Source organism: Actinia tenebrosa, unplaced genomic scaffold (assembly GCF_029948245.1).
Source record: "Actinia tenebrosa isolate PJP-AT-01 unplaced genomic scaffold, QUT_ActTen_1.0 PGA_scaffold3__52_contigs__length_22856419, whole genome shotgun sequence".
NCBI lineage: Eukaryota > Metazoa > Cnidaria > Anthozoa > Actiniaria > Actiniidae > Actinia > Actinia tenebrosa.
The window spans coordinates 10062907-10207085 of record NW_028292580.1 but is presented as its reverse complement, the minus strand read 5'-3'; the positions used below and the strand labels follow the sequence as shown (position 1 = coordinate 10207085).

Below are 144179 nucleotides of genomic sequence, written 5' to 3'. Positions count from 1 at the left end.
GATGCCCGTTTTTTAGCATCCTGCTTATCCCTTTGCAGTTGGACAACCTTTTGTGTCAGTTCCTTATTCCCTAGCAGCGAATTCTTCGTAAATTTTAGGTTACTCCACTTTTGCTTTCGATTTGAAAAGCTTTTTTTCAAATTAGTGCACTCACTGCACTTACCCTCGACCACCAACAACTTACATTTTCGAGACATGAAATGACGAATGCCATTTACACATACAAGTCGACATAAAGGATCGTCTTGGTTTCGGACAACATTTATGTTACTCTCGGTTTCTTCAACACCATGGCAAACGTTACATTTAGAAAGATATCCTAGTAAAAACAACAGATTTCCTAAGGCAAATTGATTTCCTTTTTGAATAGAACCATACGCTGTTTTCATTTTGAATGCGAGGGCAAAGGGATTAATTTACAGTTGAAGTGCAAGTTCGTTTCCATTGAAGTAAACTCCATATAATCTTGTAAAAAATAGAAGTGGAGGGTTTTCAGTCTTTTCACACAGCAACCAACCGTTGTAAACGGCGCCTGTTTGCATTTCCTTCCATTCCTCACTAGAATCTGGTTTTGATTTACGTTTTCCAATATTTATGAATATTGTGATTCTTTTGCCATTCCTCTCAAGCTTAAATGACTTTGCATCGCCCGCGACGTTCCTGACGAGTGAGTCATTATTTTTTTTTATCAAGTTCGAAATTCAGGTTTTATTTCTCTCTCCTAAAGTCTTCCATTACTTCGTCCAAACTTAGCGTAATTCTTAAGCTATGCACGTACTTGGTATTGAACCTATGCGTAAATTGAATTATGAGAATGCTTGTCAGTTTTTTAAGGAAATTTTGTTTCAATCATGAATAATAATTACCGAATATGACTTACCAAAATATCCTTTCGTGTTGTGTGGAAAACCGCTTCGCTCTTTGCTCCATATTCTTAATTAGTTATTCTTACATCTGTTGTTTTGTATTCGAAAAGTTTAAATTCATATACTATGGATTTTTAAATTTTAAACTTCTTTGGTCCCTGTCTAAGATTGACTGAAATTCTTTTCCGTTGGAGCGAAAGCGCAAATTCTCCTCTCCCCGGTAGACAGCGTAATCGATGCGGCTGATTGGCTGATTCAAACTAGGCTGCATATTTCGAATTTCTTCCGTCTCGAGTGAGTCCTCTATCCTTTTACTGTGGCGAAAAAGGTCGAAAATCCAGACTTTTCAGATAGAAAGAATTTGTCTATGAGCGTGAAACTCTGCTGAGGTATAGCTTAGGATCTCTTCAATCGTGCCGTGGTATTTTTTTTGTGTGAGATTTTTCTTGAATTTGAATTCTGATGGGCTAGATCGAGTGGCGGTTGAGTTTTGTTGCCTGCCTTCACCCTTTCTTCCCCGTTCACACACACACATAGCTCACGCCAAACGCCTAAAAACTGGCCTTAAAACACATCGGACGAAGAAAAGTTCATGAAGTGAATGACTAAACTTTATTTTGACGACATTTAATTCTTAGAAAGTTTTCAGAAGATATATTTTTGAGAAGCTGAAATCACTCGATAATGCAAAATTTTATTAACGGGCGAACGCCACAAGGGTTAGGGTTAGGGTTAGGGTTTAGAGTTAGGGTTAGGGAGCCCACACATCCGAAACCACAAATACTTCGGATAGTAAGCCTGTGATTGAAGTTTTAAGAATTGTAAATGGTGGCTAATAAAGCAACCTTATGGTATTGTCACAAAATCTATACCCTATCTATACCCTATGAAAGTCACATCCAATTCTTGTTTAGGAATTCTTTGTTGGTTACTGCCAAACCAGCATATTTATAAATACATATATTAAAGTTATTCAGCTAGCCAGTTCTCCACACTTTTTGCACATTTTGATGTCTTTAAAGACCCTTTACATGGCTGGCCATTTATGTTTTTTTTACATATTCTCTCATTTTTCTTGGAATCAAATGGGACAGTTGTCAAGGTGGCTTGGTGCTCCCTCCACTTCATTCTGGCATTGTCCATGTTGTTTCTTACTGTTGAGAACTGGCGGTCTATGGCAGTCATGTCTTTGTGTAGTGATTTGGCGTGTTAGCACACAAAAGTGGGCGTGGTAGAGACATGCATTTTTAATGACCTTTCACAGTTCGATGAGACCCGTAGTATTATTAAGGCAATGTTGATGGTTTCCCTATGTTACAGTCAAAAGAACTTATCACCTTGGCCATAACGTTTATCAGTTTCAGACCATTTTTTATTCCCTTGATAAGAGGTTTCTTTGTTTCTCATAATGCTCGAGATGATTAATATGAATAAAGAATCGAACAATGTCACCCCTGTATATCACCTCCTTCTCAAAGGAGGTGGCCTTCACAGACAAATATCCCAGATACAGAGGTTGCCGCTCCCAATCATTCCCACCAACTAACAAGAGCTAAGGAACACAGAAGCTCGCATCACTTATAACACCCTATGTATTTTCCCTGACAATATATATACCTTCATCATCTTCAATAATAGTGGTGGAGTCATCCGCTTCTCATTGTGGCTCCTACTTTCCTTGAAAAATACCTGGAATGAAAAGAAATAAATGGGAAGTAACTAGGTTTAACTTACAATTTACCTTAATTTCAAAGTCTTAAATCTTGTACCACTCTGTGGAGCCTGACACTGTTTAAACCTTAGAAATTAAGCCTAAAAGTACCATATTTTGTTTTATAACGAGGACGAGGACAAGGAGTTTAATTGATTCCGTTATGGGTATATTCCGTTCCGGTATATGGTAAATTTCAGTTAAGCATGAAAATTATGTTCTCTTTATATAACGTTCAAAAATGTCTTTAACTTGATTGATATCCTTGTCACTTGTGTGATTAAGAACATTGCTTTTCGAAAATTACTGACGATATGAAAATATTAATGTTAGCGGAAAAAAATTTTTTTGCACATTTTGATGTCTTTAAAGGCCCTTTACATGGCTGGCCATTTATGTTTTTTTTAAACATATTCTCTCATTTTTCTTGGAATCAAATGGGACAGTTGTCAAGGTGGCTTGGTGCTCCCTCCATTAGGATACCTTCCTAATGCAAAACACCAGGATTCAATTTCTTCAAATTTATTACTTGAAGAATTTTCGAAGTGTGTACTTCCGCACATTGGCGAAAAACACTCTTTCAAAAACTTTTCATTGAAGAGAAACTGAGGCAGTGGAAATGCTTCAAAACAGAAAGAAAGATTGCCAGTTCACTGGATTTTTTAAAATCAAAAAATACGGCTGCAATTGAAGATCGTTTAAAGCCCAACTACATTCTAAAGCCAAACGACAGCCACGTACTTCACCAAGTTAGTGAAAAGCTGGAACGATGCTAGTCTGTATGAAGTAAATGGGAGGACGCTAAAAAAGGCATGGAAGAAGGTGTATCATGATGGTAATCTCAAATGGATTGGAAAGCTCAATGAATTACAAACGGAAATGTCGGAGCTGATAGTCAGGGTCAATGAGATTAAAGCAAAAAAAAAAGCTTTTGATTTGCTGGCAATGTATTGTTCTAAATATTGTTTATCCCAAAAGAACTGATTCTTTACAGTTGGAATGACAGTGCAGGATAAAAAACCTCTTGGTGCTGGCTCCCCATCCACTCTGCCAATTCAGCAGCAGCCCTCCAAGCATTTCGCTCCATTTTCTCAGCTTCAAGTTCCTCGTATTCTTGAAGTGTCAGAGCTTCTATTTCATTCTCTGTCTTTCCTTCGAATCTCTTATGGTACTCCCAATCCAGTGTCTCTCCAGTTGCTAATGCCTCTCCAATTGCTGCATTGGTACGTTCTGCCTCATTTTGTCCACTGTCTCCTCTTGATCTATGGATGCGTACCAGTTGGTCTAGCTCATGAATGAGAATTCTTTCAACTAATCGATATTGTACAGCACCGTTATTGCACCCAACAGCTGGTCGTGCATCAGTGAGCTCTAGGACTCTTGGTTTTACAGTTGGTAATTTAATTTTGTTGAATTTATTCAGAATATCTTCACATTCTTTAACAACAGCTTGATACTCCATCCAAAGCTGTTGTCCAGTATTGGTGCTTGCACTTAAAATTTTTAAGTGAGATATTATTGTAGACAGTTGGCTTTCGACGTTAGCAGATAGCCTTAATTCTTCCGTTGTCATTTTTAAGGGATTTGCCATTTCTGCTGCTCTTTCAAGATATCCTACAGTATGAAGCAATCGTTCTTTCTCATATGTTCTGTAACGACAGTCCTGATTGGTAGTTACTGCCATTACATCTTCTTGAGTGGTAGTCAAGGCAAAGTGCTTTATCTTATCTTTAATTCTTGCCCAATAACCCCGAAACTCAATTGAGAAAGGAGTCGGGTCTGGCACTTCATAAAGATCTGGCCTTTGCGATCGCAATTCCATGTCCTCTGATGCCCACACGCTTCCACTGCTTCCAACCTGAGCCTTTGGTCTCATGAAAACCGAGCTCTCATCTTCACTCATGACAAAAGTTAGTTTCTTGTCAACACTCGTGGGCTCTTTCGTAAAGATACGATGTGTTGACGGAGTGACATATACTTCTTTATTCACCCAGTCATACTTTGGTAACTTTCGAGCTAAGTTATCATCAGATGGCTGGAATATACCACCACTTCTAACATCTCTCAATCCAACTGATGTACCTGGTGGGACATATGGTTTGTCATCAATACTTTTAATGAAAGCATATTTTCTTTCTTCATCATCAAGACAAAGACTTTCTATAGCATTTCTTACATGTGCGCGCTGATGGTGAGTGAGTTCATTCTCACTGTCCTCAGTTTTTGGCGTTTTTTTACAGCAAAAAAGTGATTTGCCTATGTGTCGTTTTGCCTGAATGCTATTAACACGTTTGGGCTTCCCTCTCGTCATAACAGTAGAAACAGCTTTAAGCAGTTTTTTCCCTTTAGCACTCCTGTGATTTACGATCCTGAGCATGTCACGAGCTTTCACACGGTGATGCAAATACATTACTGAATCATGTCTTCTGCCATGAGCTGTCACCATGCCCTCAATTGAATGAAGGAGGAAGTCTTCCTCGTCTTCATCCATTTCAGTTGGCCTTTTTGCTCCAAGTCTCCTTCGTTTAATACGATTGTCTTCAATTAAAGACTGTGCTTTTCTTTTCGATGCCCTTCTCACTTTTTCAATTGCACTTTTACTCTCCTTCTTTAACAGAGTTGTAATGTTGTCAAGTTTCTCTTGCAAACTCTCCCGTAAATCTTCCATATCACAAACTCTTTTCTCAGGCAATATAGATCTCTTTTTGTCAAGCAAAGTATCAACTTTCAGTATTTCACTCTTAACATTATCTTGCCTTTTAATCAAGTTACGACGACAAGATCTTCACCTACAATCATTGCATTTTCACATTCGTTGGCAACTTCAATTACGTGTTCAATACGACGCTTTGCTAATGAAGGGTCGATTCCAAGATTATAGATCTCAGGTCTTGTGAGTCATAGCAATTATATTTCTCAACACATTCTTATCATATTCTGTGTCCATGCTCTTATTAAGGAATCAATATTTTACTAGTAAGCAGTCTATTGCTATATTCCTCTTCAATGTGAATAAAAATATCATTCAAAAATTCTTCTAGTTTTGAAGAATTCTTCAGTACGACAAATGTCTCTGAACTGACTGGATTTGTCACAATTAAAACATTTAAGAGGCAGTCCGTGTAAGGATCGTGCAAAGTGGGAAATGGCCCAAAAATCGACCTACCTCAAACTTTGTCTGTAGAAACCCTGCTATCTGACTTATACACTGGAGCAATTATTTCTCGAAAAAAAATTTTTTTGAATTTTTTTATAAGCGTATAACGAATTTCGTCATTTTAGAGGGCACGAAAGCGAAAACTTAGCGAACTTCAAGAAAACGTGCTTATTGGGTGAAAACTCAAAAAACGATACAAATAAATTGTAAGCCTCATCAAACAATAGATATCCCTCTCCATACATCAAAAGTTCTTGAACAGTTTTCACTGCCCTGGCCATGTTTCCCTTTTGACAGTCTTCATGTTGCATTATTAAACGGTCGAAGCTAAATATCTTTTTTGTCAAGAGACTGTAAAGAACTTCTAATAAACTTTCCCTTTAGAGATTTGTTTCTGACCTCTGACCGTTTTTCTTGCCCATTAAGTGATGTTAGCTCCTCTTTCGTGACTTTTGAACTCGCCATCTTGAAAAAGGGTAACCTGGCGATTCTTCTTTAGGAAGGAGACTGGTACTCAAGTTTTGCTGTGGGAAGGGGTGGGGGTAAGAATATGTCTAAGGAGGGAGGGAGGGAGGTAACTTTTTAAAAACAATATTTTCTATGAAAACCACCAGACCCCCCTGTCAAAAGCTGAAACAAAGGATTTTGTACCAAAATTGTTTACAAACGTTTTACAGTCATACGTATAGTGCAGTTTCATGCTGTCAACCGATGTCCTTAAATGAGTGAAAACAATAGTTACCTCACTAACATTGCGTCACTGAATTGCTAGACAACATTTAAATTCAAATTGGTATTTATCAATTTTTTGTGTACGAGAGACATTCTTTGTAAATCTATGTCATTGATCTCTAGATAAAAAGAAGCATCAAATTCCTGATTCTTAGTCCACAAGATTGGCATTATAGTAAATTTTTTTTGTTAACTTTTAATTTATTAGCCTCCTGATTATGCCATCGAAGGGTTTTAAGACAGTCAAATAAAAATAAGTACCCTCACAACTTTTTTCGCTCACGGCTCTTTGTCGATTATTTGCGTGTTGACTTCCGTGTTATTCCTTTTCGTGTGCTGTTAGTTGTGAGCTTACTTATTTTTATTTGACTGCCTTAAAACCTTTCAATGCATGTGAAATCAAAGGAAGACATTTGTAAAAGATACATCTTTTAGTGACTTCATTTAGAAAAAAATCGTTCGACAATTTTTTTAATGTCTCCTTCATCGGTATTTTCTATTGCTTTTGAAAACAAATGGGGTCATTTAGCTTCAATATCAAAAAATCCATAACGTTAGAAAGAAAGCCACAATTTGATTCATACTCAATAAGAACAGTGTCTATATCTGTACTTATATTCTGGCTACTAAAAATATTTAATCTACTAAATTAAAGTCCCGATTTTGAGGGTATAAAGTTGACACGCTGGAAATAATAGTAAAAGTCCCTGAAAATATTCGTCTCGTAATATTTGAAAAACGCTCTCATACATTTTTTTTTTCATATTGCAATATGTTGGGTGCCTTGATGAATACTATCGACTGGTGCAAATCGCTTTGAAAGTTTAGGTCTAGTTTTCGAGAAAATACGCGGTAAACGATTTCTGAGGTCATATTTACGTCAAAATGAAACGGCCGCTTTAAACTAATTTATCATTTTTGAAACCTTTAATCCTTTCCTGACCTTGTGTGAAAAGCGCTTGCAGATGGAGTTATTCAAGACGAAGTTGTAGCCGTTTTAATGCGGCTAGGTGTGCCAGACCAAAACTACCCAGTTTCACCTTAACTTACTTCTTAATTGTCTGTAATTTTACCGAAAACAGAGTAGAGCCATGTAGGGGTCTTCGTTGGTTCTTGCGGTCTTGTGCAGGACTGCCTTAACCGTCTTGACTTGGTTTTCTATGAAACCGTTACTCTGGGGGTAGTGAGGAGAACTGGTGATATGTTCAAATCCGTATTCTTTGGCAAATTCATGAAAACTAGCACTGCTGTAGTGGGGCCCGTTGTCTGATCTTACAATCTTTGGTACTCCTTGTTCACTGAAGATCTGCTTCATCAACTCAATAACCTGCTTACTGCTACTCTGCCCTCTGGGAATTTTCCTTATGAATGGATATTTCGAGTAGTAGTCAGCTACAAGTAGATATTCAGACTCGTTGATGTAGAATAGGTCAGTAGCGATCGTGTGCCATGGTCGTGGTGGTATTTCGGTTTGTAGCAGTGGCTGTTTCGGATTACTTGGTAGAAACTCCTGGCACGTTACGCAAGATTGGGTGATTTTGTCGATGTCGTTGTTCATGTTCTTCCAGTATACGGCTGATCTTGCTCGGAGTTTGGTTTTTTCTGCTCCTTGATGGCTAGCGTGTAGTTTGTCCCGGATTTCTTTTTGCATGGTAGAAGGAACTATGATCCGTTGTCCTTTGGTTAGGATGCCGTCATCAATTGTGATTTCATCTCTAAAGGACCAGTATGGCTTCAGCATGTTTGATACTTGCTTAATCATCGTTGGCCAACCTTCGTATACCATTTTCTTTAGGCAGGTCAGCTCTTGATCTAAGTCCGTGTTAGCTCTTATCCGCTCGATCATTTCGGTGCTGAAATGTGGATAGATCTCGTGCACTTGTATTCTCTCGTTCTCTATCGGGTATTTCTCTTCTGGGGAGAGTCGTGATAGTGCATCAGCCAACAGCATGTCTTTTCCTGGTACGTATCTGATCTTGATATCGTATGGTTGTAATCTCAGCAACATTCGCTGTAATCGTGGTGGGGCTGATGTGAGGTGTTTGAGGTGTATGCTTTCCAGCGGCTTATGATCGGATTGCACTGTAAATGGACGGCCAAACAGGTATGTGTGGAAACGCTCACAACCATAGACTACTGCGAGGAGCTCTCTCTCTATATTTGCATAGCGTGTTTCGACGTCGGTAAGCGCTTTGCTGGTGAATGCTATGGGCTTGCCCTCTTGCATGAGGGCTGCACCAAGGCCTTTTGTTGAGGCGTCTACCTGGAGCGTTACATCTTTTGTTTCGTTAAAATAGGTGAGGGCGATTTCTTCACTTATCGAGTTCTTGATTTTCTCGAAGGCGGCCTGGTAGTCGGCATTCCATTGGAAGGGTGTGTCTTCCTTCAATAATCCTCTCAGGGGTGCGGTCAGGATGCTTAGGTTTGCGATGAATGGGGACATGTAGGTGGCTAGCCCAAGGAACGTTTGTAGTTCGCGGCGATCAACCGGTTCTTTCATCTGCCTCAGCACTGATATTTTGGCGGGATCGGGCTGGATACCGTTTTCACTGCAGATGATGCCGTAGAACTTTATTTTGTTCTGTTTGATATGGCACTTGTCTGGGTTGAGTTTTAGGCCTGTTTCTTTGCATTTCTCAACCATCGCCTTTAAATTGATGTCATGTTCTTCCTCCGTTTTTCCATAAACCACGATGTCATCCACGATTCCAATAACACCATCGCAACCCTCAAATGTCTGGTCAATCTTGGCTTGGAAAACGTCTTGCGATATTCTCAGTCCAAATGGCATTCGTTTAAACCTGTAGCGGCCAAATGGGGAATTGAAGGTAGTCAGGTAACTTGATGGTGCGTCGAGTACAACATTCCAATATCCACACTTCGCGTCTAGAATGGAGAAATGTTTTGATCCGCTCAGCTTGGGCAAGATTTCCTCAAGGGTGGGTGTTACGTGATGGTCTCGTTGTATGGCAGCATTTAAATCTTTAGGGTCAAGACATATTCTAAGTCTGCCAGTGGGTTTCCTTCTGTATACTAAACTATTGACCCATGCCGTCGGCTCCCCTTCTCGTACTTTGGTGATGATACCTTGGGCGGCCATCTCATCTAGTTCCCGTTTAATGTCATCTTTGAGGCTTATTGGCATGCGTCTCGGTGAGTGAATGACAGGGGGTACATTTGGGTCCAGTGTGATGTGATATTCTCCTTGAAATTTACCGATTCCGTCAAAGCATTGGGAGTATTGCGCGAGCAGTTGTTCCTTGCTGCTTATTTTGTTCGTGTTGTTTGTGGGTCTTGCAGTTTCTTTTCGTGGTTGTGTACCTTCATTCTGTGTTTCGACAGAACAGTTCAAAGAGATTAATTTGAGGTCTAGTGCTGTTAGTAACCCAATGATTGCTTGGCCTGGCGCGTCAGTGACATAAAAGAGCGCAGTCGTAGTCATGCCTTCATAGCTGCACTGTATTTCGCAAGTACCTAGTTGCTTTATTTTCGCTCCACCATATGCTGTGAGTATGGTTTTGGATGGCTTCAATGCATTTTGGTTTGGTTCACCGTCCGTCCCGACGTTCTGCGGGAACATGCTTTGATATAATTTTAATGGCAAGATGTTTGCTTGCGCACCGGTGTCGAGTTTTGCTTTCAGTTGCGCTCGGTTTTTCGGGAAATGTGGAAGTTGTATGCTGATAGTAGCGAATGCTTCGTCCCTGCGTTCCACCGGGCGTATGGTTCCAATTATTATCGATTGGAAATGTAGGGTATTGAAATCTTCATTGAAATCGTCATCTGTTTGCATTTCATGCACAGCGCGTCGTCCTTGGCATGCTTCCCTATTGTTATTGCGTTGTTTGTATGGTTGTTCTTTTCTAGCGCTTGGGTTTTCTGATTCACTAGGGTTGCCTTTCTGACGGCATACTTTAGCCCAGTGGTTCAATCTTGAACAGAAATTGCAAGTCGAAACATATGCGGGGCATTTCTTTGGCGCGTGTTCGCCTCCGCAATTTCCGCATTTCCTGTGCCGATTCTCGTATTTCCTGACAGCTTGAACATGTTTGTCATCATCACTCTGGAGCTGGGGCACATGCGCTAATGTAGCTTCATATGTTCTAGCTATATCTATGGCTTTATCTAATGTAAGGTCGTCTCCATATTCTAGTAAGCTCTTGTGCTTTTCGATATTTGGTGCCTATGATAAGCTGCTCGATTAAGCGCTCGTTTATTTCAAGCTGGTCACGAAATTTGCATTTGTTGGCATGATTGCGACATTTGGTCATAAAATCATCAATATTCTCGTCGTTTGATTGCTTCATCTGCTGTAGCTGGTACCTAGCTAGCCTGAAATTTGTTCTCGGCGCTAAATGTTTTTCAAATTTTGACCAAATGTCCTCGGGATTTGTTTTCTCGTCTTCGCTGTCCCAAGTGAAACTATTATAGATATCTACGCATTGACGGCCTATCCATAGTAGGATGTACGAGGATTTTTCATTATCTGACCTTTTTGCGAATGGGCCATTGAAAATTAGATTACAGTATTGCTTGAATCTGGCGAATTCGTCGTTGATATCGCTGGTTTGCCAGTTCATAACGGGTGGCGTGAACCCTGCGGCCATGATGTTCTATCATTGACGCGGGTTGCTAGCTGTTTTCTTTTATTTCCTGTCTTGGTATCTGATTTAACCACTTACCGAATGTCGATGTATGCTTTACCTTTCACTTCTGGCACCATGTAATGATTTCTGTTCCTTGGTGGTTGTGAAATATGGCTTTATTTTGAGTATATCAATTCGGGCTACAAATGTGTATCATACAGTCTGATAGATGGATATAGGGTTTCAGTCAATGCTATGGTATCATATGACATATAGCATGACAGTACCCTCGTTTTCTAGAACAGAGACCTATTGTGATACTGCAGGATATGTTTCTCATGTTTGTGTCATATCGCTTGATGTTTAACATAAAGACATACGTGATTAATAGCAATTAAACCTCTTGCTTTTTCGTCGTTTATGTCATATAGTTCATGAATCGTGTTCATTAGCTCTGTTGCGAAGTTACTAATATTTACTCTTTGATGAAAATGTAATCCTCTCAGTTTCATTTCTAGTCTTCTTTATGATCCGCATTGCAAAATGTATCAACCATTTTAGTTATGCACTCTGCATATTCAATTTTGCCATCGGATTGTTCAATCTGTTGCGATAAATAAGTAAGCGCTTTACCTTCTAGGAAACATAGGAGTATATCCCTCCATTTATTCTTCTCTAGGCCAAGGGCACTGGGCTTCGAATTCTAGGATCCATATCTTGAGGGATTGAGAATTGTCTCCCTTAAAGTTTGGAACTTCAGGTAGACATATCTTGATCCTAATCTCGGTAAGGGCCTCCAAATAAATGTTGTGCCCCTGTGACCAGAGGTAGCACAAAACTAGTGCAATGCTTTACATTTTAGTACACTATGACGATTACAATACGATTGACTAGCCTAGATTAATACTCTTCCATAACTCGTGAACTGAACTTTTGCTGTTGGATGGATAAACACGAAACGAAAACCAAAAACTTCAGGCTGTGAAGAGTTTCCTTCCCTACAATCGCACCAATTTTTGATACCGCTAACAAGTAGAGAACGTTAGCCATCAAAACTTTGCATTTTAGGCCGGAAAAGGGGGACTCTTTATTTTACCTTTTACCATGACTGCCTTTGCCAGCGTCCTGCGTTCTTTCTTTTCTTTCCTGGGTATTACATCTTTCCACAAAACTGTATAGCTGACTTTTAGACAAGGCATTTGAAGGTTGTAAATACTGCTTTCGTTTTTTATTTCCCCCAGCAAAATTTGGTCAGGTCACTCTCGTCCGAGATTGTATATTCTATAGTTTAGACTTCTCTATACTTCCATTTTTTTCTTGGCCACAATTGACTTTTTCTAACGCTTCAAGTCGTCTTTGCAATTTCTAAAAAAAAGTATTACATCAAAACCTCTGCGTAAAGAAAACCCTAGTTCAGTACCTTAAGTATATTAATTCTAAAAATAGGAAGTGAATTTTCATTGTGAAATACTGAATTGATTGCTGTTGAGTCTAAGATACAAAGTTTATAGATTCATCCATTTTGTTAAAGTGCTACTACGACGAAGATCGCTCAAACTTGGATTCAGCTCAAACTTCCTAAGAATACTCTTTAAAGGTCCAATAATCACTGTATGAAGTGTTTTCTCGATATTCAGTACGAAAGTATGATATTTTTACGATTATTTTTTGGAGTCTGTGACGTCATACACTCAACATCAAACATTACTACATATATTTCTTTGTATATAAATCCTTAATTTATTTTATTCCTATGAAGCCCAAAGGATGGCTAATGTGCTTATTTCACATTACTTGTGACTATAATTTATATTTTGGGGTGTTTGGGTATTTCTTTCTCCCTTTACTACTGATATTTTGATCATAAACTACAAAGAAATGTATGGAGCGATGTTCGATGTTGAGTGTATGACGTCACAGACTCCAAAAAATAATCGTAAAAATATCATACTTTCGTACTGAATATCGAGAAAACACTTCATATAGTGATTACTGGACCTTTAAAGAGTATTCTTAGGAAGTTTCAGCTGAATCCAAGTTTGAGCGATTTTCGTCGTAGTAGCACTTTAATGACTGTGACATTGCAAGCTTAGGACGAAACACTCGATCAATTCAAGAAATATTTTAACTGTTTGTGTCATGTAGAAGTTTAAAAGCATCTTGATAGCGTAGGGCCTCTTTGAGGCGTACTAAAAAAATTCACATTGTTTTGGTAACTGTATTCAATGGGTCTTCAATTTGCCTCATCAATTGCATAGACTCTTTGACTTATCCCTTCCAGCTTGGCTGATAATCTCATAAATTCTTTTTCCATGGAGAGGTGTTGAGGATTTCATGTCATCAAATCGTTCGCTTATAAAATTAATTTCAGCATCTTGGTTCAATGAGGTTTGTGGAGAAGACGCAATCTTGTTCTCCGACGATTCTCTTTCTTGATTTAACTCATTGACCTGTAACTTCAGATTGTCGTTTTCTTGTCATAGCTTTTGGACGTTATCTTTTGACATTCTACTTGTAGATTGTAATTTGTCTTAATTGAGATTAAAGCGTAAACGCAACCACCCCCTGTTAATAATGAACAGTTACTAACTTTGAAAAAGCAGGAAATGACATATGAGCTAGCTTGAACATTTTCATATGATTTGTATTGGTCAAAATTTGATTTTATGCCATTTATCCTCCCCCACATAGTATATATGAACTGAAATTTCACCTTTCCTACCGTTATTTAGATACTCTTTTCATTGTCACTGATGCTAGATTTGTGGGGATTGTGGTCATGTGACCTGTTGGTGCAAAAACCTATTCTAATGTATTGCCACCTGGAGCAGACCTGTTAATGGATGGTGCTTAAGCGTCGTACCTATACCGTGCTGTCTGGGCCAATGCCAAAACCCGAGAAGGAGGGCGGGGCGGTCGTGACACAGCCCCTGGCGCGAGCATGGATGAAACGGCCGCCAGTGCAGATCTTGGTGATAGTAGCAAATATTCAATGAGAGCTTTGAAGACCGAAGTGCAGAAAGTTTCCATGGGAGCAGCAGTTGGACATGGGTTAGTCGATCCTAGGAGATATGGAAATTCCGTTTTCAAGTGCCCGATCGCGGGCCGTCTATCGAAAGGGAATCGGGTCAATTTTCCCGAACCAGAACACGGATGTCGCGATTCACGTGGTGGGTACGGTGACATAAATAAACCCGAAGATGCCGGTGAGGGCCCTAGGAAGAGTTTTCTTTTCATTTTTATAATGATTATGATTATAATTATGATTATGATATTTATATAGCGCTCTGTTCCATATGGATATGTTCAAAGGCGCTTTACAATGATTTATGAATGAGAGATGGTTAGTATGAGGTGTAGGCAGTGATGGTGGTCACAGCCAGGGTTTCCTTACGCCCTCAGTGGTTGTTTTAGGTCCCTCCGAATTTGGTTAGTAAGTGTGGAGAGACGGGACCGCCATTTAACGTGGTCATCGGAGCCACTTGAAAGTCTAACCATTTGCATATATAATTACAAAGCCAGCACTTTCTCCTCAGTTATTTTAATTTTTATATTTGCTAATTTAGAATAGCCTTGAACACCCTACTTTTCTCCCACCCCCTCTAAATGAATAATGACCGGTTCCTAAGATCTTACAAGGAAACCTGTCGGCACACAAACCATTGCTCGGTTGTTGTTTAAAAGAGCGTGTTGTATAAAAGCATTCAATACACAAGTTTTCCCCGTGCCAGGTTTTCCAGTCGGCAAAAGGAAGGAGATCCCAAGTGTAATGAACAGGATCAATTTGGTCGTGATCAGTTGAGATATCTTGAAATTAACTTTTGCTTGAACTTCTCAAGACCAACCAGTTGTTTGCCTTGTAACATGCATGGTTGTTGAACATGAAGGTTTAGAAGGGTAGGGTCCATTCAACCAATGAGACAGAGTCTGAAAGAATCGTTCAGACAACGAATGAACAATAACACGTTATCCACGAAGAAATCCTTGCGGCCTTCATGACTGAGGATGCTTCTAAAGGCAGTTTAATCCTTGCCAAAAAGATTGGGGAAAAGACTTCGAGCCATGACAAAGTTCTTAAGATAATGAGGAAGAATGTCAGCATCCGGATGTTCAAGTGCTTCAGGCATCCTGTGAGTATGATTCAAGCGAAGGTATTGGAAAAAAAATTCAGCGAGAAAGTAGGAGCAATATTTTACTCCTACCAGCGAACTTCCGGTCTTGTACTTGGTAGGGTTCTCTTTGCTGTTGTTATAGAACCGTAACCACTCGAACAGAGAAAGATTGGCCACATTGTCTGGTCTCTCCCTGTGACCGAGGCATTGCAGTTTGAAGCGTCAGGATGATGAGGCGCAGCAAACTTTTTCGTTCTAGATTGAGACCAAGCAATCTTAGTAGAGGACAGAGCAAAGAACATCTCTGGTTCACAGGGTCTCACGTTGCAGAGATATCTATACGCAGCTTGATAAGGGTCAAGTTGCAGAGTATAGAGCGCATCCTGTTCAAAGGCGTTACTTAATTTAGAAACATAAGAAGAAACATACTTTACTTTCAGTAAAAAAGTTAGATGACGAGATAAAGTAGTTAATTTGAAATATATCGTTCTTCAAATATCACATATTCCTGTCTATCGGTGGGAATAAGATTCCCATCCGCATGCATCTGAATTCCGGAATTGAAGACCCACACGTCAGTGTTAGGTTGCTTTCCAATAACCTACAAATTTCGGTTAAAAGAAAGTATAATTTAAAAATTAAATGTATTCAGATTTGATCAGCAGTAATCTGGCATACTATGATTGGTTAACATTCAACTTTACGGGTTTAAATCATCTGGGGTTGTCTCCCGCCACGTACGAGGCACACTGTTTGTATATAACTTGCGGGAGGGACGTATCCTTCGACTGTGCCACCCATACGGCTTTCTATCTCTCTGTAAGGGCATTTAATGATAGCAACATGATTCCCCAACTGCCGGTTGGTAAGATCAAATCTCCTATACGAACAACATAAAAATATAGTTTATAAACGTAATTGTAAACGACTTTCAAATGGTAACAAAAGTTCTTGGAAGGGGGATATGCAATGAGGCTATGCAATGTGATGTTTCAAAATGCATAGCAGGTGGCCTGATATACTTCAGACATTTATGTTTTCAATAGACCTCTTTACCTTCGTGTACAAATTGCCCGTTTCAAACCATGTGATGTTTACATGATGTTCCCTGGATAATTGAGTCTATATCTATTTCAACATGCACTTTTTAATTGTGCAATAAAAATATTGCTTGCTACAAACAGCGCAATAGACCCCTTTCACTGATTCCCAAGAGGAATTGTTCTGGGGGAGAAAACAAGAAAAGGTGGCTTATTGTTGTCCCCAAAAAACAATTCTTCTTGGGAGTCAATGCAAGGGGTCTATACCATTAGGCGCGCAAGAAAAATTTCTGAGCTGCATCCTTAGCGATGACGAATCACTTGTTTCAATGACTACAAGAAGACACAAATCCTCGCTAGAATTTGGAGACGTGTGTCGTACAAACGAAGCAGAACAATGAAAAAACGTTTTAGATTTACGTATGGTCACGGCGAGCAGACTCATCCCATAAAGGATCCTTGACTGCAAGCTCTAGTTCAAGCACATAACCCAACCCTTTTCCTCCGTCACCAACATACCCGCAAACTTTTACATATAAGTTTGTTACTGCCTCAAAACCAGAGGGGCTCAAACCCCAAAACGTTCCCTTTTTGTACCAGCTTGTTGGGCTCCACCTCTTGCGCCCCATCCCTTACTCCTTCCGCTTCAATACTAATCGCTTCTTCGACGAGATGGTCGCTGTCATTGTTGTCTAGATGCGGGTCCATGGCAAACTGACTTCCGAATAAAATAGTCAGGTCATTTTGAATGGAGCTAGTGGGTGTTGGAATTTCTTCTAACAAAAGGCCGGAAAGTGAAGGAATGTGGAAAAGGTAACTACCTCAACGTGCTGCGACACCATCATAACACCTCAAGAATAGGCGGAAAGAAAGAAAGAGAGCAGGGGTGTTCCTAAAATGCGAAAAAGCGAAACGGCAAAATAGCGAAATGGGCATATCTATATAAAATACGTACAGTCCTTTGATGTTTTTGTAGAGCTTACTTTCCCTTCCTTCGGTTGTACACCTACTATGTCAATAAAGTTTTCCCTCTGGGCTCTTCATAAATCCCATTAGATTTGCCTACAATGATTTCATCTGTCCAGACTTTTAATGGCGTTGAGAGTATCTGTTTAACTTTCCTTTTTTTCCTAACTCTCTTACTAGGGTTCAATGGGTATCATTCCAAACATCATTGTCTTTACTTATTTTCTTTGGATTTGATATTGATATATATAAGATTATACAAAGCTAAAAAATACTGTAATTTAGCATAAATGTTTCTTTTTATTTACAACTATATAGACTGGTATACTGAATATTGCAAAGCATTATTCAAAAACAACAACATCTAAGCAGTGATTTCTTTTCACATGAGACTGAAAAAGAAGACGTAAGCATTAAAGGGAATGATTTTATACTAAATGGACTGTAATCTTCCATGATTCTCGTAGCTTTAAAAAAAATTTTTCTCTTGGCCATGTCTTTGAACTCGATATTCATATAGTCTGTGTAATTTGGTATTCTGTTATTTTGCACTACAAAATTTTCATCCGAATTTTTTTAGTGCTACCCTAACTGCCTTTAGCTCTTGAAGAATTTGTGTTTGAAGTCTAGCTAACGTGTAATCATATTTCTTGGAATAGAAATATGATTTCGGATTGTCTTGCAATATTTCTTTCAGCCTGTCCAGCTCACAGACCTCACTTGTACCACTTCTAGAGGCTCATCTTCGTTTTCTTCCATGTTTAAGAACTTTACATTTTCACGTCTGGAATACGCTTCAAGGTATAATAACAATAATGATAACTATAATTCTTAATATAGCGTGTTCCACAAAATCTCGATACGCTTTACGAAGCATAAAAGAAAATACCTATTAACAATATTGAAACAGATTTTAAAAAATGAAAAAACTTATAGAAATATACAATATATATATATATACGGCCATAATTTTTTACAAATGGTTGTATGTGTGTGTATATATATATACAGCGATATGCAGAAATTCTGATCCAACCAAGTATGTAGTATGTAACTATATCGGGTGCATTATGGGTAATAGACCCGCGGGATTCAAAGCTACCGTAAATCCTCTATTTAGCCCCCCCCTCAAATAAGCCCCCCCCTCTAATAAGCCCTCCTCTCTAATAAGCCCCCCCATTTTAAAGGAAAAAATTTGTAAGCCCCCCCTCTTTTTAGCCCCCCCCCCTCCTCTCTCACTTCACAACTAAAGAATCACATGTTAATGTACCAATGGAATATTTAATGATTGTTCAGAACATTTCTTTTTAAGTTGCTTTGTTAATGTTACCGTGTTTTAGTTTTGCTATTCACAATAATCGTAAATTATACTTCACAGACACTGGCGAATCAAATAATAAAAATGCCATGTACATCACTACAGATTATGTGAAACAGTCAATAGTAATGCTTCCGTTTAATTCTGAGTTACAATCATATCACATACTGCGTTTCGACTAAATCAATAAGCCCCCCCTCTCAATTAAGCCCCCCTCTCCAATAAGCCCTCCCTCAAACGTGCCTGAAATAAATAAGCCCCCAGGGGGGCTAAATAGAGGATTTACGGTAAGTACCAAAGCGTTGGCTGGCCTGCCGAGTGTTGTTTATGAACAGCGCTAAAGTTAAGAAGCGGGAACTGTGTGTTCACTTTTTAATACCTCTACACTACTAGAAAAAATGTCATATTGTAAACGATTTTATTGATGTAAAGTGAAACATTGGAAGTTTAAAAGTTTAAAATCAGTTCTGAAATCGCTCTTCTTAAGTTTCGGTTGAGATGAGCTCAATTCTGAACTCGTTCTTCGCTTATTTATATGTGCCCTTCTAAAACAATCAGTCACTACGAGGCCAGAAGAACCAAAACAGTCGGCAATATGTATCACTTATGACAAAAGTGGTACAAAAATTGTTCATGAGCTTATCTCTAATAATAAAGATTTTAAATAGTGCTTCAAATTTCAATGAAAAGTTTAATTTTTTTAGATATTGGAAAACTAATGAAATATTCAGATATTACTCATCTTGTTCAGATGACATCACCACACACCCACCTATACTACTGTTAGCTAAGGTTGTTGTGAATAAGTTTAAGAGAGAATTCTTTTTATATTGAAGCAGTTGAGCACCAAAAACTTTTTTCTTGAAGAAAGGCTGTTTCTTATTATTCAGAAAGTTTAACTTGTTTGGAAGTGGAGATGACCAATGAAAGTGGAATCAAAGTGCGAACCCAAAGCAAAATTATTTTTCGAAAATGAGGTTTAGGCCTTCATTTGCTTATTTCCAATATATTTTCTATAAAAAAGTCTGACAAAGCAACATTCTAACACAAATGCAACAAAACATCAAACATCAGTTTCACACAGTTACTATCATAAAATAAGCCATGACATTTTATTTCAAATCAAATAACCAATTATCATTGTTTATGCTTTTTTCAATCTGTAACTTCTATTTCTAAACGAGACGACAAAAGGACAATGGGAAATCTTGGAAAGTAATTACCTCCCACTCATCAGCTATGAACTCTACATCTGAATCCAATTTCAGTTGAGTAGTATAGGGGATGGGGGTTCCAGCGCAACGACCACCGGAGGATTACCCGTCTAAAGTGAATTCCTCGATTCGTACCGCGATTACCCGCATCCCGAGTTTATGTAAGATATGTTAGTCTATATATGGAGTGCGAAGATTGTAAGAGAACTTTTAAGAAAGAAGTGGACTTGAAGAAGCATTTGAAGATGAAGACGAAATGTATGAGCAGCTATGATTGTGGATGTGGTAAGAAGTTTGAGACTAAGGTTAAATTGTTTTGGCATTGTCAGGATTGTGAGTATGACTACGACGATCTGAAAGGAAATAAACGATTTAGCAATTAACGTTTACGGAGTCAGAGACCAAACGATAGTACCACTAGTGTTGTCAAAGAGTAAAGGAGAACGAATACACCTTTTCTACCACGGCGGACACTACTCATGGGTTAAACACATTAGCAGACTATTTTACAGACACACCAAACACAAAGGCAAGAAATACTTCTGCGACTGTTGTTTGTTATCCTTTACCAGCGTTAAAGCTCTAAAGGATCACGACGAAATATGTCGCGGAGTCGAAGAAGTGGCGCAACGGATCCAGATGCCCACAGATAAGAACCTAGCGTACTCAGACCATCAAAAGCAGATGCAGGTGCCTTACGTGATATATGCAGACTTTGAAGCGTTGATAACTAAGGAAGAGCAGAAAAGTGGTGCCACGAATAAGGTGGGATTACACGAGATCTGCTCCTTTGGTTACATAGTAGTCAGATCAGATGGTAAGGCCGACCCTCCTGTAATTTACCGAGGCAAGAACGCAGCTAATAAGTTCCTAGAAGCATTGCGAGAAGAGGAGGGGGAGATAAGAGAACAATTAAGACGTCCAAAAAAGATGGAATTTACCAAAGAGAACCAGGAGGCTTTTACCAAGGCAAAGAAATGCCACATTTGCCAACATACGCTTCTTCAGTTTGGAAGACGGGCCAAGAAAGCGTGGGACGAAGATGGAAAGTATCTAGGAGAAGCTCATTTCAAATGCGGGAAGTATGCTAAGAAGGGTGAGAAGCCGGGAAAGCCCTCCACGCATTGCATTCACTGCCACAAAGCATTCGTCGAGGATTTCTATGTGGATAAGGTTAGAGATCACTGCCACATCACGGGTAAATACAGAGGTGCGGCTCATTGGAAATGCAATATAAACTTCAAAGTAGACCCAGAAATGGAAATACCCGTATTCTTTCACAATTTAAGAGGTTACGACAGTCACTTACTTTTACAAGGAACGGACGGCTCCGAAGTAAAGTGCATACCCAACAACAAAGAAAGGTACATGTCCGTAACCGTAGGCAAGCTGAAGTTCTTAGACTCGCAGCAGTTCATGGCGGACTCCTTAGCAAACTTGGTTAAATACAACACGGAGTTCCCCATTTCCAGTCAATACGGCGCGGAAAGGAAAGGAGTCTACCCATACGAATACATGGATTCCTGGGAGCGATTCTAAGAACCCCTACCACCCAAAGAGAGATTCTACAGCACCCTAAACGAGTCCGGTATAAAGGACGAGGAGTACCAGCATGCGTTAGATGTGTGGGAAAAGTACTCCTGTGAGAATATGGGAGAATACCACGACATCTACCTACGTTCAGACGTAGTGCTGCTCGCAGATGTTTTCCAAAGCTTCAGAAAGATGGCTATGGAATATTACGGATTGGATCCCGCTAATTTCTACACGGCTCCTGGGCTCAGCTGGAGTGCTTTGTTAAAGAAAACAAATGCGCAGTTGGATCTCCTAACGGAGTACGACATGTATCGGTTTATGGAAGACGGTATTCGTGGCGGCGTATGCGGGCCCAGTCGACGTTACGCCCGCGCAAACAACCCCTTAGTAGAGCACGACCCAGAGAAACCAACCACATACATTTACTACCTGGATGCGAATAACCTTTATGGTTGGGCAATGTCACAGTACCTACCTGTGAGAGACTTCGAATGGGATCCAGTGAAGCCGATAGACTTCTACATGCAGGTAGGAAAGGAGGAAGACAAGGGTTACGTTTTAGAAGTGGATCTGGAGTACCCAGAGCGCCTGCACGACGCACACGATGAGTTCCCCTTAGCACCAGAAGCGATAGAGATACCATTTAAGCAGCTAAGTCCGCTGCAGAGGGAAATGTGCCCTGGTTACAAACCGTACAGGAAGCTAACGATGAACCTGATGGACAAGTGAAAGTACGTGGTGCATTACCGCAACCTGCAGTTCTATGTGCGCCACGGCTTACGCGTGAAGAAGATCCACCGCGTTTTGAAGTTCACGCAGGAACCCTGGATGCGCCCCTACATTGACTTCAACACGCAAAAGCGTACCGCAGCGAAAAATGACTTCGAGAAAAACCTCTTCAAACTGATGAACAACAGCGTGTTCGGAAAGACAATGGAGAACATCCGCAAGCGCGTAAGCATAAAGATAGCCAGCACCAGAGAGGAAGCAGAAGCATACGTATCACAGCCTGGATTCGTTAGATACGTAGAAATGTTAAACTTCTACGTGATTCACATGAAGAAAGCGAATTTATTCCTGAATAAACCCGTATACACGGGGTTTACAGTGTTAGACCTATCAAAGCTGCTCATGTATGAGTTTTACTACGACAAGCTAAAACCGAAATACGGTGATAAGTGCCGCCTCTTATACACCGACACCGATTCCTTGATACTAGAGGTGCAGACGGAAGACATTTACGAAGACTGTGTTCCCGACATCGATGAATACGACACCAGCGATTACCCACGCGACCACTTCCTTTACTCCCCTAAAAACAAGAAAGTAATCGGGAAGATGAAGGATGAGATGAAAGGAAAACCCATCGTGGAATACGTGGGGCTGAAACCAAAGATGTACAGCGTGCTGAAGCTGGACGGTGTAGAAAAGAAAGCTAAAGGCGTAAAAAAATACGTGGTTAAGAAGGACATTACGCATGAGTCCTACTTAAAGGTCTTGCGTACGCGTAAGGAACAGCGACATAAAATGAACAGCCTGCGCAGCTATGGTCATCAGATACATAACGTCACGCAGGAGAAGGTGTCGCTGTCTGCATTTGACGGTAAGCGATGGATGTGTGATGATGGTATCCATACGATAGCATTCGGACATCACACGATAAGCAGTTCTTCTTTGACGAACCCACGCGTGGGACCATCATGAAGATAATACAAGATGGGCTGACCCTTCTTAGCTAGCGCACTTCGGATCTGGTAAGTTTCCAAAGACCAATTAGGATCCGTAGCTCTTTTGGATCCTCCTTCTAATTCACCCGGCTCATAGAGATATCGAACCGTGACATCGCCTAATCTTTTTTCCTGGGGGAAGACCGCCCTCGAACTTCTGACAAAGGACTTGTGTTCCACGTGTTTCTTTTTTATGGCATCCTTGGGTTTTATCCCCGTAGCCCTGGCCGCCTCGTTGTTCAAAGCCGCGACGACCTGGGGGAGCCTCTGAGTCCATTCCCTGTTGCGTTTGGAGGGATCTTCCAGCTCTTTCCAATACTGGTATCCAAAGAGACGCTCGGCCAGGGTCTTATTGAATCTTTCGACAATGCTTTGACCCCTGTGGTACTCAGCTTCGGCTCTCCTAATCTTAGTGTCGTGGTCTTTCAGGGTCTTAGTAACCACGCCCATGAACTCCGTTCCCGCATCCACTTGCAGCAGCTTAGGCCATTTCAAAACGCGCTTATAAATCCTACCTAGGGCTTCTGCGACTTCCCCAGAATCCTTACTGGTTATGGGTTCGGCGTCCTTATATCTGCTTGCGATATCGACTACGGTCAAAGCGTACCTATAGGTCTTTTTTCTCACCTTATCGTGCGGTAAGAAAAGCAAATCCGCCTGATGAACTTCATTGGGGGTATTTACGGTGAAGCTGGGCCTGGGAATGTACTTAGGCACGGGAAGATAAACCTGCCAGAGGGTTTGTTTTTTCAACCAGTTCTTAGCCGTTTCGTCTGATACCCTGGCCGCAGTCGCGAGTTTCTTGATAGCTGACGCTCCTCTCCAATAGCCTTCCGGCCCATAGTAAATCCTTTTAAGTTTGTCCTCTACGCAGCCCATTATATGAATTCCAAAACAAGATTGATCTTACGTCCGTTAAAATCCACCGTCTTTCCGTCCACTTTAATGGTGATGTTTATGCTTTCTACCAAATTAGACAAGTCATAGCTCAAAGAAATGGGAGTGTATTCCACTGGGTCAAATGGATTACCTTGGGGCAGAAACTTGGACATAAGAGAAGACTTTTCTCCATTGTTGTAACTATGAACCAAGTCGCAATAGACTTCGTAAGAGGATGCGACTTTCCATTTCACATCATATGTACTGCCGCTATTTATCGTGGTACTAGTAAGGCCCAGGAGTTCTACCAATGAACAGTCCTTTAGATTGGCGCTCCCATTATTTTTCTTGAATTTCATTTCATGGGGTAATCCTGTGGTAAGAGTATATCCATGCTTTGCTAGCTCCTTAGCCAGTGTTATAGGGGTGTAATGGGAATCTGGTATTTTTGGTTTGGTGCCGGAAGTTCCGATGACAAAGCCATTAATTAAATTATACCAAGAATTGTACAAAGAGCAACTAACCAACCTTACCTTACAGGCTTTGATGGGGGGATTCAGATAAGTGGTAAAGTTATTCTTGTCGCTTTCCAAAAAGACGATCATATATTACAGGGGACAAGTCCCCTTCGTTAGAGCAGATACGCCAAGGCCACGCCTCCCACCAGCCCTGCGACTCCTACGAAGACCAACTCATTGTCTTTTTGTTTCTTAGAAGGCTGATAGTAATTCTTGAACTGAGGCTTTCTTAACCCCGTTAATGCCGCGGGGTGTGCTTGCGCATAAAGTTTGAAGGCGTAGTCTGTGTTTTCGAAGTTCTTATCCGCCTGCATCTTGTCTTGGTAGTTCTTGTCCAACCAATCCCTGTAAGCTTGTCTTTTTTCATTCCAAGCTGCAACGTCTCGCTGATATTTCTCCAGCGCTAAGTCGTGTCTCTTCCTCTCAGCGGCTAATTCTCCGCTTTTGTCGCCTCTAACTAATCTATCCAAATATTGACCACCATAATTAGCTCCAGTGAATGCTAAGGCTGCAATAACTCCACCTGCGACCACGCTAGCCATTTATACATTAGGGATGTACTTTTCCTTCCGTAGGTAATCCTTTACCATGATAGCCCCGCCTACGGCAGCGGTCATCTTAGCAAAATTAGCGAAGCTCTTGCTTGGGTCTTCAGTAAAGTCTTCTTTGAGCACTTTCTTACCTACCCAACCAATACCCGCAACGATGGAAGTAATAATAGCTGCTTCTTCAACAGTTTTCAATAACGCGGTTGACATTATATTACAAAGCGAGAAGGAAAATCTAGGTCGCCACGGTACGTGGTGATAAATCTACTCCATTTCAGGGATCTTACTTTTTCTAACCTCCACAGGTGCGCGATACGTTGGTGGTTCTACCTTTTTCGTTGCCCGCCATTGTAAGTAAAGGCTGCCTGCTGCTATAGCGACTCCTAACGCGCCAATGACGTACCCAGGATTAATGAAGGATTCTTCTTCCTCCACCTTTTCTTCTTTTTTGGCTTTGTTCTTCCTGTTCATCTCCGCGAGCTTCTTTCCGGCAGCGACTCTGCCCGGAGATTTAGCCTTGGTAATCTTGGTATCTTCTACGGGAGCCTTTTCTGGTTGTTCTTCGGTGCCACTCATCTTATATTAAGGGACTTGAAGGACTTGACAAGTTACTTGATGACGACTTGACAATGACTTGGCAATGACTTGACAACGACTTGACTAAGTACTTGAGGTGACTTGACAACGACTTGACTAAGTACTTGAGGTGACTTGACAACGACTTGACTAAGTACTTGAGGTGACTTGACAACGACTTGACTAAGTACTTGAGGCGACTTGATCAGGTACCTCAGCAAGTGCCGCCTTGAATACCCTTTCGACTTCTCTGTCCTTCTTGAAGTCCTTCCAAGATGTTCCGAAGGAACCTAGTACCTCCTTCAAGTCGACGTGCTGAGCTACGTGAAGTGCCACAGAGGCGACTGCCATTAACTTACCGCACTTCAAAGACAACCACCCACAGGTTATCTTAAGTTCTTGGGCGATGACATAGTCCTCGCTTATGTCCTTCCGCAGTTGCTCCACGTCGTCTATGGGCAGTGCAAGTCCAAGCAATTTAGTCGCAAGTCGGATAGCGGAGTCTGCTACGGCGTCCGTGGTCTTACTTGCGAGGGCAGCCTCGTACCTCTTATGGAACTTCTTAACCTCCTCTTCTGACAGCTTATTAACCTGCTCATGGGTAAGTTCCTTGCCTATCATTTCTTTACACTTCCCCGAAGACACAAGGATGTTAAGTTGTTCCTTAAGGTTACTTTCATCTAACTGTGTGGGGACTTCATCTATGAGCTGCTCAATCTCCATATACATTAGCGTCATAAGGAAACCTCAAAGAGAAGATCATCTTGGAATGTTGGTGCGTTTTTAGGTGCCGCATGTATTCGTGTAACTGTTCCTTGGATATCTCACCGCCGTAGTCAGAAAGGATGGTTTCCAGGTCAGACTTACTCGGCGTATAAAATACAACAAGTGAACCTATGTTTTCCCTGAAGGGCTTAGAGACGCTGGTAAGCTGCTGGGAAAGCAACCAAACGCTAATGTTGTCATGTCTGCCGCTAAAGGCGAGCTTCACTAATTCGGAGGTGCGCCTTTTTACGTCGTCCCCACAGGCAATGTCATCCAATATGAGGAGCGTCTGTGTATCTTTAGGGAATTGCTTGTGCCAGAACTTCAAATGACCGGATAACTCATTAGGGTCTAAGATGTCCACAAAGAAGTCGTCATCGTTCGCGCCTATACCAGTCCGGGTGCGGTTGTTCACGTAGGTGGGGCATAATAGCACGATGTAGTCGAAGCGGTATCTAAAGGGTCCTAATAGCTGCTCCACGACGAACTGGGTCTTTCCGCAGCCGGTGGGTCCTACGGTAAGAGCATTGCAAGGAATATGGTTTGGATCCATTTATATATAATGGAGCCTCTGGAAAAGACCATCGCCTACATGCAAGATAAATTAGATACCATTAAGATGCAAAGAGAAGAGATCGATCGATTACGGGAGCGCGTGCAAGAGCTACACGAAGAAATGTGCAATCTGAAGCGCACAGAGAGGCTTGCTGCGCTCTGGACAATGATAGGTTGGGCTAGGGATTCCCTTAAGGACTTCATGCGATACCCTCTGTGAATATATATATGGACTGCATTACATCTGAACTACCTGCTGACTGCATTGTCGTTACCCCTCCAACGCCAAAGACTCGTAAGAAACACAGCTGCCGTCACTGTAATAAGGTATTCTCTGAAGAAGACTTCGTTGGACATTGGTGTCCCGCGGATACTAAAGCACAAAGGACTTTAGACGACGTTCGAGGAGGAGACTTGGAAGAGTAAGAGGTCGCAAAGAAGATCTTACTAAGCCCCAGCAAGAGGAATTAGCATAGGTCTTCTTTCTTATTGTTATTTTGTTAAATACTGCAAAGAGGTTTCAAGTAAGGGTCTATTTTTTATCGTCATTTTGTTAAATTACCACAGATGATATCAAAGAATGGTTAAGATGATGTCGATGATCTTACTTTAACAATTTAACAATAAAGGATAAGACCTACATCATTATCTTTTGCTGGTTTTAACAATTTAACAATAAAAAATAAGGTATATATAATGAAGTGCGTGCAATGTGATAGAGCTTTTAGTAGCAAGCAGCGACTGCAATACCATCTTTCCAAGAAAGTCTGTCAGAAGACCGTAAGTACCCTTTGCGGTGACTGCGGTAAGGAACTGTCCACTGTACAGGCCCTACGATATCACCGCGAGAACAGAGTCTGCCTCAAAGACCGTTGTCTCCGTTGCGATGAACCTCACTTCGAGGAGAACTGGCATAAATACCGCTGTCGTCGTTACCACCTCGAAGATGTCGTCTGTGAAACCCACGGAGACTTAGCCGAACGTTGTTGTCCCCACGAAACCTCCCGGGCGCTCACGCGACGTAAGAAGGAAATAGACCAGACCTTCGTATGCTTTGACGACGTCGAGGGCGTGAGATGGGAAGACAGGGAACACTGGGACGGCATTTGCGACCGATGTGGCTGTCTACGTAGCGGTCAACATATTTGGTGTTGCCTGTACGACGGACCCAAGCCCTTAGACCATTACCTTGCTGTAAGAAAAGCATGGAAAAATGAATAATATATATATAATGTTACCTTACATCGCAGCGTTCGCAGGAGGAGCCTTAATTACCATATCCACTAATTACATGACAGAAAAAATGAGGTCCGCCGAAGCAGACCAATACCTAACCGCCCACGAGGATGACTAATCACACAGAGGATTAGCATCCACCCTACGTTCAACGTCGAACTTCCATCGCCCGTTAACCTTACCATAGCTGCGTATGTGCGTGTACTCTTCACCTTGGATTACATACCGCACACAGTCAGGTGCCCACAGGGTACACTCTTTCCCTTCGTATTCGAGGACCAACCTTAAACGGCTGATGTCTTCGAAAACGACGTAATTTTTTATTTTGTATGTGATGCCTTGGACTAATTCACGCCAGTGCGTCTGTTCAATGATCATTATATCTATGAAATATTCTTTGGTGAGTCCTTAACGCCTCCTGCGTCTTAAAAGCCTTAACACACCAAGGACAAGGTACACGAATACCTTCCGCGTAATAGTCGATCTCCCTGCATATAAGGTCGTAATCGTTGCACACCATGGTTAGGTAACCATTTGCCTCGTATTGTGCGAGTAACGCCTCTTGTTTAGGTGATAATACGCCGTTACCCTTAGGTGTCTTCAACTCCAAGCATAACCCATTATACTTTTTATGTGCATTAAGAACTAAGATGTCGGGTTGCCCCGCCTGATACCCTTTCTGCCAACATACTATCCTTTTGCTAGCTGAGTCCTGTAGTTCTCCAAGACCTGGTGCGAGCAGTAGGATAGGGTGGAATCGACGTATGTAGTTTACGACCTTCTTATGCAGGTCAAATTCATTTTCTATTTTGAATACCAACTTGTTAGGACTGTCAAAGCGCCGCTCTATTTCATACTTACCTGTTTTCCTGAGGGTAGGGAGAACGTCACCTAACACCCATTTTCTGAACTCCTTAGCTACGGACTTTTCAGATCCGAATATTAACTCATAAAGACCCATTTCAGTGATGTAAACGGAATGTGGTTGCGCATTAAGGGTGTCAGTCAGATTTACACCCTTTACAGACCTCAAAGTTACCTTGTTTTCCTCTGAGACGTGATCAGACGCCGCTTTTCTGGAATTTACGTAACCCAAGGCATCAGCCACGGACTTTGCTTTGAAATAAAGTTTATCGCCTTGCACTATGCATTGCAGTTTGGTGTTGTTGTTTTCAAATACGCGAAGCATTATATACCAACGATATTTTTATCAAAAGGATGAGTGAGCACGAATCAATAGGCAACGCTCTTTAGCTGATTCATTTCTACGCTCAGTTGCGCGTCTGAGACTACGAAGATATACGCGTTGATCTTAGTAGTGTTGCTGGCATGTTTGGTGCGCTTGATCTCCAACGTAATGCCGTCCTGGGTATTTACCAGCCGCAACCCCTGTCCATGTAGGTCTTCGTCGTTCGTCGTGCGCATGTCGATCCACAGCGCGTACTTATCCTTAAAGAATTTCTTTGGGTCAATTTGGTCGCCAAACTTACGCGCGACTTCCCGGTACATGTCCTCGGGCTTTATCCCTTGTGAGTAAACCTTATTAGGCACTCCGTTAATGCTAACGCCTACGTTAGTGATGTTAGGATTAAAGAACGCCTCAGAGTCACGCAATCCTGCCGTGTATGTTTTTGCAAACAGTAACATTACCCCTGTAAGGCTGCGTCTGGGTAGGTTAATGCTTTGGTTGATGACCTCTTCGACGTTGTTCGTGAAGCTGAACGTCTTGTACATCACGACGTGATCGTAAAGGAAAGCCTTCCCGGCGCTGTATTCCATACCGGCGCTACGTGCTAAGTCTTCGCTGTATACCGTTTCATACTGCAGCTCTAAGTTAGTAACGGAGTATGGGTGGACGGCTGAGGAACTTACGTCCTTTCCCTGCAGGATGTTCGTAGTGTCTGCTAGGGTTACTTCGAACTGCAGCTCGCTTAGCTGCCTTGGGTAGTATGCACCGTGGTTCGTGATAACTTCGAAATCTAATGGAACTACATGCTTAGTACCATAAGCCGTCTTTATTTCGTCTTCTCCTGAGGCGCCAGAGGTTGCGCTTCTTACCTTGCGTATGGCATCACTGGCGATTCCCTGCTCTATCCTTTGCGCGCGGTCAAATGCAGTCAACCATAAGTCTTTGTACGTGGTATACAAATCATACCTGTTCAAGTCCAGCAAGGATTCCCCGGCGAACTTTACGCGTATTTTGGAAACGAGGTTTCTACCCACGTTATTGACGACGTAACGCACGTCCGCAGTGTTTGGTTGTACTGCTAGGTCAAACCTTAGCGCCAGGGTGCCAGGAACCAACACTAGGTTATCCGTTAGGCGGGGCACGCCTACGTACAGCGTTTCCCCTGGCTTTGCGCTAGAAGGCGTAAAGGTGACCCGGTGAAAGGTGCGTTCTGCTTTCAGTCCGCCAACCTGCTTAGGTAATACGTTGGGGTTTAACTTTGAGCTTATCATATATAATGGAAGTAGAAGGAACGGATTTTGATCCCACCACCGAAGAAGGTCAAGTCGATATTAACGACGAAGAATACGAGTCTTTACTACCTAAAACCAACGACCCCACGGAATTCCGAGGTAACATGGTGCGTCGGTTTGGAAAAAGAGCCCGCGCCGGCTGGATGGCTTTCCTAGACAAATACCGCACTAAGAACCCAGGCAAACCCATACCAGAATACATAAAGCTCGATAACATCGACTTTGGTAGTAACACGATGATGAAACCTCCTAGGAGCAAAACCGCGGAAACCAGCTTTGGTCCAGACGGCAACATCCCCGAAGCCCCCGGCGCTGCATGGCTTAGTAGGGTTCAGGAACAAATGGACGAATCCATGGAAGAAACCCCGGACGACTTTGATAGGATCAAGGAAGAATTCCCAAACTGGGATCCAAACAAAGTCCAAGTAATGTTTGACGCGGATAACGAATGGGGCAGGGAAGTCGTAGTAGCAAGGTTAAATAGGTCTAATGCTCATCCATATGTCATCAGGGACATAAATGGTAAATACTACGCAGATAAAAATATTCCTCCAACCCTTAGAAAGACATTAGGAGAACCCAACTTACCCGAAAGAATGAGAGAAAATAGTGAGAATATTGACGAAGCCGTCGAAAGAGTTAAGACCATAATGCAGCGGCAACAAAAAGGTCTTGAGGCGATAAGGGAAGTAGAAGAGCTAAAACAAGCGATGGAGGAAAGGGAAGCAGATTACATACGGCAAAACCGACTACTCCTTGATGCTCAAAAGAGAGAACTTGACGACAAGAATCAACGCATATTAGAACTTAGAGAACAAAGAGACATTTCTCTTCGCGAAAAAGACAGCGCCCAAAGGGCATTCAATCTCGCCCTGCAAGACCTGGATATAAGCAAGGAAGAAGCCAAGGACTTACGTACCACCATAGAGGGTTCTTTGGTGGAGCGGCGGCAGTTAGTTGCTGAAATCAACATTAAAGAAGAGCAAATCCAGCAAAGAGATCAGGCCATCGAAGACCTGGAAAAAAACATATCCGAAAAGCAGGAAATAATCAATGACCAGGCGCGCCCCGAAGAAGAAAGGGAGGCAGCCCGAAGGGAAGTAGAAGCCCTTCAGGAGAGGGTTGCGGAATTACAAGCGCAAAAGGACAACCTGGAAAGAGAATTGGGGCTTACCACCAAGGAAAAGGTAAAAAGAGCTCTGGTGAAGTATGGTCTTCCGCTGGCATTCGCGGTCGCTATTTCGAGCGTAGTAGGGGTAATCCTTAACGCGCTTAAGGCTACGGGCGCGGGCGTAAAGAAATTAGGCAATGGGCTGACGGACTTGGGAAAAAAGATGGCAGCCGGCATTCCTGGGCTGCTGGGTTCGGTTGTTTCCTTGGCACTTAGGGCCGGCGGAGAACTGTTGAAGTTCGTGGGGAATAACATTTGGATCTTGGTTGTCGCTATTGGGGTGGTACTCCTGAAGAAGCTAGGTCGATGAAGGGACCTTGGATTTCCTGTCCTTAGAATTGCTGCGCTCTTTCCGCGTCCTTGATTGAGGATGATGAAAGATAGTATTTGCGCCGCCCTGATAATTTGGGGCTAGCGGCAGCACGCTCATAGTGGAAATGGGTTTATGACTCCAAACCGCATCGATAATATTGCTACCCACGCCAATGCTGTTTATCCTTGCGCTGCCCGGCGTCGACCCATCGTTGCTACCGTCATCAGGAAATATTTGTAACTTAGCATATTTACAATTAATTACCATATGAAACGTGACCGGCGTCAGATCTTCTCCGCTAAATTTGTTTGGCTCCATCGAAAAGTGGGCCGCTCTTCTGCTGTTCGGGGAAGTTCGATAGGGGGGCAAAGGCTCGTCATTCTCATCGACAAGCCTAAACCCCACATTCGCGCTCACTCCCGTGTTAATGCTAATGGTGCAAATGACTAACGCAGGACCTCCAACTTCAACCCACATTCCCATATCAAACCACTCATGCCTTGCGTACTCCTTTACGTCTAAGTAGTGAACGTAATGCGTTTCACTTAAATGCGGATTCATATAATTTAAGAATCACAGATTCTCACAGGCTTAACACTGTAAGAGTGCTGATGGTCGCGTGATTATAAGGTCGATCTCTTTGATCTTCTATGCTATTTATGCACGCCGACGCCGTGTCATCTACGCGTATTTGCAACTTTACCTTCCCATGGCAATCAGCAACCATGTGAAAAGTCCAAACCGAGAGATTTTCGGTGCTGGTGTCGGGCGGCTCTACCGAGAAATGTGTAGGCTCTCTGTTGTTTGTCTTCGCGCGCATGGGCTGTAATACTCCATTGTCGTCGCAGAAACGAAATCCTACGTTTGCATCACTCGCCGTACCAATGCAAATACTACAAAGGATTAACTTCTTTCCTGAGTAGTTCAAGTCTACAGACATGCCCGTGACATCAACCCAAGACGCCTGGGTGTATTTTTTCTCGCCTGTGTAAGTCGTATAAACACAATCTACTCCAGCTACGTAGGGGTTGTTCATCGCCATATATAATAGCTTAGACCAACACCCGCGACTGCTAGGCCGGCTTTTAATAAGTTATGGTCATATTCCTCGGTAACCTTCTTTACTGGTTTCTTTGGCGGCACGTACGCCTTTTTTAATGGTTTTTCTGTGTGCTCCTTTTTTGGTTTCTCTACGAAGTGAGTAATGCCCTTGGTCATGTCAGAGTTCACGTCATTCACCCCAAACTTCATATCCTTAGTAGCTCGCTGCAGCTTGTTGTTATAACCCACAACGGAATTGGTGTTAATAACTAAATTACTTGGCATTAACCAACAACCAGGCGACAAAGCGTAATCCAGTCGCACTTTAGACTGCTGCACCGCTAATTGATATCTCTGCACCGATTTAGATATGTCATTTTCTATTATTGCAGACTCAAATAAAGTTAGGAATTCTTGTTGCGTTTCCTGTGAAGCGCCTTGGGATCCAACAATGGGGTTGCGGGTATTTACCTGCGCTCCCAGGATGCAGTACACGAATGCTTCAATGCTACGGTTAATCCTGGCTAGGTTCCTTAAACCTTTTCCTTTCATTAACACGAACGGATCCCAAGTGCCGGGGTAGTTTGTTTGAATTCTAGTAATTAATGAATTATTACCCTTATCGCCGCCCATATCACCAAACTCTAACTCATTACTTGGGTATTCCTGATGCCCGTAGTCAGCCGGCTTCTCACCATTGGCACCCCAAACATAAACTATACCCAGCCCATGCGTCTTACCCTCCTTATACCGAAAATCTTTTTGCTGTGGTTTGAACTCATTAATTAACCTTTCCAGGGCTGCGGCGTCATATCGGTTATTCATTGGATTAAATGCCTTATCTCCCGGTAGGGGTACGTTAAGCTCCTTCAACAACCTCCTTACCGTAAAGGCAACGTGAAACCGCATAAATGAAATGCGAAACATGTCCGCGGCAACACCACAACCTTTAGTGGCAGCCCAAATAGCAAAGTCTAACTGCTGTGGCCAATACCGCATGTTGGGTCCTGCTAACCATTCCCTGGCCTCTTTACCTGATGTATGCTTCAACATCGTATTCTTATAGATATTTCTTAGTATTACGTTAAATGATTGTTTACCCACTGAAATCTTCAGGTGCGTTACCAGCTTTTCGAAGTTGTTTACACCACCTTCAGCATCGTAAAATGGGTAATCTTCCGTGGTTAACAATAAGTTTCTAGGAAAATAGGGTGCTTTATGCTCGGGGTTTGGTGGCCTTTCTTTATGAACGGGGTGTACGATCGTCAATTGCTGCACCTGATCACCTACTTGCTCCAGCTTTGAATGTTCCAAGTCTGCATTGCTGTACATCCTGGAGCCGTTATAGTAAATCCCATCGGGTCTCCTTTCAAACTTACTAGGGTCTGCATGTGGAAACATCTTCCTAAAGGCCCTCCAGTTCCAGTAATCCCGGTCGTCGTGATGTGGCTGCTCCTCAATATCATTCCCAAAAGCGTCGTACATTAGTATATATAATGGATGTTATACCATCAGCACCTAAGTTGTACCCAGATGTTCCCTATACTACACCTAACGAACTAAACGGCGAAAACTTTCGTCTGAATAAAGCAAACTTAATCCTGGCTTACTTGGAAGGGCAGACAAAACACTATGAAAAAGTTAGAAAAAAATACGTTAGAGCCAGGAGTACGCTACATAAGATTTCGATAACTTTGGGGTCCATATCTGTTGTGTTAACGGGCTCCGGCGTTGCTACTTTGCTTACTGGGCCGGGAATAATCGTTGGAGTTCCTTTGGCCGGCGTTGGGGCAGCCTGTGGTATTATTTCTGCTGTTGCTACGGGTATTATGAAACAGTTGTCAAGCAAAATATCCAAGCATGACACGACAATAGCTCTGTCAAGGGCTAAAGTAAATACAATTACCGATCTTGTCTCAAAGGCTCTGCGTGACAGAAAGATAGACGACGTAGAATTCTCGCTTATTCTGGCCGAAGAAGACAAATACGAGAAATTAAAGTCGGACATAAGGAATAAAAAAACAGTCGTAAAAGATCTTTCCGAGGAATCTCGCAAAAAGATCTACCGGGAGGCAAAAGAGGAGCTTCAAAGAAAGCTTGCTCAGTAAACATCTGCTTTGAAAAAAGCGAGACAGGATTTTGTTTGCATATTGAACGCCGGCTGTCTGGTTCATATGCAAATTAATTTCACAAATCTATTTCACAAATGTGAAACGTTTTCACAAATGTGAAAGAAAATTGTGAAGGTTTTGATTGGCTGAAAACATATGACGTAATCGTTCACTATCTTCTTGGAATCCATCCTAACAGGGGGTGGTTGGGGTCTATCTTGTAAAATATTTCGTAAATTACGTCAGGGTAATAAGGAATATCCTTATCCAGCCGACAAAACATCCACTCGGCTTTTGTCATATCAGAAACCTCGGGAATAGACTTACCGGTAATTTCAGACAAAAGATAGGGAATAGCTTTGTAATATTTCCCTAGCTTTAATTTTTTCAACGTTTTCCGTAGACTTTGTGGGGTTGGCTCTTCTAAATGGTCTATGATTTTCTTCTTTACTTCGTTGTCTAAATATACCGGTCGATAACCTTGGATATGACTCATCCAGTCCCTAAAGTATTTTATTCTTTTGTATGGCGTCTTCTTACGACCTCCATTAGCGTAATATTGCTCTCTGGTAGCATTTGGTACGGCATTACGAATATTCTTACCACATTCGTAACACTGCGCTGACGTGTCGTCTTCTATTTGCATTTTTTTACCACAACAAATATACTTATTTGGCTTAGTAAGTACAAACTTGGGTTTCAAGCACTTTACACAGAAATCATAAACAAACTCTTTACAATCTTCGCACTCCATATATAGACTAACATATTTTACATAAACACGGGATGCGAGTAATCGCGGTACGAATCGAGGGGGGTACTTTAGACGGGTAATCCTCCGGTGGTCGTTGCGCTGGAACCCCCATCCCCTATACTACTCAGTTGCTGTGGTGGCCTTTTGATAGAACTGTCTTACGGGGGATCTGAAGAAATGCATTGCACTGCCGTGACAAACAGAAGTGGTATATTCTTGGTACAGTAAAAGATTTCCCCTCTTTGGTTTTGTGTGGTGGCATCCACCTTGCATTGCAAGTTATGTTCAAGTCACCTTCCTTCATTTCCATGTGGTAAGTAGGGCACTTTGGACGTGCTTTCAAAAAGTACTTTGACACCAACCAAGTGCAGTTGTCACTTGAGGGTTTTTTACTTGATGTTTCTTTCTCCTGCGTGACTCCATTTGTTTCAGAACTCTGAATAGAAAAAATGCGCTCCAATTCATGGCTGGTGTAGACTCTCTGCTGCAGGACATCGTCTTGAGCTGGAACTTTAAAGCGATTCAGCAACAGCTATACTATGTGACTACACACATCTCTGTCATTGCTATGTTTACAAGAGCAGTCTGGGTCGCTCTTGATTTCAACATCATAAGTAAATCCAGCTGTGTCAACAGTGAAATGCTTCTCATACCTGTTTACTACAACTTCACTTCTAACTGAGAAGGATTTCATTTTCATTGCAATCTCCAAAACTCTAGTGAAATTCTTACTTCTGGACTTTCGGAATGAGCATGGTCGTTTTGTGGGTGCAGATGCTGCTGTAGCACAATGACTTCCTTTACGACGTGATGGGTCGTGTCAGCTCACGAGCAGCTTATTACTGAACGCTTGGGCTTGCTTCATAAGGAGCTAGAGCCACTTGGATACCGACACAAATGCAGGAAATTTTCCCGCATTCCTCGAATTCCTATTGACGGTTCCAGGATTATTAACCACTAGAGGCGACAAAATTATGGCAAGTAGCTGTCAACGAATTGTTTGTTTTAATCCTATATTTTGAAGGCGATTCAAAACAGTATGCCTTTTTATTATGCGATATTTAATATATATAAACATTTATCGATCAATTCATAACAGTAACATTAAATAATAATATATTTGAAAGTTCGAGGATTCATCCTTTTTAGTCGATACCAACGGCAAAAAATGTCAGCATTAGTTTTCAGACACCAGTATCCTCAGTTTTGAAATAAACCCGAAAACCTTAGGCTGGTCTCCTCGTTTAAAATAATTTGACAAAATTGTAGTTTACGAACAGGAATTTTTAGAGACGTGCACTCAGACTGAGTGTTTAGAATTCGTGTGAACTACTAAAATACGTGTTTTACACTAAAACGTTTGCTAATTATTAATTAATTGAGAAAACTAGAGTTTGCGACATGATTGTAACAAGTTGCAAACGTCCTTCCCTGTAGGTCTTTGGTCTGGCCTCTTTTCTCAGCACTTTTTTTTGAAATTGACAAATTTGAAGTTCTTTGATCACGTATGAATCTTTAAAGCTACAACCAAGAGAGAAAATGTCACTGGCCTTACTTTTTTCTGACTCTGGGGCAAGGTGTCTTGGTTTGCTGGCATTGTTGGAGGTTTACGTCCACACCATTTATAACCTCTATGATGCTTCTAATCTTCTTCTCTTCAAGAAGTAAAGTCTTGGGGTTTTGCCTAAGTATCCCAGCAAGGATACAAAAACTGGTGCCAACGTAGACTTCATCCTTTCGATAACCTCCTCTTTGTTGGCCTCCGTCAAATACATGATGGTCTATTTGCTTGCCATTTTCGTCTTTAAGATCCTGGAGTCGTATCTTCCTGATTTCTTTAGGAAATTTGCTAGTAAAAGCAGCCCCCTCAAACCTTTTTGTTGACTGACCACATATCCTGGTATTTAGTGCCCACCAGTTTTTATGGGGTTCGAGCAATAGATTATAAACTGTCGTAATCAATTGTGGACGAAGCACTCTCTGATCTGAAGTCATCATGGTCTTATGACTCGAGTTCCAAGACAGTATAGGATTATATATTTTCAAAAATTGCGCGCTTGTCGAACTTTGTTTGACACTAAGCATATATACACGGTAAAGAATATAAAACAGCAAACAACGTTATTGAATTTCAAAGCCCTGTTGACATAACCTAATGGGATGATAATTTGATCCATGGCAACAGCTTCATCATGCTAAGGTGAAAGAAAAGTGGTTCGGGCTCCTTATGTCTTGTTCGACATAGCTTCTTTTTGAGAGCACATTTTGGCTAGGCCCCTTCCCTCCGCTGTATGCCCCTTGCTCGTATCCTTTAAAGTTGGCACGCAGTTGTAGGTTTTCTGCCACATCTTGCCTGGCCCCATCTAGTAGTCGAGGTTAATGATGCAAATATTCCTCCATGAGGATTGGCCACTTTCCACCAAGTTGACTTGAGGTGCATTGAGGTTTTGTCTGAAGGCATGGAATACATAATACCTCCTCTTCTCCCACCATCCCCAGCAACTGATGAGCTCCTAGTAGTATAGGGGATGGGGGTTCCAGCGCAACGACCACCGGAGGATTACCCGTCTAAAGTACCCCCCTCGATTCGTACCGCGATTACCCGCATCCCGAGTTTATGTAAAATATGTTAGTCTATATATGGAGTGCGAAGATTGTAAAGAGTTTGTTTATGATTTCTGTGTAAAGTGCTTGAAACCCAAGTTTGTACTTACTAAGCCAAATAAGTATATTTGTTGTGGTAAAAAAATGCAAATAGAAGACGACACGTCAGCGCAGTGTTACGAATGTGGTAAGAATATTCGTAATGCCGTACCAAATGCTACCAGAGAGCAGTATTATGCCAATGGAGGTCGTAAGAAAACGCCATATAAGAGAATAAAATACTTCAGGGACTGGATGAGTCATATCCAAGGTTATCGACCGATATATTTAGACAACGAAGTAAAGAAGAAAATCATAGACCATTTAGAAGAGCCAACCCCACAAAGTCTACGGAAAACGTTGAAAAAATTAAAGCTAGGGAAATATTACAAAGCTATTCCCTATCTTTTGTCTGAAATTACCGGTAAGTCTATTCCCGAGGTTTCTGATATGACAAAAGCCGAGTGGATGTTTTGTCGGCTGGATAAGGATATTCCTTATTACCCTGACGTAATCTACGAAATATTCCATGAAATAGACCCCAACCACCCCCTGTTAGGATGGATTCCAAGGCGATCGACATAATAATGATAACAGCTTTGACCGTGGGTTTTTTACTTTCACGTGGCGGAAGTGGCGTGCCTAGGAAGAACAATGAGTTGTTTACGTGTAAAACAATAGACAACATTCCGATCATGCCCCTTCGCCTTAACAACCAGCAAGTTTGAAAGTAGACTCGATATTCACTTTTAAAATCGCTGGTTGTTAAGGCGCTCAGGAATGTGCCGACGTCAATGATAGCTTCAGACATTTGATTACGCATATGACCCAGACAGCCGGCGTTCAATATGTAAATAGAATCCTGTTTTGCTCTTTTCAAAGCAGATGTTTACTGAGCAAGCTTTCTTTGAAGCTCTTCTTTTGCCTCCTGGTAGATCTTTTTGCGAGATTCCTCGGAAAGATCTTTTACGACTGTTTTTTTATTCCTTATGTCCGACTTTAGTTTCTCGTACTTTTCCTCTTCAGCTAAGATAAGCGAGAATTCTACGTCGTCTATCTTTCTGTCACGCAAAGCCTTTGAGACAAGGTCAGTGATAGTATTTACTTTAGCCCTTGACAGAGCTATTGTCGTGTCATGCTTGGATATTTTGCTTGACAACTGTTTCATAATACCCGTAGCAAAAGCCGAAATGATACCACAGGCTGCCCCAACGCCGGCCAAAGGAACTCCAACGATTATTCCCGGCCCAGTAAGCGAAGTAGCAACGCCAGAGCCCGTTAACGCAACAGATATGGATCCTGAAGTTATCGCAATCTTATGTAGCGTACTCCGGGCTCTGACGTACTTTTTTCGGACTTTTTCGTAGTGTTTTGTTTGCCCTTCCAAGTAAGCCAGGATTAAGTTCGCTTTATTCAGACGAAAGTTTTCAGCGTTTAATTCGTTAGGACCCTCCTTAGGAAGTTCAGGATAAAGTGGAGGCGCTGATGGTATAACATCCATTATATATACTAATGTACGACGCTTTTGGGAATGATATTGAGGAGCAGCCACATCACGATAACCGGGATTACTGGAACTGGAGGGCCTTTAGGAAGATGTTTCCGCATGCAGACCCTAGTAAGTTCGAAAGAAGACCCGATGGGATTTACTATAACGGCTCTAGGATGTACAGTAATGAGGATTTGAAACCTACGCTGGTCGATCAGATAGACAATCAACTGAAGCATCCTAAGCCTAAGCCCGTGCAAGGTTGGTCAAAGGAATTATTGCTGGGTACCAGTACTTATCCGATACCCGCAGTTTCATTTGATAAACACCCAAGCTTGGACCTAACGCTGAACATGCGGATCTCTAACAAGCATTCCTTTCCGTTAAAGGTGCGAGATATCTTCAAAAACGTGCCCATTGTTCATACCACCGCTAAGGAATCTCACGAATGGTTAAGTGGTCCTAATATGCGTTATTGGCCGCAGCAGTTGAACTTTGCGGTTTGGTGTGCCACTAGCGGCTGTGGTGTGAGTGCGAACTTGATGAATAATTCGATATTTATGTTTCATTTTCACTTCACGGTTAGAAGAATACTACATGAAATGGGTGTTATTGCGCTGCCGGGAGATGACACGTTTTATCCAAGAGATAATAAATACAACGTTCCTGCTTACGACCGACTTTGTAAGGAGTTTGGTGTTGTAGGGAAGGATTTCAGGTGTACCGCGGGTGCTAACAATGGTTTGGGGCACATTTGGGCTTATTGGGGGATTGGCGGACACGAGCTAAGCGATAAGGAAGTTCATGCATTGAATCTACGATGGAATACTGGGTATCACAAAGAAACTCACGACAGTAGCACCTTCTTTGAACCAAATGCTAAGGCCACTAAGGAAGTTAGAGACGGACCTCTGTTCAAAGACGAGGGTGGTAAGTATACCGGGGCTAACCCGCTGATTATTAAAATTACCAACGACGAGCAAACGAAGCAATATCTTAATTTCATACCTCCAGAAGGTAAAGGACTAACTAAGGCCGGCCTTGCCCGTTTGAACCGCAGCATAGAAGCTTACGTGTATTCTATCCTTGGAGCTCAGGTAAACACCCGATCTAGCATAGTGGGGAATACCGGCGCCGCAGAAGAGACGCGAGCCGAAGCCTTGATCTTATTCGGAAGTTCAATTTTGGAGGGTGACATTAGTAAAAGCGTACAGCGTTACCAACTAGCCATACAAAATTCTAAGGCGAGGTTGGACTACGCAGTAGCCCCGGGTTGTTGGTTAATGCCTAGTAACTTATCTATAAATACTGGCTCTGTAGTAGGATACAACAACAAACTTCAACGAGCTACTAAGGATATGAAGTTTGGGGCGAATGACGTGAACTCTGACACTCTTAGGAACATTCCTCACTTCGTAGAGAAGCCAAAAAAGTCACACGAAACGAAGCTACCCGTAGTTAAGGAACCATCAAAGAAGGTTATGCCTGCGATACCCGAGGAATATGACCATAACTTACTAAAGGCCGGCTTAGCAGCTGCAAGCATTGGTCTGAGCTATTATATATGGCGATGAACAACCCCTACGTAGCTGGAGTAGATTGTGTCTATACGACTTACACAGGCGAGAAAAAATATACCCAAGCAGCTTGGGTCGATGTCACTGGGATGTCTGTGAATTTGAACTACTCGGGAAAGAAGTTAATCCTTTGTAGTATTTGCATTGGCGCGAGTAGTCATGCAAACGTAGGATTTCGTTTCTGCGACGACAATGGAGCATTACAGCCTATGCGTACGAAAACGAACAACAGGGAGCCTGCGCATTTTTCCGTAGAGCCGCCAGCGAATAGCCTTGAAAATCATTCCGTTTGGACTTTTCACATGGTTGCCGATTGCCACGGGAAGGTAAAGCTGCAGATAAGAGTAGACGATACGGGAAAGGTTACGGTAAATAGCATAGAGGATCAAAGAGATTACGTTTATAATCACAAGAGCATTAGCACTCTTACGGTGGTTAGCCTTTAAATATATGAATAACCCACACGTGAAGGAAGATTGGTTCCTTCATTACTTGGAGGAGAAGGACTACGTAAATGATGAATGGTTTGACACCGAATTGTGGGCAAAGGTTGGAGGTCTGGGATTAATCATGTGTACTATTAGTATTTCAACGGGGTGGTCATGTAATGTTGGGTTTAGAATCGTTGATGAGAGTAACCGACCATTACAGCCTTACAGAAAAAAAGACAACAATAGGAACCCAGTTCATTTCTCATTTGAACCCTATCCTACAAGCGCAGAAGACTTAACGCCGGTAACTTTTCACATAATAGCCAATTGCCAATATGCGAAGTTACAGATTCGCCCCAGTGATAAGATTACGTCGGGTGCCGATGCCGGTAAGCTGGGTCGCGTTCAGATAAATGCCGCCCCGTCAGAAAATCCTCCGACTGATGCTATTTGGAATCATAAACCCATTAGCACCATGAGTGTGCTGCCGCTAGTTCCGCATTATCAGGGTGGTGTGAATACTATCTTTACTTATCCCCAGTCGAGGAGGCCTCGGGCGCCCGACGACGATAAGCCACCAGTAATACACAAGGATAAGATCAACCCTTCATCTTCTTCAGGAGGACCACCCCAATAGCTACGACTAATATCCAAATGTTGTTACCCACGAACTTCAACAGTTCGCCGCCGGCCCTAAGTGCCAAGGAAACAACCGAACCCAGCAGCCCAGGAAGACCGGCTGCCATCTTTTTTCCCAAGTCCGTCAGCCCACTGCCTAATTTCTTTACGCCCGCGCCTGTAGCCTTAAGCGCGGACAAGATCACGCCTACTACGGTGCTAATAGCGACCGCAAATGCCAGCGGAACGCCATACTTCAAAAGGGCTCTTTTTACCTTTTCCTTAGTAGTAAGCCCCAACTCTTTTTCCAGGTTTTCCTTTTGCGCCTGTAATTCCGCGACTCTTTCCTGAAGGGCTTCTAATTCCCTTTGTGCTGCCTCCCTTTCCTCTTCGGGACGAGTTTGGTCATTAATTATTTCCTGCTGCCGCTCTATTTGCCCCTCCAGGTCTTCGATGGCCTGATCTCTTTGCCGGATTTGCTCCTCTTTAGTGTTGATTTCGGCAACCAACTGCCGCCGTTCCTCCAAAGAGCCGGTTATGGTGATATGTAAGTTTTTAGCTTCTTCCTTGCTCATATCCAACTCTTGCAGGGCAAGATCGAAGGCCTTTTCAGCCTGGTTCATTCGGCGCTTGGCGTCGTCTCTTTCCTCCCTCAATTCGAGTATGCGTTGATTCTTGTCGTTAAGTTCTCTCTTTTGAGCATCGAGAAGTAGTCGGTTTTGTCTCATGAAATCTGCTTCCATTTCTTCCAACGTTTCTTGTAGCCCCTCGACGCGTTTTTCTAGTGCGACCCTTTCATTTATGTTTTCCAATCTTTCTAACATGCTTCTAGTGGCACGCTGGAAGCCTTTTAATCTTGCTACGTCACCCCTAACTCCGCCATTTTCGTCAAAGAGGGGCTGCGGTTTTGTCCAGCGGTCTTTATCAGGAAATCTCAGGTCTTGAACGCTTATGAGGACTTTGTTTCCGCGTTCTGTGAGCCTTACGTCGTCAGCATCGAAACGGGAATAGCGCTGCGTTAGCTCTTGCGTTGCCCACTCTACGGTTTCCCGCGCGGTTGCTCCCTGCTCACCCATGTTTCGAAGTTCTATGTACTCAGGAGGGGACTCACCGGGGTTCTTTTCGTGCCACATGCGATTCAAGGCTGCCTTGAAGCTTTTCCACCTACTACCGTACGTGTTTTCTAGAGCCATGTCGTAGATTAGGGGGTCGGTTTCCGCGCCTTTAGTCCATGCGTCATATTCTTCGTCGTTAATGTCGACTTGACCTTCTTCGGTAAGGGGATCAAAATCCGTTCCTTCTACTTCCATTATATATGATAAGCTCAAAGTTAAACCCCAACGTATTACCTAAGCAGGTTGGCGGACTGAAAGCAGAACGCACCTTTCACCGGGTTACCTTTACCCCCAGCAGCGCTAAGCCAGGGGAAACCCATTATGTAGGCGTGCCCCGCCTAACGGATAACCTAGTGTTGGTTCCTGGCACCCTAGCGCTAAGGTTTAACCTAGCAATACAGCCAGATACCGCAGACGCGCGTTACGTCGTCAATAATGCGGGTAGAAACCTCGTTTCCAAAATGCGTGTAAAGTTCGCCGGGGAATCCCTCTTGGACTTAAACAGGTATGATTTGTATACCACGTACAAAGACTTATGGTTGACCGCATTTGACCGCGCGCAAAGGATAGAGCAGGGAATCGCCAGTGCCGCCATACGCAAGGTAAGGAGCGCAACCTCTGGCGCCTCAGGAGAAGACGAAATAAAGACGGCTTATGGTACTAAATATGTCGTTCCATTAGATTTCGAAATTATCACGAACCACGGTGCATACTACCCAAGGCAGCTAAGCGAGCTGCAGTTCGAAGTGACTCTAGCAGACACTACGAACATCCTGCAAGGAAAAGATGTAAGTTCATCAGCCGTGGATCCTTATTTCATCAAGAACTTGGAGCTGCAGTACGAGACGGTATACAGCGAAGAGCTGGCTCGTAGCGCCGGTATGGAATACAGCGCCGGGAAGGCTTTCCTTTACGATCACGTCGTGATGTACAAGACGTTCAGCTTTACGAACAACGTCGAAGAGGTCATCAACCAAAGCATTAACCTTCCCAGGCGCAGCCTTACAGGGATAATGTTGCTGTTCGCAAAGACATACACGGCAGGATTGCGTGACTCTGAGGCATTCTTTAATCCTAACATCACTAACGTAGGCGTTAGCATTAACGGAGTGCCTAATAAGGTTTACTCACAAGGGATAAAGCCCGAGGACATGTACCGGGAAGTCGCGCGTAAGTTTGGTGACCAAATTGGCCCAAAGGAATTCTTTAAGGATAAGTATGCGCTGTGGATCGACATGCGCACGACGAACGACGAAGACCTACATGGACAGGGTTTACGCCTGGTAAATACCCAGGACGGCATTACGTTGGAGATCAAGCGCACCAAACATGCCAGCGACACTACTAAGATCAACGCATATATCTTCGTAGTCTCAGACGCGCAACTGAGTGTAGAAATGAATCAGCTAAAGAGCGTTGCCTATTAATGACTCAGCCATTCTAAAGAAAAAATATCGTTGGTATATAATGCTTCGCGTATTTCAAAACAACGAAACCAAACTGCAATGCATAGTGCAAGGCGATAAACTATACTTCAAAGCAAAGGAAGTGGCGGCTGCGTTGGGTTACGAACGCCCAAAAGATGCAATTAAGGTGCATGTTCGTGAAAAGTATAAGGTAAAGCTTAGCGAACTTAGAGTGGAGGTGAATCGCCTCCCCCTGTATTCACAGCCTAATTCCCTGTACGTAACCGAATCTGGGTTGTATCAGTTGATATTTAGCTCCAAGTTACCAAAAGCAGAACAATTCCAAGATTGGGTATTCGAGGAAATCCTCCCAGCGCTGAGGAAGACAGGTAAATATGAATTAGAACGACGGTTCGACAGTACTAATAAGTTAATATTCAAAATAGAAAATGAGTTCGATTTGCATAAAAAGCTTGTAGATTACATGCGTAGGTTTCACCCGCAGATGCTGGTTGCACCAGGTCTAGGAGAATTGCAAGATTCCAGTAAGAAGCGTATTACTTGCTGGCAGAAAGGTTATCAAGCAGGTCAACCAGATCTGTTGATTTTGAATGCTCATAAAGAATACAACGGGTTCTGTTTGGAGTTGAAGACACCCAAAGGTAATGGTGTCCTATCGGAAAAACAAAAAGACATCATTGGTCGTTATGAGGAAAACGGATATTTAACGATGGTAAGCAACGATTATGACTTACTCTGTAGGGAAATAGATGAATATGCTGCTGGAATTCGCATACCTTGTCCTTGGTGTGTGAAGGCCTTCAAATCACAAGATACCTTACGAACGCACCAAAGAATATTTCATAGGTATAATGATCCTTAAACAAACACACTGGCGCGATCTAATTCAAGGAATTTCATACAGAATAAAAAATTATGTCGTGTTCGAAGACATCAACCGTTTAAGGTTGGTCTTAGAACGCGACCGTCAGGAATATAGCCTTTGGGCACCTGACTGTGTGAGGTATGTGCTGCAAGGCGAAGAATACACCCACATACGTACCTATGGTAAAGTAAACGGTCGATGGAAGTTTGACATCGAACGTAAAATAGAGGCTAATCCATTGTGTGATTAGAAGTCGTCTTCGTGGGCTGTTAGATACTGATCTGCTAAGTCAGCCCTTATTTTTTCGGTTATCGTGTAGCTGGATATCGTAATTAAGGCTCCTCCTATGAACGCTGCAAGGTGAATCATTATATATCACCCATATTCCAGCCTTTTCGTACCAACAGATAATGGTCTAAGGGCCTGGGTCCATTGTACAGGCAACACCAAATATGTTGTCCGCTGCGTTGACAGCCACAGTCCTCGCAGATGGAGTCCCAATGTTCTCGGTTCTCCCACTTAATGCCTTCAAGGTCATCAAAGCCTACGAAGGTTTCATCGATTTCTCTTTTGAGCTTTGTTAAAGCCCTGGAGGTTTCAAGGGGGCAACAGCGTTCGGCTAAGTCACCATGAACTTCGCAGGTTACGTCTGTAAGATCATAACGATGGCAACGGTATTTATGCCAGTTCTCCTCAAAGAAGGGCTGATCACAGCGTCGACAGCAGTCTTTTAGGCATACTCTATTCTGACGGTGATATTGCAGGGCCTGTAAAGTAGACATCTCCTTGTTGCAATCATTGCATTTGGTGCTTTTGGTCTTCTGACAGACTTTCTTTGCAAGGTGGTATTGCAGTCGCTGCTTACTGCTGAAGCTTCTCTTACATTGCATGCACTCCATATATACATCTTATTTTTATTGTTAAATTGTTAAACGGCTGTAAATAGGATTACGCGTAGGCCTTCTTTTTTATTGTTAAATTGTTAAGTGCATAAGATGGTAATCCTATTTGGTACCATTTAACAAAATGACAATAAACAATAAGGCTTAACCTAAATGCTCCTTACGACCACTTAACAATTTAACAATAAACAATAAGGCTTAACCTAAATGCTCCTTACGACCACTTAACAATTTAACAATAAAAAATAAGACTCATCTTTGAAGAATCTTACGACCACTTAACAATTTAACAATAAAAAATAAGGTCCATCCTAAAGTCTCTTTGCAATTGACGGACACTGAAGCCTTACTCTTCGCAGACGTCATCTAATGTTCTTTGCGCCTTAGGATCTGCGGAACACCAATGTCCAACGAAAGATTCCTCGGGGGATACCTTATCACAATGAAGGCATTTGTAGTTCTTCGTCTTACGGGGCTTTGGCGTTGGTTGATTTAGCATTATGCAGTCAGCCGGTATCTCACTCGTAATACAATCCATATATCTTAGAGAGGATACCTAATGAAGTCCTTAACGGAGTCCTTCATCCATCCAGCGATGGTAACCACAGCAGCAAACCTCTCTGCAGTCTTCAAGCTAGCTAATTCATCGTACAACTCCTGTATTCGTTCCTTTAGATGATCTATCTCTTCCCTTTGCATCTCTATGGTATCTTTCTTATCCTTATGGTCAGCAACTACTTTTTTCATTGCATCTACAGGGTCCATCTATATATATATATTCTCAATTCGTCGATTCGTTGACTTTGTATTTCCAGCACATCTCTCGTAATTCTTACATCTCTAAGCACGGATCTCTGTAGGTCTTTCATGCAGCTGTATAAATCCACTACCGCATCTTTGAACTCTTCCAAGTCTTCCATTGGGTCCATCTATATATGAATCCAGATCACATGCCTTGTAACGCTCTGATAGTAGGACCCACTGGTTGCGGAAAGACCCAATTCGTTGTAGATCAACTATTAGGACCCTTTAGATACCGCTTTGACTATATCGTGCTATTATGCCCCACCTACGTGAATAATGTTACCTGGGAAGGCATAGGAGTGAAAGACGACGACTTCTTTGTAGATATCTTAGACCCTAACAAGTTATCTGGACATCTTAAGTTTTGGCACAAACAATTCTCGTCTCGCGAGGCTCGACGAGCGAGTACGCAAACCCTCCTTATACTGGACGACATCGCCTGCGGGGACGACGTAAAAAAGCGCACCTCCGAATTAGTGAAGCTCGCTTTCAGCGGTAGGCATGACAATATCAGCGTTTGGTTACTCTCGCAGCAGCTTACCAGCGTCTCTAAACCCTTCAGGGAAAACATAGGCTCTCTCATAGTATTTTATACACCCAGTAAGTCTGACCTGGAAACCATCTTAAGCGACTACGGCGGTGAGATATCCAAGGAACAGTTACACGAATACATGCGACACCTAAAAACGCACCAACATTCCAAGATGATCTTCTCTTTGAGGTTTCCTTATGACGTTAATGTATATGGACATTGAGCAGCTCTTAGATGAAGTCCCCACACAGTTAGATGAAAGTAACCTCAAGGAACAACTTAACATCCTTGTGTCTTCGGGGAAGTGCAAAGAAATGATAGGCAAGGAACTTACCCATGAGCAAGTTAATAAGTTGTCAGAAGAGGAGGTTAAGAAGTTCCATAAGAGGTACGAGGCCGCCCTTGCAAGTAAGACCACAGACGCCGTAGCAGACTCCGCTATCCGACTTGCTACTAAATTGCTTGGACTTGCGCTGCCCATAGACGACGTGGAGCAACTACAGAAGGACATTAGCGAGGACTATGTCATCGCCCAAGAACTTAAGATAACCTGTGGGTGGTTGTCTTTGAAGTGCGGTAAGTTAATGGCAGTCGCCTCTGCGGCACTTCACGTAGCTCAGCACGTCGACTTGAAGGAGGTACTAGGTTCCTTAGGAACATCTTGGAAGGACTTCAAGAAGGACAGAGAAGTCGAAAAGGTCTTCCAGGCAGCACTTGCTGAGGCACCTGCAAGTGACTTATCAAGTACTTAGTCAAGTCATTCGCGGGAATTACCCAGGCCGCCTCAAGTACCTAGTTAAGTCATCCTTAAGTACTTAGTCAAGTCGTCTTAAGTTACTTATCAATTCCTTCAAGTCCTTAGATATAAATGAGTGAACCAGAGTCGAAGGTAGAGCAGCCTCAAGAGGAGCAACGAATCACCAAGGCTAAATCTCCAGGCAGAGTTGCTGCCGGAAAGAAGCTCGCGGAGATGAACAGGAAGAACAAAGCCAAAAAAGAAGAAAAGGTGGAGGAAAGAGAAGAGGAATCCTTCATTAATCCCGGCTACGTCATCGGCGCGATAGGAATTGCTATAGCAGCAGGCAGCCTCTACTTACAATGGCGGGTAGCAAAGTCAGGGGTGAAATTGGAGCCAGCGCATTACACGCCTACGGAGCCGCCCGCGAGAAGGAGCAAAATCCCTGAAATGGAGTAATAACCTTCTCGCTTTGTAATATAATGTCAACCGCGTTGTTGAAAACTGTTGAAGAAGCAGCTATCATTACTTCTATTGTTGCGGGTATTGGTTGGGTAGGTAAGAAAGTGCTCAAAGAAGACTTTACTGAAGACCCAAGCAAGAGCTTCGCTAATTTTGCTAAGATGACCGCTGCCGTTGGCGGGGCTATCATGGTAAAGGATTACCTACGGAAGGAAAAGTACATCCCTAATGCATAAATGGCTAGCGTGGTCGCAGGTGGAGTTATTGCAGCCTTAGCATTCACTGGAGCTAATTATGGTGGTCAATATTTGGATAGATTAGTTAGAGGTGATCGCAGCGGAGACTTAGCCGCTGAGAGGAAGAGACACGACTTAGCGCTGGAGAAATATCAGCGAGACGTGGCGGCTTGGAATGAAAAAAGACAAGCTTACAGGGATTGGTTGGACAAGAACTACCAAGACAAGATGCAGGCGGATAAGAACTTTGAAAATACAGACTACGCCTTTAAGCTCTATGCGCAAGCACACCCCGCGGCATTAACGGGGTTGAGGAAGCCTCAGTTTAAGAATTACTATCAGCCTTCTAAGAAAGAAAAAGATAGTGAGCTGGTCTTCGTAGGAGTCGCAGGGCGGGCCGGAGGCGTGGCTTTGGCATATCTGCTCTAACGAAGGGGACTTGTCCCCTGTAATATAATGATCGTCTTTTTGGAAAGCGATAAAAATAACTTTACCACTTATTTAAATCCCCCCATTAAAGCCCATAAGGTTAGGCTCATAAGTTGCTCTTTGTACAATTCTTGGTATAACCTGATTAGGGGCATAGTCACTGAGCATACAGGAGGATCTAACTATCAAGCCGTATTGCTGCCCGATGGACACTATACGCCAATCACACTGGCCAAGGAATTAGCAGAACACGGTTATACTCTCACCACAGGATTGCCGCACGAAATGACCCTCAAACATAATATGTCAAATTATTCAATGACTTTTGGAAAGTCTGACCCATTGGGATCTTTATTATGTGCCTCGGGCAAGACAATTACCGACACAGCCATACCCGTGAAATGGAAAGTCGCATCCTCTTACGAAGTCTATTGCGACTTGGTTCATAGTTACAACAATGGAGAAAAGTCTTCTCTTATATCCAAGTTTCTACCCAAAGGTAATCCATTTGACCCAGTAGAATACACTCCCATTTCTTTAAGCTATGACTTGTCTAATTTGGTAGAAAGCATAAACATCACCATTAAAGTGGACGGAAAGACGGTGGATTTCAACGGACGCAAGATCAATCTCGTTTTGGAATTCATATAATGGGCCGCGTAGAGGACAAACTTAAAAGGATTTACTATGGACCTGAAGGCTATTGGAGAGGAGCGTCGGCTATCAAGAAACTCGCGACCGCGGCCAGGGTATCAGAAGAAACGGCTAAGAACTGGTTGAAAAAACAAACCCTCTGGCAGGTTTATCTTCCTGTGCCCAAGTACATTCCCAGGCCCAGCTTTACCGTAAATACCCCCAATGAAGTTCATCAGGCGGATTTGCTCTTCTTACCACATGACAAGGTGAGAAAAAAGACCTATAGGTACGCTTTGACCGTAGTCGATATCGCAAGCAGATACAAGGACGCCGAACCCATAATCAGCAAGGATTCTGGGGAAGTCGCAGAAGCCCTAGGTAGGATTTATAAGCGCGTCTTGAAATGGCCTAAGCTGCTGCAAGTGGATGCGGGAACGGAGTTCATGGGCGTGGTTACTAAGACCCTGAAAGACCACGACACTAAAATTAGGAGAGCCAAAGCTGAGTACCACAGGGGTCAGAGCATCGTCGAAAGATTTAATAAAACCTTGGCTGAGCGTCTCTTTGGGTACCAGTATTGGAAAGAGCTGGAAGATCCCTCCAAACGCAACAGGGAATGGACTCAGAGGCTCCCCCAGGTCGTCGCAGCTTCGAACAACGAGGCGGCCAGGGCTACGGGAATGAAACCCAGGGATGCCATAAAAAAGAAGCACGTGGAACACAAATCCTTCGTCAGAAGTTCGAGGGCGGTCTTCCCCCATGAAAAGAAATTAGGTAATGTCACGGTTCGATATCTCTATGAGCCGGGTGAATTAGAAGGAGGATCCAAAAGAGCTACGGATCCTAATTGGTCTTTGGAAACTTACCAGATCCGAAGTGCGCTAGCTGAGAAGGGTCAGCCCATCTTGTATTATCTTCATGATGGTCCCACGCGTGGGTTCGTCAAAGAAGAACTGCTTATCGTGTGATGTCCGAATGCTATCGTATGGATACCATCATCACACATCCACCTCTTACCGTCAAATGCAGACAGTGACACCTTCTCCTGTGTAACGTTGTGTATTTGATGTCCGTAGCTGCGCAGGCTGTTCATTTTATGTCGCTGTTCCTTACGCGTACGCAGGACCTTTAAGTAGGACTCGTGCGTAATGTCCTTCTTAACCACGTATTTTTTTACGCCTTTAGCTTTCTTTTCTACACCGCCCAGCTTTAGCACGCTGTACATCTTTGGTTTCAGACCCACGTATTCCACGATGGGTTTTCCTAACATTTCGTCTTTCATCTTCCCAATTACCTTCTTATTCTTCGCAGAGTAAAGGAAGTGCTCCTTCGGGTAACCGCTGGTGTCGTACTCGTCTATGTCGGGGAGGCAGTCTTTGTAAACGTCTTCCGTTTGCACTTCTAGAATTAGGGAGTCGGTGTCTGTGTACAGGAGGCGACAGTGGTCTCCGTACTTTGGCTTAAGCTTATCGTAGTAGAACTCGTACATAAGCAGCTTCGATAGATCCAGCACCGTAAAGCCTGTGTAAACGGGCTTGTTTAGTAAGAGGTTTGCCTTTTTCATGTGAATCACGTAGAAGTTCAGCATTTCTACGTATCTAACGAAGCCTGGCTGTGACACGTATGCTTCTGCTTCCTCTTTGGTGCTGACTATTTTTACGCTTACGCGCTTGCGGATGTTCTCCATTGTCTTTCCGAACACGCTGTTGTTCATCAGTTTGAAGAGGTTTTTCTCGAAGTCATTTTTCGCTGCGGTACGCTTTTGCGTGTTAAAGTCAATGTAGGGGCGCATCCAGGGTTCCTGCGTGAATTTTAGGACTCTGTGGATCTTCTCTACGCGCATTCCGTGTCGCACGTAGAACTGCAGGTTGCGGTAATGTACCACATACTTCTTCTTATCCATCAGGTTCATAGTTAGTTTCCTGTACGGTTTGTAACCAGGACACATTTGCTTTTGCAGCGGACTTAGCTGCTTAAATGGTATCTCTATCGCTTCTGGTGCTAAGGGGAACTCATTGTGTTCGTCGTGCAGGCGCTCTGGGTACTCCAGATCCACTTCTAAAACGTAACCCTTGTCTTCCTCCTTTCCTACCTGCATGTAGAAGTCTATCGGCTTCACTGGATCCCATTCGAAGTCTCTCACAGGTAGGTACTGTGACATTGCCCAACCATAAAGGTTATTCGCATCCAGGTAGTAAATGTATGTGGTTGGTTTCTCTGGGTCGTGCTCTACTAAGGGGTTGTTTGCGCGGGCGTAACGTCGGCTGGGTCCGCATACACCGCCACGAATACCGTCTTCCATAAACCGATACATGTCGTACTCCGTTAGGAGATCCAACTGCGCATTTGTCTTCTTTAACAAAGCACTCCAGCTGAGCCCAGGAGCCGTGTAGAAATTAGCGGGATCCAATCCGTAATATTCTATAGCCATCTTTCTGAAGCTTTGGAAAACGTCTGCAAGCAGCACTACGTCAGACCTTAGGTAGATGTCGTGGTAGTCCCCCATGTTCTCACAAGAGTACTTTTCCCACACGTCTAACGCATGCTGGTACTCCTCATCCTTTATGCCGGACTCGTTTAGGGTGCTGTAGAAGCGATCTTTGGGTGGTAGGGACTCTTTGAATCGATCCCAGGAATCCATGTATTCGTATGGGTAGACTCCTTTCCTTTCCGCGCCATATTGACTGGAAATGGGAAAGTTGGTGTTATACTTTACGAGGTTTGCTAAGGAGTCCGCCATAAACTGCTGCGAATCTAAGAACTTTAGCTTACCCACAGTTACGGACATGTAGCGCTCTTTGTTGTTGGGTATGCATTTGACGTCGGAGCCGTCTGTTCCTTGTAGTAGCAAATGGGAGTCGTAACCGCGGAGGTTGTGAAAGAACACCGGAATCTCCATATCTGGATTTACTTTGAAGTTTATATTGCATTTCCAATGAGCCGCTCCTCTGTATTTACCCGTGATGTGGCAGTGATCCCTAACCTTATCCACATAGAAATCCTCAACAAATGCTTTGTGGCAGTGAATGCAGTGCGTGGAGGGCTTTCCCGGCTTCTCACCTTTCTTAGCATACTTCCCGCATTTAAAATGAGCTTCTCCTAGATACTTTCCATCTTCATCCCACGCTTTCTTGGCTCGTCTTCCAAACTGAAGAAGCGTATGTTGACAAATGTGGCATTTTTTTGCCTTGTTAAAAGCCTCCTGGTTCTCTTTGGTAAATTCCATCTTCTTTGGACGTCTTAATTGTTCTCTAATCTCCCCCTCCTCTTCTCGCAATGCTTCTAGAAACTCATTAGCTGCGTTCTTACCTCGGTAAATCACAGGAGGGTTTGCTTTACCGTCTGATCTGACTACTATGTAACCAAAGGAGCAGATCTCGTGTAATCCTACCTTATTCGTGGCGCCACGTTTCTGCTCTTCCTTAGTTATCAACGCTTCGAAGTCTGCATATATCACGTAAGGCACTTGCATCTGCTTTTGATGGTCTGCGTATGAAAGCTCTTTGTTGGTGGGCATCTGGATCCGTTGCGCCACTTCTTCGACTCCGCGGCAGATCTCATCGTGTTTCTTTAGGGTATTTAAGGATGTAAATGACAGCAAGCAGCAGTCGCAGAAGTACTTTTTACCTTTGTGCTTAGTATGTCTGTAGAATAGTCTGCTAATGTGTTTAACCCATGAGTAGTGTCCGCCGTGGTAGAATAAATGTATGCGCTCTCCTTTACTTTTTGACAACACTAGTGGTACTATCGTTTGGTCTCTGACTCCGTAAACGTTAATTGCTAAATCGTTTATTTCCTCAAATATGGGGATGTCTATCAACTGCATGGGAAATTCCACGCCGTCCCACTCCAAATCGTCTGTTGGGTACTTGCTTGGTCTACATGGATCCTTATCTACTGGATACAGTGCAGACCTGATTGCCCACATAAAGCAGCGGTTGTCGTCATTCTTTACGTTAACGATTGCCTTCTTCCTTTCTACCCACACAGGCAGGGGTACGTAACTTCCTCCTCGTATTGGCACGTACCTTGCCATGCTAACCTCCATACCTTCTACCTCCTCCACTGTCCAACCTGATCCTTCTTTCGTGTAGTTAGACAGCGATTCCATTATTGCTTCTAAGGCTTCGCTGAGTGACCTATCCAGATTCGTGGACTCTAATATCACTAACGACTTTGATCGCAGCATTGCTGTCGTCGTTACCTCATCTTTTGATAAACTTACTTCTACCATTATACTCGCTTTCAGGGCTCCTAATTCTTCTATGCCTTTTCGAAGCGTTCTCTTGACCTTCCTTTCTGACTGACGCCAAAACTGCCTAACGTCAATCTCACCGTTACCGGGTATTGACACCGTTTCGAAATTGCTTTGGGATTCCATCTATATAATAGGAAATATCTTATACCTAATTCCAGACCCTTTTCAGATCGTCGTAGTCATACTCACAATCCTGACAATGCCAAAACAATTTAACCTTAGTCTCAAACTTCTTACCACATCCACAATCATAGCTGCTCATACATTCCGTCTTCATCTTCAAATGCTTCTTTAAGTCCACTTCTTTCTTAAAAGTTCTCTTACAATCTTCGCACTCCATATATAGACTAACATATTTTACATAAACACGGGATGCGAGTAATCGCGGTACGAATCGAGGGGGGTACTTTAGACGGGTAATCCTCCGGTGGTCGTTGCGCTGGAACCCCCATCCCCTATACTACTGCTCCTTGACTGGGTATTTCTGCTGGTACCTTTCCAAACCACATTTTGCAGCTCCATACATGTTTGGTGTGGCAGCCTTTAGGATTCTAAAAAACAATTTTTTTTGCCTTTAGTTATTGCTTTGTGAGATATAGAAACCCCTTAGAAAGTTATGTTATGCTGTGATGTGTTGTGCTATGCATGCATGTTATGTTTTGTTATATTTATATATGCATTCTTGTAAATATTGACAATAATTTGGTATATTTAATGCTGTGATTTAATGTACCATTTGTAATCTCTTCAAATTCATCACCAACATGTCTTCCATAGCTTGCATTGATAACTGTAACAATTCTCTTGACAATAAATTTCCAATGCTTCTCGCAACTTATTGTGCGATCAATGGCACCATCAGGCAGCTCACATGGAATTGCTGCCCACCAGACACCCCCCTTCATCGATCATCACCCCTTTAGGATTAAATTTGTAGGTGTTATTGCTTTTCAATTCTCTTAATCCTTCATTAAGGAGTCTCCAAAATATTCTAATGTTTTCCTTTCCTTTGGACTCTGTTTCCATTGTTGCTAACTTTACCAACTGATGTAGTAGTGGGTGATATACCTACGTACAAAGGCAAAGTTTTAAAGATATTAAAATCAATACTTGTTTTAATACTACTGTGCACTGAACTAGCCTCAATTGTATGCCAGTCCTTTTGACTTTGGGATTCCTGTGTTAAAGGAAAGAGTGGAGTTTAGCATAAGTAAACTCTTAAAACATTCACCATGAATTGAAAACTAGCTTTTTACAAGAGTGAGTGAGTGAGTGATACTTTATTTATACTCGAAAAAAAATTCTATCAATATAAAAATTGCTTTACAAGAATGTCGAGTTAAATAAGAATACAATTTAGACAGCTAAAAAAGTTTATGAGAGTCCAACAGAAGAAAGCTTTCTTTTAAATTCCCTTATACTTCTAGCTGACTTAATATCTGAAGGCAAAGAGTTCCATGCTTTTGCACCTTCATAGGAGAACGCACGTTTGAGGTACTCAGTGTTTGGTTTCGATAATTTTAAACACTTTTCTCCCTTCCGCAAATTATATTTTGTAGTTTGATACTCAAAGCGGTCTCTTAAACTTTGAGGTGCAAGAGCATTCAAAGTCTTGTACATTATTGTGGCTTTATGTTTCTTCCGCCTGTTTTGAAGATTTTCCCATCCTAGAGACATTAAAATGTCGCGCCACCTAGTTTCATAATTACTCTTAGTTATAATTCGGCCTGCGCGATTTTGCATTTTTTGGAGTCTGTCAGCTGATGTTTTTGGTAAATTATCCCAAACCACATCGCAGTAGTCAAACCAAGGAGTTATCAGCGAATTATATATTGCAATCGCCGTCTCCTGGGGGACGTAATCACGAACCTGTCTAAGGCCAGCCAGGCCTGATGAAACTTTTTTACATATATGATCGACATGGTCAGCCCAGGACAGGCGTTGGTCGATTACAACCCCAAGGGTTTTGGCTGTTTGGACACGTGCGATTTGTTTACCTTCAAGGTAAACATGTGGTTTGGAACTTATTTGACGTAATTTGTCGTCAGACCCAATAAACATATATTCAGTCTTTGTTGAATTAAGGCTTAATCTATTTGCCATCAACCAGTTGGATATGCTAATAATATCAGAATTGATCTGCTCAGATAAAGATTTTACGGAAGTATTACAAGCCGTGAGGCTTGTGTCGTCCGCGTACATTCTTGTACTTGAAAAATGTACACTATTTGGTAAATCATTAATATACAATATGAATAATAATGGACCTAGGATTGACCCTTGGGGAATTCCACGAAGGGTTTGTTTTATAGTAGATAATGTATTATTCACGTTGCATCTCTGTCTTCGCTCAGTTAAATAGGATTTAAACCACTTCAATGAATTTTCTGCAATGCCGTAATTAGCTAATTTATGGAGAAGGATAGAGTGATTAACTGTATCAAACGCTTTCGTAAAATCAAGGAAGGTGATACAGTTAATCTTCCCTTCATCTATATTTGTAAGCCATTCAGTTGTAAGTTCCAGCAGAGCAGTAGTCGTTGAGTGCTGTGGTCTAAAACCTGATTGTTTTTCAGAGAGCAGGTTATTCGAACTAAGATAAGTATATAACTGGTTGAAGACAATTCTTTCGAAAAGTTTAGCAATGGCAGGAAGTACTGAGATAGGGCGATAATTGTTTAAATCATCTCTATCATTTGCTTTATGAATAGGAGTTACCTTGGCGAGTTTAAGGTCATTTGGAAAAATACCACTGTCTATAGATTGATTGAAAATCTTAACTAAGGGATTAATAATAATTGGAGCACCTTCCTTTATCAAGCGCACAGATATGCCGTCTAAGCCCGTTGCCTTATTACTTGATATAGAGTTTAAGATCTTAGATAATTCATCAGAAGTCGTGTGTTGTAATTTAAAGGTCGAGTTTGCTTTATTTAGGTAATAGTTAAAGCTTAGTGGTCCTTCCGGGATTGTACCGGCTAGCTTTGTCCCTATTTCAGAAAAATGAGCGTTAAAAAGCTCAGAGATTTCTTGAAAATCACAAATAGTGTTTTCCCCGCTCTTTAAGGAGGTTATACGAGTTTTGTCTTTACTTTTTCGAGATAAGACTTCATTTATTGTTTTCCAAACTTCGCTCGAATTTCTCGAGATTTGTGAAAAGTGAGTTTCATAGTATTTCTTCTTAGCTTTTTTGATTTCATTGTTTACTCGGTTTTTACTTGCTTTGTATTTTTCCCAGTCATTATTTTGGTTTGTCTTTATTGCTAATTGTTTTAGTTTGTCACGCTCGAGCATCAATTTTCGTATTTCAATTGTCAACCAAGGCGTCCTTCTATTTCTTATGCGCTTCCGCTTTAACGGTGCGTGCAATTCAATAATAGATAGAAACAATTCTTTCCATTTTAACCACATATCATTTGGGTCCTTTAAATCATTCAGGCTATCCCAAGGGAGTGACGCCAAGTCCCTACGAAAATTGTTTGCATCAAAATTTTTGAAAGTTCTAAATGTTATTATTTTGTGCTTATGATTTGTTGGTATAGCTATCTTGCGTATAGCATACACCAGGCTGTGGTCACCCAAAGAGAGGTGTATAACACCGCTCTGGGCAACCCTGTTTGGAGTGTTTGTAAGAATGATATCAATCAATGTTTTGCTTCTTTGGGTGATTCTTGTTGGTTCAGTAATTAGTTGATGTAACTGAAATAACTCAGAAGTATGTCTTAGTTGACGAGCCTGTGTACTTGTATTACTATTGATTAAATCACAGTTCAAATCCCCCAAGACATACAGCTCTTTGAATTCAGAGTCTATTTTTGTCAAAATATTTTCGAGAATGTTACAAAAAGCTAAAACGTCATAATTTGGTGGTCTATAGCAAGCTAATACGATAAATGGTCTACTGTGTGGTTTCGTTATCTCAATACATAGTGATTCAATGTTGTTATCAGATAGATCCGGACGGCTTTTGCCGTTTATACTTGATTTTAAATACAAATTAACACCCCCACCTTGACGATTTCTGTCAAACCTATACAATTCATAGCCTTCAATACCTACTAGAGAACTTGGGATAGTAGGGTCAAGCCTGGATTCATTTATAGCAAGAAGATCAAGGCTCTGATTTGCGACCCATATCCTCAGTTCATCAATGTGTGTGAGTAAGCTAGCAATATTCAACGAGGCCATTTTAAAACCTCTTACCTTTGGTATGTTATGGCCAGAAATTGATACGTTGGATTGATTTGAAAAGCTTTCCTCTATTGGTACTCTACCTAAGGATCAAGTAAAATTAGATTTAATATGACTATTGAAGTCTTTGGCGATGGCTCCTATGCCGGCTCGGTTGAGGTGGAGTCCCTTGTCATTCAATTCTTTGGTTGTGATTTTGTGCTTTATAAGAGTCCATCCTCGGTTTGAACAGAAGGATCCAAGCCGCTCGTTAACATCTATTCTGGTAGTTTCAAGCATACTGGAGTCTTGTCGAGCGGTAATTTCTGAAATTGCTATTTTACACTCTGGAAGGGCATTCTCAATGCTTTCACATACTTCAACAATCTTATCTGTTACGGTACTTGGAGTATCACTTTTAAGGTTGTTGGTTCCCGTATGCAATATTAAGCTATTAGGTTTTCTCTTGATAATTGGTTTTATATAATCTTTCAAGTCATCAGCAGTTGCACCGGGAAAGGAACGAATAACCACGAGATTGTCCTTATTAGACATTCTCCATCCTTCTAGTTTACCAATAATTGAGTCACCAACGATAATTGTTGTCTTCCGATTCTCTTTGTGGGACTTATCCGGCTGTGTTGTCTCACTTTCATCAGGGCAGGTCGCTGGGGCTTCACTAGATTTATGTATGGTTTGTGAACTCTGCTTCTTTCTCTTTTTTTGCCTCTTTTTCCCTTTCACTGAACTGTTGTTGCTTGTAGTTAGAGGTTCTATCCGTTCTTCAGTTTCATGCATCTGCATAGTTCTTTCTGTCATGTTAGGCCCAAAGAAAGGGTTTTGAAAAGGGTGGGTCCCAAGAGGAAATGAAGGCATTAGGTTATTGTTGTGGGTAATGATGCCAATTGTTGCCAAGAGTTTTTCGCGTTCGTTTTGTAAATGTTTGATAGTCTCTTTATGAATAATAATTTCTTGTTTCAACTTTTCGATTTCTTCGTTTACTTCAATTTCTTTAAAGACTTGTCTTTTTATCAGGCTGACTTCTGCAATTAAATCTTCTACTTTTTGGGTCAGTGGGTTAATAGTGGACTCATCACTTAACAGTAACGTTGGAGTGGTTGGTTGATAAATAGGCACTTGTACTATGTCTTCGTCAGGAAAAAACTCTAGGAGAGCTTCTCTGAGTTTTTCATAATTCGACCCATAAAGTTTAAGATTTCCCGTTGTGGTATAGAAACGTACCGATGCGTCTTGAATCTTATAAGTAAAAGCTTTGTGGAGTTTATCTTCACTTACTTCACCGGCGTCTTCGTCAGGAGCATCAAGGACAAGCCGGATTAGTGTCTTCAAATCTTCGAAATTTCCTTTCCATTTAAGTTGTTGGTCGTCTGATAAGTCCAGTAGTGGCTTAAGACTTTCCATCATTAGTTTCAAGGATATTTGGAAGGAAATCGTTTGTAAGATTTGATAAAATTTGAAATTTTCTTGGAGCTCACTAATACACGTCCGTCCAGAGTGAGTACATGCGCAGAAGATATTCACACAAGATATTCCAAATAAAAGATATCAATCCAGTCTTGTATTCAATGCAAAATGTCTAGCAAATTTTACATGTGTGTTCTTATCCATAGAGTCAGGGTTATATATCCAGGACAACACTTGTGATTACCATCTGCAAAGCAGACCTCGGAGTCCTTATTCATGTCCAGAGCCATTTGTAACTGTGTCTCACTCGTCTTGAAGACATATGATATGATGGACCCGAGGAAAGCTTGCCATTGTGTGCTTTGTAAACGAGATACTTATCTAGTTTGTCAGTTGTTGTTTTATACTTAGCAAAGGCGTCGAAGCAGTGACCAGAGGAGTTCATATTTTGTTTAACCTTGTTCTTGATATAGTTGATCTTGCTAGGGGCCATGGCTGAGGCCACACTCAGAACATCATCTAAGTCTAAATCTAAGTCTTTGACTGCTTGGATGATTTGACTGCTAGTATAAGCTTTGGCTCCAATTTTTTTTGTTAGTTTTAAAGATGGATTGAGCATCATCATACAATTCAGAGAAAATGTTATTTAGCACATTGGGAAGGCATGTGTGGATCCCATGATGGTATATCTGCCGTACGAAACCGCTCAAAATTCATCCGGGCTATTATTGATATCTGTTATTCAATTGTCGATATCGGGTATTGCATTATCGAGGTCTGACTCTATTATCGATATCGGGTGTTCCGTTACCGTGGTCTAAACTTTATTATCCATATTGGGTTTTCCATTCTCGGGGTCTGAACTTTATTATCCATGTCCGGTATTCTATTCTCGGGGTCTGACCATTCTCGTGATCTGACACTAATTCTCGGGGTCTGACATTTAATAATAACGATGTCGGGTATCGAATTGCATTTCAGTTTCACACACTCATTAATTATATGTAAATAAATGAAAGGGGATTGTGTTATGTAAAATAAATGAAAGGGATGTCGTTGCGTAAAGTAAATGAAAGGGATTTTTGTATGAAAAGAAAATGAAAAGGATTTTTTATGGAAAGGATATGAAAGGGATCCTTTATGGAAAGTAAAGGACTTTTTTTTATAAGATATCATGGAATGAATGTATGAGCTAATTTTTCGAAACGTTGCCTTCACAACAATTCTTTTCTCAGTTCTGTACATATATCACGCCTTTCATTATGCAGTCGTTAAAAACGTACACATTTCCTAAAGTACCCCTCCCTAACAACCCTCCCTTCATCCTTAGCTTGGCCGGGTCCGAATACCTGTTTTTGCTTGAATATATTCTTGTACATTTTTTGCTGGAATATATTCTTGCATATTTAAAACTAAATAAAAAAATAAATAAATAAATGAAAGAAAAAGAAAAAGAAACGATTTTGCTCGTTTGGGTTGTCAATAGTTTCTTTTTTTCTCGAAAATTTCTTTGAAGACATACACCGATTCTACAAATGGCGATTTCCCCCTTTTATTCAATTTCTTCGTCAATTTAACAGTATATCACTTTTACCTGAAAGAGCATTGAAAGTGAGTAAGCAGGGAAAGTTTCAATACTGAGGGGTTTTTTTTTCTGATAAGACATCATGTAATAAACGTACAGATATAAGTATGAGATTTTGCTGATCAATACCGACTAGCCTCGCTTTGGTGTCATTTACACACTTTACACTGGAACATCTAAAACAATCACATTTTCTGTCAGATTGTTCACAGAATCATTACTTATCATTCATTTCTCTTCAGGCATTAAATTTAGAAAATATGTAAATTAAAGCGGCCATTTTCCTAATGGGTTTATATACAGGGTTTTTTTCATTTCATTTTTCATTCATTTTGAATCATTTCAAATCAAGGTATTAGGGTACCCCTAGCGACCATTGTGCATTCAACTCTTAATAACGCAAAACCTTTTAGTCGAAACCTCAACAAAGTATACATTTTCTGAAAGATGAATAAATGTAGAAACTATTCCTTTTTTCTTTTTTTGTAAAATATATTTATCCTTTTAAGTTAGAGCGAATTATTCAAATTTTCACCGTGGCATCTTCGCGGAGTTCGATGACAGCCGGTAATGATTGGAAACCATTGCTTTTTACCTTTCCGAGATCACAAGACATCACTTGTCAAAAGTTAGTTGCCGCGTTGCTTTTTTATACGCTCCTAAACTTATGACGCTGCTATATCAGCTGTATCCGAGCCAAAATCCACAATAACTTTGGAGATAAGCAAAAAATCAAAAATCGGAGACACGCTTTTGAAGAAAAACTATTCAAGATGATGTCCTCAAAATTTCAGTTAAATCGGTCAAATGCCTTTTGACAATGAACTCAAAATGTACGGGTAACTGAACGCAAATTCACTTCCGAGAAAAACGCAAAAATGTTTTTCAAGCCAAGAAGTACCTTTGTTGACATAAGGAGATTACGGACACCAAAATGACAGACAGACAAAGTAACGAGAAACCAAGATCGAATGACTTCATTATTGTTATTCAGGGCAGGAGGTCCAAATAAATTCCCAACTGAACTTTGGTTATTCAGTACAGCTCAGTATCATCGCTATTAATCAAGTTCAGACATTTTGTTCGCTCAGGGCATACTTATCATTTTTAAAGTTTACGCCTAACTAAAGAGAAGAGCAAGCACACAGCAGGAAATCAAAACGAAGGTCCAAAAAAGTCCAAAGTAAAACAACATTGGCTGATGGAGACGTAACGACAGATCGTTGACAAGTGATGTCAACAATAAATCGAAAACTATTAAAGCTAAAAAGTCGTTTCTCGTTTATTTCTCGCTATTAAAAAACGCCATTGGAAAATAAGTTTTGGAAAATGATAGCTCATTTTGTATTCTCTTGCAGAATGTAAAGACCTAAAAATCAATCTTTCATAGCAATTTTGGGGTACCCTGATACCTTAAAAAACTATAATCTTTAAATATAGGGACACATAATGATTGAACCGCTGGGTTTTGAATATCTTCATTTGTCATTTATTCATTCATTCATTCTTTTCAAGAAGGGAGGGATCTGAAAATTTTTTATCATTAACATTTGGGGGGGGGGGGGGGGTCGAAATTTTTTATTAGAATCGAGGGGAACGTTGGGGGATGTGGATGAATTTTTAACTTGCCGGGGGGTGTTACTATTTTTGGAGGGACTGCAAGGGGGGACCAAAAAATGGTTTTAATTCAAAATATTAAATCTGCCCCTTCCTGTAATACATTTTGAGCGCAGCCTTATCCCCCGTCTTTCGGGTACTAGACGTTTCAGAATGCTAAATGCGATTCAAAATCATCTGCGTCCAATATTAGGAATCGTATGAAATATCAAAATATTTGTGACCTAACAAAATGCTTATCATAGTATTTTGCAAAAAGCCAAAAAGGATTTTCCTTGAATGTTTCTAAACTTGAACAGTTGTCTATTTTATTTTACAGTGACCTCTTACTCATTATTGGACAATGGCTCCTCGCATTGGAGGGTTTAAAATAGAAAATATGCCAAATATTTTTTGAAAAATCGTAATTTAAGAAAATGTATTCCTTAACTGGCACTTTAGAATTAGCCACTCTTTTCCCCATTACATTGACCACTCTTTTCCTTATTACTCTTTGTAAACGGATTGATTCGTCCCTGATAACCCAGTCTTTTGTGCCCTCGGCTATTGTTATCTCTGCTCCATACATCTGACCTTCCTTCAAATGTATTGGCTCAACAGTAAAAACTGTATCTTTTAGTTCATCAGAAGCCTCTATCACGAACCTACAGGAAGCAAAACATAATCACTATTAATCCTGAAAACTTCTGCTATTGGGGTGTTGGTGCATCGCATACTGAAACCAAAACATCGCGTAAGAGTAAGGCAGCCTGATCTACTAGATACGTAATAAACTACTGCTGGCACAAACCTTATCCCAACATGCATAGTTGTGGCGGCCGACACAAGCTGCAAGTAGAGACTGCATTCCTCTGCAATTTGCTGAATCAGCCTCCATTTGCACCCATGAGCATCAATATTGGGGCTTGTTAGGGGCCCTCGGCGCGTATTCCCTCGAAAGCCAGGGACTATTCTTTTGAAATCTCTAATTTCCCATAGGAAACTTGCAATGTTTTCTTTCTTAAGAAATAAAATGTCTGTCTTCTGTTGAATGAAAGAAGAGTATACACTAGATATACGATGAAACACCACAGCATACTGATACTATACTACTTTACAGGCATGTTCAACATCGTGTGAAATTTTTTCTGCTTTATTTCCCCAGAAGTGGCACCCAGATATTGAACACTCCTTTCTTCTCTTGGTGCATTTTTCAGCATGTAGATGGAGTTCGTTCCTGTTATAAAGTAAATGGAATCGAAAATATCTAATTAGTTCGCAGAAAGAAATCGCATTTTTAGGAGTAGTAATGTGTACATCGCATTGTTGCAAGACGATGGAAGTGATGATAACTACAAAATGAAATACTTTTTTATGTTTTCTTCGCAACCTAGAGGACAATACTTATCTCCGTACGGACAGTACAACTCGCTATGTTCTGCCATTTTCTTGGCCAGTATCTGTTTTCTGCATCCCGTACATTTGTCCTTTCTGTGCTGACATTATGTTTTGTGCCCTTTTTCCTTCCTTTTGACCTTCTGTGTGCACCCCTCGTTTGTGCACGAAATAACTTCCTCGGGACAAAAATGTGTCACAAGTTGCCCTATTATCCCCTCTGCCTGGCAGAGATCACATTTCCCTTTGCAACCACTTGCTTCACGATGTAGTTACAATATAGGATAGTGGAATATGGTATTCCCATTCGGCAATCTGGGCAGTGCCTATTGAGAACGTTCTTTTTAATCCGCGATATGTAACAGAGGCAAAATGTATGGCTGTATTCCTGGCTCGAGCATGACGTTACTGCGAAATGAAAATTAAATGCATACTTTATATCCAGGAAACTAATTAGTGTAAAAATTATATCTGTAATATTTGTTTTCGTTTTTATTTAACGTTTATCGATTACCTTATCAAAACATTACTGAAGAAAAGTAACGTATATTTCTGTGTAGAATCAGTTCGAACATTATTCCAATAATGAATTCATATGAAAACATTAGATTTAAAGCGAAATAATTCCAATAGCAAGATAAAATACCTGTTTAACAAGTATACAATTAACTGTCGTTCTAATTCCGACGTGAACAACCTTTACTATATACGTAACTGCGAAACTACATAACTGCGGTTAAGACTGAGAAGCTGAACTTGAAAAAAAAACTCTAAACATTGAAGCGAAGGAAAACCCCAAAAAGTACCATTTGTTGTCTGTTGTGTAAAACAGATCTTTCACAAGCATAGAAAAGTACACTGGTGGCAAAATTTGATGACGTTCTTCAAGAACGCACTCCCTCACGAGGTACAGTGTGATTCGTGAAGCCTTTATCTTTTTTACTTTGTAGTCACAACCATCTTCAGCTTAAATTTATGATTTTATAATGAATGTTCGTCTTTTTTATACTTACAACCTCACAATTTTTTAACGCCTTTTTTTTCTCATGATCATAAAAATCGGAATCGATCACGTTTTTTAAGAGAGTTATCAAAATAACAAAGTAAAAAAACCTACGCGATTGTGCAAATTTACTCGTTCAAATTTATTCCGAAATTGATCGCAGTTGCAACCATATGTTCATACAATAACAGTTGTAAGCGCATGACCATTGAGTTTCAACAATACTATATTTCGTTTTGATACTCGAAATGCGCAATGGAGCATTTGAATATATAGTTTTCCGCATTTGCTCTATGTACCCTTGACAACGGTTGTCAGGGACGCTACAAAACAATACGCGTCGTAGGTCGCACTTCAAACGGTTGGATCTTAAAAATTTCCGTGTTCTTCTACCACCACAATACGTACTACAACAACTTCTTCTCATGATTTCTTTAAGAAGTTCTGGCACATGCTTTGATATAGAGTATAGGGTTGTTGTGGACAATTTCAACGTCATATTAGGGTTAAATATGTCTTGTCCGACCATCGTTTTGAAAGACGTCAACATCCTCCCAAAGAAACCAACAAACAAAAAGCTCATAGTAACTAATTATTACCAAATGCTTCGTTATGTTATCCATCCTATTTAATTTTTCAGTTCGACTATAACTATATTTTTCAAGCAGTTATGACTACTTCATAAATTGAAAAATGTTTCTTAGTTTCTGGCTGTATACACTAGAGCTCGAGCTTTAAATCACTGAATGCTTATTTATTACTTACCAAACTAGATACTCCTCTGGCACTTCATCTATGGCGCAAATATTTTCCACTTTCCAAATGCTTTGCAATTTGCTCTTGGTTATTTTCCAAAACGCAGTAACACGAAAGCTGGATTAAAACTCTTTTTATCTTTTGCACATGACGTCATGTCATGTCAATGACGTAGTTTTTAAACAATAGTGAAACAATCAACGTTGTAGCAGTTTTCCCAGTTAGATAAAACCTCTTGTCCAACAAACAACTACAAGGCTTTCCAGGCAATTTTCCTTTATTTGCACAAGAAAGTAAACCATTGAAACAATTCATCATCAATTTTCCGCGATCTGAGATATTATAACTAAGAACAATGTGCTGGTCGAATTCAAATACCTTGTGACAATTCTTTTACATTCAACATACATGGGGATGTAGTGCTTTGTATCTACAGATGCCAAACTATTTTCTGTGTGGCCTTTTTTATGTTCATATTATATTTTGGGGGCTGAAATTTAACAGTATCAACTAAACACAAGTTTTTATATTTTAATTTAGGATCCGAAATTCACGATATGGAAAGGACCATTATTCAAGTCTCCACCAAACCAGTCAAACACCACAAATGGACTGATGCGGAGGAAAGAGCCTTGGTGGAGTTTATTGGTTTGGCTAGGAATGACCCAATTTATGAACATGACTTTGAAATGTCCCCATCTGATTGGCCTTCTTTTCGTGCAAATTTTGGTCTGATGCTGTGAAGCATGTCCAAACATCAACTGCTTCAAATTGTTTACTAGCAAGTAAGTAGACTTGTCCATATGTTTAAACTTGTATTGTTAACTATAGTACACTATAACGTCCTCTGTGTAACATCTGGTAACATGTAATATTTTAACTTATTGATGGTATAGTTGGGGCTGCTTGCTAGATGAGGGTATTATTTTTTAAGTGACAAATTTCCAAAAATGTTTATTTTTATAAGGACTTGAGCAGCAGTTCTGTATTTAACCAATTTCTTTTTGGTTCATACTATTACATCATAGATGAGCGAGTTCGAGGGAGGGTCACGAACAAGCTTAAGAAGCAATTCAAGACTTTAAACGAGGCAGAGGAATTTTTTAAACTGACGCTCAGCTACTTACTTGGAGAAGACATAGATGATGAGTCAGCTGGTGTGATAAATGCAAAGTAACCACGTTGTGTTGACAAAATCACACAAACCCAAGAAATCGATGCCCCAGAAGATCGACAACCTTATGCCCTTTCAAATAGAGTCTGCACTGATCAACCCTTGGATAATTACTCTATCCATACAATATATAGACTCCACTGAGCCAGCAGTCAGTTTATTTGTGTATCAGGGCTTGAAATAAGGGCCAGTTAACGGACATTGTCCAGTCAAAAAAAGGTTGTCTGGCCAAATCTTTTGGTGGCCGGACATTTTCTCTGATCACTATTCCATATTTTTGGATTGTCCAAGCAAAATTTGACTTGACCGGACAACGTGTCCAGTGTTAATCCAAAAATTATTTCAAGCCCTGTGTATGTACAGATAAAGCATATAGGTACACCTATTTCAAAAAACGTCGCAATGAAAAAGCATTATGACTGTTTCTGTTTGTGAGGTTTGAGACCCGTAAACAAACATTTAAAGTGAAGCAGCCATGCTTTGAGCAATTTCTGAAGTCACGTAATGAAAATGCACAGTGGATAAAACAATTGTAAAAGTACTGACGTTCTCTGTGGTCTTGGCGTGTTGCTTGAGGCTTTTTGTTGTGACGTTTTTTGGAATAGATGTATAGCAATCCTTATCATGTAAACTGAATTCCATGTGACCCATTCATCAAATGTGGGAATCAGTAAACTCATTGCTGTGTACAAGCTCGCAGCAATTCACTTGCAATATGTAACAACTAGTTTAAGTGGTAGTCAAGTGGCAATACAGTATGAATGTTATGATATATGTTTTTTTTACCACAACTATATTAAAATAATATTATTAATTTACATCATAGATTAAGATGCCAAAAGATTATCAACAGTGGCACGAAACAATGTGCACAGAATTCCCAACAAGATTCAACAGAATTTTCCGAGGTCCCATGTGGAGTGGTGTCAAAAGAGAATTTGTAAATGACCCTCTGCATGTAAGTAAGGAGTTCTTTGATTTCCATTTTTTAGGAGTTATCTTATTGTGTTGTGAAAGTACGAAAGTCTCTGTTTCTAAATTTTCAGCTCATATACATTATGCAAAGTTGATAAAAAACGTATCCCGAATATTAAGTAATTACTGTAAGTCTACTATGAAAATAAAATGATCACATTAATCTCCAGGCAAAGGCAAATGTAGCGGCTCCAAGCACAAGGACCCTCCAGAAACAAGCAACAGCATCAAGTTTCAGTGTTGAACTAGTGTTACAGGTAAGATTCTATAATTTCAAATAAAATGTATGTCTTATAATCAGGATGCTCTAAGGAAGAACATGCTCATCCTGGTTCCTTGTGCTTACTAACTAGGAATAAAACTAACAATGAAACAAGCATTGCCTGCATCAATTCAAACTGAATAATACCAAAAGCTGTGAATTAATACAGGTACTTAGTATTGTTACCCAAGTACCCATCAAAACAACACAATTACCAAATAATTAATTTCTGTTATTGTTTTTAGTATGAAGCTTTAAAACAGTTACGAGAAACCAACCCCGATGTCAGATTCTTGAAAAAGGCAGATGCATTTGACATAAAAGTGGCTCTACAAGAATCTGTGAAAGGTGTTTGGAATGGAGATGTAGACCTAGATGATGGCAAGTTGAAAGATATACGAAATAAATATGACAAGAGAAGAGAGCTGTGCATGATTAAAGAGGCTGGTAAAAATAGAGTGGAACTGGAAAAGAAATTAAGACAGCAGTGTGACAATCTTCAGCTGGATATTAAGTTCCTATCTGATGGTCTCGTTGATGCTGAGGAAGAGTACCAGAAGAAGTTTATTGCCCCAAATTCTTCAGAGAAGCTACTGAAAAATCTTTGCTGGGAAAGAGTAGAGTACAGTACCTTGCTTACCCAGGGCCTTAAAGAGAAGCATGAATACTTGGTTTCCTGTCTTGACCCAAGATCAACCCGTCTCCAGCATGCCATAAGAGCTGTCAAAGCCATTGAGAAGGATATGATGACGTATCTTAGAAACCTGTTCATCAAAAAAAGACAGCCTGCAGCCACCCATGTCTTACTCTTCTTGTTAAGTGATGAAAGACGGAATAAGAAGCCATTTGCCATTCCAGTACAATATTTACCATATCACAGTTTACGTGATCAGTTTGTTCGGGACTTAACAAACAAAATCAAACAAGAGATGGTGAAAATGGAATTAAAGGCGGTGGGTAAGTACATGATCATCTTCCACTTATGTCACTGGTAAAGACTGTTCAGTTTAACAAAATGATGAATATATGTATTTGAGTACATTATATATTGATATATAAAATTTTAAAGTACAATTTATTCTGAAGGTGCTGTCAGTGATGGTGAATTTAACAGCCTCAGAACCCAAGGTGCAACACGTCCTTTACATGTATGGCAACTGATCCATGATGCAAGAGAGAGTGTCAGTAGACAGATTCAGGCAACATTGTTAAGCATGCTTGTAAAAACGGGAGGTAAGTGTCTATTATTTAACCAGGAGGACATTTTTTTGAAAATTAACTGTTAAATGTTCATACTCATCAATGTCACATCAATTTTTTTCTTTCTTTGATATAAACATTGATCTGTCTTGTCAAACACATCCCTTCGTTGAAAAGAAAGTTCATTATAATACATATATAAATTATTTGTTTAGAAAGGGCAGATGGGACTCCAGTGGTGTACAGAAGAGATCATTCCATTCCTTTTAGTGTCATTCAAGACCTTCATCTCTTGAGAAGTTGCAACATGGCATTGGAAGATGCAGTAACATATCTTAGAGGAAAGCTTGTCCCACAGGGGTACACACTCTACCCCTTTCGTCCTGCCACTGAAGAGGAATGTCTTCTTGAGAAGTTACGTTCCCTGGTCGCAACATACAGATTTCGTCATCGAATAAATGAGCTTAAAGAATAGGGAGTTGACTTTAGCTGCCATTTGTATGTTGCTGAATGTGATCCTGTCACTAGTAGTATAGGGAATGGGGGTTCCAGCGCAATCTCAACACGGGGAAGACCCGTGTCAAAAATCCACCTACGGAAACAACCCACTCCAAGTGTGGTTGGGGGCAACAGCGCAAATATGTTAGTCTATATATGGAGTGCGAAGATTGTAAAGAGTTTGTTTATGATTTCTGTGTAAAGTGCTTGAAACCCAAGTTTGTACCTACTAAACCAAATAAGTATATTTGTTGTGGTAAGAAAATGCAAATAGAAGACGACACGTCAGCACAGTGTTACGAGTGCGGTAAAAATATTCGTAATGCCGTGCCTTGTGCTACCAGGGAACAATATTATTCCAACGGAGGTCGTAAGAAGACGCCATACAAAAGAATAAAATACTTTAGGGACTGGATGAGTCATATCCAAGGTTTACATCCGATATATTTAAGCGACGAAGTAAAGAAGAAAATCATAGACCATTTAGAAGAGCCAACCCCACAAAGTCTACGGAAGACATTGAAAAAATTAAAACTAGGGAAATATTACAAAGCTATTCCCTATCTTTTGTCTGAAATTACCGGTAAGTCTATTCCCGAGGTTTCTGATATGACAAAAGCCGAGTGGATGTTTTGTCGGCTGGATAAGGATATTCCTTATTACCCTGACGTAATTTACGAAATATTTTACAAGATAGACCCCAACCACCCCCTGTTAGGATGGATTCCAAGAAGATAGTGAACGATTACGTCATATGTTTTCAGCCAATCAAAACCTTCACAATTTTCTTTCACATTTGTGAAAACGTTTCACATTTGTGAAATAGATTTGTGAAATTAATTTGCATATGAACCAGACAGCCGGCGTTCAATATGCAAATAGAATCCTGTTTTGCTTTTTTCAAAGCAGATGTTTACTGAGCAAGCTTTCTTTGAAGCTCTTCTTTTGCCTCCTGGTAGATCTTTTTGCGAGATTCCTCGGAAAGATCTCTTACGATTGTTTTTTTATTCCTTATATCCGACTTTAATTTCTCGTACTTTTCCTCTTCGGCCAGAATAAGCGAGAATTCTACGTCGTCTATCTTTCTGTCACGCAAAGCCTTTGAGACAAGGTCAGTGATAGTATTTACTTTAGCCCTTGACAGAGCTATTGTCGTGTCATGCTTGGATATCTTGCTTGACAACTGTTTCATAATGCCTGTTGTAACAGCGGAAACGATGCCGCAGACGGCGCCGACGCTAGCCAAAGGAACTCCAACAATTATTCCCGGTCCAGTAAGCGAAGTAGCAACGCCAGAGCCTGTTAACGCCACGGACATGGAGCCGGAAGTTATCGCGATTTTATGTAATATGCTTCGGGCTCTAGCATACTTTTTCCTGACCTCCTCATAGTGCTTCGTTTGACCCTCTAAGTAAGCGAGGATTAGATTTGCCTTATTCAAGCGGAAGTTCTCGGCATTCAATTCATTGGGTTTTGTAGGTAAATCAGGATAGAGTGGAGGTGCTGATGGTATAACATCCATTATATATACTAATGTACGACGCTTTTGGGAATGATATACAGGAGCAGCCACATCACGACAACAGGGATTACTGGAATTGGAGGGCCTTCAGGAAGATGTTTCCGCACGCGGATGCTAGTAAGTTCGAAAGAAGGCCCGATGGTATTTACTATAACGGCTCCAGAATGTACAGTAATGAGGATTTGAAACCTACGCTGGTTAATCAGATAGACGATCAACTGAAGAATTCTGGTTATGTTGAACATAAGCCTAAGCCAACATATGTTGAACATAAGCCCGTGCAAGGTTGGTCAAAGGAATTATTGCTGGGTACCAGTACTTATCCGATACCCGCAGTTTCATTTGATAAACACCCAAGCTTGGACCTAACGCTGAACATGCGGATCTCTAACAAGCATTCCTTTCCGTTAAAGGTGCGAGATATCTTCAAAAACGTACCCATTGTTCATACCACCGCTAAGGAATCTCATGAATGGTTAAGTGGTCCTAACATGCGTTATTGGTCGCAGCAACTAAACTTTGCAGTTTGGTGTGCCACTAGCGGCTGTGGGGTAAGCGCAAACTTGATGAAGAATTCAATATTTATGTTTCATTTTCACTTCACGGTTAGGAGAATACTACATGAGATGGGCGTTACTGCATTGCCGGGAGATGCTGCGTTTTATCCTAGAGATAACAAATACGACGTTCCAGCCTATAACAGGCTTTGTAAGGAGTTCGGTGTTGTAGGGAAGGATTTTAGATGCACTACCGGTGCTAACAATGGTTTGGGACATATTTGGGCTTATTGGGGGATTGGTGGGCATGTGCTAAGTGATAAGGAAGTTCATGCGCTGCAGTTGCGATGGGACACGGGATATCACAAAGAAACTCACGACAGTAGCACCTTCTTTGAACCAAATACCAAAACCACTAAGGAAGTTAGAGACGGACCTTTGTTCAAAGACGAGGGCGGTAAGTATGCAGGGGCTAATCCACTGATTATCAAAATTACCAACGACGAGCAAACGAAGCAATATCTTAATTTCATACCCCCAGAAGGTAAAGGACTAACCAAAGCCGGCCTTGCCCGTTTAAACCGCAGCATAGAAGCTTACGTGTATTCTATCCTTGGAGCTCAGGTAAACACCCGATCCAGCATAATCGGAAATACTGGCGCCGCAGAAGAAACGCGAGCCGAAGCCTTGATCTTATTTGAAAGTTCAATCTTGGAGGGCGACATTAGCAAGGGCGTACAGCGTTACCAACTAGCCATACAAAATTCTAAGGCGAGGTTGGACTATGCAGTAGCCCCGGGTTGTTGGTTAATGCCTAGTAATTTATCTATAAATACTGGTTCTGTAGTAGGATACAACAACAAACTGCAGCGAGCTACTAAGGATATGAAGTTTGGGGTGAACGACGTGAACTCTGACACTCTTAGGAACATTCCTCACTTCGTAGAGAAGCCAAAAAAGTCACACGAAACGAAGCTACCCACAGTTAAGAAACCATCAAAGAAGGTCCTACCTGCGATACCTGAGGAATATGACCATAACTTATTAAAAGCCGGTCTAGCAGCTGCAAGCATTGGTCTGAGCTATTATATATGGCGATGAACAACCCCTACGTAACTGGAGTAGATTGCGTTTATACGACTTACACAGGCGAGAAAAAATACACCCAAGCATCTTGGGTTGATGTCACGGGCATGTCCGTGAATTTGAACTACTCAGGAAAGAAGTTGATAATATGCAGTATTTGCATTGGTACGGCGAGTGATGCAAACGTAGGATTTCGTTTCTGCGACGACAATGGAGTATTACAGCCCATGCGCGCGAAGACAAACAACAGAGAGCCTACACATTTCTCGGTAGAGCCGCCCGACACCAGCACCGAAAATCTCTCGGTTTGGACTTTTCACATGGTTGCTGATTGCCATGGGAAGGTAAAGTTGCAAATACGCGTAGATGACACGGCGTCGGCGTGCATAAATAGCATAGAAGATCAAAGAGATCGACCTTATAATCACGCGACCATCAGCACTCTTACAGTGTTAAGCCTGTGAGAATCTGTGATTCTTAAATTATATGAATCCGCATTTAAGTGAAACGCATTACGTTCACTACTTAGACGTAAAGGAGTACGCAAGGCATGAGTGGTTTGATATGGGAATGTGGGTTGAAGTTGGAGGTCCTGCGTTAGTCATTTGCACCATTAGCATTAACACGGGAATGAGCGCGAATGTGGGGTTTAGGCTTGTCGATGAGAATGACGAGCCTTTGCCCCCCTATCGAACTTCCCCGAACAGCAGAAGAGCGACCCACTTTTCGATGGAGCCAAACAAATTTAGCGGAGAAGATCTGACGCCGGTCACGTTTCATATGGTAATTAATTGTAAATATGCTAAGTTACAAATATTTCCTGATGACGGTAGCAACGATGGGTCGACGCCGGGCAGCGCAAGGATAAACAGCATTGGCGTGGGTAGCAATATTATCGATGCGGTTTGGAGTCATGAACCCATTTCCACTATGAGCGTGCTGCCGCTAGCCCCAAATTATCAGGGCGGCGCAAATACTATCTTTCATCATCCTCAATCAAGGACGCGGAAAGAGCGCAGCAATTCTAAGGACAGGAAATCCAAGGTCCCTTCATCGACCTAGCTTCTTCAGGAGGACCACCCCAATAGCTACGACCAAGATCCAAATGTTATTCCCCACGAACTTTAGCAGTTCTCCGCCGGCCCTAAGTGCCAAGGAAACAACCGAACCCAGCAGCCCAGGCAAGCCGGCTGCCATCTTTTTTCCCAAGTCCGTTAGTCCATTGCCTAATTTCTTTACGCCCGCGCCTGTAGCCTTAAGCGCGGATAGGATAACTCCTACTACGCTCGAAATAGCGACCGCAAATGCCAGCGGAACGCCATACTTCAAAAGGGCTCTTTTTACCTTTTCCTTGGTGGTAAGCCCCAGCTCTTTTTCCAGGTTTTCCTTTTGAGCCCGCAATTCCGCAAGGCGTATTTCGAGGGCCTCCACTTCCTTTTGAGCTGCTTCCCTTTCTTCCTCGGTACGAGTTTGGTCCTCGATTACTTCTTGCTGCCGCTCTATTTGCCTCTCCAGGCCTTCGATAGCCTGATCTCTTTGCCGGATTTGCTCCTCTTTAGTGTTGATTTCGGCAACCAACTGCCGCCGTTCCTCCAAAGAGCCGGATATGGTGATATGCAAGTTTTTAGCTTCCTCTTTTGTCAGGTCTAACTCCTGTAAGGTGAGGTCGAAAGCCCTTTGGGCTTGGTCTCTATCGCGTAGGGCATTGTCTCTTTGTCCTCTAATTTCTATTATTCTTTGGGTTTTGTCATCAACTTCTCTCTTTTGAGCATCGAGAAGTAGTCGGTTTTGCCTCATGTATTCTGCCTCCCTTTCTTCCAACGTTTCTTGTAGCCCCTCGACGCGTTTTTCTAGCGCAACCCGTTCATTTAGGGTTTCCAACCTTTCTAACGCACTCCGGGTAGCCACTTGGAAGCCCCTTAATCTTGCCACGTTAACCTTGACCGAGCCATTTTCGTCGAAGAGGATTTGTGGTTTGGTCCAGCGGTTTTTGTCGGGATATCTCGTCTCTGACGCTTATGAGGACTTTGTTTCCGCGTTCTGTGAGCCTTACGTCGTCGGCCTCGAAGTGGGAATAGCGCTGCGTTAGCTCTTGCGTTGCCCACTCTACGGTTTCCCGCGCGGTTGCCTCAGGCTGCTCTATGTTTTGAAGCTCCAAGTACTCAGGGACGGGGCTGCCGTGGTTTTTTGATTGCCACATGCGATTCAAGGCGGTCTTGAAGCTTTTCCACCTACTGCCGTACGTGTTTTCTAGGGCCATGTTGCAGATTAGGGGGTCGGTTTCCGCGCCTTTAGTCCATGCGTCGTATTCTTCGTCGTTAATGTCGACTTGACCTTCTTCGGTAAGGGGATCGAAATCCGTTCCTTCTACTTCCATTATATATGATAAGCTCAAAGTTAAACCCCAACGTATTACCTAAGCAGGTTGGCGGACTGAAAGCAGAACGCACCTTTCACCGGGTTACCTTTACCCCCAGCAGCGCTAAGCCAGGGGAAACCCTGTACGTAGGCGTGCCCCGCCTAACGGATAACCTAGTGTTGGTTCCTGGCACCCTAGCGCTAAGGTTTAACCTAGCAATACAGCCAGATACCGCAGACGCGCGTCACGTTGTCAACGACCTTGGCCGCAACATTGTCTCAAAGATGCGGGTGAAGTTCGCAGGGGAATCCTTGCTGGACTTAAACAGGTATGATTTGTATACCACGTACAAAGACTTATGGTTGACTGCATTTGACCGCGCGCAAAGGATAGAGCAGGGAATCGCCAGTGATGCCATACGCAAGGTAAGAAGCGCAACCTCTGGCGCCTCAGGAGAAGACGAAATAAAGACAGCTTATGGCACTAAATATGTCGTTCCATTAGATTTCGAAGTTATCACGAACCACGGTGCATACTACCCAAGGCAGCTAAGCGAGCTGCAGTTCGAAGTAACCCTAGCAGACACTACGAACATCCTACAGGGAAAGGACGTAAGTTCCTCAGCCGTCCACCCATACTCCGTTACTAACTTAGAGCTGCAGTATGAAACGGTATACAGCGAAGACTTAGCACGTAGCGCCGGTATGGAATACAGCGCCGGGAAGGCTTTCCTTTACGATCACGTCGTGATGTACAAGACGTTCAGCTTTACGAACAACGTCGAAGAGGTCATCAACCAAAGCATTAACCTTCCCAGGCGCAGCCTTACAGGGATAATGTTGCTGTTCGCAAAGACATACACGGCAGGATTGCGTGACTCCGAGGCGTTCTTTAATCCTAACATCACTAACGTAGGCGTTAGCATTAACGGAGTGCCTAATAAGGTTTACTCACAAGGGATAAAGCCCGAGGACATGTACCGGGAAGTCGCGCGTAAGTTTGGTGACCAAATTGGCCCAAAGGAATTCTTTAAGGATAAGTATGCGCTGTGGATCGACATGCGCACGACGAACGACGAAGACCTACATGGACAGGGTTTACGCCTGGTAAATACCCAGGACGGCATTACGTTGGAGATCAAGCGCACCAAAGACGCCAGCGACGCTACTAAGATAAACGCGTACATTTTCGTAGTCTCAGACGCGCAGCTAAGCGTGGAAATGAATCAGCTAAAAAGCGTTGCCTACTAGGCTCGCGTTCCTTGAGCCAAGCGAAAGGATAAAAAATATTCCTTACGTATAATATGCTTCGCGTATTTGAAAACAACGAAACCAAACTGCAATGCATAGTGCAAGGCGAAACTTTGTACTTCAAAGCAAAGGAGGTGGCTTTGGCGTTGGGCTATGAGCGCCCTAGAGATGCAATTAGAGTACACGTATCTGAGAAATACCAGAAAAAATGGGTTGATCTACAAGGGGCTGCGAATCACCGCTCCTTTACTACGCAACCACATTCCGTGTTTATATCCGAACCTGGTTTGTACGAACTGATATTTAGCTCCAAACTACCCAAAGCTGTGGAGTTTCGTGATTGGGTCTTTGAGGAAGTCCTACCCGCGCTAAGGAAAACGGGTAAATATGCAATAGAAAGGCGGTTTGGCGGCCCAAACAAGTTAGTATTCAAGATCGAAAATGAAGCCGACCTACACGCGAAGGTCGTCGACTACACACGTAGGTTTTACCCCGATTTCATCATAGCGCCGGGTCTTGGCGAACTTCAAGATTCAGACAGCAAGCGAATAACCTGCTGGCGGAAAGGTTACCAAGCCGGCCAGCCAGACCTTTTAATCCTTAACGCCCACAAGAAATACCGCGGGTTGTGTATTGAGTTAAAGACCCCAAAGGGAAACGGCGTATTGTCCGCGAAGCAATCTAAGAAAATCTCGCAGCTTGACGTAAATGGTTACCTAACGATGGTTAGCAACGATTACGACATCATCTGCCGTGCCCTGATGGATTACGCGGATGGCATTCGTATTCCCTGTAAGGGCTGTGTAAAGCGGTTTAAGTCCTACGCCACTTTGAAAACGCACCTAAAGATATTCCATAGGTATAATGAAGCTCAGCTTGACTCACTGGCGTGATCTTGTCCACGGTAAAGCATACGAAATAAAAAATTACGTCGTCTTCGAAGACATCGACCGTTTACGGTTAGTCCTCAAAGACTTAGAAGGCAAGGAATATTCCCTTTGGGCGCCGGATTGCGTGCGGTACGTAATTCAGGGTGAGGAATTCACCCACTTACGCAGCTATGGTAAGGTAAATGGCCGATGGAAGTTTGACATTGAAAGAACAGTCACTCCATCTCCTCTTTGTAGTTAAGCGCGTCTGCTAAAGTCCGCTGCGCTTTAGGATCCGCGGAGCACCAATGCCCCACAAAGGATCCTTCGGAGAATACCCTGTCACAATGAAGGCAGGTGTATTTTTTACGCGGTTTGGGTATCGGGGGCATAATGCAGTCGGCAGGTAGTTCGCAAGTAATACAGTCCATATATTGAAAGGGTAATTAGGAATCCTCCAAAGAATGCGGCTGCGTAGGCTAGCATATATCAAAGAGCGTCTAATATTGTTGACGTTTAGGTTAATCTTTGTTAAGGCTGCTCAGGGTCTATTTTAAATAGCGTCTAATATTGTTGACGTTTAGGTTAATCTTTGTTAAGGCAGTTGAAGATATGTTCTTCTTCTCTGACGCAACCACAGGCATTACATTCCTGCCTCCAATACTCTCTTTTAGTCCACTGAACTCCTTCCATATGTTCGAAGGAAGGGAAAGTACGTATTATCGTCTTATGGTAATCTATACGATTCCTTAAATAATCCTCTTTATGAGGACAGCGACTCATCAAATCCGCACATTGGTAACAATCCACACCTTCCAAGTCGTAAGCGCGGGAAAGAAACTTATACTTCGCTTCGTGCGTCTTTCTGTGCGTCTGAAGACGTTGACGACTACTAAGTATCTTATTGCAGAAACTACACTGCCTGCTTTGTTCACAAACTCCTCTCTTTAAATGTTGCTGTATCCCTGAAGGGAATTCCTTATTACAGCCCTTGCAAAGTATGCAAATACGCTTGTCTTGATGTTGTTGCATCTTTTGAAAAGTACTGAATTCTTTACCACAATCCTTACAAAATTTACGCAATTCCTTCGTACAAACTCCATTACGAACGTGGTATTGTAGTCTTTGCTTGGTGCTGAACTTCTTCTTACACGACGAGCAGTCCATATATACTTAACAATATCTTAACCTCCATTTGACGTCTTAACAATTATTTAACCTAGACCCTAACATTTTGAGGCGCTCTTTGAAATAGACCCTGAGCAGCTTTAACAAAGTTTAACCTAAACGTTAACAATATTAGACGTCTTTTTCTTTCGAGGTATCCTATTCCTTAACAAAGATTAACCTAATTGTTAACATTCTAGGGGGGATATTGAATGAAGTCCTTAACGGACTCCTTAGCCCACGTCGCAATCGTCAACAAGGCGCCAAACCGTTCTGCACGCTTCAGACCGCACATTTCATCGTACAATTCCTGCACGCGCTCTTTTAACCGATCGATCTCCTCCCTTTGCATTTCTATGGTGTCTTTTTTATCTTTTGCGTCGGCGACAATTCTTTGCACTGCTTCCACTGGTTCCATCTATATATGAACCCAGATCACATGCCTTGTAACGCTCTGATAGTAGGACCCACCGGCTGTGGAAAGACCCAGTTCATCGTGGAGCAGCTATTAGGACCCTTTAGATACCGCTTTGACTATATCGTGCTATTATGCCCCACCTACGTGAATAACCGCACCTGGACGGGTATAGGAGTGAAAGACGACGACTTCTTTGTAGATATCTTAGACCCTAACGAGTTATCTGGTCATCTTAAGTTTTGGCACAAACAATTCTCGTCTCGCGAGGCTCGACGAGCGAGTACGCAAACCCTCCTCATACTGGATGACATCGCCTGCGGGGACGACGTAAAAAGACGCACCTCCGAGCTCGTTAAACTCGCCTTCAGCGGTAGACACGACAATATCAGCGTTTGGTTGCTCTCGCAGCAGCTTACCAGCGTCTCTAAGCCCTTCAGGGAAAACATAGGATCGCTTGTCGTATTTTATACTCCGAGCAAGTCTGACCTGGAAACCATCTTAAGCGACTACGGCGGTGAGATATCCAAGGAACAGTTACACGAATACATGCGGCATTTAAAAACGCACCAACATTCCAAAATGATCTTCTCTTTGAGGTTTCCGTATTCCATAAAGATCTGCGATCTTTAATATATATGGACATTGAGCAGCTCTTAGATGAAGTCCCCACACAGTTAGATGAAAGTAACCTTAAGGAACAACTCAACATCCTTGTGTCTTCGGGGAAGTGTAAAGAAATGATAGGTAAGGAACTTACCCATGAGCAGGTTAATAAGTTGTCGGAAGAAGAAGTCAAGAAGTTCCATAAGAGGTACGAGGCCGCCCTTGCAAGTAAGACCACGGATGCCGTAGCAGACTCCGCTATCCGACTTGCGACTAAATTGCTTGGACTTGCACTGCCTATAGACGACGTGGAGCAACTACAGAAGGACATAAGCGAGGACTATGTCATCGCCCAAGAACTTAAGATAACCTGTGGGTGGTTGTCTTTGAAGTGCGGTAAGTTAATGGCAGTCGCCTCTGCGGCACTTCACGTAGCTCAGCACGTCGACTTGAAGGAGGTACTAGGTTCCTTAGGAACATCTTGGAAGGACTTCAAGAAGGACAGAGAAGTCGAAAAGGTCTTCCAGGCGGCACTTGCTGAGGTACCTGATCAAGTCACCTCAAGTACTTAGTCAAGTCGTTGTCAAGTCACCTCAAGTACTTAGTCAAGTCGTTGTCAAGTCACCTCAAGTACTTAGTCAAGTCGTTGTCAAGTCATTGCCAAGTCATTGTCAAGTCGTCATCAAGTTACTTGTCAAGTCCTTCAAGTCCCTTAATATAAGATGAGTGGCACCGAAGAACAACCACCCGTAGAAGATACCAAGATTACCAAGGCTAAATCTCCAGGCAGAGTTGCCGCGGGAAAGAAGCTCGCGGAGATGAATAGGAAGAACAAAGCCAAAAAAGAAGAAAAGGTGGAGGAAAAAGAAGAGGAATCCTTCATTAATCCTGGGTACGTCATTGGCGCGTTAGGAGTTGCTATAGCAGCAGGCAGCCTTTACTTACAATGGCGGGCAGCAAAGCCAAAAGTAAAGTTGGAGCCAGCGCATTACACGCCTACGGAGCCGCCCGTTAGAAAAAGTAAGATCCCTGAAATGGAGTAAATTTATCACCCGCGGCGACCTAGATTTTCCTTCTCGCTTTGTAATATAATGTCAACCGCGTTATTGAAAACTGTTGAAGAGGCAGCTATCATTACTTCCATCGTTGCGGGTATTGGTTGGGTAGGTAAGAAAGTGCTCAAAGAAGACTTTACTGAAGACCCAAGCAAGAGCTTCGCTAATTTTGCTAAAATGACCGCTGCCGTTGGCGGGGCTATCATGGTAAAGGATTATCTACGGAAGGAAAAGTACCTACCTAATGTATAATGGTTAGCTTAGTCGCAGGTGGAGTCATTGCAGCTTTAGCATTTACAGGGGCTAATTATGGTGGTCAGTATTTGGATAGATTAGTTAGAGGTGATCGCAGCGGAGACTTAGCCGCTGAGAGGAAGAGACACGACTTAGCGCTGGAGAAATATCAGCGAGACGTGGCGGCTTGGAATGAAAAAAGACAAGCTTACAGGGATTGGTTGGACAAGAACTACCAAGACAAGATGCAGGCGGATAAGAACTTTGAAAATACAGACTACGCCTTTAAGCTCTATGCGCAAGCACACCCCGCGGCATTAACGGGGTTGAGAAAGCCTCAGTTTAAGAATTACTATCAGCCTTCTAAGAAACAAAAAGATAGTGAGTTGGTATTCGTGGGAGTTGCAGGGCTGGCGGGAGGCGTAGCCTTGGCGTATCTGCTCTAACGAAGGGGACTTGTCCCCTGTAATATATGATCGTCTTTTTGGAAAGCGACAAGAATGACTTTACCACGTATTTGAATCCTCCCATCAAAGCCTGTAAGGTTCGGTTGGTTAGTTGCTCTTTGTATAATTCTTGGTATAATTTAATTAATGGCTTTGTCATCGGAACTTCCGGCACCAAACCAAAAATACCAGATTCCCATTACACCCCTATAACACTGGCTAAGGAGCTAGCAAAGCATGGATATACTCTTACCACAGGATTGCCCCATGAAATGACATTCAAGAAAAATAATGGGAGCGCCAATCTAAAGGACAGTTCATTGGTAGAACTCCTGGGCCTTACTAGTACCACGATAAATAGCGGCAGTACATATGATGTGAAATGGAAAGTCGCATCCTCTTATGAAGTCTATTGCGACTTGGTCCATAGTTACAACAATGGAGAAAAGTCTTCTCTTATGTCCAAGTTTCTGCCCCAAGGTAATCCATTTGACCCAGTAGAATACACTCCCATTTCTTTGAGCTATGACTTATCTAATTTGGTAGAAAGCATAAACATCACCATTAAAGTGGACGGAAAGACGGTGGATTTCAACGGACGTAAGATCAATCTTGTTTTGGAATTCATATAATGGGCCGCGTAGAGGACAAACTCAAAAGGATTTACTATGGGCCTGAAGGCTATTGGAAAGGAGCGTCGGCTATCAAGAAACTCGCGACCGCGGCCAGGGTATCAGACGAAACAGCTAAGAACTGGTTGAAAAAACAAACCCTCTGGCAGGTCTATCTTCCCGTGCCTAAGTACATTCCCAGGCCCAGCTTCACCGTAAATACCCCCAACGAAGTTCATCAGGCGGATTTGCTTTTCTTGCCGCACGACAAGGTGAGAAAAAAGACCTATAGGTACGCTTTGACCGTAGTCGATATCGCAAGCAGATACAAAGACGCTGAACCCATAATCAGCAAGGATTCTGGAGAAGTCGCAGAAGCCCTAGGTAGGATTTATAAGCGCGTCTTGAAATGGCCTAAGCTGCTGCAAGTGGATGCGGGAACGGAGTTCATGGGCGTGGTTACTAAGACCCTGAAAGACCACGACACTAAAATTAGGAGAGCCAAAGCTGAGTACCACAGGGGTCAGAGCATCGTCGAAAGATTTAATAAAACCTTGGCTGAGCGTCTCTTTGGGTACCAGTATTGGAAAGAGCTGGAAGATCCCTCCAAACGCAACAGGGAATGGACTCAGAGGCTCCCCCAGGTCGTCGCAGCTTCGAACAACGAGGCGGCCAGGGCTACGGGAATGAAACCCAAGGATGCCATAAAAAAGAAGCACGTGGAACACAAATCCTTCGTCAGAAGTTCGAGGGCGGTCTTCCCCCATGAAAAGAAATTAGGTAATGTCACGGTTCGATATCTCTATGAGCCGGGTGAATTAGAAGGAGGATCCAAAAGAGCTACGGATCCTAATTGGTCTTTGGAAACTTACCAGATCCGAAGTGCGATAGCTAAGAAGGGTCAGCCCATCTTGTATTATCTTCATGATGGTCCCACGCGTGGGTTCGTCAAAGAAGAACTGCTTATCGTGTGATGTCCGAATGCTATCGTATGGATACCATCATCACACATCCATCGCTTACCGTCAAATGCAGACAGTGACACCTTCTCCTGCGTGACGTTATGTATCTGATGACCATAGCTGCGCAGGCTGTTCATCTTATGCCGCTGTTCCTTGCGTGTTCGTAATACGTTGAGGTAGGACTCGTGCGTAATGTCCTTCTTAACCACATACTTTTTTACGCCTTTAGCTTTCTTTTCTACGCCGTCTAACTTTAGCACGCTGTACATCTTTGGTTTCAGGCCCACGTATTCCACGATGGGTTTTCCTTTCATCTCATCCTTCATTTTCCCGATTACTTTCTTGTTTTTAGGGGAGTAAAGAAAGTGATCGCGTGGGTAATCGCTGGTGTCGTATTCATCGATGTCGGGAACACAGTCTTCGTAAATGTCTTCCGTCTGCACCTCTAGTATCAAGGAATCGGTGTCGGTGTATAAGAGGCGGCACTTATCACCGTATTTCGGTTTTAGCTTGTCGTAGTAAAACTCATACATGAGCAGCTTTGATAGGTCTAACACTGTAAACCCCGTGTATACGGGTTTATTCAGGAATAGATTCGCTTTCTTCATGTGAATCACGTAGAAGTTTAACATTTCTACGTATCTAACGAATCCAGGCTGTGACACGTATGCTTCTGCTTCCTCTCTGGTGCTGGCTATCTTTATGCTTACGCGCTTGCGGATGTTCTCCATTGTCTTACCAAATACGCTATTGTTCATTAGTTTAAACAGGTTCTTTTCGAAGTCATTCTTTGCCTGCGTACGCTTTTGTGTGTTAAAGTCAATGTAGGAGCGCATCCATGGTTCCTGCGTGAATTTTAGGACTCTGTGGATCTTCTCTACGCGCATTCCGTGGCGCACATAGAACTGCAGGTTGCGGTAATGCACCACGTACTTCTTTTTGTCCATCAGGTTCATAGTTAGTTTCCTGTACGGTTTGTAACCAGGACACATTTCCCTCTGCAGCGGACTCAGCTGCTTAAATGGTATCTCTATCGCTTCTGGTGCTAACGGGAACTCATTGTGTGCGTCGTGTAAGTGCTCTGGGTATTCCAGGTCCACCTCCAGCACGTAACCTTTGTCGTCTTCTTTACCTACATTTAGGTAAAACTCTATGGGCTTTATGTTGTCCCATTCGAAGTCGCGTACAGGTAAGTACTGTGACATTGCCCAACCGTAGAGGTTGTTTGCGTCTAAGTAGAAGATGTATGTGGTTGGCTTCTCCGGGTCGTACTCCACCGTGGGATTGTTTGCGCGGGCGTAACGTCTGCTGGGTCCGCAAACACCGCCGCGGATACCGTCGTCCATAAAGCGGTACATGTCGTATTCCGTTAGGAGATCCAGTTGCGCGTTTGTCTTCTTTAGAAGTGCACTCCAACTAAGTCCAGGAGCCGTGTAGAAGTTCGCTGGATCCAACCCGTAGTATTCCATTGCCATCTTTCGAAAGCTTTGGAAAACATCTGCGAGCAGCACTACGTCTGAACGTAGGTAGATGTCGTGGTATTCTCCCATATTCTCACAGGAGTACTTTTCCCACACATCTAACGCATGCTGGTACTCCTCGTCCTTTATACCGGACTCGTTTAGGGTGCTGTAGAATCTCTCTTTGGGTGGTAGGGGTTCTTCGAATCGCTCCCAGGAATCCATGTATTCGTATGGGTAGACTCCTTTCCTCTCCGCGCCGTATTGACTGGAAATGGGGAACTCCGTGTTGTATTTAACCAAGTTTGCTAAGGAGTCCGCCATGAACTGCTGCGAGTCTAAGAACTTTAGCTTACCCACAGTTACGGACATGTACCTTTCTTTGTTGTTGGGTATGCACTTTACTTCGGAGCCGTCCGTTCCTTGTAAGAGTAAGTGACTGTCGTAACCCCTTAAATTATGAAAGAATACGGGTATTTCCATTTCTGGATCTACTTTGAAGTTTATATTACATTTCCAATGAGCCGCACCTCTGTATTTGCCCGTGATGTGGCAGTGATCTCTAACCTTATCCACATAGAAATCCTCAACAAATGCTTTGTGGCAGTGAATGCAATGCGTGGAGGGCTTTCCCGGCTTCTCACCCTTCTTAGCATACTTCCCGCATTTAAAATGAGCTTCTCCTAAATACTTTCCATCTTCATCCCACGCTTTCTTGGCTCGTCTTCCAAACTGAAGAAGCGTATGTTGGCAAATGTGGCATTTTTTTGCCTTGTTAAAAGCCTCCTGGTTCTCTTTGGTAAATTCCATCTTCTTTGGACGTCTTAATTGTTCTCTTATCTCTTCCTCCTCTTCTCGCAATGCTTCTAGAAACTCATTAGCTGCGTTCTTACCTCGGTAAATTACAGGAGGGTCGGCCTTACCGTCTGATCTGACTACTATGTAACCAAAGGAGCAGATCTCGTGTAATCCCACCTTATTCGTAGCACCACTTTTCTGCTCTTCCTTAGTTATCAACGCTTCAAAGTCTGCATATATCACGTAAGGCACCTGCATCTGCTTTTGATGGTCTGAGTAGGATAGGTTCTTATCTGTAGGCATCTGGATCCGTTGCGCCACTTCTTCGACTCCGCGACATATTTCGTCGTGATCCTTTAGAGCTTTAACGCTGGTAAAGGATAATAAGCAGCAATCACAGAAGTATTTCTTACCTTTGTGTTTGGTGTGTCTGTAAAATAGTCTGCTAATATGTTTAACCCACGAATAATGTCCGCCGTGGTAGAAAAGGTGTATTCGTTCTCCTTTACTCTTCGACAACACTAGTGGTACTATCGTTTGGTCTCTGACTCCGTAAACGTTAATTGCTAAATCGTTTATTTCCTCAAATATGGGGATGTCTATCAACTGCATGGGAAATTCCACGCCGTCCCACTCCAAATCGTCTGTTGGGTACTTGCTTGGTCTACATGGATCCTTATCTACTGGATACAGTGCAGACCTGATTGCCCACATAAAGCAGCGGTTGTCGTCATTCTTTACGTTAACGATTGCCTTCTTCCTTTCTACCCACACCGGCAGGGGTACGTAACTTCCTCCTCGTATTGGCACGTACCTTGCCATGCTAACCTCCATACCTTCTACCTCCTCCACTGTCCAACCTGATCCTTCTTTCGTGTAGTTAGACAGCGATTCCATTATTGCTTCTAAGGCTTCGCTGAGTGACCTATCCAGATTCGTGGACTCTAATATCACTAACGACTTTGATCGCAGCATTGCTGTCGTCGTTACCTCATCTTTTGATAAACTTACTTCTACCATTATACTCGCTTTCAGGGCTCCTAATTCTTCTATGCCTTTTCGAAGCGTTCTCTTGACCTTCCTTTCTGACTGACGCCAAAACTGCCTAACGTCAATCTCACCGTTACCGGGTATTGACACCGTTTCGAAATTGCTTTGGGATTCCATCTATATAATAGGAAATATCTTATACCTAATTCCAGACCCTTTTCAGATCGTCGTAGTCATACTCACAATCCTGACAATGCCAAAACAATTTAACCTTAGTCTCAAACTTCTTACCACATCCACAATCATAGCTGCTCATACATTTCGTCTTCATCTTCAAATGCTTCTTCAAGTCCACTTCTTTCTTAAAAGTTCTCTTACAATCTTCGCACTCCATATATAGACTAACATATTTTACATAAACACGGGATGCGAGTAATCGCGGTACGAATCGAGGGGGGTACTTTAGACGGGTAATCCTCCGGTGGTCGTTGCGCTGGAACCCCCATCCCCTATACTACTGTCACTGGTGATACCTTCCACGAAAGAGAAGACCACTGCTACATCCTGAAGAGGATTTGGAAGCACACAAGAGAAAAGGGTCCACAGGGAACCAACCTGAAAGGCTTTGATGAAGCTGTTGAGGATCCATCAACTGGTTTGACTCTTGCATCATTAAGAGGCGAGAGAAAGCAGTCTGTTTCAGATGCAGAAAGAATGCTTTCATATCTTGTTGCAAAGTACTTGAAGGAGAAAGGTTATGCCAAAGAAGGAAAGTATCTAGAGATAGTTGCAGGATCGCATGAGGCAGCTGATGGGCGTGGCATCTCTCAACTTGACCGCTGCAGAAAGAATTATGCCATGTTAAACATGATTTTGGATGAGTGGATGCCTTGGCATACAGATAATCATGACTTCTCTACCATTGAAATCAATAGGCATAGTATTATTACTAGCCCTTTTTAGTACAATTGTAGCAAAAAAAGAAAAACAGCAAAAAAGAAAGGAAGAAAGAAAGAGGCCTTCAAATTGTTTTTTGCAAATGAATGCAGTGAAAATATTCTTAATTCATGAAATTGACAGAAGAAATATCCCTTTGTAGACCTGTCAAAGATATCTGTGGTTTTTCAAGAGAGACTGTAATAGCTGTCACAACGAACATAGAGAGCATGGAACACCGTAGATGTCTCAATACCGAAATTGGTTATGAAGAGCACCCCAGAGCTGGGTCAACAGATGATGTGGAAGCAATGATTGGTCTGCTACACAGAGTTCTCGGAAATGTGTTTACACTGAAAGAATTTAAGTGTGCATGGAGGGGAATAGTAAGGTAAAAGATTTTGATTCTTATTACCAAATTATTATAGTATCATTGTTGCTGCTGTACCCTGGAAATATTCTATCCTGGCAATGCAATTAAAAAATTGGGGATTGCCTTAAGCTTTGTTTTTTCATTTAGCAGATCTAGATTTCATGAGATAAGAATTTCATTTTAAGCACAAGTCTTGTCATGTGGAATTCATTATTGATAAAAATAATGATGTACTTTGGTTTTCAATATGACTTGTATACTTCAGCTACTCTTATTTGTTTTTGAAAACACGTTTTCAAATTCAGTGAGATGCTGCGAGCCTGCACCTGGAGTTTAACTAACACATTAGCCTTATAAATATCTTTACTTAATATTTTAGAGAATTCTGCAAACGTATTGCCCCAGACCTCCCCTTCTACTACTGGACCATAAATGAGAGACACCGGGAAGATGTAGAGTATCCATCATTTGATGAAGGCCCAGAAGTGCAACCAGACCAGGATCCTGCTGGTCACCCTTTGAGACTGCATCGTTTAACTGTGAACCGGAGAGAAGATGCCTCAATACATTGTGCTGGATGTGCCTTTCTGCCAGCAAGAAATCAGACAAGCGTCAGGCAAAGAATCCACAGACCAACAGCTCAACTTCCAAATGTTTGTTATAGGAATAATTAAGCTAATAATTTGCTCACATTCTGGCTTTTTTATAGTAGAAGCTGTATAATTCTCTGTACCGGTAATTATTATGGTCAGTCCCTTCAACGCAAGAAATGACTTATAACTTGAAATAGATGTTATTCATGCTTTGGAATATATTGATGCGATTTGTTTGTCTAATCAAAGCTTAGAGAGATAAGATCTAGAATGGAGTCAATTTCATCTGAGTGAGCAACACATGACACTTAGCTACAGTCATGGTACTGTAGATAAACATGCATGTATAATTACTGAGCAGCCGTTGACAAATGCTCAGACTGTCATGGTCTCTTCCTACTCACATGAATATGACTAGAATCACATCTAGAGTTAAGGAAATACTATTACATCAACCTTACTGTCTTAACAATTTATGAGCAGGTAGTGTATGCTAGCTCATAAAAGAAATTAACATGCAATCTATAGTGCCAAAAAAGTACCTTCTGAGTGACATTTTTCCTGAAACAGTAAAATACAAGCCAATAGACTATTTTTGTATTTGAACTAAAACAAGTTGGCAATTAAAATTCATGCAGGTCGTATTAGAAAAATTACCCATGTGCTTTGGTTCACTCCTTTTACACGACAACAAAGCAGCTTTATGCACCTATCAGCAGCTTCCCTGAAGGGGCTACCCTTTAACCAATCAGGGAAATTGTAGAATAATAGAATCATTCTTTACAATAATTTTTCCTAGGGGTGTGTGGGAAATCTTTATTTCAAAGTCCCCAGAGTCTTTCAATCATATTTTATTATATTCATCCTAATTTGAGTATCCAAAAACAAAGTCAAGCATTTTCCCTGACCCCAAGGACAATGTTTGTAGCCAAACCCCAATGCCCCACATATCCCATTCAGAAAGCTGTTGATAGGTGTATAATTTGGGGGAAAAGAAACAAAAGAATTTCAATTTCCTGTCCATGAGGACTTATTGTTTCTTTCTCCTCTTTGAGCTGCATTCTGCTGCGCTGCAAGGGTTCACAATGTATTCAAATAAATAATAAATGGCAATATTAACAATGGAGGGGCTTGAACTCGGGCCGCCTTGGTTAGAGGCGAGCGCTCTCACCACTACTATACCTGTGTTTCCCACAATAGGTTTATTTATGCGAATACCTTTAGCCAAAAGACTCTGTAGGTCATCTTTTTCCCATCTCCCTCGTTTAACAATGTTCACTCCACCAATGTAGCGGAACTGGCTTATTTGGGGCAACCATTTCCGCCTTAAATTGTATATGATGCTGACAATAGAATATCTTGCAAGAGCTCATTTCAGTTTGGGAATTTTTTTACAACACAGTATCCCATAATATGCCATTGTCCATTGTGGTGAACTTCAAATTTTATGGCATTTTTATCACAAATGTTATCTGGCTCTGGTTCTGCTCTTACTTGAGGTTTTTGTCTATTCACAGAGATATTGTAGCATATTTCAAGGCTGTCCTGATATCTCTGTTCCCAGTGTGAGCCAACAATCTTAAAGCATTCCACGTAGTTAATTGTAGAACTGCTGTTGTTCTCTTGATCCTCATCTACTTTTTTTTCTTCGATGTTTAGTCTTTGTTCTTCTTGGACATCTGCATCATCGCCTTCTTCGTCTTCTAAAGCTAGATCATTGAGAAGACCAGTCAATGGGTCTTCCTCTGCCTCTCTGTAGGTCTCAAAATTTACTAAGCACAGTTGAGAACCATTAGCGTTTGCAAAACAATTACAAGACGTCTGGACTTCTAAATTCAAAGGAGGTAGTAGCTGGTCAATGTTACTCGCTTCGGGAATCGGAACAGAACGCACGTTGCACGTACCAGGAGCAGATACGACCTCTAGGTCCCATATAAGAGTCGCTTCCAATGTTTGATCTCGTGCGTCTTGGGAATCCTTAAACTGAAATCGAGAAAACAACGATTGCAGGTCAAACGTGTTAACAAGCGAGCGTTTTTCAACTTCAAATCGCAACAACCACATTTATCAGTCTCCATATATAATATAAAAGCTAACCTTAGTATTACAGCTTGAAGTTACAGAGACAAGAACAGGGCAGTTGATATTTTCAAATAGAGATTCGACACTCCTGGAACCATTATTTCGTGGTATCAAAGCAACTCTTCTTTCAGCGAGATTATGAATAAAAGATAGATGAATCTCTCGAAAGACAAGCTCAAGACAGGCTAAGTTACATATTCTGATTGTAACATCCGTTTTAGAAATACAATGAATGAATATAAGTGAAGAATTTTCAAAAACATCTGCTTGAACATCCCGAAGCATTCGGAAGGACGCCATCTTACTTTGCCTCTTCAATGGCCTGATAAGAGTGATGACGTCACTAAAATTTCGATAATATATAGTCATTCGCAAAGCATTCTGGGATAGGGTTCAGTCCTCCTCTGACCTCAACCCCAACAGTCTATATTTCTAAATATTTCGATCAGAGGTTATTTGGAGTTTGTAAGTAAAGGTTATATACCTTATACCTTGGTGGATATGAGATATATCAAGCCGAGACGAAGCCGTTGGGTGAATGTGAAGGATAAAGACCGCCAGTGAACAAAAGAAACTGACTCAATGATGATATGAGTAATTAAGGTTTACCTAAAGATTTTGCTATGTCCATCTGAGTCCATAATAACCCATCGCTTCCAGCTGCTCTTAACTTATCAAATAGGCAGGCCTTCCAACTACACCGCTTTCTCCTGTTGGGGCTCGATACGATTGCTCTTCCATTAAGAATGTAGCAACGCTGGTAAGCCGATGTACCATAACTCCAACCTTTTCTTTGAGGCCGGACAGATTGTCAATAACAGTAGTCAAAAGTTGATCCGAACATGCCTGCTGCCTCACTAAAAACCACTGTATCTTCTTTAGATGCAAAACTGCTGCTTCAAGGCCGATGCCATACCCCAATAGCTGCTCTGGTTGTACGTTAGGATAATAACAATAATAATAATAATAATAATAATAATAATATAACTTTATTTAATGAGGGTGGCATAAATTACTGGTAGCCCAGTAGTTTACATTATGGCCCTCTTAAATTAAAATAGAAAAAATTGTAAATTAAATTAAATTAGATTTAGATAAATGACTGGGAAAATACTTAAATAAATGTTATCGGGGAAACTAAGTTATTAAACTGGTGTTAATTAAACATTGAAAAAACAAAACAAAACCAAACAAAAAACAAGAAAGCATGACTAATACACCGATCCCTCAAGCTCCGCCCCTTCATAGCAACGCATAGCAACCAGGCAACCTCGGACATTAAATCCAATATGGCGGTTCCTGGCGTTACATCGATGAATGCATTACCCAAAGATTTTGGATTAAATTTCTTCGGATCACGACCTCTCACGTTAAGATCTAAGGAGCGAGGATATAACTATTTCCTAAATGGTTATGTCTTTGATGTCAAATTGCAAACATCTGAAGAAAAACATGCAATTGTTTCAAGCAAATGTTACCGATCGATGCGCAAAAATGAAACACCACACAAACTCCGTATGGATATTTCTACAGAGGAACGTCGTTTTACAGATTGCACTTGCGTGGCAGGGTAAGCATGCATCTCTTCATCTTCTTTATAACTTAAAAGGGAGATCATCAGATTCTAATATGTGGCATCTCTTTTTAGTATGTCTGGAACGTGTTCCCATATTCTTGCATTGGTTTTCACGTTGATACACTACCAGCAAAAAGGACTGAAGGAAGTACCGACTTTCTTGTCTTGTACTAGTTTACCCCAACAATGGCATAGGCCCAGAGGAACCAAAATTAAACCCCGACCTGTCGTAAATATGATCTTGGCTAAGGCAAAACGCTATGCGACGAGAAAAAAAAGGCCTGTATTCACCAAAACAACAAAACAAAGGTAAACTGATCAACACAAAGATAAAATCTTTATTTTCATCAGCAGTTATATTTACAAATCTTATTATTTTTGGTTATTTTATCCAGGTTTTCCAGCAACAAAGGTGTAATCTTTTTTTGCTTGTGACAGGTTGGTCCCTCCCACCAAGACAGAAATTCAGCAGCTAAAATCTACTTTGAAAAATAGTGCTATTGCCTATCTTGTCAATGAGAACAATAATGAGACAGACCCAGCTTTGGGACGTGTACAACAGGGATCACCACTTATTTATCAGGTATTCTATTTTATTCCTGTTTTTGATTAACAATTTGCATGACTTCTGTTATTCATGATGTGGGAATCTTTACCAGAACATCTTGAAGTGCAGTTAAATAGCAACAAACCAACCAAATTTCATTGATATTGTGAAAAATACAGACTGGGATCCTTCTGTTCACAAGTTTAAAATTCTTAATTCTATTGATGGCCCTTTCCACATGGATTCTATGTTTGGCTATCACTCTTGTTTTTTGTACATCACCGCTTGTCATTTGGCCAGTGGAGGAAGAAAATGGTGGGATATTCAGCTGCAAGCCCAAATCCTTAAGTTCCTTTTCAATAGTAAAGCCCTTATCAGCCATGATGGCATCATTTACCTGAATCTTGTTATTTTTGAGGTGGTCTTGTAAGAGGTCATAGAAACCACTGTCTTTACAAATATTATTATCAGATATTGAGCCAGTGAACAAGGATGAAGTATACATTAGTGATCCTCTTGGGTCAGTTGCAACTAATGCTTTCAGGGTGGTGGTTGACTTGTAATCTGAGTATAGCTGTGACTGACAAGACAGGGATGATGGTCGTTCTGTTTTTATTTCTGTGCAGTCAATGATTGCAATTGTGTTAGGGAAGTCTTTCTTGAATGCAGGTGTCATGTGCTGGATTATTGTATCCCTGTCAGGCCAGAGAGACAAATAACCTAACCTTAGATACATATAGTGTATCCAGGAATTAAAAATGATACTCACAAGCTGCTCTGATATATTAAACCGGTAGGCAAGATCCTTGATATGGAACCCATTTCTCAGCCTACACATCACAAGGAAGTATTGGTTTTTTAAATTCAGTTCCATACAAGCATTTGCCTTTTCTGTGTAGCAAATTGGATTTTCATCAGGTTTGGGAATCAGGTACGTGAAGAGAGCTTCAAAAGCATTGTAATCAAACCCAGTATAATACTTCAAGAGGGCTTTTATTTTGGATTGATTAACCATCTCAACTGAAAACCCAATTTCTCTTGTATCTAAGTTCATTTTGGCCACTTTTTCATGAAAGCTCCTTTTAAGTGCTTGAGAACTGATGATGCCAGCTGCTGTTCTAGGCTATGTCTTAGTTTCTGCTCTTCTTCTACCTGCAGCTTCAGTCTTTCAATTTCATTTTCAAGTCTCCTCAACTCACAGGCATTAGCCAGATTGTCCAATGAGTATGTCACTCCTATAAAATTTCAAAAGAAGTGCTGTTATTAATGATAGTGCATTTTGAATATAATGTGCATATTTTTTTCAGGCAAAATTCTACAACCAAGCACAACCTTATGTTTCTGCAACAGTATCATCAACCTGTGGAGATGTGATATTTCCACAGCCTGTTGAATATAACTTGACAAGCCCCAGTCACCTCCAGTGCAACAGCATAGAGCCAATAACCCACAAGGATGCAGTAGACTTAGAAAAGGCAACAGTCCTTCAATCCGAAAGCAGCCTGTGGTTTAAATGTCGAGCTAAAAGAATCACTGCCTCCCAATTTGGGAGAATTCTCAAGAGAAAAAAAGATATCAATGAAAAATTCCTTAAAAGCCTCTTTGATGCTGACACATTTTCATCTCAGGCCACTTCTTATGGAAAAAGGCATGATGGAAAAAGGCATGAGGGAGATGCCAAAGGAGCATATGTAGAGAAAAACAGAGCCATTCATGTTCATGATTGTGGTTTAGTTGTTAATCCTGCTTTCAGTTTTTTGGGGGCCTCTCCTGATGGAAAGGTTTGTGATATGGGGAAGACTGGAATCTTAGAAGTCAAATGTCCCTATAGTGCTAGGGACATGATCTTAAGGCAAGCTGTTCAACTCCCAAATTTTTGTTTGGAAGCTAATAATGACAGTCTTCAGCTAAAAAGGGGTCATGATTATGAATTCCAGGTCCAGGGGCAGTTATTGGTGACTGGAGCTCCTTTCTGTGAATTTGTTGTGTACACAAGTAAGGACTTATTTGTTCAGAGAATTTTTCCTGAAAAAACAAAATGTCAACAAATGCTCATGAAGCTTGCTGACTTTTACTGTAAATATGCAATTCCATATATAACAAGAAGTTCTGAATAATGAAATATTGCATGTAAAAGCATAATTTCTAACCTTGTAATATCGGCGGATCCAATGTAAATGTATCTATGCCTGTGAACTGTTCGGGCTCGTCTGCGTTTTCTTTTTGTCTTTTTTGTTTGGTTACATTAGGACTGTATAAGAACCAAATAAATGGAGTATTGAGTTTAGTGTCTTGTTATAGCTGTTTACATTGAAAACACACGAAAAATTATGTTATATCAACCTTACTTTGAGGATTCAGTAGTTTGCATTCTCCTTTTTGGAGCTGGTCTTCCTTTTTTTACAGCACTGCCATCTGCAGGTATTGGATCTGGGAAGTTCTCGCTTGGATGACCATCGATGAAGTGCTGTAAGAACGAATATTGAAAATGTCACAAAATGATTGTTCTGATAATAAAATATCGTTTTTATTGCTTACCTTTGAACATATATATGTGTCCTTCGTAATTTTCTGGATGTTAAAATCGCTGTGAGGCATTCCACAAGCTTTAATCCAACGAAGGCAGTCTTCATGCCTGGTTTTGGGTTTTGGGAAGGGGGAAAAACACGACGGATATATCACTTTTCCGTGAATCAGATTTACAAGTACCATAGCAGCAGTGCTTGACCATACCTCTAGTTATTTTTCGGAACTTAAAAAATTTCAAAAGCAAGCCTCAAAGCAATATTTACTGAAAATATTACTAGATATCAAAGATATCAACCTCCACAGACCTTGATAACTTGTCCGACAAAATGGCGTCGTCTAAAACCGGAAATGGCGTTTTCAAAGTTTGACTTCTGACTGGCTACTTTTATTACGGAGATTGACAAGCGGGATCGGTCTATTACTATGTTTGCTGAATAGTGAAATGTTCTAGAGTAGCATTACGTTTTATGAATGTTTTCTGTAGATTCTGAAGAAACAGTTTGTGGGATACAATGCTTCTTATAGAAATATCAGTATTGTTCCATAGGCGGATGGCACTACCATGAAACGTTTTACGTCCTGACATTTTCTTGAAAGAGGGCATAGTGATGTTATTATTTTTTGAAGCTCTAGTATTATAATTGTATATATCTTTGAGGTAGCTTATATACGAGATGAAATAGTCTAGACAGTGACCTAAGCTAATCTTAAGCAGCATGTAGAGCTTTCTAGTACAAAAAATGTCGTCAATGGGAAGCCATCCCAATTTAAATTGGCGTTAAGTATTAACCTGGCACATCTTTTCTGGATTCTTAATAGTCTTCCTAAATTTTCTTTGGAGCAATTGCCCCCAACAGTACAACAATATTAATAATATTAATAATAATAACTTTATTCTTTATATAGCGCCATTTCTACAGTGAACAGTTAAGTAATCTTTTTGGCACTTTTTAAAAGGCAGATTCTCGAATTTAATTTACTAATTAAATAGTCAATGTGCTTGTCCCACTTTAAATGTCTATCTATTTTAACCCCAAGAAGCTTTTCATCGGTCGCCTCATCTGGCTTGGTATTGTTCAGGAAAAGTTCCATATCCTTCTTTTCCGTGTGGCAAAGTTTTTGCACTGTTCCAATGAGTAATTGTTTGGTTTTCATCGTGTTTGGCAACATACCATTGAGCGAGAGCCAACTTTGAGCTTTGTTGAGGGTGTCCTGTAACGTTTGTTGGATTTCTTCACGGTTGTTGTCACATGACGAAATGGTGGTGTCATCTGCATAGATATCAACTTCAGATTCACAAAGTGATAATGGTAGGTCATTGATATACATGGAGAAGAGTATAGGTCCTAGTATAGATCCATGTGGGACCCCAAAATTGAGTGTTGAAGAGCATAAAAGCGAGCCTGATATGGAACACTGCTGTGAGCGGTCCGTTAAATATAAGGTAAACCACTTTAATGTACGGAGGCCCGGGAGGGACATTCGTACTTCGCACTTCACATTTCTTATTTCACATATGTAAGTGGAAACTTCACACTTCACACTTCATTCGTCTCAGATTGTATTCTGTGCCAGCGGTGTGCCGCACTACTTTTATTCTTTAAGACTTATGCTTCTTGTGCTTTATATTGTGATTAAAGCTTTAAATTATCACAATGACAATATTTAACGCATGGAACAAAGAGAGAACAAAAGAGAGCTATTTTTGTGAACAGTATGGAGGAATTCATCCTTGAAGGTAAGACTTTAGAGTCTTCTGTGTATGTTTATCTATCGTAACTTACCCATGATAGATCATCGGCCACGCATAAACTAGGCTACCAATAGACCTAATCCGCGTGTCACAATGTTTTCCCAATTTAGCGCGTCACAAACTCTAGAGATTCATTTTCTTTTGTTCTTACCCTTCAAAAACTAGTATCCTAATGAAGTCACGACGATAACACGAGGGGTTTGCACTAAGGGTCACCTATGAGTTGCAAGATAAATTTTTCAAATTTCTCAAAATTGGCATGAGTGAAGGCCTCCATGCACTGAAATCATCGCTATAAGTTTTAGTTCGATCAGAATTTTATTTCCGGCAAACTGCGCGAAAATGTGAAATTTGACATCATTCCCGGTTTTCAAATGCCGTTTGTGTGCACTCCTAAAAGTGCTAAAAATCACTAGATTTCGTACATATTTTACCAAATAAATTTATTTTGCTATTTGTCTTTAAAGCAAGATACAAATTTAATATTTTATAGATTTTTCAAAACTATTGCACCAGGAGTAAAGAGGGACACCCATGGCTTAGTTTTATAAAATAAAATTTTGGGGCAATTCATAAACAAAACTTGGAGAGCGATGTATCTCAACCCCATTCTCAGCCATATTTGACATCAATTTACAAGGCGTGAGGTTTACAATCCACGAATAAGACCCCTGAAATCACGAAATCATACCTCTATTCGTTTGCAATTCACAATAAACTTCCTAAAGCCACGGTACAATACTTTAATTACAATGTTCGAGCTGATACAATCAAGGAAAATCTCTTGGAAGAGGTTCGAAGCATTCATCATGACCGGATCTGAAACAAGTTGAATCGAGTCTGGCCCATCACTATACCGGATCACGCTATCTATGCCAAAAATGTCAAAATATCAAAAACTAAGCTAACCTTATGTATTAGAAGGAGCTTAAACGTGTTATAATATTATGTTCTTGGAATATCTTACCTTAATTTCACTCATTATTAAACACGGTGCCATATCTAAATGGACACTACCGCGACAGACATTGAAAACAATGAAGAATGCGTGACATGCACACACGAACCCCAAACACTGCGTAATCACTCTTGTGTACTCAAATAAAACAACCATATTAATACATCATCTCAGTGTATACATTTGCTTTCATGGTGACATATGCCGCATGTGAAGAAGGATGTAACGTTTATATTTTTACACTGTTAAAAAAGGTAGTGTCAAACTTTCTAATCAAAACAAAATTCTTACATGTATTCCTAATGGAAGGTGCGGCAACCTACTTATGCGTGTCTGAATCACATAGGGGTCTACGAAGGCGCAAAACGAAACAAAGAGAGTATCGTTATATCCGACGTTATCTCGTGTACTGTGGGACTTCTTGTGTAACATGATTTTTTTCTGGAAGTAGCCTGATAAATTGACACTCTTGTGCTATACTTATGTGGTATAATTATGAGGTGTGGCAACCACAACCCATGAGCACTAGTAATTATTTTACGCTAGATGAAAAAAGGATGTTTTTGTGTTTAAACAAACATGAAACATATTAGCGTCTTAAAATGCTTAAAGATATCGAAGTGGAAGATTGCCAAGCTAAGTTATGGTCCTGAGCTACCAGCTCCTGATACACAACTACACGACGCTACTACCTTACTAATGCGCTCTATGTAGGGAGCCTTAAGTCTAACAATTATATCTGATATATGTATTTCTAAGTTATAACAGATGGTTTGCAATAGAGGTAGACTTAACTTAATTAATTTTCCATCGGCGTGCAACTGGCACAAGTCGATTGAGTCATAAACTATAGGATGCTTTAGTTGGCATTCCTCCATAACAGTTTGTAGGGTACGTGCATAGGCGTCTTGATCCTGCGCAGCTCGCTGATTATCACCGTCAGTTTCTTTAGCTCCACGTCGATCTTTAGAGGCCTTTCTGGAAAAGTACCCCTGGACTTGGCTTGCTTATAGAAACTCCGATATTTGAAATCTACGATTGCCATCGAAGTCCTTTGCGAAGTGCATTTCTTGCGCCACGGTTGTGGGGTCCAGCTTATGCCCAGTTACCTTTCCTTTGTTTAACATTTCATCAAGATAGGCTTTCTGCTTCTCTGAAAAACTCTGACCTTTCTGTTACGATACCTTACGATACGCTAACCTCTGTTACGATACCTTTTGGCCAGTTTCCGCGATGAACTTTTTCGTCAACTATAAGTACGAGATCACCGACAGCGAAGTTGCGCTTAGGTAATGTCCACTTCTGTCTGAGTTGCAGTGTTGGTATATACTCATGAATCCATCTTTTCCAGAAGGCGTCGGCTAAACGCTGAACAGTTCTCCATCTCTTCTTATACACGTTCCTCTCATCAACTTCATCAAGGGGAATGCTAGCATTGTTCTTCAGTAACAACAGCTTGTTCGGTGTTAGGGGCTCTAGATCAAGTGGACTGTCAGATACAAGGGTTAATGGTCTGTCATTCAGGATACGCTCAACTTCTGCCATAAGTGTTACTAACTGTTACTAACTGTTGTTGCAATAACGCTCGTAGAATCTTCCTGATGGATCTGATCATACGCTCCCACACTCCTCCTTGATGGCTAGCTTCAGGTGGGTTAAAATGCCATTGTACTTCATCTCGGCGAAGACGGTCGTTAATCTTGTCTTGGTTCCAGCGTTGTAAAGAATCTCTGAGCTCTCTTTCAGCACCTTTAAAGTTAGTTCCCTTATCACTGAAGATTTCCTTTGGTACACCTCGTCTTCTTACAAACCGTTGGTAGGCACATATGAGTGAATCACTTTCGAGCGTATGAGCGATCTCGATGTGCACGGCTCTAATAGTAAAACACGTAAAGACACAACCGTAACGCTTAACGTGGGAACGTCCTTGTTTTACTGACAGTGGACCAAAGTAGTCTACTCCTACCCGTGTGAATGGTGGATCTGAGGGGATAAGTCTGGCTGCTGGAAGCGGAGCCATTAACTGCACACCTGGTTTAGCATTTCTTCTTTTGCAGTCGATACAATTTCCAACCACCTTTCGTACGGCGGAGTGTCCTTTCACTATCCAATATTTTTGTCTTAGCTCTGAAAGTACTTGAGTAGGACCACAGAATCCAGCAATGTCGTGATAACCGCGTATCAGAAGTGTGGTTATGTGACGATTGCTTGGTAATATTATAGGATGCTTGCTATCGAACGGTAGCTGTGCTCTTTCCAATCGTCCTCCGACTCTGAGTACTTTCTTATGTATCATCGGATTAAGCTTGCGTAGTGGACTAGTAGTACTTATTGACTTGTTCCCATGCTTCATGGTCGACCTTTCAGCTCTTTGACTGGTTTCTGTCTTAAGGACTGCATATTTATCAGCAAATGCCTTCTGTTGGACATGGATGACTATTTCTGTAGTTGCTTGCTTTATCTCTTGTACTGTTAATGGACCTGATGTAGGCTCTGTAGTGAATTTCTTTGACAAGTACTTTTGACACATGTATGCTTTGAAACGGAGAATCCACGCTACTGCCTTCTGTAGTCGATACCATGACAAGTACTGCTTTAGTAGCGATGTGACTTTGTCTTCATGCGGAGTTGTTACATTGACGCGAACGTCTTTCTTCACTTCTGGGTCTTCTGGAGACAGTTCGGTGGTAGCAGATGGTGATGCTGGCCACGTTCTCTCATCGGACCAAAGGAAGTCTGGACCTTTTAGCCAGTTCTGCAGGGTAGTAATGTCACAATCAGTGATACCGCGGGAGGCAATATCAGCAGGGTTGAGGTTAGTGTTAACGTATCGCCACTGAGTCGGGTCAGAACTTTCTTGGATCTTAGTAACGTCTTGATTGATTTCTCAGGTACTGCAGAACCGAGGTGGAATCCGTCCAGTATGTTGTACTGTCTACGTGATATTCTAGTTCTTGACTGATAACACTGTTCAACTTGATAGAGACTACAGCTGCAGACAGTTCGAGTCTGGGAATATAAATTGTTTTCATTGGTGCAACACGTGACTTTCCCATCGCGAAGGATAAATGAATCTTCCCCTTCACGTCGACGACACGTAGGTAGGACACTGCGTCGTACCCAACTTGGGACGCGTCGCTGAAATGGTGCAGTTGAACTTCTTTAACGTTGTCGAAGTCTGGTGGTTTAAAGCAGCGTGGTACGGTGACACTTGATAGTTTGGGCAGATTACTGAGCCATTTCTCCCATTCCAGTAATTTAACATCAGGGACTCTTTCATCCCAGCTATAATTCAGCGAGCAAAGATTCTGTAAGAGTAGTTTAGCTGGTAGTATGATAGGCGCAGCAAATCCTAAAGGATCGTACATTGCGCTCACCTCTTCTAGTTGGTGCTTTCTCTTTCTTTACTGCTCTGAAGTTGAAGGCGTCACTTTTAACATTCCACTGTAGACCGAGTGTTGGCTGTATTAAGGATTCTTGGAAGTCCAGGTCTAAGAGAGACGTTGCTCTGTCCTGTTCTCGTACAGTGCTTATTAGTTAACTCTTGTTCTGTTAGGACTCTTGCGTGGTTGTCCCGTATGTAAGTGTTCATAGTTTCTTTGTATTTTTCTAGGAGACGTGAGTCGCCAATAAGGCGTTTCTTCAGTGTACGAAGTCGTCTTTCAGCGTACACGCGGTTGTTTGGTAGTTTCAGATTTGGATCCTTCCAGGGTAGGCCAAGTTGATAGTGTCCATTGACTATCTTAACAGATTACTCTATCATACCGAGTGCTTTCTTGTCGTCAATGGATATGGTTGTAGTCGAATCCGCCGTAGGTTCGTTGAAATCAGCATTGAACATTTTTTCGACTTGTTGATGCAGTAGTTCATCATCTTTACATAAGAAATTAACAGTCACCTTGTTATTGTCAGTTGTACCGAGTGGACCCATCAGAGTCCACCCTAGCGGTGTGCGAACCGCATAGGGTTGACCTTTTGTACCTCTTCTATGCTCGAGAACCCAGTGTGCTTCGGGGTAGTCACTACCGATTAGGATTGTCACTTTATCGTCGAGATGAGGCAGTTCTATTCCGCTAAGGTGTGGCCATGATGCGATGTCGTCAGTTGTTGGAATGTTGTGATTCGAAATGGACAAAATATCCACAGTCCATACTTTATCAAGATCGATAGCTTCATCTGAGTCGGTTCCTTTAACGATCAGCCTCACCTCTCTTCCTTGACGGGTTGACGTTTGACCATTTACAGTTGTAATAGAGAAGTTTGTTGTATTACCATGTAATCCGAGTTTGTTAGCAATACTTTCCGAGCACAGCGTGACATCCGAGCCATTATCGAGCAATGCCTATGTATTTATCTGTATTGTACCATCATCAGAACTTACAGTCACTGGAAGGGTGCGCAGACTAACTTTATGTCTTTTTGCAGCTGAAGTTGAGCCACAATTACCTGAGGCTCCGGCCCCACTTACTTGACTGGGTTGACTGGGCTGACTGGGGTTAGTTTGCGCAACATGAGATGTATAAACAGCTGCTGCTTGATGTTTATCGGTTTTGTCTTGAGAAGCTGGATGTAAGAAGGTGTGATGTTTCTTGCCACAGCCTGGAACTCTGCACGTATTTTCACTTCTACAGTTGTTAGCAACATGGTTACGTCCGAGACAATTATGGCAAAGTCTTGCTTGCATAGTAAACTCCTTTCTTTGCAGAGATGTTTTATTCTTAAATTGTTCGCAGCGTGCTAGCCTGTGTGACTCTGCGCACAGTGGACACTTGCTTGTAGACTCTCTTTGAGCAGACACAGGATTAGACTCTTGTTGAGGCACTTTATCACTAAACGTGGTGAGCGTTGTAGCTTTGGCTTTTGGAGGTGGGAAATTTGATCTTCTTACAGTGGTGGTCCTTACACGTGACGAGTTACTGTCTGGACTAAACCCAACAATCATACCGTGCATAGTATTAGCAAGAGTAGCTCGTTCATCAATAAATGTTGTCAAATGTTCAAATATAGGTTCAGTTCCTTGTCTGATCAGAGCTCCTGCTACCTCTGCCCACTTACCTTGCAAGTGTACAGGTAAGCGTTTAACTACTTTAACAAGATTATCAGAACTATTGATGTCTGCTTCGAATCCCATACTCGATAGAGTTAATTGACAGTTTTGCATTTGTGAAGCAAGCTCAGTTAAGCTTGACGCATCTGAGTTCTTTATTTGTGGGCCATTGACCAGGCGATGAACATAGGCATGTGCAATCAAATGTTTCTGACCATACCTTGAGTGGAGGATTTCTTTAGCCTTGCTATATGCTGACTCCTTGTCAGGAATAATAATACAGTTCTTGATGGCTTCACGAGCAGGTCCTATACATTGTTGGATTAAATAAGTAAGCTTGGAATCTGCATCTGTTAATTGACGTTCGATATTTATTTCGAAGTTCTTTATAAATGTCCAGTAATTGATAGGGCTACCATCAAATGTCAAAAGTTCCTTTCTAGGCATTCCTTTCATGACATAGCTTCTCGTTGTTTTTTTTAGTAAATGTTCAAAATTCTTTCTTTCAACTGGTTCACTAACATTAGATTTATACGACTTGTCTCCAGCTAAACTGTCAGCACTTAGTGGCTGATCTCTTTCTAACTCAGTGGAGTGTCCATGTTGTGAATGTTGATTAACATAGGGAGTAGATGTTTGTACTTTTGATTGAGGCGTCAAAGGTTTCACAGGCTATAATTTGAAGCATGATGGTGTCATTAGATTGGCAAAATGTAATTCAGTTTTCAGTTGACTAGTTGACGTGGTTATGGTTTGTCTACTATTATGTTCGCTGTGATTTGATGTAGTAATACTTGCCTTCGTACATTGATCTTCTAGTAATGACATTTCTCTTTGAATTTCAGCTTCTTTTTGCTTTATGTCTTCCATAAGTTGTAATTGCTCGTTCTTCATTGCAGCAACTTTGCGTTGTAATTCTCTTTGGCGAAGTAAACATTTGTATTTCAATTCAAGTTCGTCGACACTACGTACGAGACTGTCAATGTCTGAGTCGTCGGTTGATTTTGCTGCTTTGTTTACATTTTCAGCCGCTATTTCAGGCTCGTTATCCCGATTAGGGCGATAAGATGAATTAAAATGTCCAATTTTGGTTTCATAAGAGTCGTCAAAGTCCTTTTTATAACGAATGAGAGCGGCATATTCATCCGAGAATTTCCTCGTAAGAATGCAAACAGTTATTGTAAGCAGTGTCCGATTTCTGTTTAAGGTTCACGACTTGATAATAATTAGCCGAATCGTTCATTAGGTCGTTCAGTTACTTTATGCTGTTCCAAGGTGTCGGTCCCGGGCGGCCGTCCCATTGACCTTGTTACTCTTTGTGAACGGGAATCTACATCTTCGTCAGCTGTAGACATGATTTATTTGCACTTGAACACTATACTAGCGTATGATTAATCCTTGGAGACTCAATTGAAGAAGTAAGATATTGTCATAAGCTTGTTAAACGTTGATAAACAGAACTGACGAGCTGATTCGCAAACATGAACACCCAGACATCGGCGGCGGCGTGAGGCACCTTTGTCGTAAATTCGTAGCAGAACAATCGTCAGAAACTTAAATGTAGGCACTAAAAAACGTTGAAACGCTCACTGGATTGTTGAAACTATTTCTGTATTTAGTTTGAATCAGTAGAAGTGCAATAAGAAGAATAAGTTCACAGTAAGGTGAGTTGAGTAGTTTGATCGAATGAATCGAGTGAGTCGAGTGAGGTTTCTAAACAAAAACAAACAAAACATTACAAACTAATATGAATATAAGGAAAATAATGCACTAGTTACATACCTGACGGTCCTACATAAATTTATGATACGAAAAAATAAACGAATAATACTACGGATGAGTTTGCACGTGTAAAACAAAACTCGAAAGTAAAAACTACCGCGCAGGCCAGGGTCTGATTTACCTTTTTTGGTAATTTATGTTAATTCGTTGTTACATTCCCCATTGGATAGTTTTAAATATGTCTGCCCAAATGGCAGGTCTTGCACAATATGGGTGCTAGTGATAAAGGATAGGAAGTTGTGAAGCTTCCCTTCATCAACTCGAATTCGATGAACACGGTTGGTTGACACAGGGACGCCTTGTCCGTATTGTAAGTTGTGAACACGAGCCATCTTCCAGCGATATTCTGTCAGTCTGGGTATATATTGACCGATGTCATTAAGCGACAGTAAATCTGCCATGATTGACAGAACTTGTCGTTTTGTTTCCCAGCTCATTGCTTGCTGGTATGTCTCTGCTAAAGCTGAAACGTACTTTTCTTCTGTATGGGGCTTAACTCCAAGAACTTGATCCACTTTCCTGGATTCTTGAACAGCCCTCCAAAGGCTAGCTGCATCTCCTGGTGTAATTACATCTAGGGCTGCCACGATTACATTTGTAGCCTTGGATACATGCGTTTTTTGCGTTCGGCTACTCATGGCCTCCCAAGCTTTTTTAGGTGGACTAATAAGCGTGACCTGCATACCACTGGTGATCAAGAACTCGTTGAGCTTCTTTCGGCGCACTAAAGCTTGATTTGATGTTTCATCGGACAATTGTTCTTCAGACGATTCTGAGCTCAATCCACCTTCAATTTCGGTGATAACCACACTCGGATCCCGGCTTTGATCATTATCGATTTCAAGTTGGCTAAATGCTTCTGTCAACGAGTCGCTAGTGTCGCTCCTTTCTTTGTCAGTTTCCTACATGAGAGAGGAAAAGGTGTAAAATAAGTATGGAAACGCGAAATTCGACTGTCTATTAAAATATTTGCTGCTAACCTTGTTATAGTCAGAGCTGAAGATATTGTTAGTCTTTGACTCAGAACGACTCTCGGCAGAGGGGAGAGAAGGAATCTTGGCTGACACTTGAATTGGGTTTTCTGTTGTTAGTATCTCAGCAGTTGTTTGAGAAGGCTGCTCAGCTTTGTCAACTTTTTCTCTGCAGTGCCTGCAGATAGCTATAAAAATAAATCGATATTTTACTATGCTAAAAAGCATAATATATTAGGGGCGTAGCGACCTCTCGATTATAGAGGGCATTTTTAACTCGTGGATACGCGAAGCGTAGAAACGAGTTATTGTGAGGGGTCTGAATATGCAAATGTGTCACTCACTCACTCGCTCACTCACTCACAAAGATGTTAGCAGATCGATAATTAAACGTTTGTCGATCGTCTTACGTCATCTGATTACGAATGTTGCACGATACTAACAAGCACAAAGCTCTTATATACAATATAGATTACTTTGACATTTATATGAGGAAACGAGATGCTGATGTTCCATGTGGGATATATTTCTAGCACTTGTAGACGCCGTGGGGGCCCACTGTGCATGCGCACACTCGCACATAGTTTTAACTTCGAATTATTCATAATAAAAGAATCAAGGAAAGATGCAAATTGAAGTAAAATTATAAAATTACCGCCTGAAATAAAATTTCAATGAGTTAGACCTTTTTTCTGATGTATTTCAAAAAGTAAACAAAAACGCTTATTAGGTACAACGTCAACATTTCGATTTTTCAGAAGACTCGTAGATCGAGCCGGTTATCGAAAAAAGCTATTTTAATTAGAACTCAAGAAGAGAGACTAATTCCAAGCTCTGGAGGACTTTATTCTCCATAGAGACAGCTCAAAGTCACGGCGATATTCAGCAATAAAATCTCATAAACTCGATCGAGCGAAGTTTTAATATTACTGATCAAGTGATCAAGTGACTTTTTAAGAAAATAATCAATGTAGATGTACGTAGATAGCAAAAAATAGCAAAAGACGAAAAAAAGAACAATTCCAATGGAGTTTAGAAGGAAGTTCGGGCAGTTTTGTCATTTAAATAAGCTGTTCTGAATTAAAGTACATTGATCGCCACACATTATACAAGATTACAAACAGCCGAAGCAGTGATCAGTTGTACTGTTGAAATGTGCGAAGGTCTAACGAGAATTCGCTCGAATGAATAATCATTAATTTACCGACTTGGATGAAGACAAAATAAATAGCATTTCTAAACGAATTTCTATAAAATATTTGCTTAGTTCACAGTGTAAATACATGTAAATAAATAGTTTCATTCGAAACGAATGTAGGAGCCGTGACCCTTGAAGGTCAAGATAAGTAGTAATGTTATGTTTTGGTGATAAAAGACTCTTTATTTCCCTTCAGCATCGTTTTTCTACGAACAACAAACGTTCCCAAAAACCACGTTTTTTTCCTCCCCCGCTAAGCCCTCTGGGGCTAAACACAGGGAACCCATTTCTCCGGAACATGTTAATCAACACGCATAACGCAACGCTTTATGTTGATCGTCCCGATTGTATCATAAACGGCCGATTATCTTGTATTGAGTTTTGAGCTCGTAGGTTGAATGATTCCTGGAATAAAACACACAGCACGCCTTTGAAATTGAAAACAGAGAAAGCGTTTTCAAATAGATCTTCCAATTATACTGTGGTTTGTACTTAGTTGACTCCATCGAAGTCGTAGTCGAAGTCGTCTTTCGTATTAATTGAAGTTCAGACAATTAATTAATCACAGAATTCGCTTCAGAACTCAACAAAATAGCGAAGAACTAGGTGTTAAAATAAAAAATAAAAAGGACGATTACTCGTCTTACTAGATAAATTGAGTATTTAAAATATTTAATGGAATGAAATATTTAGAGTCTATGAGAATGTCAACAAGCATAAGGAGGGCACAGGAAGACCAATCTTCGAAAAGTGCAACAAGTATCCACGAGTTCGCCAAAGGGCGTTTGATTTCTATTTTCCCGCAAATCTGTGCCGAATTCAAACTTTTGGAAGACACATCTCCTCCCCCCGTGCCCCCCCCTCCCTGTCTCCGCGAGTGAATTAGAAATTCCATACTTCCTTTTTATGTAAATACCTTTTTTCATATTCGTAGCTTTTTGCATAATCACATCACATACGTACTTGAGCCAACAGGCACAAGTTGACCAGTAATATTATAAAACCTTCTTGACTGGCTGGATGACAGCCCTCTGTCTCCCTTGCAACCTTTCTTGCGGGCTGCCCAAGTGACTGGAATGGTACAGTTTCGTCTGTTGCAGCGCCAACGAATCCCATATGCATCTCTGTGCCGAGGGCAGACTGTGATGTTATTCGTGGTATGTACCAAACAGTCCTGCACAAATAGCAGAACACGTTTTTCACTTCAAACATTTTTTAAATTTCTTTAACAGGTTACTTGAGCTTGGCCTATAAGGGTGTGTGGATAGGTATGCGTATTCAAATCCACCTAAAATGGATCCTGTAAAAACACTGCGTGTTTGCCTTTCAGCCGTTCGCTCAGAAAAAAATGTAGAGAAACATAGCAGAAATAGAATACGAAGTTTAAAAATTTTGTAAACATTTACCTGCTCTATTTAGAATCTGTTGAGACTCTGTTTCCAAGGATCTGTCTCGCACATTCAGTGTTCTTAAGTGGGCGTGTATGGCTTTCTCACATTTTCGAAGCGAAACACATTCTACATTAGCGGGATTATCTAGAGGTCCGCCGCATACTCCGCCAACATGAGCAAATAAACCACACGAAGCAATCCGACTGTTCTTGATAGTATATAGAGAAGTACACCAATATATTTCTTAGTTCAGAAAGAGTTTTTGGCCTGTTTTTGGCCTGTATATTTTTGTGGCCCTCCCTTTCCTTATATATAAAACAATTTGGCCCTCCCTTAAATACTTGCACAATTCTTTCTGCAGGCCCTCCCTTTTAGCCTGCATGAAAAATAAGAGAGACAGACAGACTTTTTTATTCGTTATCGAGTATTAGAAAATACATGGACATTTTACCCGAATAAACATTAACGTATGAAGGCTATAATTGTTGATTTATAGTAGTTTTTCTTATGTTATAATAGATTCACCTATTTAACCTATTTAGTACAATTACTATTTATTGCCTAGTCTGGGTAAGAAGACTACATACTATATTAATTCTGTATTGTATGTGATCTTTTTATAAAGCAGTTGTGGACATATTTTGCTACTGCAACTGCTAACATTTTGGGCGGACACATAAATAGCAGAAACAGATCGTTCTCATTTAACAAAAGATAATCATTGTTTTTTATTTATGTCCTTGAAGAGTTCTTCCCTTAGATTTGAATATAATGTACAGTGAAGAAGGAAGTGCCTCTCATCTTCTACACTATCTGGGCAATGGAAGCATCTCCTTTCTTCTGGTTTTTTATATTCCCTTGAATGTCTTCCCTTTTCGATTTCAAGGTCGTGATTACTGATTCTCAATTTGGTTAATGCTTTTCTGTGTTCAAAATTCTTAAAGGGACTCAGCTCCAGCTATCCAACATGTTCCACTATCTGACGTCATCACACCTCATTCATCCCAAGCCATCAAATCCGCGATATTCCACAGGGAGCCCACCTTAAGTCATTTCGCAACTTTGACGGACGATATCACCCCAAAAAACGCATTTCATGGAATTTTCATTTCGATTTTCAAAATCAACAAGGTTTGATGTACATTTTAAGCTATGATGTGTCTGGCACCTCAGAGTCCCTTTAACTTCGATTAAATAATTTTCAAACGAGTAATCTGTTTTTACCAGACTATATGCCCTTAATTTATTTTTTTGGCCTGGTGGGCCTCTTCTATTTTTTTCATCGTTGAAGAGTTCCCCTTGCCAGACTTGAATTGCTATATCCGTTAATCTAGTTTTAATTATTTTGAATGGGTTCTGACTTGAATAATGACCCTGCTCCCATTTGGACCAGCCCTCCCCCCCTCTAATTTTTGACCTGTCCTTTACATGTCGTAACAACCGTAGCAAGACTTTACAGCTTACCTTACATGTTGGAAATCTTTGAGTTCAGGAAAGAAAGAGAGACAAATGTGTTGTCGGGGATGCGGATGCTCGCAACAAAATTTCAACGATACCCCTGAAAATATATGTCAGGGCTTAAATGTTTATTCTGTTTTAACATGTGCATCTCAATACAAGTAAACGTTAGTCAAGACTTGTTACTTACCTAATTTCCTCAAAGGAAGCTCAATCTTTATAGTACTATTAGGATCTGTCCAATCTCATCGAATGATACTTCTTTAAAAGAACCTCTGTTGTAAATCTAAGTGCTTGGTGATTTCTACTATTGCATACAATGAAAGTAGAGAGACAAAAACAGGAATTATAGTATGTGTTTCGCGCCTGCGTCTTAATCAAGGACCATTAACTTTGTAGACCGAGAAGCAACAGCGTAGAGACAGCCCGGACTTCTTGTCCAGGCAAAGGTTTTGGAATTATGTTTTATATGAAACATGACAACCACTTTGACCAATGTGAATTTATTTTGTTTTTAATAACTTTTTGCAGAAGTTCATAACTACTTTGTTTTAAGATATTTACGCACAATCACTTTCTTCTGGAATGACTGCGCAGCTAAAATGTTTTTAAAAACAAAATTTAATTTGAACAAATATTTTTACAAATAGAAACACGTAAAAAGCTAGATAGTTTATTAACATTGTCAACTAGATGACTTAACAAAATAAAGCGCATTCTTTTTGGTAGAACACAAGAGTGATTACGCGGTGTTTGGGGTTCCTGTGTGCATGTCACGCATTCTTCATTGTTTTCAATGTCTGTCGCGGTAGTGTCCATTTAGATATGGCACCGTGTTTAATAATGAGTGAAATTAAGGTAAGATATTCCAAGAATATAATATTATAACACGTTTAAGCTCCTTCTAATACATAAGGTTAGCTTAGTTTTTGATATTTTGACATTTTTGGCATCGATAGCGTGATCCGGTATAGTGATGGGCCAGACTCGATTCAACTTGTTTCAGATCCGGTCATGATGAATGCTTCGAACCTCTTCCAAGAGATTTTCCTTGATTGTATCAGCTCGAACATTGTAATTAAAGTATTGTACCGTGGCTTTAGGAAGTTTATTGTGAATTGCAAACGAATAGAGGCATGATTTCGTGATTTCAGGGGTGTTATTCGTGGATTGTAAACACAACGCCTTGTAAATTCCGTATGATTGGCTGTGAATTCCACTTAAATGTATGGTGTCCAAGGCATGTGACACTTACTGTTGTCATGCTACTTAAGAGCGGCTGTCCGTAAAAATCAGACATAAGGTGGCAACAGTCAAAAAATCGATTTTGTTCATACTTTGAAGTTAGATACCCTATCATATAACATTAACCCCTGTGCACAAAATCTTAGGTAAATGTGTTTTTAAACTTCTACGATCGATCAAATATGCATAAATACGTTGTTTCAGAAAGGATCGTTTTTGCATAAATTAGCAAGTAAATGACTGCCAAAATTAAAATAATATTTTTCAAACCTTTTATAAGCCGTTTTAGACATCAATACTTAGCAAATTTGAGGGATTTTTCTGAAGAAAATAGCAGCATTTACTCTCTAACGCTTCACAAATCATGAATTCTAGGTGTAGTGACGGCCATCTACACAAAACCACGAAAGCGTTGCGTGACCACTGGCGGCCATGACCATTGGGGATGAAGAGTTCTCCTCAAGAATCTTATTTTTTTACCGGCCCAGCCACTTAAGAGGGGTAGTCCGTAAATGTCACCTGAGGAGTGCAGAATGCGAAAAATCGAAATCGTTCAAATTTTGTCAGAATATAGGCCTTAGTGAACTAAAACTGTTGTGTAAGTTTTTCTTCGATCGGTTAAATATTTTAGGAGAACCGCGCCGAAATCCATTTTTCAAGATCACCTCCGGTTTCTGCACGCGATTTCACCCCATTCCAAAAAGCCCTAAAAATCACAAAATTCCTTTGAATTTCTACAACAAACGATATAATTTTGTAATTTTGGGATACTAAACCTCATTTAGGTGGATTTATCAATCACTTTGCATAAAACAAAAATATTTTATCGATTTTTACATTATTTTCAATATTTTGAGCAATTTTTCTTACCCTACATTGCAAGGTCAATATCTCTAATGGTACATCGATTTACACAAATTAACTATTATAGGGGCCACTAGCAATGCTTTATCTTGATTTTTATCAAATAAAATTTTGGGGCACTCGAAAATTCGAATTATGGCAAGACGAAACGTAACCCCTATTTACGCATAAAATAATGACGAACTTAACTCGCTAGCGGTCACGCTTTATGCCGAAGGAAAATTAATTGGTCCATTAAACCGCTTATTAATACACAAAAAACTCAATGGAGTAAAAGATACAACCTTTATTGACATTCTGATAAATTTTTAAAAGATTTGCTGAGATATTTTCTATCGTTTTAAGACAAGCATGCTCAGTATCATTGTCGTGTGACTCGATACTAAAGGTTCGATCCTATGATTTTCGGTAATTTTCGGCATAGAATGGCTTTATAAAATTTCAATCACAATTTAACAACCTAACTAATAAAGTATAAACACTTTGTACCTTATCATACTTGATTTGTAGAGAATCAACACGTTGAAGACAGCATTACGATCCGAATAATATCTCAACAATCTGAACAGTCAAACTCTTTGCAGGATGGCGTGACTACCACAGGCAACCCGTCATTACTTAGTGAGATATAAACTCGTACCAATGGGTTGGACGATAATTTGGATGGTTTTCTTTTTACAATGGATTCTATACAACTTTTTAGGAGTAAAGTATTCATCTTGTGTTTTGAAGGGATTTTTCAAATTTTATTGGAATTTGAATTTATTCCGCAATGGTAACATTTTGACTGCTCTAAAAATATGATATACAGGTATAAATGACAGAAGCGAACTGAACTATTTTTAACATGGAGCGTAGCAAATTTAAACAAAACACATTTATTTGTTAATAATGGCACTACTAAGTCGCTTTTTCTGGTCTCCCACAATGAGGTGGATCCAAGAGGGAGGGAGTGGGGTGGGGGGAGTTGAGGTGGGAGCGTGACATTTTGGCGTTATACGAATCTCTCGCTGACTATGGCAAAACGAAAGAAGGACGTTTTGCGATACGATGATATGATAAAATATGATTATTTTTTTAAAATTTTTGTTTAATTATATTGCCCACATTCTTGGGCTATTTCAGATAAAACGTTTTTTAATGTATCCAAAGCTAAAAGGGAGGTCGCAGTCAACACAAAAACATGTGAACATGGCTTACGTCTGCAACGATATTACTACGAAACACAGCTGCATTTTTTTAAAACATCACTGATGATCTTTATGTAGGGTGCCTTGCGTCGTGCTGATATTTCTGAAGTGTCTAACTCCAGTTCTTCGCAGATCAGCTGAAGTAAGGAGATGGACAACTTAGACATTTTGCTACTTGCAAATAACTGACAAAGGTTCATTGATTCAAACAAAATAGGGTGCTGTAGGTTGCATTCTTCCAGTATCGTACTGCGAGCTCGTGAGTGTGCAGCTTCATCTTCAGCAGCTGCCGTATCCTCTTCATCGCCATCACTGTTCCCCTCTTCTTCCTCAACCTTATCATCATTCTCCATGGCCACCCGCTCTTCGACTGTTGCTTTTTTAAGCTTGGCAGCTTTGCGAGAAAAATAGGACTGCACTTGGCTTGGTGAGAGGAATTCGTCCACTTTAAATTGACGCGAACCATCAAAATTCTTAGCGTATCGTATATCTCGCGCGACAGTTGAGGGATTCATTTTGTGCCCAGTTTCTTGGCCTCTAAAAAACATTTCATCTAGATACTGTCGTTGTTTCTTTGTGAAACGTGCGGAATTCTTGGACGTTTTCAGTGCCCAGCCTCGTTTATGCATTTCTTTTTCGGTGGGTATGACATCACTTGTATTTGGTCTCAATTCTGGTTGAGGACCTTGGCCATGAAGAAGCTTATCATGATACATGATTTTAGCCTTATCAAATAAGCTGGCCTTCTCTTCTTTTAGCTCACATTTACCGTATTGTAAATGGTTGTCAAGCGACGAGTACCGTTGAAACACTTTTATGCACCCCTCGATTGGACAGGTGAACAGCTTGTTTTCTGTACAATCGTCTTCGCTTTCTTCATCTTCTTTTTCTGCCACTTTGCACGACTTCTTGGTTTTTTGTTTTGAGTTGATCTCGATGAATGCACCCTCACTAAATGAACTGTCAAAGGTCTCTATTTTCAGGGTCTTTGGAACTTAATATAGAGAAAAAATACAAATACACATACATAAATACGGATGTGAGTGAATTAATTGATAAGAGGTTGATCGTTTAATCATATTTGGTTGATTCGGATCGGCTGGGTGATTGACTAATTGATATTGATTGACTGACTCATCGACTGACTGGTTTAATGACTGGAGCGACTGATTGGCTGACTTACTGACTGACTGACTGACTGACTGACTGACTGACTGACTGACTGACAGACAGACAGACAGACTGACTGACAGACAGACATTCATTATCGATTCATGTAAGATCTGTAAACTAAAATTAACGGTTGACAGAATACTAGTCCCAATTTTTTTTAGATATTTATACACGGTTGAATATGATCCCACTACTGACCTTGCAAGTTTGACCAGGTAATCATCTTTCCTTCTCCTATTTTGTAAGCCTTCCAGCAGGTTAGTCCTTTTGCCTTGAAATGGAAATTGTTGAGGGTGCTTATTCCAACTATTTGTGCGGGAGGAATTTCATGGCCCAGTCTTGTGTGATAATAAAGACTTCATCTGGCTCCAGTTTACTCAACAACTCAATCCGCGCTTTATCTTGCTGGATGGAGCGAAGTTGATGCGCTTTCCAAGATTTGATAGCTGCAACTGCTTGTCTGAAAGTGTAGGTGATGTCATCATACTGCTCAGGTGTTAGGCTGTTAGCAGAGTCAGTTATTGCTGTCTCAATCTCGTCAAGAACTGAGTTGAGTTCTTCACAAGATGAACACTGATGGTCATGTTGATGTTTGCACGTGGTGCCAAGCTGAGTATACTTAGGATCACTTAGAGCATGTGACAGACAGTGGTCTGCTATGCTACTAGTCTCGATAACGTGAACCTGCGAAAGAATGCATACAAATGTACAAATAAATGTTATAATTTTGTTTCACTGGCTAAACATCCCTTTATGTTCATTTTTGGCTTTAGGGGCTGCGGAATAGTCAGGACTGTTACGATGACTTTCAACTTCTGTTATTTACCTTGTAGTCAGTCTTGATGTATTGCTTTCCCTCTTTCAAGGCCTTCTCACAATGACAAACCCAAGAATGATCGCGTCCATTGTTTTCTAGCGTTGAGACCACGTCAATCAAATCATCGAAAGCTTTAGCACCATCAGCAGATATATAATCTAATCCCTGCAAAGACTTGCGTACTGTCGCAGTACATACTGTAAGCAGCCGTCTCATAGTTGTTTCGCTGAATGGTTTTATTCCACTTTCTTCACAGTACTGACGATATTGTGCACAGATTCTTGCCGGAATCATTGACCTTATTACATTTGGTGTTTCCAGCAGGCTTCCATTAGATAGGCGCAAATACCGCTGGCCAAACGGCAAGTCTTGTATTACCTGTGGGCTGGTTATAAATTCAAGGAAATGATCAAGTCGCAAATCATCTATTCGAACTCTAGGTGTTCTACTGATTGGAACAGCAGCGTCACGCCCATGTTTCAAGATGTGTAGCCGGGCAACTTTGAAGCGATATTCAGTGAGTCCTGGTATGAACTTTTGAATTTCAGTCAGTGGCACCAAGTCTGCCATTATTGCCAGTACCTGCCTTCTTGTATCCCAGCCAGCGGCATTTCGGTAAGTCTCAGCCAATGCCTCTAGATATTTAATGTCGATGGGAGATTGGACCCCAAGAGTCTCCTCTACTATGTGGGAAGACTGAACAGCATTCCAAAGGCTCCCAGCATCACCTGGCGTGATTACCTCAAGCGCTGACACAATCGCACTTGCTGCTTTGGAGACATGACTCTTTTTAGTACGCATGCTCATGTCATGCCATGCCTTCTTCGGTTGACCAACTGTTTGATCTGATCTCCCACAAGCACTCAAAAACTCGTTGAGCTTCTTTCGTGAACAGGCTAGATTACGACCTTTGTAACCATCAGATGAAACAGTACTACCTGTACTGCCACTCTCAGAAAGAATGACACTGGGGTCGTCCATAATAGTCAGCTGCTCCATGGCCCCTGTTAGTGAGTCGCTGCTCAAGCTCTCAGCACTTTTTACACCTACATCCTGAATAGAAAAATGCAGCTATTTGTTAGTTAAGCGATCGGATTTATCGCTGGAAAAAAGTATTCGACTTTTAAGCTAACCTCGTGCTCATCCAAAGTTCTGGAATCAGTAGATATTTGGACTGGCTCAGAGATTTGTGGCGTGACATCATGTGTCGGTAGATCGTCTAGATCATGAGAAGACCGTGAGGATTCCAGCCTACATGATATGTGCTCCCGACATCGTTTACATATTGCTTTGATAAGAAAGAAAGAATACTTTAACTCTTATTTGGTGTAAAAACAACTGTAATCAAACAATTTGAAACATTATAGTTTTTCACTTTTACCCGCCTGTTTTAGGTTTCCTGTGGAATTGGCGCGAGTTGCCCTGTGATAGTATAGTAAGTCCCCCCCACCCCCCCCCCCCATTCCCTTTAAAATCCTAGATCTGCCCATAAAGAGGCATAGAAGAGGTATACTCACGCGAGCCGACAGGTACCAAAAAGTTAGAAAAGTCATATAAGATCTTAGACTGTAAGGACGTTATAGCTCTGTCTCCTTTGGGATTGCTAGACTTATGAAATGCCAAATGAGCGGGGATAGAGCAGGTCCTCTTGTTACAGCGCCACCTAGTCCCGTACTTTTCACGATGTCTAGGACACACGGTTAACCTCAATTGACCTTCGTCGGTATCAAATAAGCCTGGGGGATATAAAAAGGAAATTTCAGTTAGTTATTCATCAACACATAGTACACACATATGATACAGACTATCTGTGATGGGTACCCCCTTTAATGGTCTTAAATAAATGTAGATGTAGATTACGGCTTTAACGTAGATAACGGCTTTAACGCAGTAATGTCTTTTCATAGGACTTCAGTCAAACGAAATCTTACCAGCTCGGGCTAAAAGAAGATCTGACTCAGTTTTCAAGGCTGAGTCTCTTATATCCAGAGCCCTGAGATGTCCTCTGATATTTTTGTGACAGTCTTGAAGAGGTACACACTCGAGATCCGCAGGGTTGCAAAGACTAGAGCCACAGGAGCCATTAACATGGCAGGAGTAACCACATACAGCCATTTATATAATCTCGCACAAATGGAACCGTTTCTAGTGCATAACTGCGTACATAAAATGAATTAGTAACTTTATAATAAGATTGCAACTAAGAACTGAAGTAGAACCACTGGTTTTTACTCACCTTTTATGTCATGAGGTTCGTCCTTAGGTCGAAAGGTTGATTTTAAAGTGCCCATCGATTAATACCTCTTTGCACTTATGTAAAGATTAAATAATATTCCGTCAAGACTTCCCTGGGCGCGATCAACATACGTATAGCTAGAACATTCACAAAACTAACAATGATTGCAAAAAGCTTTGTTACATGGTAACTTATTACATTTTTGTTTATTATTACACTACGAGCAAGGAAAAAATGGACGCGAAGTACCTCTGCTTACCGTGGAAAACCAATACAGTCCTAACAAAATGACGAGAATAGTGTATAAAAAGGAAAGTAAAAACAGAAATGAAACGATTAAATAAATCGAATTCTAGCCGTAGCCGTGACGGGTTGCCTGTGGTAGTCACGTCATCCTGCAAAGGGTTTGACTGTTCAGATTGTTGAGATATTATTCGGATCGTAATGCTGTCTTCAACGTGTTGATTCTCTACAAATCAAGTATGATAAGGTACAAAGTGTTTATACTTTATTAGTTAGGTTGTTAAATTGTGATTGAAATTTTATAAAGCCATTCTATGCCGAAAATTACCGAAAATCATAGGATCGAACCTTTAGTATCGAGTCACACGACAATGATACTGAGCATGCTTGTCTTAAAACGATAGAAAATATCTCAGCAAATCTTTTAAAAATTTATCAGAATGTCAATAAAGGTTGTATCTTTTACTCCATTGAGTTTTTTGTGTATTAATAAGCGGTTTAATGGACCAATTAATTTTCCTTCGGCATAAAGCGTGACCGCTAGCGAGTTAAGTTCGTCATTATTTTATGCGTAAATAGGGGTTACGTTTCGTCTTGCCATAATTCGAATTTTCGAGTGCCCCAAAATTTTATTTGATAAAAATCAAGATAAAGCATTGCTAGTGGCCCCTATAATAGTTAATTTGTGTAAATCGATGTACCATTAGAGATATTGACCTTGCAATGTAGGGTAAGAAAAATTGCTCAAAATATTGAAAATAATGTAAAAATCGATAAAATATTTTTGTTTTATGCAAAGTGATTGATAAATCCACCTAAATGAGGTTTAGTATCCCAAAATTACAAAATTATATCGTTTGTTGTAGAAATTCAAAGGAATTTTGTGATTTTTAGGGCTTTTTGGAATGGGGTGAAATCGCGTGCAGAAACCGGAAGTGATCCTGAAAAATGGATTTCGGCGCGGTTCTCCTAAAATATTTAACCGATCGAAGGAAAACTTACACAACAGTTTTAGTTCACTAAGGCCTATATTCTGACAAAATTTGAACGATTTCGATTTTTCGCATTCTGCACTCCTCAGGTGACATTTACGGACTACCCCTCTTAAGGACTAAACTTAAATTTCGAAGCCCCTTAAACTATGCTTTCTTTCAAAAACAATATCCCCCTCTTGTATGCATAACAAATTTATGTAATATAGGAATGCAAACTTTGCTCTTCTCACGAACGCATCAAAAATAATAGATCGGCTCATGTTATACGCCCTCGTATTGTGTGTGATCCCTTAGGTAACATTTGTCTAGTTTCAAAGGCGGATCCAGGATATTTTTTAGGGGGGGTCCAAAAACTACATTCAATCAGTGACGTTACTTTTGAGGTCATACATACCGCTATATTTGTTGTAAACTTTCAGAACGCAAACAACTTGATTTGGCTTTCAATTTATAAACCTACATAAGAGTCATGACTTTCAAAAGAAAATTATCTGTAATATGTCGTATTTAAAAAAAAAGGGAAATAACGAGTTGTAAAGGGGGGTCCGCAACCCTGGACCCCTCCGTTGGATCCGCCCTTGAGTTACGCGAGTGATTTCGGTATCGGTAAGTTATCACATAAATCCCAATCAATATCTACTCGCGTCATATATATTGTATTAATTTAGGAAACAAAAACTAATAATGTCGGTATAAATATTTTTTTCTTATAAAACGGCTTTAGTTGAAATGGTTGTTTTTCTTGTGAAAAGATGTGTGCGGACGAGTGGCGTCAATGTAGGATTCTTTTCTTTTCTTATCCTTTTTGCTGGTGTCCACGTGTTTCACAGCAAGCTCACACTCAATATACAGTCAATTCAAAAAATGCTGTCGTCGACCAACTCGAGCCTACGCGACTAAACATCCACGAATATGGGGTGATGTATTAATAGGGCATTCTGTACTTCCTTGTTCATTTTGTCCAGAGCCTTTTCTGGAAGCTTGTCGTCTTCTTGTGCATCTATTTCGGCGGGGTCGACCTTTTTCTTTGGCTATCGTGAAAAAAACCTTATACCACTTGTTTAGATGTGAGGAAACCATCAGGACTTAAAAAAACTGACACCATCAGAATTCTTGGCCTTCCTCAAGGACTTTGAGGAAGGCCAAAAATGCTTTCAGTTCGACCCCCTTGAGCTGCGCCACTCCTGTACTTGCGGTGGTGATAAGCGATGACAGTTTTATTTTATTTTATTTTTTTTTGATGTCGTTACAGGATCAACTTTATGCCCGGTCTGCTCACCAATGTTAAACTGGGCCATAAGATAGGTCTTTCTGTATTTCTTTAAGACGTTTTCGACCTGCGTTTGATTTTATTCCCCAACCCATTTTGTGATTGAACCGAGCTAGTACTTAGAGGGTCCTGAAGGGGTAAAATGAGTGCTGGTATTATCCTTGTTTGGTGCTGGGAAAATTGGATATCATGCACTGGGATTCATAAACAAAAAACCATCAAAAATGGGAGTTGGATTAAGGTTTTAGCAAAACATAACTCGGGCAAAGAATAAAGAGATTTGAACTGGGATTTGGGTAAATGTTGGGCTTGGAAATGGGATTAGGAACCCCCTTCAGGACCCTCCAACGCAGAGTAATAGAGGGGAGGTCCTCTGCTCTCTGATTGAAGGAGCTGTAACCTGTTCTCTTGTTACATTTGGAAGTGGAGAGTGTCTGAGTGCCAATGGTCCTTTTTGGTAATACTGTGCATTGTGTCTCTGCATCCACTTTTGTTAAACAACTTTTGTTTAAGAAGTTGATGTCTGGCTCATACTCTATTTTCTCAGGTATATATTCATCACAATGTGCTTCCATTATACTAGAAGAGGTCACACTTGCTGCCAATATGTTTTCAAGCTCCTTTAATTTCAAACAGAAAATATTTATAAGCATGTAAAAGCAAACTTATATGTATTCAGTGGTATAAATTTCACAAGCTATTTGTACTCTTAATGAAATTTTGATGCCAATGAGATTTTGAAATAGATTCAAAGTATATACATGCATTAAATATGTTTCATATCTGATCTTTTTAAAATTGTATGTCAAAAAATGTACCTTTTTGATGTTCCTTTTTGATCTTGCTTTAAGCCCCAGGTCGACATTTTTTTGTGTGCTTATTTATCCACTTAAACAGTTTAGACATACCGATACCACTTGAAGGGTCTCTTTCAAATCCTGGAAAATTTCTAGTGTCTATTTTCCTTCTGGATAAAAGCATCGTTTTCATCCAGTTTACAAACAATTTCACAAATGTCGTCTTTAGGACTGCCATTACTGTGGTAAGATACCCTTGATTTCTTTATAAATTCTTTGTCGACAACAGATAGCAGCTTTCTACATGATTGTTCGGATTTACAAATACGAGCTACCGCAGTTTCAGTCACATTGACTCCAAGGTTCTTTATTGCTTGATTTAGATGAAAATTGCTCATTTCAACTTCTAAGTCTTGGGCGATGTTAGCACCTGGAACACCATGGTTATTGACACCTCTGTTGCACATTAATGTATGTGCATCTCATGGTGTTAGCAATGCATACACTTGAAATAGAAGATATAGACATTAAAGTGCATAGTTTTTACTTTGTTTACCATCTCCTTAAGAGACAGAGTCTAAAAAGTTCATAAAGAATAGTCCTTCATTCATTAGGGCAGTATTGTAGTCGTACATGTCATCCTTTTTTGACTTTGAAATCACTTTATCAGGTTGTTCTTTAGTGAGTTTGACTTCTGGGGCAGGAGGTTGTGGGTCGTGGGTCATTTCTTGTTTCCTGTGTCTTTTTCCATCATGTCTATATGACTTATTACAGCCTTTGAAACGACAGGGATACCGGCCACTTTCTGTAACACTCTGTGCGTCAATAAGATCTTGCTGTTCTTGTGTTGTGATAATGATGTCTACCAAGCCATTTACAGCTGCCTTCTGTAGAATGAATTTATCAACAACCATAGCGGAGACTATGTAGGAATCTTAGTTGATCAAATTATCCTTTTGATTTTAAATCGGTAGGTATTGGAGGTGACTTAGGCTGAGTGTGTAGAAAGTCCATATCAAATGTTTTAAGAGCAGAAGCAACAACCCATGCTTTAACCTCAGTAATAAGAAAGTCTTTGTTTGCTCTGTAGGCCTTTTTTACCTCAATTTTAACATTTCTCCTGTTGATGAGATTTCTATCATAGTACATGGTACGTGGGTCATCATCAGAGGTAGGATTGTAGAAAATCCTGTACAACATCTATAAAATGATAAAATATTATAGTGAGATCTATGTTATAGAGGGGTTTTAATATGAGTGGGAAAGGGCAGAAATCTCGAACGTTTCTATTGAAATTATAGTTTTGGTACAGCATGTTGAGTTTCCCACTATTTTTTAAATCTGCTTATGACTTAATATTATTAGGTTGCTCACCTGAAAACATGTTATTAACGTGCTATTAACATGTTTTCACATGACCAACCTAATAATATTTAGTCGTATTATTTGACTAGCAACCCCATTTCACAAAACAACACCAATTTCAGAATGTTTGGTTGTGGTTATTTGTTAATTCTGACCAGATAAAATGTGAACTATTATTACTCAAACCATTGCTCAATAAGTTTAAACATCATTTCACATTACCTCGAGTATTTTCATACCAGTGTGCCAGTCAGCAATTCCAGGTATGAGTCCATCCAGTCGTGCTTCTTCTGTATAGCCATTGCTCACAGCTTCAATGGCATTAACAGCTCTATCAATGCTGAGTTGGTCGCCAATTAGTAGTTGTTTGTCTTATATCTTATCACCCTGTTCATTGATATTGAGCGGTATTTTGTTATGGAGTATTCGAAGGATTTTTGTCATCCCTTCTGTTTTGTTCTCGTTTTCAAATATTATACCTAAAGGGACCCGTGAAAGTATGAAACAACAGTATGTACAACATAAAATAATGTTTTGACAGAATGCAACCACTAAAATCAAGATGACAGACGGATAGACATAATTTATGACCATAACAGATAATAAAACTAGGGTGTGCAAAAAAGATAAGATAATAATAATTGAAAATTGCCAATATGCCATTTAATAGAAGCAAAGAGTGTACCATAATCAATATATTGAACAATATCAAAATGTTACAAAATGAAACAATGGAATTGTGTGGCATTTGTGCGCATAGTTCATACTGTTAGCACTGCATAGTCATTACAAAAATGGGAATTACCTTTTCAGATTTCTGTCTAGATGCTTCACTGTATTTATGGAATGTGGAGCATACACATAGGCTTAAAATCTGCAAAAGCAGGGATATTCTCCACCAGGATTCTAGAAACTAGGACAGTGTAGTCAAATCGCTGTGAGTTGTGGTCATCAAGAAAGATAGAAAGCTTTTGTTTTGAAATTCAAGCAGTTCAGCACTTTTTTCATCATTGGAGAGATGATTACCTGACACTCTGTTAAAAACAGCCATATGATTCAGCCAATGTTCATCCTTATTCTGCTGAGCCTTTGTCATGTGCTTCCTTTCTTGCCTGATGTCAATATTATCAAAGGCAATTGCATATTAGCAAAGGCAATTAGTCACTTGTAAGTTCAGTAGAACCACTTTGATAGTCACTTGTAAGTTCAGTAGAACTACTTTCAGAGTCACTTGTAAGTTCAGTAGAACTATTTGAAGACTTGAATTTCTGAATTTCACTATCAAATTCAGCTCCCTTGGCTAGAGTCCTTTGATTTGATGTTGTTATACAAAGTTTGTTAAATCTTTGTAATGTTGACTGTTTAAAAGAAAAAAACAAGTGTAAAGAAAACTGAAATGAAAAACCTTTATCTCAGCAGGGTAGCCCATTAAGCAACTCTAGGCTGATATATAATTTCACAATTATTGTTGATCACAAGTACAATCTAACAATTTTAGAAATATATGTTTTAAAAGAATATTTGTCCAGTATGATTTGTATAGTGCAACACATGATCAGTTTTGTATACACAATAATATAGATATTTACAACAGAGGCTAAGAAAAGTATAGAATTATAAATATTGTGTATTTGACCAAGAAATTTTCCCACAAATCACTGAGAAATGAACAGAACAAATATCAACATTACCAAACAAAGTAATAGCTTCATGACAAAATACAACGGAACAAAGCAGAGCAATGTAGAAAAATTAACATACCTCGATAGCTCTTGATTTCATTAGTATGCCAAGCACAGAGGCAGTTGCTGTCATTTGCGAATTTCTTTGCTTGAGCAGTACGGATCCTGCAACGGCAACACTCGGGAGCCATTCCAGGTCTGTTGGTTTGTTGCTGGAGCAAGCTATCAAAACTGAATGAAATATGGGTGCCCTCTCTTTCCATTCTAAGCAAACGTCTTTGAAACTAAAGTTTAAGTCAGTTTTTAAAGTTTTTCTCAGGAGGGAAGGTTTTCCTCGTGAACGCAGCAAATTGCATTCGTTTGTCAAAAGTTGGGTGACTTTAGAGATAACTTCAGCCCGGAGTGACTTTAGAACATACTCCCGCCAGTGTTTTAGTAGTCCCTCGTATTAGGGCTTTGCCTATCTTAGCATAGTCGCCCGATAGTTCTTTGCAAACCCGTTTACTTGGGTATTCAATTATTATTAACACCTTCGTCGATGGCACTGGTACGGATGGATCGACCGTAGCTCTAGCCGAAATAGACGCAGAAATAACATGTTCTTGTCGTCCACAAGTTTTTTTGGGAGTGTTTTGACCCGGGTCATAGTTACCCGCCATACTATGTGATATTATTATCGTGGTCATGAATCTGCGAAATAACATGACATACACTTGATATATAACAAGTATCCTGATTGGCTTATCTTGCACAATGCCGTTACGTCACGGAACACAAAACCTCACTCGAGTGCGTAGACGTTTGTGGGGGAGGGATCCGAACCGAACCCCGCAGGACGTCTACAACGGAGGCTACGTCGAATCCACTTCAGGTGATTATTACGCATGCGTGGAGTTTGGGTTAGCACCCAAAACAGCTACCGTTAGCTAGATCTCGTCAAGGGCGAGACGTGGTGGTGGTAGTCTGGTGAAGATCGGCCCGTGGGATCCAGAGATATAAGTGGCACAATGTCAAATGGCATGAACCACTGACCGAAGTATGTTATCCCTCTTTGGGACAAAATTCATATCTCATTGAATATTCAACGGATGTCACTCAAACTGGTACCACAGTGTTGTCCAGACACTAGGCTTTCCAACGAGCCATCAATCACGTCAATCAAGTGTCACCTTACCGGATTCCATCTTTTTGATTTGTATCCATGCTATCCTTGTACCAAATTGTGTACCAAAAAGTGCCAACCCGATTTATCCTTTGGGAAAAAGTCATACTCTTGAATATTCAGCGGATCTCAATCAAACTGGTACCACAGTGTTGTCCAGACACTAGGCTTTCCAATGAGCCATCAATCACGTCAATCAAGTGTCACCTTACCGGATTCCCTCTTTTTGATTTGTATCCATGCTATCCTTGTACCAAATTGTGTACCAAAAAGTGCCAACCCGATTTATCCTTTGGGAAAAAGTCATACTCTTGAATATTCAGCGGATCTCAATCAAACTGCTACCATAGTGTTGCCTAGAAAGTAGGCTTTAAGACGAGCAAGTGTCCCCTTACAGGATTGTCCCCCCACCCCCTTTGGATTTGTCTCATTCGAAGCCATGTTGGAATCGAACCAACAATACCGTAAACGGTATTTCCATTTGACTTTACCCCCGAGGCCTTCCAAATTTTCATGGCCGTTTGGTTGCCTTTTTCTATCCATTTTAGGTTTTCTTTTCCTTGCTTTATCTTTTCTCTCCTTTGGTTTTTTTATTTTATTTTTTTTGTTACTTTCAAACACTCTTTCTATCTATCTATAAACTCAACTAGCTGGTTGTTTTATTAGTCTTTTTGAAAATATTTGTATGTGATGGTTGTTGGGTAGAGTGTTCGCACTAAACCCGCGAATCATATTTTGTTACTAATTAGTTTAATTGGTACCGAATCTTTTGTTTAGTTGTTTATACTTGTTTTATAGTATTTATAGTATTTGTTTCATGGGTTTAGTGCAAGCACGCTATTACCAGTTAACTCAACTAGCTGGAGTAGACCTCTTTTTCAGTATCCCACAAGCCGGGGGGATGGTTATTTTTAAAAATTACTTGAGGCGTTTGGACTTGACTTGAACATATTCCTGACTTTCTCAATACACTTGGCTCTCCAGTAAGAGCAGTGATACTTATTCTAAATGGCTTTGAATTTAATGGGCCTCTTTAGGAAAAGCCGCGTGTATTTCTGCAGCCTTCGGAAAGTTCTCTCTTTGAAGGAGGTGCGACATCCCGTCCTCGAGAATTTGTACTTCCTCATTGGACTACGGGTAGCGGCTTCTGTGGTATCTGTATAGGAAAATGCAATCGGTACTCCTGTTTGGTATCGTATTAATCGTATTTATGATATGAAATTTGCAAATGAATCTCTTACCTCTGGCGAGCTGTTTAGCAAATTCCGTTCACCTCTTCACGATGGTCAATCTTTTTAACCAGTTTCATCGGTTTGTTAGGGGATGGCGTAGACGGTGGGTTTGGCTTAGGTAGTTTGGTCTCTGCTTGCTTCATGAAATAGAAAAGGCCAGTGATTCGAGGAGATTGATGGGAAGCTGATGATTTAGATATACCTACCTTGTACTCCGCGCTTATCGCCATACAAGCCCTCTTTGCCTTGCCTTGCTTAAGGAAAAGATCATACCAGGCTTCCTGAACTTTTCTCAAGTGTTTCATAAGAATTGCAAGATCCGATAATTGGGCGTCTGTCGCTCCCTTCCCTTTAAGATGGATTACCCACATCTAGAAACATTCATTCATCTTTTATACTTTTTACTTGGAAACAAATATCAGTGCATCATTAAGAGGCTGTCTCTGTAAGTACCTCATAACCATTTTGGGTGAAAAAATAGATTTCTTTCAAACTTTGTGTGTGAGTGTGCCCTTCCAAGGTTATTTCCAAAACAATTTTAATGCACAGAATCTCAGAATTTAATCTGAGAATACTATGAAATACACAGGTATTCGGACTCAAGCAAAGGGACAGGGGGATGGGTTGTTGTGCGTAAGTATAAAGGAATGTGAGTGAGTGTCAATAGAGCACGAGGGCATAGGAAGGGAATAAGTTTCGTATGGATAATATAGATGGGGAGGGATGTAGGGAATAGGTAGCAGCGATGATAGAAAGGGGAAATGAGGAAAATGTATTATTTATAGGGATAAATTCAAGGGCAACGTGAAGGGCAGGATAAATACGCCGCGTATGGCGATGGCACGCGTGGCGGGGGGCCGTGCTGATATGATGTATCGAAAAATAATTTGCTTGTAAGTTTGTATGATGAGCTCACGTGTAGGTAGAACCGTCGGTGAATGTGTGCTAGACCTAGCGCCCTATCATGCATCTATCGTCAGGGGTGAAGATGCAAGATAGGGAAGAAATTCGACGTGTTTCAAGACTCTTAGGCCCAAGAGCTTCACCCTACACGTGGCGCCAGGTCAACTGTTCTGCCTGTGGAATAAGCAATAGCGGCGGATAAAGGGAACCACAAAGATACCGAGGTAAAACGGGGGTGTGGATATAAGGTAAAGGATAAAGTGTGTTACCTGGAAATGATGATATGTGGCCTAGACGACGGGCTAGCGATTTCGTGATTGAGGATTCCACAACTGTATGGCGAGAAAGGGGAAGGCAAGTGGATGAGGGGGCGTTTATGTATGTCGTGAAAGCGAGGTTTCGAAAATAAGTGGGGTGGACAAAGGTTCTAACAGGGCGAGTTAGGGTTTAGTTGTAGCGGATAAGTATGGAGGAAGTGAGCAAGAAGAAGAAGGTGGAAAAAGGAGAAAGGAATAATGATAATAAATACCTAAATGAATAGATAAATAAATAAATAAATAAATAATTTAATAATTAGATTATTAAATAAAATAAAATGAAAAACATAGTTTAATAAATAGGTGAAGAGAAAATATAAATATAAATCAATAAATAATAAATCAATAAACAAACAAATAAAAATAAAATAATAAATAAATAAATAATAAAAAGGAAGAGGGACGGAGGGAAACCAGCGAGGGGGGAGGGGGAGGGGGAGGGGGATGTTTGGGGTTAGTGGTCAGCGGTTGTGTGTTGGTGTTGTACAAATTAAAGATGGAGGTGTGTATAGAAAGTACAAGAGCGTTTACTGTAGTATGAAATAATGTGAGAGATGGCAGATTAAGGGTATAGAGAAGAGCGTATCAGGGGAAGAAAAGACCCACTGTAAGAAACGAGGAAAAACGAAGCGGACGGAGTGGATAAAGTAATTTATTTACAAAAGTGAATTAAAATGGCGAATTGTTGAGATAATGAAATAAAATGGAAACTAACGAACCCGTAGGGTGGAAACCAACAGGTATAAATATATATACACATGTGAATGAACATGAACAAACTAGGTGAACTAAGGAACGTCTATCCAATTGGTGAGAGTGGTAGAAGGGCAGGTAGTAGAATTCGTCTGCGAAGGCTCCTTGTGTCTGAGAAGGCTTGTAGAGATGTACTGTAGAATGGGTATGTTGATGAGTGGAGGTGAAGAAAACCAAATCGTGGATGTTAGGGAGAATTCGTGGAACAGTTCTTGCATATTTGTTGTCGTAGTGTCAATGAATATATTTCCAGTGTATCATCAATAGATATTATAACTGATAGTTGGCATCATACTTTAGTTAGGAGTGTTAAAATAGTCATAGTGATGAGGTTTCAACTGTTTTTTTTGAAGGTATACAGTCTTGGGTCTTCAAGGTTTACTGGGATTGTGGTGGATCTTGGGAGCGGATGATGGTATTCATAATCTTGGGTGACAATTCAAGCCAGGTTTGCAGAATAAGAGGTGAATAGACAGATATTTGTGATAGAATGCTTTGTAGTGGGTCTATATGTCGGTAGTTTGATGGTCCAAATGTTTATCTCCTTGGTGTGTTCCTACAGATGGCGGCATGTCTCCAGAATGGACGAGGTGGTAGATTTTTTCAGCATATAGGAGGTACTTCTAGCGAAAAGTGTAGTTAGCACTGAAGTTGATGTTGTCTTTAAGATGGAGGAGGAAGGGAAAACAATTGGACAGACGTTCCTTCTAGTTTTTAAATTTGGAGTATAATATAAATAAGAAAAGCTAATGGGGAAGAAACTAAAAAGTTGGAATGATAAGAATATAAATATAATAATATATAGGGAGGTAAAATAGTGAAAGGGTAAGCTAAACGAGAGCGGTGAAGCCGCTGAAAAAGGAACGAGAAATAATATAATATAGTAATAGTAATATCATAGTATAAAAATATAATAATACTACCATGATATGGTATATATTAAATATATATATATAGTAAATGTATATTATGAAAAAGATGTATTAATAGAAGGAGGTGTAAACGGTTGTAGATTGAAGTAATAACATTAAGACACCATAGGTGTAAAGTTGTGTTCTTGTGATGGTTATTATCGAGAACCATAAGGTGGTCAGTTCTTTTTTTTTTTTTTTTTTTTTTCTTTTCCGGCTTTTAGAATTTATTCTGTCATTTACAATTGATGAGTATTGCACCAAGTGCAACCCTCTAGATTTTTCTTCTTTTTTATAGATAACTATTTACAATATGTTTTTGTATGATAAATTAAGAATGAGCAAAACATGAAGTACAATATTTTGAATTTTGAATCTGCCCTACTTAGATAGATACACATACACAAATTATACTTAAACAAATTTCAAAACACACATATATACACACACTGACACACAGTTTCCTTGTGCCCATCTACCAAAAAATATTACCAAAATTATCATATATCGTTCAATTTTTTCCACTTTTTATTGTGCAGACTCATTTTGTTCATATTGTATCTCATTAAATATTCATCAGACATCCTGATGACGTCATTAGTATTATTTAAGAGATCATTAACTATTCAAGTATGTCACTTGGCGTTAACCCTACTGGAGAAAGAAATCCATTTATCAAGTAGTTCGTTCACCCAGCAGCGTTTCACTATGACTTCTCCGGCTGAGATTATTGAAGAATTGAATCCAACCGATGTGGTTGTTAGTGTGGCTGATCCACCAACTTCCTCTACCACGTCTCAAGTGCCTTTAAACGTCTCGGCAGCTTTGGCCGTACCGGGGATAGAAGATTCGGTGGTTACGGTGTCTTCGGCGGGAGCGCCACGTTCTTCTGTGGGAAAGTCTTTAAACCAAACTGAAACTCAGCAGGTTTCGGAGGTATGTTTTGCCGAGCTGCACTTAGTTTTATCTTTGTCAGTGTATATCTCAGTTTTGGCACGGTCATACGCGTATGTTCATCAGTAGCTACTCCATGGCCATGTGCTGTCTTATGTTTCATTTTAATAATATCTTTGGGTTTCACCTTAGCTATTTCTAGTATGGTTGTGTTTATATTTATGGGTTTTATATTTATTGGAATGTTTTACGCTATACGTTTAGGTCACAAGCGGAAGGCCGGGTAGAATCAACTTAAGAGGCCGCTAACCCGAAAGGTCGGGTAGAGATTAAGTTAACGAAAGGACTGAACCCGAGAGGTCAGGTATGAGTTAAATGTAGTTGGCACATTGAGAGGGAAAAATAACTTGGCAAAGAGTCTCAAATGTAAAGTAATAGTTCTTTCTTGATCCTCTGCTATAGATAGAGAAATTAAGGAAAGAACTTGAGGAGATGAAGAAAAAAGCGGGTGTTAACACGGTAGATGGGGCGATAAGTTCTCTACAGGCTTTGGTGGGTCGCCCAACGGCTTTATTCGATGCTTACGCCGCGATAGCGGCTTTGGAAGAGGTTGTCTATACGGCACAGAAGCTAAATGACGAGAGGGCTACAAAATTTAATATCATCTTGCGAAAGTGTCGCCCACTTGTGGTAGAGCCGTCTTTACAACCGATCTTGACTACGTTGGTAGCAAGTAAAGAAGAAGCGGAAATAGCTAAGACGATCGATAAGGCTATAAGGCTTCAAAACCCGACTCAGGTGGCCCAGGTAGCTCAAGTACCACTTTCTGTTCTGACACCGCCATTCCGCTTTCCCGCTGCTGGGCGAACGACTAGGGGTACAGCACCGTATACCCGTCGTAACCGAGGCCCGAGGAGGTGTTTTGTCTGTAACGCGGAGGGGCACATTGCACGATTTTGTCCCACTAATTCACTTAATGTAAAGCGCCGCTAGGTGGCACTAGGTTCGAATTGATTTGTGAGAACGGACTTTGCGAGGAAATGGATGATCGAATGAAATAATGCGTATATTACTTTACTGCATAAACAAGTTGCATCAGATATTTTGTTTTGTTTTGTTCTTTGTTTTATTTTGCTTTGTTTTGTTTTAACTCGGGAAAAGAACCTCCCGCAAGCGTATTGCCCATTAGGGCATGCCCTTGAGCCCGCTTTAGCGAGCTGTGTGGTGGTCGCCTTTTTCCTGGGCTTGGGTTAAAATTTCACCTTACTCTCGTTTTACGATCTTATTTACAGTTGGCAATAGTTTTCAACCCCTTGTGTGTAGAGGGAACAGCCCACGATAAAGAGATTAGATGGGTCCAAGCGGATGGAAGCCCAAGTTCAGGAAGGGTGACTAGCACTTCCAGTGCTGTGCTCGCTGACATAGACCGAGTGATAAGTGGGGAAAAAGCGGATTTCGGCATGCTTCAGTTTCGTGACCCTGAAAGCTTCAGGGCGGGGGAGATTCATAGGCATATCCCGATGTGGGGAAAAATCTTGGAGAACAACCCAGTAGGTGACCAGATCCTACGATGGCTCCAAAATGGAGTGAACGTTAAAGATTTTATACAACCATTTAAGGGAATTTTTAAAGGCATCAAGTGCGACTCGTCATCGCCCCCTAGACAAATGTTCAAAAATCATCGATCTTGTGACCGATTTCAAGAATTTATCTCGATAACTCTCGCTGATCGCATCCGTTCAGGCGCTGTTCGGACTTGGGGCGAGGCTGGGAAGGTCGATCCCCCTTGGTTGGTCTTACCTTTAACGGTCGAACCTAATAAGCCTCGTTTGTGCGTGGACGCAAGATTCCTAAACTTGTGGATGAGGGATACGCCTTTCAAGCTCGACACCCTGGTGTCAGTCCCCCAGTTTGCGTACCCTGGTTCATACCTTTCGAAGATAGATGACAAATCGGGGTATCATGTTCTTCTGTCAGAGGACTCCCAACAGTACTTTGGGGTCGAGTGGAAGGGGTGGTGGCTTGTTGGAACCACACTCCCGTTCGGTTGGAAAAACTCTCCGTTCGTCTACCAGTCCATTGGTCTAAGTTCAACCACATTCCTCCGGGAAAGAGGCATCACCTCTTGCCTATACATCGATGACCGGTTGTTAGGCGAAATCTATAGTGAGGAGGGAAGATGGTCTCGCAGTTTGGAGATAAGAGATGATGACTTTAGCCGGGAAGCGGCGGTGGCGGCGTTGTACGTGACTTGCGCAGTGTTGTTAGGTTTAGGCTATTTTCTTGGCCTTAAGAAGTGCATACTTTTACCCACTGTCAAAATTCAATTTCTCGGAATGATCATTGATACACAGGCGCAAGCATTCTCAGTCCCACGAGATAAGCGTGTTAAGTTTGCAGAGTTACGAGAGGCCATCTTATCGTGCAAAGAGTCGACGTCTCTGAAATCTATACAAAGACTTATGGGAAAATGCTCATCGTTTTCTTTGGCATTCCCCGGGGCTAGATTTTACATTAGAGAAATGGCTGCGTCCATCGGGAAGGCAAATCGTGGCTCAGAGGTGACTTTATCAAGGGATCTAAGGAAGGAGATAGAATTCTGGCGATTCTTAGACTCCTGGAACAGGTTCATCCCTTGGAGACAAGAGAGACATGTGTCGCTAAGGATGTCAACTGATGCTTCCTCTTTCCGCTGGGCTGCAACATTGCATCTTGCCTCCGGTGACGAAGAGCTAGGCGATTACTGGAGCGAGGATTTGCGCAAGGAGCATATTAATGTGAAGGAATTTTACGCTGTGTTGCAAGCGATTAGGTCTCTTCCCGACTCAGTCACTGACTGCAGGCTAGATGTGAATGTCGACAACCAGGTGACCCTAAATATCTGGCAGGGACGTGGCCCCAAGTCACTCCAGTTAACAGAGGTGGCTCGCCAACTGTTTCACGCGACCACGGACAGAAACTTATCACTCCATATGGTTTACGTTCCTTCAGGTGCTAACCCGGCTGATTATTTCTCCCGTCATCTTTCACGCTTAGAGCTATGCTTTCCCCAAGTGGCTGGGATGCTGTGCAGCGGGCGTTTGGAGGGCCAGGGGGTCATAATCTGGATTTAATGTCACTTGACTCCAACGTTCAGATAGATTATCAGGGCACACCGTTGCGTCATTTTACGCCATTCCCAACGCCCCTTTCAGGAGGGGTGAATGTTTTCACCCAGGATCTCACAATTTGCGACGGAGAACGAGTAAATTCGTACGTTTTCCCGCCTTTTTCGCTAGTCGGTCCTTTATTGCGACTGATACGGTCTTCTAAGGCTACGGTTACGATGGTGGTGCCAAAGCTCTCACCTTTACCCATATGGTGGCCTGTAATTAATTCAATGTCCAGGGGAAAGCTGAAGTTAGCACAGAAAGGTAGCCTAGATACTGTACTATTTCCTTCTAAACAGGGATCCCCATAAGACTGGGTTATTTGTTCAGCCCGACTAGTCCATCTGGAGAGGTTTTACCGGCCCCTTTCGACTCTTCTGCTGCTCAGGCTAGACTTTCCACCTATGTCAGAGGCATGAAGGAAACATTTAAAGGCCGTCATGCTACATTACACGGATTACGAAGTGGATGCGCTATATCGTTGGCTTTGTCGGGAGCGGACATGCAGGCGATAATGGGTCATGTCGGCTGGAAAACGATTACCACGGCGCAACATTATGTTAAACTCCAACAACTCATGTCCACTGATGGAGTCGGTGATATCTTGTCGAGATTGCCTGAAAACTTGAGTGACGCTTATAGCGCTAGGAATGCAATGCAAGGGTTTACTCAAGCGCTTTAAGTTAATGAGCATAAGTTTTGGGTAGATATGTTTACAGCATTGTAAGGGCTAATTCACTAGCTCGATCTATGTCGTAGGTGCAAATTAGAAAATGTGGCCATCCCCTCTAGTGGCCAATATAAGCGCTTGTCAGAGGTCTGGGTTAGTTTTCGTTGCATCTGTATAACTTTATTTTGGGGATGAGTTTGGGAAAACATTGGGTGATATAAGTAGAAGATATAAGGCTGGGGGAATTATTGGTGATAAGGTTTGGTAGGTGTTCTATGATAAAAGGTTTGGCATTTCGATCGATTGTGCTATGACCGAGATATATGATTTGTGATATGTAAACAAAGGTTATTATCGAGACAACGAGGACAGGGGTGACTCTCCATATCTTAATTAATGTTAATGAGTAAGCAGGATGGATTATGTACTATTCAGGGGCACCTTTCGTTCGATATATTCGTAATGCTTTAAGAGATTCTTAAATAACTGTAAGGATAAAGCTGTAATTGATGCTTCTCTTGCCTTATATAATGAAAATTTATATAACAAAATAATGAAATTTACTAGCTCATCATCCACCCCTAATATAATGTTAATTTTATTTGAACTTGGTAAAAATATAAGGTGGTCAGTTCATCTAGGGCCAAATTAATATAAAAAAGTGGATGATTGTGTAGGAGACGTGGAGGTGATCCTGTGCTGTCGAGGTTACAGATGGCAGAGTCTATAGATGTCTGTAGGAGTTGTGTTGGAATAATCCAGTGTTGGTGAGGAGTGGGAGGGCTCACGATGGCAGGGTCTGGCGGTAGGAAATTAGTGTTGCTGTGCGTCCTGAAGAGGTATTGTTGCGATGGAGGTGTGTACCTTGGATGAGGAGATCATAGGTGGATGAGCATTGGTTGTTTCCGTTGAGGGATTAGTCTAGGACAATTCTTGGTTTTGAGGAGTTCCTGTTTGGAATTGTAGACGGTCCAATAGGGAACAGATTTGGTAGACGTGAAGTGGTGCCCAGTGGTTTTGGAGTACAGCAGGAGTTCTGATTCTTGAGATGTTCTTTAAGGCCAATTGTTTGAAGAAATAGATGGAAGATGTATGTGTTGAAGGTTTAGAGTTAGAGGAATGAGATGAGAGGAGAATATAGAGAGGGAGAATGTTGTTATTGAAGGTGTGGAAGAGGAGAAGGAATATTAGGACAAGAATTTAGTGTGGACTAGTGTGTCCCTGAGGTTGCTGTGTCTTTGAAAAGCGGTGGTGGGGGGTGTGGGGAAAAGGGGGGAGAGCAAAGGGTCATTGGAGATGTGGTGCCAGTGGGAGAGTAGAATGTGAGAAATGTTGGGAAGGTCCTTGTGGAAAGGTATGACAAAGGGAAGGATAGGGGAGGGGGTGTTGGTGAGTGAAGGGTTAGGTATATTGTGTTGGAGGGGTTCTCTTTGGGTGAGGTGGAGGACCTTATGGAATTGTGAGTTGATAATGGAGTTGGGGTAGCCTCTTGTAAGTAAAATAGATCGAAGGCGGTCTAGATGTTTGTGAAAGTCAGTGTTGTCAGTGACGAGACGTCTGTAGCGTAGTGCTTGGCTGTAAATTGTACCAATTTTGCTTTTGAGGGGGTGGTGGGATGAGTGGTGTAGGAGGAGGGTGCTGTCAGTGGGTTTAGTGTATAGGGTTGATTTGAGGTGACCTGTAGGGGTGAGAATAACGGTTGTATCCAGGAAGTTAATGGAGTGAGGGGAAGAGGTATGTTGGAATTTGATGGTGGGGTGGAAGGAATTAAGGTGTATAATGAAAGTGTTTAAAGTGGAGATACCATATTATGAATATATCATCAATGTATCTCTTCCACATAAAGGGTTGGAGATTGTGGGGGGAGGAAAGAAGGAGTTTGTGTTCAAGGTCAGCAAGGAAAAGATTGGCATAGGATGGGGCCATGCGTGTACCCATAGCGGTGCCCAATGTTTGAAGGTAGTGTTTATTGTCAAAGGAGAAGAAGTTGTGCTATAGTATGAATTTCATGAAAACCAAGAAGAGTGAGAGTGGTTGTCTGTGTGTAGATGGGATAGTGGAAAGGGCTTTTAGATATGTGTGAATGCCTTCATTGTTAGGAATGTTAGTGTAGAGGGAGCAGACATCAATGGAAACTAAAAGGGAGCCCTTGGGTAGGGGGATAGGGAGGTTTAGGATGGTGTTGAGAAAATGGGTGGAGTCTTTGATGTATGAGGGGATGAAGGGTACTAGTTTCTTTAGGTAGTGGACAGTGAAGAGGGATAAGCGTTCAGTGGGGGAATTGCAACCCGAAATGATGGGTCTACCTGGATTGTTATGTTTGTGGATTTTGGGGAGCATATAGAAGAGAGGGGTTCTGGCTGGGGAAGGGGGGAGGAGGAATCGAAAAGTGTTAGGGTCTATAAGTTTCAGGGAAAGTAGTTTGTTGAGGTGTAGTGTGATGGTGGTAGTTAATAGAGGGATAGGGTCATGGGGGATGGGTTTGTAGTAGGTGGGATCGTTCAACTGGCGTAAAGCTTCTTTGATGTAGTCGTCTTTCGGCCAGAGAACGATGGAGCCTCCTTTGTCTGCTGGTTTAATTATGGTTTTGGGTAGTCGTTTTAAATGTTTAAGTGCTGTCTGTTCATCAGGTGTAAGGTTACGGTTGATTCTGGGGAAGGATGTGGAAGTGGGTGTGTTATGGAAATGTTTGGAACGATCTTCCCAGACCAAATGGTTGTAGATTCTTAAATTATTGCTGTTAGGAGTGGGGGGGTGTCCAGGTACTGGGTTTTCTGAAAGGTGGTGTTGGGAGTGTGTTATATCTGAAATGGTATTTAAGGAAGTTTTTAAAGGAGTTATGTAGGATATTGGGTGAGGTAGGGGGGGGGGGGGGAGTGGGTACAAATTTGAGGCCTTTGTGAAGGATTCGTGTTTGTGAGTGAGATTGTGTTTAATGAGATTAACCAATAGATTTGTGATGGGTTTGTGAGTGTAGTTTGCGTATGAGGGACTTTTTTTGGTGGTTCTTTCTTTGATGATATGGTTTGCGTTTAGTGTGTGTTTGTTTGCGTAGGAATCTGAGGAGAGAATGGTTGGTGTCAGTGTATAGTCATTTATGGGATTGTGGTCGGGTAGGGTTGTGGGAAGTGGTAGGGCGTTTACGAGGGTTTTGGTGGATATGGTTGGGAGTGGCATTAAAATCCATAAAACTACGAATTTGTGTGGTATCTTGGGGGGGGGGGGGGTGTATATGTAGGTGAATGATGTGGGTTTAGGTGGGTGTGGAGTGGAAGGGGAGGAAAAGTGGGAGGGAGAGAGGTGGGTGGTGGCTGGTTGGATGCTATAGATAGAGACTGGGGGATGGATGAATGGAATGGAGCGGGTTGTGGAAGAATAGTGGGGGGTACGGTGGGGGGAAGTGAGGTGTAAGGATGTTGGTGAGGGTAGGTGGAGGTGGGAGTGGTGTTAGGGAGGATAGGAGTAGGGTTGGTGGAGAATGTGGATGATTGTGTGTGGGAGTTAGTAAGTAGGGAGTGGGTTAGGGTGGTAAAGAGTAGATTGGAGAATTGTGGACGGGAAGTTGTGGGGGGGGGGGGGGGAAGGGGGGTGGGTTGAGGTTGGTGTGATTGAGGGATTAGACTGAGGAGCTAGAGGTGGGTAGGTAGGGGGTGGTAGGTTGGGGGTTATGAATCGAGAAAGGGTAGGGATTCTGTAGCTTGGAGTGGGTTGTGGAACATTGGTAGGAAGTAGGGTGGGGGGAAGTGAAGTGGAGGAGTGTGAGTGAGTGGTAGAGGGGAAGGTGGATGGGGGAGCTGAAGAAACGGGAGTTGATGGTTGTGACAGAGTGTTGGTAGGCAGGGAGGGGGTTTGGGTTGTGTGGGTTGGAGTGGAGGGTGGCTGGAGGGAAATTGTGAGAAGGGAAGGAGGGTGGGTTGAGAGAGTAGGGGTTGAGGGCTTGGAGCGAAGAGTGAAATGGGGAGGACGAGGATGGTTATGGGGAGGAGGGGTGGAAAGTGGAGAGCTAGAGGTAGTGTCTGTCGAGGAAGAAGAGGTTGAGTGGGTGGAGGTGAAAGAATGGAAGTTGGGATTGGAAGGAGGGGATGAGATAGGGGTTACGAGGTGTGGGATGGATGGTTCATTTTGGGTTGTAATAGTGTTTGACGAAGTAGTTTTTAGGGATAGGTTTTCTGAAAGGTCGGTATATGTTAGGGTTGTAAGGGGTGGGTCTTTGGGTGGATATGGTTCGCTTGCAGAATAGGGTATGGGGTGGTTTGAGGGGTATATTATTGGTGTTTGGAGAGGGCCGGGGGAGGGGTGTTTGGTGTGGGATTGTGGTATTGTTAGGGGTGGTATCTAAAAAAAAAAAGAAAAAGAAAACCTTAGTAGCATTTTGAATCTTGCTCTGCAGGAGAGTGGGGTAGTCCTTCCGTAGTTGTCTATTGTGGCGATCTACAGTTCTTGGAGCTATACTGTATCCCAGCACAGGCCCGATGTTCCATAGTCTCCCCCACAGCCGCTTTCAGTGTCGTCACGCAACGCTTTCTCCTCTGAGTAGCGGCTGCTTACCCGAGCACAACATTCCTTTCCTATTGTTTGTGTTCAACCAATCAGATAAGTCTCATTGTGTTTCAAGAACCAATCAAAACGTTTCAAATTTGACAACTTGTAAACATTCACAGAGAAATAATTCTAAGACGCATTTGAGTGGAAGTTGGAGAAAATCTTTGGGAAATTAAAATTGAATTCGTTCTTGTTAAATGTTTAATGCCCCCCCCCCCCCCCCCCCCCCCCAAAAAGAAAAAAAAAATATTGGAGACGAAGTGTTTTCTTTGTTAATAAAGAAAGAAAAGATTTATAACGACTCAAGGTTTAAGAGATTTAATTCGAATATAAAGTCTGACAGTATTCTTGATAAACGAACGGAAGATGAGCCGCGCAGATCACTTATTTTAAACAACGAATGCAGTGTATTTAAGCTCAAGAAAATCGCAAAAAGACTAGATAACTTTTAAATCTGACACTGTCACATCGTTGACTTCCACGGGTATTCATTGTAAACTTCTGAACGCTCACAGTTCTGGTATTTACTTCACGTATACTGCGAGGATTAGCTTAATTTGATCCGTTTTGTTTTGTTTTGTTCACACTGTTAGAAAAGTCGTGAAAAGTGAACACGAATCGTTAGCTAAAGCGTTATCTTATGGCCAACCTTCTAACGTCGCGTTAGCAGTTTATATGAAATGTCAAGAACTTCGATCTCCTGTTATTCAAAAAGTCCTCGAGCTTGTCTTGAAAGAAATTACTGTGCTATGCTGAAGAGCGCCAATACTTTATTCCTTTAAGCGATTTCCCATATCTAGTAGGTAGATTTTCAAATAGATCTTGTTTTTTATTGTAAAATCTTTCGTATTGCGTCTTTCTGATGATCATTAAACTGTTTGGTGCGAAATTTCTTAGCTGCTATCTCGAAGCCTTCCTCTAACGACGCATCTTGTTTAGCAGCAGGTAGGCGGACTCGTGGCCACCCCCCGGAATTACATGGGTATTCCCCGCGTTCACGTACGTGCGTCGGCCGCGGGTATTACCCGTAAGGTCGTTCTGGGTATTACCTGCGTAATTCGATTCGAAAAGCTCTCTACGGGTTTTACTGGTGCCCCACATTACTAAGTTAAAATATTACCCCTAATGGAGGACAAAATATCGTTAAGTATACAATGAGTGGTAAGCTTATTTGTCCAAGATGTAGCAAGAGCTTCACAAAGTGTGGTCTGATTTCCCATCTACGCAGGAAGGATCCCTGTGAAATTGTGACAACTTTGTACGACAACGCGTGAGGAATACGTAAAGGAGTTGACAAGAAAGACCGCGGTTCCCAAGCCTGTTTTTAGACGTCGTCCTATGAAATATTGGATGCGTCCGCGTAGGGTCGTAAGCGAAGGTTAAAATATTTCCTAGATATAGATGGACAACATCGCGCGCATTCAAAACAAAACTGTACGCAAGCTGCGAACCCAGGTATTGGATCGTTTGGACGCCGACTTCGCCTTCACCACATTCACAGAAGGAGACACAGAAGAAATCATGGATGAAGAAAGAGCCGAAAAGATAATAGACCTGATGCCTGAAGGTAACTACCGTTTACAGTTAACGTTTATAAAGTATTACGACGGCGACTGGGTAATAGAAAGAGGCCGTAACCCTATTCGGGCGTCTGGTAAGCAGAACCTGTTTGTCTTAAATAAGCAAACGCGCCCCGGAGCGCTGGTAGGCATCGACGCGCTGTTCTACGAGGTTGCTTACCCTGTTACGGTAGTTATCTACGGTGCGTATGAGATCAAAGAGCCAGACGTTAGGAAACTCAAGCCAATGCGACATCCCGGCAACTGCGTCGGGAAACTAGTAAGGGAATTCTTTGAAGATTCCGCCCGCGGAGGTAAGTTAACCCCAAAGAGAAAAGAAGCCATAAGAAAGTGGGAAAACGCCACCTACAAAGCTGGGGCTACGATAGACAACATAAAGAAATTAGAAACCCTCTTAGAAAGGCGCATACACGTGAAAGACATCACAGACGGGTACATTTACCCTGGGACACATAAATACGGCGGCAGAGGTGCTCCTATAGTCATCTACCAGCATAACGGACACCCTTGGCGAGAACTTCGATTCCCGCGAAAGAAAGAAACCAAGGTATACGAAACCTCCCCCTTGGTGAACTTGATTCATGAGAACTCAATATGGTTAATGGATTCGGAAGGAAGCCAGTTTATGACCCAAGACGGCACTTTGTATCGCCCGGAAATCGAACACCAGCGCATCCAAAGCGCCTGTGAAACCCTTGGGGAAGACTTCTCAGACGAGGTCCTCAGCTCTCGTAGTTTGGACTTCTTAGCCGCAAAAAGAAGGAATGGGTGGAAACCGACCCCCAAAGAATTCAAAGACATAGCCAAAGCCTGCGTAGAACACGGCCACGGCGGTCTTTGGAACATGGAGTACGACGAGGAAGAATACGTGTCCTTAGACATGAAGCACTGCTATCCTGCGTCATTTAAAGGCCTGGGAGATTGTAAGGAATATTACGACCGCTACGGCCATCCAGATTCACAGTTCTTTCGTGTGTCCTTAGACGGCAGCTACGACGCGCCAGCTACGGGGTTCGTCAGATTAACGTCTTGGAAGTTGGCTAAAGACTTGCACCCCATAATTTACGCATGGTACGGGAAGCATCTACAAGAGAAAGAATGGATACCAGTGCCATTGTTAAAGTTCTTTGAAGAGCGTAAACTCCTGAAATACACAGCGCATGAAGCCATACTTTGCCATAGCGCCTTCACTAAATGGTTACCAGAGCACAACCCCACGGCCCGAATTGTCATAGGAAAGTTCACCCAGGGCGCCAAAGAAGGCGAGAAACACATGCAAAGGCGCCTAATAACAGACGAAGGTGAGTTAAGTTTCCTCATCAAGCGTGCCCATGACCAAGGAACCATGGTTTCCGTGGAGAAGTGGGACTATTTCATAGAAGCCGAGCAAAAAGAACGCAAATGGAATGCTTTATGCTACTACCAAGATCATCGACCGCAATATTACCATCTCCGCGCCAGCATGCTTGCCTACGCGCATATCAACCTTCTCGCAATGCTCCTGCGGTTTGACAAAGAAGATATCCCCCGCGTAGCCACGGATTCCTTATACGTAAAGCCTGGCGCGTTGGAAAAGATGAAGGAATTCTACACTGCCGATGAACTTGCAGAAAGTGGCCAATGGCGCGTCAAAGATGAGGAGATAAGGTCTTGGAGGGCACGTGTAGAATATCACGGCGAGCACACCCGTGGTTCCGTAACGCCTACCAAAGAGCCTCTACCTTCAGTTGCCGACCCCATTTCCTACCAACGCTTCTCTTACCTCTACGGTACGGGAGGCAGCGGTAAGACGACGCGTGTGTTAGAACTCTTTCCTAAGATAAAGGTGCTAACGCCAACGCATCGTTTGGAAAGAGAACTCTGCGAAATGGGCCACGACGCTCAAACGTACCACAGCTTCTTTCGTTGGAATGGCCAAAAGTGGGTACCAGAAGCCATCCACGACATACCTCCGGTGATACTTTGGGATGAGATTTGCACCGTTCCTTTAGAAATCCTCAAAGAATTCGTAGAATTCCTCCGTGGAAAGTGTCAAGTAATATTCGCCTGAGTTCCCTGCCAGCCTCCTCCAATAGCCGGAGAGATGCCCCACGAATGGCTGAAAGATTTCGTAGACCATGCGAAGGAAATTAACACCGACTACCGCAGCAAGGATCAAGTAAGGAACCTGAAAGCGGAATTAAGGGGGCTCAGTGACGCCGAGCAATGCAAGACGCTGCGCAAACGTGTACGAGCGAAGTCCTACGAGGACTTTCTATACGCCTGGCACCCTAAGGATCTGGTGCTAAGTAGTAAGCGCGCGGCACAATCTCGCATACAGAAAGACTTACTCAAAATGCACCAAGAGCGCTTTCCTACGCATCCCGTACCCGTTTGTTATAAACCCCACGACACCCGCATGCAGCGCCACGACGTCTGCGTACCCGGTACCGACATCCAACTGCAAAATGCGGTAACGCACGATAAAGCCTGGGTGCCCATAGAAAAGGTGGAAAAAATAACCTCCCATCCAGATTGGCGCTTGGGCTGTTGCATGACAGTCCACAGCGCGCAAGGGCTTACCATAAAAGAAACCTTATGGATCATAGACCAGCGGCTGTGTTGGAGCAACCTTATCTACACCGCCGTAAGCCGCGTAGAATATGCCAAACAGTTAAAAAGAGCCTGGGGGCCGCAACTGCGTTACGACCGCACCCCAGAAGACATAGCAAAGGAGAACATTGCCAAGAAACTCCTTCGCTACAAAAGATACGACGAAGAGAAGGGTCATGTCTTTGACTTATGCGTGGACGACGTCTATAAGAAAGGGGCAAGGTGTGCCAAATGTAACATACCTCTACTATGGAGGTTTGACCCAAATGACGATCAGCAGTTCTCCGTGGATCGTATCAATAACAAGCGCGGCCATTGCAGAGGTAACGTAAGACTGACATGCCTAGAGTGTAATCGGGCGCGTGGAGCAGCACTACTCTGAGTCTTTGGGGGCTATGAGCAGCTCTTCCTTGACAAATCCACGACTTGGGCCATTTAGGTAATACAACACGGGTTGCCCTTCCTTGGTGACGGACTTCGAAATCTCATACGTTTCCAAAGACCAGTTAGGATCCGTGGCTCTCTTACTGCCACCTTCGAGTTCCCCCGGCTGATAGAGGTATCTGACCACTATGTCGCGGGGTAGCTTTTTTTCCTTAAGTCCGACCGCCCTTGAACTTCTGACGTAGGACTTGTGTTCCACGTGTTTCTTTTTTATGGCATCCTTGGGTTTCATTCCCGTAGCCCTGGCCGCCTCGTTGTTCAAAGCCGCGACGACCTGGGGGAGCCTCTGAGTCCATTCCCTGTTGCGTTTGGATGGATCTTCCAGCTCTTTCCAATACTGGTACCCAAAGAGACGCTCGGCCAGGGTCTTATTGAATCTTTCGACGATGCTCTGACCCCTGTGGTACTCAGCTTCGGCTCTCCTAATTTTAGTGCTGTGGTCTTTCAGGGTCTTAGTAACCACGCCCATGAACTCTGTCCCCGCATCCACTTGCAGCAGCTTAGGCCATTTCAAAACGCG

The 144179-nt window shown here is 41.5% G+C and overlaps 5 protein-coding genes and 2 pseudogenes across 5 annotated transcripts; 2 read left to right on the top strand and 5 right to left on the bottom strand.

Moving 5' to 3' along the window:
- Nucleotides 1–31992: 31992 nt before the first annotated feature.
- On the bottom strand, nucleotides 31993–64677 carry LOC148908497 (uncharacterized; annotated as a pseudogene).
- A 4332-nt stretch (nucleotides 64678–69009) lies between these two features.
- LOC148908496 (uncharacterized) lies at nucleotides 69010–71137 on the top strand. Its single transcript, XM_089035111.1, has 5 exons — nucleotides 69010–69135; nucleotides 69323–69409; nucleotides 69660–70371; nucleotides 70501–70647; nucleotides 70830–71137. Exons 1-5 carry the CDS (start codon nucleotides 69010–69012, stop codon nucleotides 71087–71089), a joined length of 1332 nt encoding a protein of 443 aa, XP_088891237.1. The 3' UTR covers nucleotides 71090–71137.
- A 17369-nt stretch (nucleotides 71138–88506) lies between these two features.
- LOC148908495 (uncharacterized) lies at nucleotides 88507–89495 on the top strand. The gene is made up of 2 exons (XM_089035112.1): nucleotides 88507–88766; nucleotides 89128–89495. The coding sequence occupies exons 1-2, from the start codon at nucleotides 88507–88509 to the stop codon at nucleotides 89420–89422; spliced, it is 555 nt and encodes a 184-aa protein (XP_088891238.1). The 3' UTR covers nucleotides 89423–89495.
- A 4139-nt stretch (nucleotides 89496–93634) lies between these two features.
- Nucleotides 93635–94600, bottom strand: LOC148908494 (uncharacterized). The gene has a single exon (XM_089035896.1). It carries the CDS (start codon nucleotides 94598–94600, stop codon nucleotides 93635–93637), a length of 966 nt encoding a protein of 321 aa, XP_088892022.1.
- A 4827-nt stretch (nucleotides 94601–99427) lies between these two features.
- Nucleotides 99428–102154, bottom strand: LOC148908493 (uncharacterized). The gene is made up of 4 exons (XM_089035895.1): nucleotides 101726–102154; nucleotides 100355–101622; nucleotides 99976–100275; nucleotides 99428–99764 (listed from the first exon to the last, which is right to left on the bottom strand). Exons 1-4 carry the CDS (start codon nucleotides 102152–102154, stop codon nucleotides 99428–99430), a joined length of 2334 nt encoding a protein of 777 aa, XP_088892021.1.
- Nucleotides 102155–115411: 13257 nt separating this feature from the next.
- On the bottom strand, nucleotides 115412–116903 carry LOC148908492 (uncharacterized). The gene is made up of 2 exons (XM_089035894.1): nucleotides 115932–116903; nucleotides 115412–115789 (listed from the first exon to the last, which is right to left on the bottom strand). Exons 1-2 carry the CDS (start codon nucleotides 116901–116903, stop codon nucleotides 115412–115414), a joined length of 1350 nt encoding a protein of 449 aa, XP_088892020.1.
- Nucleotides 116904–121615: 4712 nt separating this feature from the next.
- On the bottom strand, nucleotides 121616–123305 carry LOC148908491 (uncharacterized; annotated as a pseudogene).
- Between the last annotated feature and the right edge of the window lie 20874 nt (nucleotides 123306–144179).

What these genes read in the sequence shown, in the direction of transcription:
- LOC148908496 (XM_089035111.1), top strand. Translation starts at nt 69,010, where the DNA reads ATGCCAAAAGATTATCAACAGTGGCACGAAACAATGTGCACAGAATTC. An exon ending in TTGTAAATGACCCTCTGCAT is followed by an intron (nt 69,136 to 69,322) that starts GTAAGTAAGGAG and finishes ATTAATCTCCAG; the next exon opens with GCAAAGGCAAATGTAGCGGC. An exon ending in GTGTTGAACTAGTGTTACAG is followed by an intron (nt 69,410 to 69,659) that starts GTAAGATTCTAT and finishes TATTGTTTTTAG; the next exon opens with TATGAAGCTTTAAAACAGTT.
- LOC148908495 (XM_089035112.1), top strand. Translation starts at nt 88,507, where the DNA reads ATGAAATTGACAGAAGAAATATCCCTTTGTAGACCTGTCAAAGATATC. An exon ending in GCATGGAGGGGAATAGTAAG is followed by an intron (nt 88,767 to 89,127) that starts GTAAAAGATTTT and finishes TTAATATTTTAG; the next exon opens with AGAATTCTGCAAACGTATTG.
- LOC148908494 (XM_089035896.1), bottom strand. Translation starts at nt 94,600, where the DNA reads ATGAACTTAGATACAAGAGAAATTGGGTTTTCAGTTGAGATGGTTAAT.
- LOC148908493 (XM_089035895.1), bottom strand. Translation starts at nt 102,154, where the DNA reads ATGTACGATCCTTTAGGATTTGCTGCGCCTATCATACTACCAGCTAAA. An exon ending in GTCAAGAACTAGAATATCAC is followed by an intron (nt 101,623 to 101,725) that starts GTAGACAGTACA and finishes GACCCGACTCAG; the next exon opens with TGGCGATACGTTAACACTAA. An exon ending in CGAGCGTTATTGCAACAACA is followed by an intron (nt 100,276 to 100,354) that starts GTTAGTAACAGT and finishes TGTATCTGACAG; the next exon opens with TCCACTTGATCTAGAGCCCC.
- LOC148908492 (XM_089035894.1), bottom strand. Translation starts at nt 116,903, where the DNA reads ATGGACGACCCCAGTGTCATTCTTTCTGAGAGTGGCAGTACAGGTAGT. An exon ending in ACATCAAGACTGACTACAAG is followed by an intron (nt 115,790 to 115,931) that starts GTAAATAACAGA and finishes ATTCTTTCGCAG; the next exon opens with GTTCACGTTATCGAGACTAG.